We start from the raw sequence: 144179 nt of genomic DNA, 5'->3' as shown, positions 1-144179 counted from the left end.
CAAGGTTAGCAAGGTGCCTGCTGATTTTAAAACTGTGGAAGGGCAGTAGATGAAATCAACGAAAAATATGAGTGGAAAATGAATGAATGAATGGATGAATGAATGAATGAATGAATGAATGAAATACACCAGAGAAAAGCTACATGTATCAGCACCGAATAGTGCCTATTCTCCCTGATATACTAGTCTCCATGGTGAAGATCTTCCAAAGTCTGGCCTCACAAGTTAGAGTCCCTCCAACTTAAAGGCTCCACCTTGATCAGAGGCACCTTGTTGGCAGGCAGGATGATAAAAATCACCTCTTATTTTTCATATCCCAGCCCTCAAACCCCATTCTAAGCATTTACTAACCGGCGTTCCCAGTCACATCCGTCGCTCTCTGAGTAGGTATTGTTATTCCATTTCACAGACAAGGAAGCTGAGCTCAAGTCACTTGTCTGAGGACACACGGATTGGAAAGGGCAAATGCGGGCCCGGAGCCCAGGTTCTTCCAGATCCAAAGCTCGCACTGGGAGTCACTCAACTGAGGCCCGCAAACTGAGGCGAGGCCACAGGTCACCCGTGAACGCACGTGCCTCGTTACTGAGCTGATAACAGTGTGCACACTCATGCTCGTGTACGTACACACATGCACTCCCAGGAACAGGAGCTCCGTGGTTCCAAGGACATGGGTGCTGCTATTGGCACGTGAATCAAGCATGTTCCTGATGAGCGTTTGGCCTTTGCGTGTGGAAGCCCAGACCCTGGATGTGGCCGTACGGTAGACAGGGCCGTCAGAGAGGTAATAAGGGCTCAGGGAGGTTGTCAGAGTGAGTTCTGATCCAAGACCATTAGTGTCCAGAGAACACAGAGAGGAGGTGGCCATCCCCGAGCCAGGAGGAGGGCCCCAACAGAACCCCAGCCCGCCAAGCCTTGAGTGGAAACTCCCAGCCTCCTTCCCAAATAGCGAGGCTATGGTGACTAGCTGTATTGGCCCGGATACAATGAACACCAGGCTGGGGTCAGGGTCTCCCACCCCTGGGAGTGTGGCTGGAGAGGTGGAGAGAAGTGAGTGGTCCTCCCACAGCCCCCAGTGAGCCCAGGTCCTGCTGGTCCTGCAGGCCCGGAGGCCTCCCCTACCTGGCAGCCTCTGGCAGCTTCTGGCCTTCTGTTCACCCCTCGGGGACAGGGTCTCGCTGCTCCCACGTGGCCTCTGGGGACAGGTCCTCTGGGGAGCTGCCCTCTGCATGGCGGCCCTGGTTGGGGCCTCTGGCTTGCTCAGACCCTGGACCCAGAATGGCAGGGTGCGGTGCAGGCTTTGAGCTTTGAGCGTGTAAGCCCCCCACGCCCACTGCCCACCCGCGAGCTGCCTGCTGAGTGAAGAAACCCGAGAGGGTAAGCAGAGAGGCCGCCAGGGCCCAGGGGACAGGCCGTCGCAGCCACCTGGCCCCGGAGAGCAGCTGCTGTGCTCACCTCCCGCCACAAAGCACCGCGGCGCAGCGGCCTGTGGATGCGGCAGCAGGACAGTGGCTGGGGGCGGGGGGGCAGAGAATGCAGCCCACCTGCCCAACAGTCACCAGGACGCCAGATCAGGGGAGGGTGCCTGCCCGCTGCGCCTGGCTCTCCCCTGGGAAAGGAAAGCATGGGCCACAGGGCCTCCATGTCCTGGCCCTGCCCTTATCTGGATGGGATGCAGATGCCACAGCAGAGGGACAGGGGATCTGAGATGAGGGTGGACAGAGGACACGAGGCAATGGGCACCGCTGTGGTGTGGGTCAGTCCCCAGAGGTCACAGGCTGAAAGCTGGGTCCCTAGGTTGAGAGTGGAAACCTTTCACAGGCCAGGCCTAGGGGAGGTGATTAGAATTACGTTCCTGCCCTCATGACTTAATGCTGGGCTCATGGAGTCAGCTGGGTTCTCAAAGGAGTTTTAAATCCAGAGAGAACAGGTTGTTAGAGTGAGCGGCCCCTCTGGGGTCTCCTGCTTCTTGTCTGGCCGTTGGTCCTTCTCAAACACACTCCCGCCATTGTGATGCTGTCTGCCTTGAGAACCCTGCCCATGTCAAGCAGTCCCAGTGCCATGCTCTTGCACCTCCAGAACTGTGGCCTAAATGAACCTCTTTTCTTTATAAAGTACCCAGACTCAGGCATTTTATTATAGCCATAGAAAACGGACTAAAACAAGCACCTATTACATGTTGGGTGTTTATTTATGTCTTTTTTTTTTTTTAGGTACTGGGAATGGAACCCAGGGACATTCCACCTCTGAGCTACACCCCAGCCCTATTTTTTATTCTTTATTTAAAAACAGGATCTCACTAAGTTGCAAAGGACCTCACTAAGTAACTGAGGCTGTCCGCGAATCACGATCCTCCTGTCTCAGCCTCCTGTGTTTTGGGATCACAAGTGTGTGCCACCACGCCTGGCTTTTATTCATGTCTTAATCACTATAGTTTGCCTGGATTGAGCACTTGCCAAAGGTCAGGACCTGTAGCCGGCACCACATACGTTAGCAGTGCCTTAGACTCTTCCACTTAACCCTCACAAGATGTCTATGGTAAGTATTACTACCCTTGTTCACTGAATGAAGAAAGTGAGACTTACTATGAGAGTCCCGAGGTCAAGCAGCTCATGAGACACAAGACCAGGACCCAGGCCAAGGCTCCCAACCCAACCACTATTTCATATTGCTCAGCAGAGAGTCAATATAACAGCTCAAATTTATGGAGTGCTAACTCTATGTCTGGCAATCTTTTCAGAATTTTGCACTTGTTAGCCTATTTTCCCAATAATCCTTTAAAGTAAGCACTTCTACTATGCCCATTTTATAGAAGAAACAGAAGTTCTGAGATTAAGTGATGTGCCCAAGCCAGCACCATAGCCAGCAAGTGGGACCGGTGAGACCCACGGCCCCGCAGTCTGCCTCGAGCGCCTCACTGCCCGTCACCGCCCCTCCGTGACCCCAGCGTCTCCCCAGAGGGGAGCTCTGTTACACCACTTTGTAGAGCTAAGTTACTTTCCCAAGATCACCCAGAAGCTGAGAGCAAAGCTAGGATTTGAATCTGTTTCTTGAGGTATCTTATTGCTGCAGCTTGGATAAGTGTCCCCCAGTGAGCACCTACTGCCTGCTAGGTTCTTAACCAAGAGTGTTATAGCACTCTCCCCAGTCTTCCCATCAGGCAGGGGCCACAGACAGAATCATCTGGCCCATCCTGTAGATGAGGAAACTGAGAACTCAGAACCTGGAAGAGAGCCTGACATGGAAGGCTCATCAGGATCAGAGCAGATAAAGATTAGCCCAAGGATAACTGAGCTCTTAAGGGCAGGATTGGCCCGGGGCTCTGGTCAGTTTGCTCAGACTTTAAATTTAGTGAATGAGAGGGGTACCCTGGGTAAAACCCCAGCCCTGCGCTCTTGAGACATGTAAGGGGGTCAGTGGGCAGGTGATTCAACTTCTTACCTTGAGGTTCCCACCTGTAGAGGTAAGGAAACGCCACAGTGTTGCCATGGGGGTTAGTTAATACCTGTGGAAATCACAGTGGTTGACACAGAGGAATTGTTCCCTGGAGGCCGATTCTTGCTGCTGCTATTATCGAGATATCAGTTTTAAAAAAAAAAAAAAGATTCAAAATTCAAATGAATATCTATAAATTAACAATAAAGATAATCTATGGGCCAGAAACAATTGGAAAGGTAGAAAGGTAATTCAATGGAGAAAAAATCGTTTTTACTTGTTTATTTATTTGGTGGTACTGGGGTTCCTGGAAACCCTTCTACCTCCGGGCTACACTCCCAGACCTATTTGTTATATTTTTTTAAATTTGGAAACAGGGTCTCCTAAGCCATCATGGCTGGCTTCGAACCTGTGTGATCCTCCTGTATCCGCCTCCCAAGCGCGGGGATTATAAGCGTGTGCCACCACGCCCGGCTAGAAAGAATAGTTTTTAAACAGAGGATGTTGGGACAACTGAACATAAAAGAAAAGAACCTCAATCCCTATGTCACGTTCTATATGAAGTGGCACTTACAACTATTCATAGACCTACATGTGTGAAACCTGAAACCATAAAATTTTCAGGAGAAAAGACGAAAATCTTTATGACTATGGGATAGGGCAAAGATCTTAATACAAAAAGCACAAACCATAAGAGGGAAAAGCTGGCAAATTAAACCTTATTGAATTTCAAAATTTGCTCTTCAAAAAACATTATTAAGAGAATGAAAAGACCACAGACTGGAGGAGATATTTTCAAAACACAGATTTCTTGAAATAATTATATCCCAAATATACAAAGTATTCTAGCAATTCAATAATAAGAAAATAAACAAAGATTTTTTTTTTTGTTAATGGGCAAGAGAGTTGAACGCATCAACAAAGAAACCTCATAATGTCCAACATCATTTGTTATTAGGTAAATACACATTAAAACTGCAATGAGATAATACTACATTCCTATTAGAGTGGTTAAATTTTTCTTTTACTGTTGACAGTGTCAGGCATTGGCGAGGACGTGGAGCTCCTGGACCCCTGGCTATGCTGTGGGAGAGCTACCTTGGAAAAGTCTGGTAGGATCTCATAATGTTAAAATACCCTTACCCATGTGGTCCTACTCCTCGGGATGTACCCAGTGGAAGAAAAGACATGTCCACGCAGACCCACATGCAAACACTCAGAGCCGCTTAACTGACAGTCACTCCAAGCTAGAAACAACCCACCTGTCCACAACCTGAGACACGTTCACACAGTGGAATACTACTTTGCTGTCATTGGAACCGTGTATTAGCATATGCAATAATATGGGTGAATTTCAAGTTTCAACAATGTCATGCACATGGAAGAAGCCAGACATAAGAGACTACATTGAGTATGATTCCATTTATTTGATATCCTGGAACGCCAACCCTACAGTGACAGGAATCAAGTCAGCAACCGTCAGGGGCTGGGCTGGGACAGGATGGGTGACAGAGGTGTCTGGAGGAACTTTTCATGGTGATGGAAATACTCTCTATCTTGACTGTGATGACAGTTACGCAGCTGTATGTTTGTCAAAACTCATAAACTGACACAGTCGAAATGTGTAAGTTTGCCAGGCGTGGTGGTGCATTGTCTGTAATCCCAGTTCTTGGGATTACAGGAAGATCGCAGGTTCAAAGCCAGCCTCGGCAACTTAGTGAGAATCTGTTTCCCAATTAAAAAATAATAATAAGGGGTGTAGATCATAGAATGCCCTGAGTTCAAACCCTAGTACCAGTTTTTTTAAGTGTAAATTCCACTTTAAGCAAGTTGTGCTTCTATAAACCTGACTTTAAAAAAAAGACCCAGTAGCAGCAAATGAGGTCTGCCAAATGAATTATCCAATGACGATTTATTGGGACTCTGCTATGATCTATTGGCAACATGGATAAAGGTCTTTGCCCCATAAAACGTATGTCCCTCTGTCACATGTGCATGTGCGTGTGTGCGTGCGTGCGTATGCGTGTGGGTGAATTGAAGTCCTTCTGATTCGCCTACTTTTGTTTGCTTTCTGACCTCTTTAAATCATTGTTTTAAAATTTGGTCTAGAGTTCATCCTTGTTGTCTGTTGCAGGATTATTGCGATGTAAACTGATTCGGCAAGACCAGTACCAGACCACGGTGATGATGCTGAGGAAACTGGAATGACTTTGGGGACACGGCAGGTGGCCCAATGATGAACGCACCATCAGGAGCCAGCCGAAGACCCGCCAGCAAACCGCAGGCAGGGCGGGGGTCCATAGCTTGATAACAGAACTGAAAACTTCCCATCGCTCCAGAGCGGCCGCAGCCACTGTACCATCTCGGCACCGCGCGCTACCCTCATGTCCGTGATGATGCTGGTGCAAACAAACTGATTGACACCTCCAGTTGTTTAAAGACAAAGCATGTAGAATTACATACAGTGCATGATATTTGACAAAGATCATAATCCACTATGGGGATGGTCTATTTATAAAATAAGAGGACACGCGGAGGGGCCGGCCCAGAGCATCCTAGTTTGCCTGGGCGTTCGCTGTGATGAACTCTCCCAAGGACCGACAGCCTGACAGTGAATTTCCCAGAACATGTCTTCATCACTAAGTGACATGAGGTTATGTGTGGTTTCAGAGTAATTTTATTATTCAGATCCCCTTGTATTTCATCACATGCCTGCAATCCTGATCATATCATTCTGTCAGGAAACAGAAAATCATGAAGTATTCCACTTGTTAATACAAAGTATTCATTTACTTATTCCTTTGTTTAGTCTTACACTAAACAAACATGAGTTTGGGCAGGGCCAGTACAAAATGAAAAAACTCTGTGCTCCTTGTCCAAAGAGAAGAAGAAGAAGAAAAAAAAAAAAAAGGCTGTAGGGTTCGCAGGGAGTTTTTCCTTTAGTCTACAGTCTCCCTCTGGATTCCTCACAGTGCTCTTCATTTGCTACTTGGTGTCTTTCCACATAAAGATGCATTCGGGTCTTCATTATTAGCATGAATTTACTGTCCATCTTTACACTGTGTCATTGCGGTTTTAAATGCAAATGCCGGGGCATTTATCACATAAGCAAAATCACAACTCATACACCATGACTCACCCTAGGAGGGAACCTCGAGCGGCCACAAGACAAAACAAGCCGGGCGCAGGAAGCTTCGAGGGGGAAGAGAGAAACACGTGCGCACACAAGGCACGGAGCCAGCGCTGGGCGTTTTTGGGGACAGGGACAGCACAGAAACTCGGTGTTGAGGGGCAACTTGGGACACTCGCTGTGGCCCGAAGGTGCTGACAGTCACAAGATGCACTCTTAGGGTGGATCTGGGGAAGCCCAGCCAGTCAGCTGCCTTCCTACACCTGCTACCCCATCACCAGGCCAACATGCACAAGGAACCTGGCAGGGCGTGTGAAAGCCCCGGCCTTGTGGAGACACAACCTGTGGCCACCCATTGGGGCACCATGGTACTGAGCCCCAGGAGGGGATAATGCCCGGCAGTCAACGAGCTGCATGTCTCACGGTAATCCTTGGTGAGCCTGCCTGGGTGGAGGAGCGAGGAGCTCAGGACCTGTCGGGGAGGCCAGGAAGGCAGGCCAGTGTGAGCCGAGGCTCCAAGTCCCTGGCACATTCTCCCTGTCCCATTGGGCTTCACTTACAAAACACAAGTCAAGGATAAATCATTAAGAATGTTGCGATGGGGATGGTGCTTACAGTAGCCAAGCTCAGGGCTCTTTTTTTTTCTGAGCACCAGGCCTCGTGTGACAACCCTGGTCACATGCTCATGAAGCCAGCCCTGCCCGGGTGAAGCCCACGTAGGGATGAGTCAGATACAGACAAGAATTTATTTGTGCATTCAGGGAACAAGCATATGGTGGGTGCTGTGTTAGGGACAAAGGAGAGACCACTAGGGAAGGCGTCCCTGCTCTAGGGAAACTCATTTCTGACCACAAGCCAGGCTGCCCCTGCTCAGTAGATGGGAATAGAAAGCCCCCTGGGACAGGGCGCAAGCTCAGCTTCAGGGGTCCAGAGGGCTTCAGGAACAGCAGCCCTCAGGCCAAAACATGGATGGACAAGGAGGTGGCCGAGTGAAAACACTGCAGAGAATCAGGCAGGTGTAAGCCGAAGGCTGGAGCCAGCCTGTGTGTGGTGGTTCAGAGAAAAGCGCCATTGCTGAGAGTGATAGGCACTGTGCCATCCCACAGACAAGGCTAAACCGGTTTTCTAATGGACTTCCAATCTCCTATTTATTACTTGGACTTGAAAGCAGTTGCCTGACTCTCCCCAGGACACACTGTGTCCTTGAGTCTGTGGTGGGCGGTTATCTGCAAAGGTACAAGCTGTCCCCATCTTCTCCCCAAGTGGACTCAGGTCTGAAGGTGAGCGCTTCATCTCTGCTGGCCTGCTCAGGCAGGGACACTGTGGGCCACCTGGTGTCCACAGGAGGGCCAGTCACACCCCTCTGTGCCCCTGACCCGTCTGCACATGGCTGTTAGCCTTGACCCTGGCCCTCTTCCAAATCCACATCCCTGGCCCTCAGTCCAGCTAGGAGGCCTCACGAAGGGAACCATGTCATCTCTGGAGACAGGAGAATCTGCTATGGCAATAGTCACAGCTTTAAAATCATCGTGCATCTGGGCAGGATGGCTTGCACCTGTAATCCCAGCACTTGGGAGGCAAGACAGGAGGACCACAAGTTCAAGGTCAATCTCAGCAACTTAGCCAGACCCTCAGCAACTTAGTGAGACTCTGTTTCCAAATAAAAAATAAAAGGGGCTGGGGTGTAGCTTGGAAGTAGAACCCACCCTAGGTTCAGTCCCCAGTACCAAAACCCCAAAATGGTGAAACAGGCGATGAGGCTGGTCCGTGACACCCACACCCTTTCTCGTGATTGTCTTGCTGTCTCTTTGGCCATTTTATCTGATCAGACCTTGCAAAATAGATCAGGCTTCGACTTTTTGTAGGCTGCATGTCACAATTGTACTATATGAATAGAACAAAATAAATATATGTAAACTAAGGAAGGAAGAGAGAAGCAAGACCCCGAATCTCAGCCCCAGCCCTCCCAGTTCAGGACAGGCAAAAAGGAAGCCTGTTCCCAGAAACTCCCTTTCAAACCCTAGAGCTCACTCTGATTGGACAGGCTTGGGTCACGTGTCCACCTCTGAGCCAATCGCTGCAGCTGGGGACTGAGTGGGTAGAAAGCAGAGCAGGTCTTTTACAAAGCAAACAGATGGAGTGTAGGGAAAGTATGGTTTCCTGAAAGGAAATTTGGGGCCAGCCCCCCAAAAGAGGATGGACAGAACAGCCAGATTTTGCCTCTCGCTCCACCCCGCTCTGCCTGTAACTCCCTACTGATGTTCATCTCTAGCTGCATGGCTGATGTCACAGAAAGACACCTGTGGGGACTGACAGGCTTGGATTCGAGTTCCGGCCTCTCTCCTTGGCCATCTGTAGCTCCCTGGGCCACACCTCCATGAGCCTCAAATCCCTCCTCTGTAAAAATGCAGGTAAGAACACAGAAGCCGCTGGGCAGACTGCGTGAAGGCCAGAGGCCTGAAGGCGAGGAGCTCCGTACCTGCCGACCAGCAGCTATGCAAGCAGTGTCCTGCACCCACACGCAGCCTCTGGCATGCAGACTCACTCCTTGGGAACACGCGTTTTCTCTCCGGTCCCATTCTCCTTCACCCTCCTGCCGCGCACCATCAGATAGCAGAGGGTTGCCAAGAACACGTATTTGGAGTCTGAAAGGACTGGGTTCTCTTTTTGTTTGTTTTGTTTGGGTACTGAGGATTGAACCCAGGGGGGCATTCTACCCCTAAACTACACCCTCAGCCCTATTTTATTTTCATTTTGTTTTTTTTGTTTGTTTGTTTTTAGCATTTTATGGAATTTATTCATTCATATAAAATATGCTAGCAACCTTTTTCCTAATCTCTTGGCCTCCCTTGGTTTCTGGATCTTTTTTTTTTTTAACTTTCATTTTTTTTTAATTTATTTTTTTAAATTTTTTTATTTTTTAATTTTTTTATTGGTGCACTGTATTCATACATCATAGTAGGATACATACTTTTGTAGACATACATGCACACTTTTCCCAGTCAGCCCCCACCCAATCCCCACCCCATTCTCTCCCTATCCCTCCCTCCCATGCTTGGCTTAGTAGTTGACATCTAGTATTATGGCAATTTATCTAAAATTAAAAATGATAATCTCACATAACAGTTTCATTTGTCTGATACCAAGCTTTTGATGACTTATTTTCATTTTGAAACAGGGTCTCTCTGGGTTGATGACAGTCTCACTCATTGCTGAGGCTGTCTTTGAACCCGCGATCCTCCTGTCTCAGCCTCCCAAGTACTAGGATTACAAGCAGAAGCCACCATGCCTGGTGACAGGACTGAGTTCTAATCTACTTAATCCCTTTCAGCTCCAGTTTCTTTATTTGTAAAATGGGCCAAACAGCAACCTCCTCATGAGAGTGTCAGGAGCGAGTGAGGCCATTCAGGCAAGGTGCCGCACAGGTGGCATTTGTGAAGATCGATCACCATGCGTACACGCACCCTGTCCGTTTCTAATGAGCTCGAACATGCCGGTCTCTTACACTGGAACCTGAGCTCCAGCCACCAGGGGCTTTGCTGGACTCATTTTATTCTCACCCATGACCCAGCATGCCGAGCTTGGTATCAAAGAGCATCCAGAAGGCTCACAGGATGCTTGGTCACCCTGGACTTAGCTGACCAGAATCGGTGGCTAGTGGACAGACCATGGGCCCAACAGACCGGCCGGCCATGGACTTCTACTTCTCCTATCAGCTGATTTTAGAAAATTTGTTTGACCACTCGGTGCCTCCGTTTCCTCCTCTGTGAGATAAAGATGATGATAACAGCATGTGCTTGAAGCCCAGCTACACAGGGTAGTTGAGGGCGCTGTGTAAAGCGACGTGGTGGTGGGGCCCGAGGCTCAGTGCTGGCTACATTACAGTAGTGATGGTTCAGCCCACTCTGCCTGCACGTGGCGGTGCCAGCGAGCCTGAGTGCTTCTTTCTAGTGGAGCCAGGGTCGACCAAGGACTCGGAACTGGCATTTCTACCCCTCATCACTTTCCTGGGCACTCACCAGCCAGTTCCTGCCTCTTGACATTCGCTCAAGGTCTGTGTCTACCCGGTCCTTCTCATAACAATGGCCACAGCATCTGCTTTACTTGGGTCTCTGTTGATAGCAAAAGGCCTCATCAAATTGAACATTTGTCCTCTTTGAAGCTTCCCAGCACCTAGCCACCACCTCGTGGAATGCCCCTGGGTTCCATCCTCAGTACTAAAAAAAAAGAGATGAGACCAGAGGATCGCGGTTCGCGGACAGCCTCAGCTACTTAGTGAGGCCCTCCACAACTTAGTGAGACCCTGTTTCAAAATAAAGAATAAAAAATAGGGCAGGGGGTGTAGCTCGGAGGTCGAATGCCCCTGGGTTCCATCCCCAGACCCACAATAAATAAATAAATAAATAAATAAATAAATACCTACTGTTTGAAATAACCAGAGTGGCTTATGAATCTCATGATTATTGTGTTTCCAGATTCTGGCTCTATTTCCTGCTCAGTCCTGAGATTTAGCCCCCTGCCAGTTCTGTGAGCTCTGATATCTCCCTCTGAAAGTCTCCTTCCTCAATTTCTGCTGAGCGTGGCAGCACATGCTTGTAATCCAAGTACTTGGGAGGCTGAGACAGGAGGATCACAGGTTCAAGGACAGCCTTGACAAGGTAGAGAGGCTTTCAGCAGCCTAGTGAGACCATGTTTCAAACTGAAAAATAAAATAGGGCCCTGGGCATGGCTCAGAGGTAGAACTCCCCTGGGTTCAATCTCCAGTAACACACACACACACACACACACACACACACACACACACACACACAATTTCTGTGGCTTTCCATTAAGAATTCTGTGTCGAAGACCACTAATTTGATTTTTCCTTTGGGATTTACAAATTAAAGTAGCTAATACATACTTGTTAAGACTTTTCTGTGTGTCTGGCACTGTGCTAGGTAATATCCATTTTATTATACATTCATCACTACGACCCAGTAAGGGAGATAGCATCACAGCACCTTTTTTTTTTCCAGAAGAAATAGAGGACACAGCACAGTTGCCATTTGGTCACCTGACTAGGAACCAGCAGAATCAAGATTTGAAATGAAGACATCCAATAAAAGAGCTCTCATTTCTAACTAATATACTCGATTGCCTGGTAACACATTAAATATGCACTTCAATTATAAAATGCACTCTAATTTCAGAAACATAAACTCCCACACCGTTCTAAAATATGTATATAAATGCTAAAACTTTTCATTCTGGGAATTTGCTGGTAAGGAACCACTGGTGTAAAAGATGGGATCGTTTTCAAGCCTGGAAACCAAGTACCTCCCAAGCCCAAAATAGTTTCATTAAATTCTAGTTTTAGTGCCTATAATTCCTACCGTTCCATCTCTTTGCATGAGGGGATTATATCCTGAAAAGTCCCTTATGAAAGGGTAAACTTGAAGCCAGGCATGGTGGCACACATTTGTAATCCCAGTACTTGGGAGGCTGAGACAGGAGGATCACCGGTTCAAGGACAGCCTCAGCTACTTAGTAAGGTTCTCTGCAACTCAGTGAGACCCTATTTCAAAATAAAGAATAAAAAATAGGGCTGGGGTGTAGCTCGGAGATAGAATGCACCAGGTTCAATCCGCAGTACCAACGGGGGGAAAAAGAGTCAACTTATTACTTGATAAAAGAATATAAAAGGTATTGTCTTTGTCTAAAACATTCCCCCAGGGACTTCTTTCTTAGTATACTTTTATTGATGGGTTGTAGTTACACTTCATATTGTGGTTCGGTGTGATAGCCATCACATGCATACAGCACCCAGCGTCGTGACCTCTGGATCCCACTCTGCTCCCTCCCCTTCCCTTATATAATATTTAAATTGGTATTGATGGCTTCACATATGTACATAGAATTGTTTGAATCGTTTCTTTCATCAAGTCTTCCTTTTCCCCTCCCCACTTTCCTTCCAAATCTCCTTCCACTCTCCTACTTGGACCCCTTCATTTATCTGAAGACCCTTTTGTGTCCCAACCTCTCTCTAGCTGGCTCCCACATAGGAGAGAAAACACAAGACCTTTCACTTTCTGAGACTGGCTATTACCACTTAGCATAATATTCTGTAGCTCTATCCGGAAGACTGGGAATAGAACCACCATATGACCCAGCTCTATACCACTCCTGGGTATCTTTCAAAGGAATTAAAGTGAGAATATTTTAGTGATACATGCATATCATGTTTATAGCAGCACAATTCACTATTGCCAAATGATGGAACCAGCCTAGGTATCCATCAACAGATGAATGGATCATAAAACTGTGGTATATACACACAATGGAATTGTACTCAGCTATAAAGAAGAACAAAATTATGTCGTTTTCAGGAAAAGGGTTTTCTTTTACTAATAGATCTTGCCTCCGTTCCTAGTAGGGATAGGCACATGACTCAGTCATGACCAATCATAGTATCCAATTCCTCTGGTCACTGATTGGTCCATGAGTGGACATGTGACCCAAAGCAAGCCAATGAGAGTTCTTCCCTGGGATTTTCTGATAGGATTTGCTAGAGAACCCTTTCTTGCTTCTTGGGCCATGTAGCTGGAAGGCTGTGAGCCCACAGAGCCAGAAACAAGGGCAAAGAGATGAGGAGAGAGTGGTTCATTATTCAACCATTTTATCCTTGACCTTTCCTCAGACTGGCTGTGAGACGCTAATAACATCTCTTCTGGGCTCAATACCATGTGAGCCTGGCTTCTGTTTCATCCAGTCTTGCATTACATCAATATGTCCCACAGACATCTCAACAAAGATTCACTCGTGGACAAGGAGAAGGCTCCTGGGATGACAGAACAGAGAGATGAGGTTGGACATGGAGGGAGAGGGACCTTTAGGAGTGGACTCAAGATAGATGGAATTAGAGCTTCCTGCCTTGGACTGTTTCCTGTGGCTTTACCAGAACACCACAGCCAGGGTGATTGATAAAGAGAAGGAATCTATTTCTCATGGTGCCAGAGGATGGGAAGTCCAATATCAAGGTGTGGGCATCTAGTGAGGGCCTTCTTGTAAATCCTAGCACATCACATGATGAGCGCCAAGGTGTCTGGAAACTCCAGTCTCTCTTCCTTTTTCTATAAATCCACTAAGGCCATCATGGGGGCCCTACCTCATGACCTCACCAAGCCCTAATAACCTTCTAAAATCCCTGCCTCAAAAACCACCAGCATAAGGCGGGTGTGGTGGCGCACACTTGTAATCCCACACTTCGGAGGCAGAGACAAGAGGATCGCGCTGGTTCGAAGCCCACTGCACTGGCTTAAGAGACCCTGTTTCCAAATAAAAAATATTATAAAATAACTCTGGGAGTGTAGCCCGGAGGTAGAAGGGTTTCTAGGAACCCCAGTACCACAAAATAACAACAACAACAAAAAAAAAAACACCAGCATATGAATTTGGGAACTAAGTTTCCAACTCGAGAGCTGTGGGGGACATCCTCACCCACAGCAGTGGCACACAGTGGGAGGGAGTGGACAAGACCAGGGACCGATGGGTCAGCCTCTCCCACAGGCTTTAGTCTGTGAAAGTCTTAATGCCAATCAGCAAGAAGAGGTTCTGAGAGCAGCTGCTGTACCAGTAAGTCCAACATGTGCACTATGACTTTCTGAGATACCATTCTCTCTTTCCTCTCACACCCAAAAGAGCCTTCAGTTGCAAACTCCTGCTCTGAGCATGAGCCCTGGAGTCAGGATGCCCGGGTTCTGCTTTCAGCTCAGCTACATGTCTTGGGTCCTGCCAAGTCCCTTCTTCAGGACTCATGGCAGGGATGATGTCAAAGAACACAGTCAGATGACACATCACAGTAGACGCTCGGTATGTGACAGCTATTTGGAGGGAAGGGTTTCTCTAGGAAGGAAAAAAAAAGCAAAGAAGAGCACAGGCTGAGCTTGTTGGAGCTGAGATAGACTTAGCCCAGCATCATGGAGTCAGAAGATGGATCCCTGTATCATTTTATTTTCCTTATTCTTGTTGCTTTAGCATCTGGGGCCCCTGCCAGGACTAGAGAATTTTCAGAAGTAGCAGATGATACCCTTTCAGCTTGCCTTTCAAATATGGAGCGAGCCATCCAGAGAACCATATGCCACTACCTCCCTCATCAAACTCTCCTGTAGCAAGCCACCAGCCCCAGCCCCAGCCCCACCCCGAGGCCAGGGGGTAGACTCCCAGAGGCAGTCCACACGCCCTGGAGCCCACTGAAGTTCAATCAGGTCAACCCTAAACCTGCTAGTCCTGCCCCACCCGTTTCCCCCATAGCAACCAGGACAAAGGCTTCTACCCGAGCCACTCCTCTCTCTGGCTGCTTCCTCCTGGCCCTGGCATTTCATGTGGCTTTGCATGGCATGTTGTGCCTCCTGTTTTTCGGGATTTAGAAAAGAATCTGTCTTTCCTGCATTGGCATGTCTTGACGTACCTGGTTCAAACAAATCCCAGGTACATTTTAAAACCGAAGGCCTGGGTTCAAATTCTACCACCTTGCTGCTCTCCTGCAGTGGAACCTGGGCTCATCATTTTCTGTCTCTGAGCCTCAGTTACTGCCTCAAGAAAGACAAAGGTGACAATTGCTTCATGAAGCTGTTGAGAAATGCATAGAAACCCAAAGAGAAGAAAGCTCACCCTCGATAACCTTAAACCATGCCATCCTTAGAGACTATCCTCCCCCACCATCCACGGTTATGGTTTCTCAGTTTTAATTACACTGCAGCCAACTGTGGTGTTACACTTTAAATTTCAATGTCCCCCAAGGCTCATGTGTTGGAGGCTGGGCGCCCAAGGCAGTAGTATCTGGAGGTGGGGATTGGGGAAAATGATTGGATCATGAGGATTCTGATCTCATCAGTGGATTTAATCCATTGATGGGTTCAAAACTGAGTGGACCCTTGGTCAGTGGTGGGAACTTTAGGAGGTGGGGACTAGCTGGAGGAAGTAGGTCACCAGGAGAATTCCTGGGGGTACTTCTTGTGCCCGGCCTCCTCTTTCTCTCTCTCTCTCTCTCTCTCTCTCTCTCTCTCTCTCTCTCTCTCTCTCTCTCTCTCTCTCCCCCAGCTCTGCTCCACCACACCCTTCTGCCATGAGCTTCTGCCTTACCTCAGGCCCAGAGAGCTGGAGCTGTCCAACCAGGAACTAAGACTCCTGAAACTATGCACCAGAATAAGCTTTTCTTCCTCTAAGTTCTTCTTGTCAGGTATTTGGGTCATGGCATAAAAACTTAACACAATCACAAAATAGGAAATTCTAGAAATAAACTTCATCATTTTTAAACTGCGAGCTATTCTGAGTAGTGTAATTACATCTTGTGCCATCTCCCCCAGGAGGTGAATTATCCCTTTGTCCAGAGTATCCAAACTATATATGCTACTCACCCTGTTAGTCCCTTAGTAGCCATCTTGTAGCAGCATTAATTCCATATATATTTTTTAAAATTATTATCCCTTGAAGATTAGAGGCTTGCTAAAAACTTAAGAGCTCACCAGTAACGTCACAGAACACAGAGTACACACAAACATATTTTTTAAGCAATCTGCTTTTGGGCACGTAGGTGACAGCAAGCATATAGTCTATTCATGTACAGCTTAACCCGGCCATCTACACTAACAAGGAATTTGTTTGAGTTATAGAAACCTCAAGAGGTCTGGATAGCTTCACGCAGAGACAGCTGACCCTCGTGATGCCTGTGGCCTGCAATTCAAAAATAACTTCTTGATTTTTACTCACTCTCTTTATTCCCACTTTCTTAAGCCCCCCCTTTAAAACTCCTTTGCTGGCTCAGGGGAGCAAGAGGGACTTTGGACGACAACCCCCCCATCTTTTTCATCAGCCAGCTTTTCAAGCAAAATCATCCTTCTTGCCTCGACGCCTGGTCTCTTGACTCAAGTAGCCCACCACAGGGGGAGGAGGTGAACGTGGATCCAGTAATGATCTTGGTTATCAAAGCCACTGCTGTGGTTTGACCGTGCCTGTGATTCAAGGACCCCCTGTATAGCCACCCAGCACTGCCACAAGGCCCGTGACATTCTGCTTGCTGCATCTCAGCATGTGGGCATCTATCAGCTCCCATCACCATGAGAAGGGTGAGTCAGGACACCCGAGGGAGAGAGTGCTCGTTCACACAGCTTTTACTGCTGTATATGATTATAATTGTTCTGTTTTATTATAGGTTATTACTATCACTCTCTACAAGGAAAAACATAGTCCAGGTCTAGGGTTCAGTGTTCTCTGCAGTTTCGGCAAAAGGAGACTCAAGAGAGCTCCCAATCTGATGGGAAGATCCACAGGATGTGGAGGCAGCTGTCCCACCAACTTCTCTGATCTACCTTAGCCTGGCTGAGAAGTACCCAACGAAAGAGGGGCTCAAGAGAGAGGAGAGAGAAAGCCAGGCTCCAGAATACTCCATCAAACCCCATGAGTCAACTGTCAAAGAAAGACTTATATGCTCAGCTTTGAGCATTCCTGATTATTTTCTGCTAGTGTTGAAGAAAAACATTGCTTTTGTAGGCAATCAATAATATCTAGTGTAGGGGACAGAGCAGAGAAAGGGCACCCCTGTGCCTGGTGGAGGTTCTCTAAACAAGTAAGCTGTTCAAATGGCAGCTCAGGACTGAGTATCAAAGCCCTAAGGGGCAATCTGTTCTTTGGCTAGAAATCTCACTCTTAATTTTTTTTTTTTTTTTTTTTTTTTGGTGGTACTGGGGTTCCTGGAAGCCCTTCTACCTACAGGCTACACTCCCACGGGCTACACTCCCAGACCTATTTTATACATTTTTATGTGGAAACAGGGTCTCTTAAGCCAGCGTGACTGGCTACGAACCTGCATGATCCTCCTGTCTCCACCTCCCAAGCTTGGGGATTACAAGCGTGTGCCACCATGCCTGGCCTCGCTCTTAAAATTTATCTTTAAGATTAACTAGAAAATTGTTTGTTGGGCTAGAAAATTCTCTGCTCTGGTGGACAGTCCTGTGCCTTGCTGGGTGTTCAGACACTTCCCTGATTTTGACCCAAAATGTCCCCACTGTGACAATCAAATACGTCTCCAAACATCCCTTAGAATCACCACCATCCCTGCTAAGCTAGATAGTAGGGCTACTCCCAGGAGAAGTCTCAGGATGTGAGATCAGGTGGTATCACCCTCCCAGCTGGTGATGAGCGGAGGGCCCCAGGAGGTCCAGGGAATGGGTGGCTGGAGGAGGGCACGGTAGACTTCCAAACTATTATCTCTCCAGTCTTCTCTTGAGTTCGAAAATCTCTTGACATCAACTATCTGGTTCTCATCAGAATTCCAAAAATGTGCCGTGGGAAATTGTCATGAGGCCCAACCAAGATGGCGCTTGCAGCCGTGCATGGTGGCACACACCTGTGATCCCTGTACTTGGGAGGCTAAAACAGGAGGATTACAGATTTGAGGGCGGTCTCAGCAAGTTAACAAGACCCTGATTCACAATAAAAATTAAAAAGAGTGGGGATGTAGCCCAGAGGTAGAATGCCCTTTGGTTCAATCTCCAGTATTACACACACACACACACACACACACACACGCACGCACACACACACACACTGTGTGTTGGGCTTAGATGAGGAACTTGCATTGTGAGGGTCAACAGGAGGTTGGTGGGAGCTGGCCACAAGGCGTGGGGACTTCCATGGGCTGTGAACCTGAGGGTTTAGCTGGGCAGGTTTGGGTCCAACACAGAGTCTGACCAGCCCACTCAGTATCAGGCACACTTGGTGTCTCCGTCCAAACGCCACACTGTCTGGAGTTTGTCAGGGCTTTTTGCCCACAACGAGCCTGTAAAAAAAAAAAAAAAAAAAAAAATTACTGACACCAAGGTTGTAATTGCATGCCAGGCTCTGCTTTTAGACCTTTTAAGAGTGTTACTCACTTAATCCTTGTGACAGCCCTGTGAGGTAAGTTGTGACCATCCGTGTTGCAGATGGGGAAACTGAGGCAGCCATGTGGGTCCCGGCTGAAAGTGAACAGGAAGGAACACTTGTCACAGTCGCCTCCTCTGATACATTCTGGGCCTTAAGCCTTCACACAAGGCACGCAGACCGTAGCTGTTTGCTCTGGATCCACAGGAGAGGGGCCCGGACTCCTGCACCACTTGCCCCAGGGAACGGCTGGCAGTCAGGAGCGGATTGCTACCGTGGCGCACACGGCACAGATGATCACGGTGCAGTGTCTCTCACAGTGACAGTGGCTCTTCATAAAAGTGGCTTTGAGACTCCCTGAGATCCACACTGTCGGTTGTAGGAGCTGAAACGAGGTTTATTTTTATTTATTTATTTTTGCAGTACTGGGGAGGAAACCCAGAAGCATTTCTACCTCGAGCTACACCCCCAGCCCTATTTTTTATTCTTTATTTTAAAACAGGGTCTCACTGAGTTGCAGAGGTCCTCGCTAAGTAGCTGAAGCTGTCCGCGAACCACGATCCTCCTGTCTCAGCCTCCCAAATGCTGGGATTACAAGCGTGCGCCACCACGCCCGGCTGTGAAAATAGGTTTAGAATCACCTCAGCATGCATTGCTTTCATTCTTTTAGCATTAGTAGCACCGACTCTAGGAAGGCCTGTGCTCTGAGGTCACCTGTCTCCTGGAGAAAAACTGAACAAGAACTGTAGAGCGCAGTGCGACCAGTGCCTGGCAGTGCTGGGAGCCGTAGGGGATGATGATCATAATAAACGTAACAATTCTTATTTACCAGGTAATTACCATGTATGTGTCAGGCCTGAGTGCTCTGAAACGCGCACACACACACACACACACACACACACACACACACACACACAATGATCCTCCAAAGAAGGATAGGATGCCGGTCATTTACCAGCTGTGAGACACCGGCAAGTTGTTTTGCATCTTTGAACAACGACATTAATGACTGCACCCACCTCCCAGGGCTGGAAAGGCAGTTGCTGTATACCAGTCCTGCTGTCAGATTCAGATGTCAAGGCGCAGAGCTGAAGGCATTATCCACCCCACGGTGGATAAGCACATGGTACTGGGCATCACTGTGTGCGGCCCTGGGAGGGGGCCAGGGACACACCTGTCTTCAGAGCAGATGGGGCCCCTTTCTCAGCCCCACATTCGGCTAAGGCTGTGACTTCACCCAGTGTGTGTTGTGAGCCTGGAGAGCCCAGGGGTTGGCGGAGCCCCTGCAAAGCGCAGGGAGGGTTTTCCCAGGTGGAGAGCCTGAGCAGAGAGCCGTGTGCCGCAGACGCCAGCACGGGCCTCTTTCACTCTTCAGAGGCACACCTCCTCGCCCTGCCTTCTCCATCCAAGTGCTGAAGCAGCACCTTGCTGCAAGGAAGTAGGTCACACTTTCAGTCCCCAAAGGGAACTGCTGCTTCCTTGGTGACTGGTGACGGTATGAGGCAATGGCCTCTGCCGCCTCCCACGTGGTCCTAGATCCCCCGAGCATCCAGAGTCTGGAATCTCCAGAGTAGCTCTCTTCTTGGTGCCAACTGAGCAAGCCACGAAGGGGAAGTTGCTAGCAGCACCGGGGCTGCCCTAACAGTGGCGTGGTGGTGCTGTGGGGGAGGAGGCTGGCCGGCACCCCAGGTGGGAAAGCTCAGGCAGAGACCCGCTGGGTGTGTGTGGGCCCCACCTGAGCATAGGGAGAGGCTTGCAGCAGAGCATGACGGGAGAGGGTGGTAGGGCATGTGTGGTGGCTGTGGAGGCAATGGGTGGGGAGGTTTGAGATACAGCCGGCCCTCCAATCCACCGGCCCCATTTCTGTGGCTTCAACCAACTACAGATAGAAAGTTCAAAAAAGTAAACAGCCAGGCGTAGTGGCGCACGCTTGTAATCCCAGTACTTGGGAGGCTGAGATAGGAGGATCACAGGTCCGTGACCAGCCTCAGCTACTTAGTGAGGCTCTCTGCAACTTAGTGAGACCCTGTTTAAAATAAAGAATAAAAAATAGGGCACGGGGTGGAGCTTAGAGGTAGGATGCCCCTGGGTTCAATCCCCAGTATCCCCCAAAAAAACCTAAACAACAGTGCAACAAGAAGATATCACAAAACTCTTTTAAAAAGCAATACAAGGACCATTTACATGACATTTACATTGCATTGGATATAATAAGTCATTCAGAGATGATTTAAAAGTATTCTGGAGGATATGCGTAGGTTCTATGCAAATATTATGCCAATTTATTTAAAGGCTTGAGCATCTATCTGCAAATGTGGGTATCTTGGAGGGGAGTCTGGGAACCAGTTCCCTCAAATGCCAAAAAAAAACTATCTGTTTTGAAGGTGGAGCCATCAGGACCTCCTGAAGGGTGGACTCGAGGCTGATCTCAAATGCAGCTTTAAAGGGAATATCAAGAATCCATGATCAGCTGGGCGTGGTGGCGCACACTTGTAATCCCAGCATTTGGGAGGCTGAGACAGGAGGATCGCAGTTTGCAGAAAGCCTCAGCTACTTAGTGAGGCTCTCTGCAACTTAGTAAGACCCTGTTTCAAAATAAAGAATAAAAATTAGGGCAGGGGGTATAGCTCGGAGGTGGAATGCCTCTGGGTTCCATCCCCAGTACAGAAAAAAAAAAAAGAAAGAAAGAAAGAAAGAAAGAAAGAAAAAAAAAAAAAAAAAAAGAATCCATGATCAACAAACAATATCAAGAGACCCATGACCTCAGCACCTGGCAGAGCTGACGCTGTGGCAACGGTGCTGAAGGCCGTGGACTTGAACAAATTCATCCAGGAGGTCGATGTGGGAAGAGAAGACCCCTCAGAAGCTTGATATTTAAGACTTTCTTGAGCGAAGAAAGAGAGTTTCGTTTACAATGACCATTTATTGAGTGTGTCCTGGGTACCAGGCACTATGCAAAGCCTTTTAGACATTCTGTCTTTTGTTCTGACATCTTCATTCATTTTAAAGCATGATATATCTAAGGCTCAGAGAGGTGCAGCCACTTGCCCATGGTCACACAGCTAGCAAGCTGCAGAGCTAGGTTTTTAGCCCACCTCATTACTGGCCAAAGAACCTGCCCCAAGTCCCTGATTTATTGTCTTTCCTGCTTCTCCCAGGACTGAGGTTGCACCTCATTTGCAGGGAAGCCACGCAGCTGCTTTATCCTGACAGATGTCGGGCTGCTTTCCAAGGGAGGGAGTATTCTGTTGCCAGTCCATCCCCTTCCAGGAAAGAGCCCCCATCTTACAGGATTCCACCCACCCTCACTCCTCTGACATGGAAAATGAGACCTGGCCACTCCCAGAAAAGGCCCTGGGCTCCCAACTCCTCCATTTCTATGCTTTGGGAACTGCTCCCAAGGGTGGGGCTCAGCCTCCTAGGGGCCCTATCCAGTTCCAGGACAGGCGCCCACTTGGGCTCATCACTGTTGACAGAGACCAACAGTGATAACTGTGAGTCACAGGAGCCCATTGGGTGCCAGGCTTTCTCCAAATCTGATTTCCCCGGGCCCAGAGTTGATACTCCCTTCCCCATGTTTAATACAGGGAGCAGGGGAGCTGGGTGGGAACCTGCCTGAGGTCAGGAGCTGTGACTAGGCTAAGTCCAGGTCTGGCTCAGCCCAGGGTATAGTAATGACTGAGAGGATTTGAACCCACCAGGTTCTAAGTGAAAGGTCCAGGGAGGAAGGAGACAGGAGATAGACCAGGAGGTGGAAGACGGGAGACAGCAGTACAGGCTTTATTGGGGTAAAACCTGCAGAGGGAATCTCCAAGAAAGGATGGAGCTCATGTCCACTTAGAGACTAGAAGCTTAGACAGGTTGTTTAAGGGGAGATTCTACAGGGTAGGGGAGAGCGATAGATAGCCATTGCTAGAGGAATTTGTTGGGTTGTTAGAGCTGGGTTAAGCAAGACAGTGGGAATTTTCCATAAGTAGAGGGATGCTGTAAGCAAGGGCTTGTCAGGCACATCTTAGGCAGGACAATGAGGACATTTTGGTAAGCAGAGGAAAGGGTGTTTTTGAGCAAGACTTGGAAATTTCTGGTCAGCAAAGAGACCTGCAAAATGACACATCTTCACAAGATGGAATCACTTTTGTTCGAGACTTTAACACCAAGCACAGAGTTTCGCCTGCCTCTGAGCTCCAGGGTCCTGAGCACCCACCAGACTGAAAGGCACAGAAGGTTGTGTCCTCAGCTCCAGCTCCTGCCCAAGGCACTGGGTTTCCAGCATCCATCCCTACGTCTGCCGTCTGCCGGTCAGGCTCCAGCACAGCCTCGCCCCGTCACGCCCAGCCCAGCACAGGCCAGGCCAAGGACCTGGCCTGAAAATCTCCCTATTTCTGATCCCACCTCAGGTCCAATGCTCCTCTGGGGCTGGAAGGAGAGAGAGTGGGTGATCAGGCCCATAGATGGGTGGGTGGGTAGGAGCAGCTGCCGCAGCTGGGTAATAAAAACAAAAAGAACTGGCCCTCCGAAGGCTGGAGGGCTTGGCTTGCTTGCTGCTCTCAGGCGGGACATATTCCTCTGCACACTGAGCAGCCTAGAAAAACAGGCCAGTTCTGTTCAGGCTAGGTAGCAATGTCTGCGCGTTAGCCAGGGCTGGCTTGCTGCTGTAACAAACAGCCCCTCATCCTGTTGCTTAGTACAGTAAAGTGTCTTTAGATTTTTGTTTTGTCTTTGATGTGTGATGTCTGGGAAATACTATCAAAAACTCTAGCAAACAATTGAAAAAGTGGGGTTGGAGTGGTTAAAAAAAAAAGGAGAGACAGAAAATGCTGATAATTGTTTGAAGTTGGATGACGAATGGCCAAGGGGAGTTTTTATACTATGCTCTCTACTTCTGTACATTTGAAACATTGATGTGTGCGTATTTCTCCTTCATACGAAATCCAGGGCACATGTTTTCACCCGTGGCTCTCCTGGTTGGCTTTTCCTCAGCGGTGAGATATAGTCACATGGGCTCCTTTATTTTTAAGCCCCTCCTCTGTGATATCAAGGTCATCTTGGTATCATCCAAACAGCAGACAGGAGAAGACAGCATACCTGCTACTTAACACTTCATTTACTTTTCTTTCTTTCTTTCTTTCTTTCTTTCTTTCTTTCTTTCTTTCCTTCCTTCCTTCCGGTACTGGGGATGGAATACAGGGGCATTCTACCTCTGAGCTATACACCCCAGCCCTATTTTTATTATTTATTTTGAAACAGGGTCTCACTGAGTTGCAAAGGGTCTCACTAAGTAGCTGAGGCTGTCCATGAACCACGATCCTCCTGCCTCAGACTCCTGAATGCTGAGATTACAAGAATACACTACCATGCCCAGTTTACTTAACACTTCATTCTGATGGTACATACCTTTGCTTATATTCTATTGGTGAGATATAGTCACATGATCAGCAAGGGATGCTGGGCAATGTAGTTCCTGGCTGAGCAAGTACTTCCCAACACCACTATATGAAGGAAGGGGCTCTTGCACCTTTGCTGGACAGCTGATTGTCTCTGCTGCATCACTGTGTGTTGGGTTTGGTCAAGGATGATGCCCAAGGAGGTGGTCTTGCCTTCTAGAAAAGGAGAAGGTAAGAATGGACCTGCAAGTTGCTGCTCCAAGGCTTCAAAACATTTTCCTCGAGGCGCCTGTGAAATGATCCTGGCTCGCTGAGGGCCAGAGGGTGATGGGTTTCCAGAGTCATCAAAACTCCTGGGACATCTTCCCTCCCACACACATAGGGTCCTGTCACAAAAGCTATTCTCTCTATAAAAGTGGCATAGAAATTATTTTTCAAAGTGCTACCATTGGGGAGAAACGGGCACAATGTATAGAAATATCTCTGAATTATTATTATTATTTTTTTGGGTGGTACTGGGGTTCCTGGAAGCCCTTCTACCTCCGGGCTACACTCCCAGACCTATTTTTTATTTGGAAACAGGGTCTCCTTAGCCAGCGAGGCTGGCTTCGAATCTGCGTGATACTCCTGTCCCCGCCTCCCGAGCACGGGGATTACAAGCGTGCGCCACCACGCCCGGCTTCTGAATCATTTCTTAAAATTGCTTATGAATGCCAGACGTAGTGGTGTACACCTGTAATAATCCCAGTACTTGGGAGGCTGAAGTAGGAGGATAGTAGGTTCAAAGTCAGACTCAGAAATTTAGCGAGAGCCTCAGCAAACTGAGTGGGACCCTGTTTCAATATAAAAAATAAAATAGGGCTGGGTTGTAAACTCAGAGGTAGAATACATCTGAGTTCCATTCCCAGTAATGCATTCACACACACACACACACACACACACACACACACACACACACACACACAGTTACATATGAATTAAAACTTGTCTCAATGAAAATTTCACCTAAAAAGTAGGAATAGCACCATGAAGAACATTTTAGACACACCTACTTATCTTGCCCTTCCAGCGATCGCAGAAGGGGCCTGTAACCAACCCTGGACAAGCATGCCAGCCGTGAGTGCTCGCAGGCTCTGTGCCTACAGAGCCAACCAACTGCAGGTGGAAAAAAAAAAAAAAAATATATATATATATATATATATATATATATATATATATATATATATTGTGTTTGTGGGAGGGGTACTGGGGTTTCTGGAAACCCTTCTACTTCTGGGCTACACTCCCAGACCTATTTTTTTTATACTTTTATTTGGAAGCAGGGTCTCCTAAGCCAGCACGACTGGCTCCGAACCTGCGTGATCCTCCTGTCCCCACCTCCCAAGCACGGGGATTACAAGCGTGCGCCACCACGCCCGGCAATTTTTAAAAAATTGTTGCATCTGTATTGACCACATATAGACTGAAAATTTGTCACTATTCCCTAAGCAACTCAGAATGACGACGATGTTCAGAGCATTTATGTTGCATTCGGAGTTGTACGTCATCCAGACAGGATTTAAAGAAGATGAAGGAATGTGCACAGCTCCACTTTATATAAGGAACATGAGTTTCTGTGGATTAGTAACCGTGGGGTCCTGGGACGGTCCCCTGCAGACACCCAGGGGCCACCGCAGTCACAGAGTCATGGGGAGCTGTGAGTGGTGGGCTGAGATGAATCCAGACAGTTGGCTGCAGCCTGGGAGGGCAGCAGGGAGCCACAACAAGCTCCAGGAAGCTGCTGGGGTAGCTGGGCTATGGTGGGTAAAGCTCATTGAATTTGAGATAACAAGAGAGCCCCAAGTACAGACAAGAGCAATTAGAGGTGGAAACGCTGAAGGCAGAAATTTAGACTCACCAAGGAGGGCAGAAGTCAGCCATGTTCTCCACGACATCATCGAGCCAACCAGGGTAGCCCCTCCTGGTGCCCTGTAAAGGGGCTGCGAACCTCTCCATTCCCAGCAAGTGAGGAGACTGAGGCCATCCGCTAAGCCACCCCTAGCTACAAGGGAGACTGGGAACCCAGAGGCCCCTGGGCTGGCTGCATCATCACCTGGCCGGATTCCAGATTTTGTTAGAAAGGACGACTTGGAAAATGGATATCAGATTGGAAATTGCTAGTATCTGCTGCATGGGGACTCAGAGAGGTCAAGATACCAGCCCAAAGCAACACAGCTGATAAATGAACCCAGGATTCAAGCTCATAGTGCATACCCTTTCTAACTCAGCTGCCTTCCAGGACTCTTTCTCCCCCGCCTGGCACTCCACCAAAACCGTCCTGCCCATTCTTCTTTCACCACAGCCTCGCAGCAGCACTGGTCCCACTGCCTACTCTGTGCCCAGACTCTTTGAGTCTGATGCTCACACATTTCCTGCTGTATCTCAGTCCTTGGCCACAGTCCACGCACACCCCAAACACTGATTCCTGCTCTTATCTGCCACTCTTTATTTCCAGTTTCTCTGCCCTCTGGCCCTTCTTCCCCACTCCTTCCCTTCAGAGGCTCCCTAAGCCCCAGAGACAGTGACATCATCATATCTGGACGCTCCCAATTATGGGGCTATAAGTGGAAACGCCTCACATTTTCCCACAAGAAAGTTCCCTCCCTCCCACACTCGACCCAGGGCTTCTGGGGATCCTGGCAGAGTCCACAGGCTCCTGCCTGAGGACAAGCAAGCTGCCCTCACCCCCGGCATGCCATTCGCCATTCAGGTCTTTCCTGTCCACTTAGCTTCCAGACCCGTGGCTTCCTCCAACCCAGGCCAGGGAGGAAGCAGCCGGCATCTTTAGAAACAGCAACACTCCTGGGTATCTTTCCAAAGGGGTTGGAATCAGAGAACTACAGTAACATATGCACACCCATGTTCATAACAGCACCAATTCGTAATAGCCAAAATATGGAACCAACCTAGGTCTCCATCAACAGATGAATGGATCGCAAAATCATGGGAAATACACACAATGGAATTCTACTCAGCAACCAAGAAGAACAAAATCATGTCATTCTCAAGAAGATGGAAAGTCCTGGAGAACATTATGTTAAGTGAGATCAGCCAAGCACAGAAAGAGAAGGGACTTATGTTTTCTCTAATATGCCCAAACTAGGGAGTATTAAGGATACAAAAGGGGACTTCCGGGAAGATGGCGACCGAGAAAAGCGGGGCTTAAGAGCCCCGCTAACAACTAATCTCCATTACCACAAAATCAGCGCCTTTCATAGCCAGAAAACACCATCACCAGAGAAACAAAAAAATCACCAGGCTCCAGAGAGAAAGCGGACTGAGAACAGAGCTCAGAGCCACAGAGGAGATACACCGGCCTCACGCCCGAGGACGCAGCAGCAGCGCCATACTGCCGGCGGCAGCGGCGACTTCACCGGACGGCTACAGCAAGCCAAGGTGAGCCGCTGCAGAACAGCCAGGCGGGATTTCTCGCCGCAGGTAAAATCTAAAGCTCCCAGTGGCTGAGCTCAGCACACACTGCAGAGATTCAGAGTGGAAATCAAAACCAAGAAGAAATACGCCAGCCTCACGGCCGAGGGCATAGCATCGGCGCCATATTGCCACCGGCGGCAGCAGCAGAGAATTCACCGAATCCAGTACAGCTACATCTGCATACTCAAGAACAGTGAGTCAAATTACGGGCCACAGAGGAGAAATCCCAGTACTGTACTCCCTGGGACTTGACCCAGTGGGGGAGGGGCGGTGGCAGAGATATCACACCATAGGAGAACGTGCAACCTGGCACCCCCCACAGTCTAAAGCAGCCTCTATAGACTCTCTGGGTCGGAGACTCTGTGATACAACCCAGTAAAGGAGTAGTGGGGTCTGAGATACTACAGACTCGAGATCCAGAACACCTTAAGTGAAGTCATAGTGACCCAAGGGAAGAACCCAGAGAAGGCACAAACTTCCGAAATCATGGGAAAGAGGAATAATACTGGAACAATGAATGCCCACAACCCCACAACATCAGAACCCGATAAAACAGAAAATCAGAGATTTCTAGAAGATCAAATCAGGAAAATAACTGTAGAAATAATAGAGGTGCTTCGAAAAGAACTCAGAGAGAGCCAAAAAGAGATAAAGGATGCAATTAATGAAGTAAAGGCCTCAATTCAAAGCACAAACAACCGATTAGACCACATGGAGAACAGAATCTCGCTCTTAGAAGATGGTCATTCCAAAAATGAATGCATATTTTCTAATCTAGGAAAAAATATCTGACAGCAGGAATCTGACATTGAAGAAATATGGGCCCATTTTAAGAGAGCTAACCTAAGAATAATTGGAATAGAGGAGGGAAAAGAAAGTGAAACCAAAGGGATCAACAATCTCTTCAAGGAAGTAATAGCAGAAAATTTTCCAAACATAGAGCAAGAGGTTGATACACAGATCCAGGAAACTTATAGAACTCCCTTTAGACAGGATCGGAGAAGAGGATCCCTACGCCACATAATTGTCAAAATGACCAATGTGGAAGCCAAGCAGAGAATCTTAAAGGCAACAAAAACAAAGGGCCAAGTGACATTCAGAGGCAAACCGATTAGAATCACTCCAGACTTCCCAAACCAAGTCATGAGAGCCAGAAGGGCTTGGAGTAACATATTCCAAACTCTGAAAGAAAACAACTTCCAGCCAAAAATTTCCTACCCAGCAAAACTTTCTATCAAATTAGATGGAGAAATAAGAAGCTTCCATGACAAACAGAAACTGAAGGAATTTATGTCTTCAAAACCAGCGCTAAAGAAAATACTCAAAGAGATTAACTACAAAGAAGAAATAGGTAACACACACCAGAACCAGAGAAACAAGAGTTTCCATCCAACAGACAACTAAGACTGTTTATCTGTGGAGATTCATTATTTATGTTAGTCTTTTACCTATCTCTAAATGGTATTGTTTGCCTTTATTGTTGTTAATTTTTAGGATTTCTAGTTGGAATATTAATATACCTTCAGATATAGCATTTGGAAATATTTTATCCCATTCTATTAGTAACTGTTAACTCTGTTTACATTGTCTTTGGATATACAATACTTTTTTTTATTTTTTAGGGAGTTTGTATACTCTTCTGTTGCCTCTGCCATTGAAATCATATCCAAGAAATCACTGCCAATTTCAATGTTGTGAGGTTTTATGACCCAGATTTTCTCCTAAAAGTTTATAGTCTTAAGATTTATATTTAGGTCTTTTATCTATTTTGAGTTAATATTTGTATATGGGATTAGGTAAGGGTCCAACTTTATTCTTTTCCATGTAATTATTATGTTTCAACAATATTTAGTTAAAAGATTATTATTTCCACCACCAAATGTTCGTGGAAACCTTGTCAAAAATAACTTGACGATATAGGGAAGAATTTAGCTCTAGGCTTTTATTTAACTCCAATGGTTTATATATCTGCCTTTAGAATAGTACTACACTGTTTCAATTATTGTAGCTTTATATGGTTTGAAATCAGAAAATATATATCTTCTAGCTTTGTTCTTTTTCAAGATCGTTTTGGGTATCTAGAGTCCATTTTCCATATTAGGATAGATTTTTTTCTGAAAAATAAATATATAAATATATAATAGTTTCACCTAAAAAAAAATATTCTCTGGTAAGAGAGAAAGTAAAAAGAAATATTGAAATGTTATCTTTAAGTCATCAAAAGCTTGGTATCAGACAAATGAAACTGTTATGTGAGATTATCATTTTTAATTTTGGATAAATTGCTATAATACTAGATGTCAACCACTAAGCCAAGCATGGGAGGGAAGGATGGGGAGAGAATGGGGTGGGGTTCGGGTGGGGGCTGACTGGGCGATGTGTGCATGTATGTCTACAAAAGTTTGTATCCCACTATGATGTATGAATACAGTGCACCAATAAAAAAAAATAAAAAAAAAAAGATACCAAAGGGACTCCAGACAATGGAGGGGAAACCTCAGCAAAGCTAGAAAGGAAGGAAAGGAGAGGAAGAAGGCTGAGGTTGATTAGTGGAGGAGCTACATTCAAATGTATGTAAAAGTATGAATGTAGCACGGTCAACCTGGACACTCATTGTTGGGAGGGGGAAGGGGAAGTGGGGGTAGAGAGGGCACCAAGCACTGTCTGAATGTGTGCCATTTTCAATATGAGCCACATAAAAATAAAAAATTTTAAAAATTTTAAAAAGACACAGCAGTTTGGGCACCTGATCGGCTCCCTGACATCACGTCCCGCTCCTCTTTCCTCCCACGTGACCTTGGGCATGTGGCGCCCAGGCTCTGAGATCTTATTGTCTCACTTTTAAGTTGGGAATAGTAACAGATACCATCTCACTCAATCTAATTCGAGCAGATGCAAAACCAGTTCCATTAAGATGTATGACTACAATGCACCAACAAAAATTTTTAATAAATAACAAATAAAAAGATGTACAACCGGGTACAGAGAAGCTGGACCTTTGCCTGAGACCACCTAGAAGGAGTGGTGCCAGGGACTGATTCTGAAACCCTGGCATCCAGAGAGTGCCCAGCTACCGGGACAAACTGCCATGACCGTCTGGGAAACTGGAGAGGGGTGGAGGAAGGGTTCATGGGGACACCCAGTGGCTGGTCTGGCTTGGAGGTAGAGGACAAGTTAATTTCTTAGGGACCCAGCTTTGCCAGCTATAAAATGGGACTGGCAAACCCCACTCTGGAGCGGCCCTGGGAATCACAGAACCTCTGCCTTCCTAGGTTGCGGGCTGCCATTTTTAGCAGCACCACATTTAGCAGCCCCTGCATTCATTACCAATAATTTTTCTTCTTCACATAGACTGTGATTTATGATGCAAATACTTATTGAAAATTGAGCTAAACAAATTTTCAGTCGTGATTAAAAAGAAAACGGGGCACATTCGACATAAATAAATAGTAACTGCAGAAATAAATGTAATGAAAGGAAAAACCAGGCCTCGCAGATGCTAATGAGTGCTAAGGAGGCGCTAAGGCCTGCGCCCCTGCTCAGGGGTGCCTCCTACTCCTGGTGCTCAGAATGGAAACTCCAGCTTTTCTCCAGTCCACACCCAGGAGCAGATGTCTCCGAAATAAAACTGGCCTTCCTTGTTAGAGGGCAAAGTGGCCGCAGGACACAGAGACCAGTTACACTCTGATGAGCACACTCTGCTACCCACACTGTCTTGAAAGAGGGCTGAGATTGCTGCTGCCCATAGCTAGGTGTGGCTCGAGGCAGGGTAGACTGTCACACGTTGTCCCCGGCAACTGTCCTGAGCCTTCCCACACCAGAGCTAAACTGCCGCTGTGAGCACCAGAAAAGTGTGCTTTAAGACAGCTGCGAGTTGGGCGCAGCATCACGCACCTGTAGTCCCAGCACTTGGGAGGCTGAGACAGGAGGATCGCAGGTTCAAAGACAGCCTCAGCAAGGAGTGAGACTGTCATCACCCTAGCAAGACCCTGTTTCAAAATAAAAAGAAAATTGGGCTAAGAGTTGTAGCTCAGAAGTAGAATGTCCCTGGGTTTAATTCCCAATACAAAGAAAAAAAAGATGGCTGTGGCTCCTGAGGGCCCAGAGGGCTTGTCCACCTCGGCCCTCCAACCACGTTCTCATAGTTCACAAGGTGTACCTTGGCCATCTTCCTGTAAATCTAACCCTCCCTGGACTCTCTATAGGCCTCATGCCCTTGGGCAAGGCACACAGCCTCCCTGAGTCCTCAAGCCCCAGGAGGGCAAGAGCTCCTGTTTTCTTGGTTTGTCCTGGGTCCCTCTTGCTTGCAGGAGTCCAGGGAAGGCAGCGCGCCCTCTGGAACCCTTGCTGTGCCTTTCCAGCCTGGACTAGTGGCCCTGGCCCCTCCCTCTTCTTCTGCCTCTGGGCCTTCGCAGCACTATGCCCAGGGCTGTGCTCCTCCACCTGCCTGTCCAGTGTCTGCCCTCTGAGCCACCTCCTCCAGGAAGAGCCCCCTCCCCACTTCAGGCCCTCACAGGTCCCTGTTACCTCCCTGGAAATAAGTGCCCCTTTGGAAGGGGCTCCCAACCACTGAGTGGAGCTGCAGGTCGTGCCGCTAGGCCCCGGGTGGCCTGGAGTGCATCCCTTCCACTGGTCCTCAGCCCAGCGCAGGAACCAGAGCTCAAGAGATGTAGACGGCTATCAGAGAGTGCTGGTGCCACAAGCCTGGGAAGCGGGCACTGCCCCAGCCCCTGGCACCCTCTGGGGTCCCTGTAGAGCTGTCTTCCTCTCCCTCCCTCCTAACACACCCTGCATGATGTCCCCTTTGTAAAGCCTTGCTTTTCTTTGGGTTCTCAGGGACACCCTGCCATGTTTTCTTAACACAGAAGCAGGCAAGTGGATGGTCCTAGCACCTTAGTTCCTGCCTAAAGGTGGTCTCCATTTCCTCCAGGAAGCTGCCTCAGAATGGCCGCCAGATCCACTTTCTAGGCATGGTTGGGACATCTCATAACCACCCTGGGAGGAGCACACAGACAGCCTCCAGGTGGCCATGACACAAGGCCCAGCTCGGTCCTCCCCCGAGGACCCTGGAGCGCCTGTGCCCCACATCAGAACCTGCCACCTCTTCCTAGGGTGCTCTGAAGAGCCCGACCATCCTCTGCCTGGGCCTGCGGGGGTTCTGCCTCCCTAGCTGCCCCGCCCACTCAGTGGCTCTGCTGGTCATCCTCTCACTGGACACCCAGAGCCCCTTCTGCGGCACTGTGGAGAACGGGGAAATGCCCAGGCACCTCATTTGGCCAACCTGAGTCTGGCCACGAGGTTGCTGCAGATGGAAGCCAGGCATGGAGAGCAGCCCGCATGCATCGGGCACTGGGGGGACTGTGAGGAATAGCCACCTCTGGGCACGTCTGGTCCAGCAACATCAAGCTGGAGTTACTAGTACAGCCTCTCCCCGTGGTGCAGCACCCCCGACTCACAAAAGCAATGCAGTGTAGCTTTATGAAAGCAAACCTAGGTCATAGCCCATCCTCCAGATCCACTGGTATCGCCCTCATGAATTCAACCAACCACAGATCATAAATACTCAGGCAAACTAAATGCATCCATATGGAACATGTATAGACATTTTTGTCATTATTCTGTAAATAATACAGTATAATTACTATTTGCACACTATTGTCGTTACAGCTTGAATATTGAATATCCCCTAGAAAAGCTCAGATACTGGCAATGTAAAAACGTTCAGAGGTGAAATATCGGTTCAGGATTCTCATCTCATTAGTAGATAAATCCACTGAAGGAGCCGGGCGTGGTGGCGCACGCTTGTAATCCCAGCATTTGGGAGGCTGAGACAGGAGGATTACGGTTCTCGGACAGCCTCAGCAACTTAGGCCCCTTGCAACACAGTGAGACTGTGTTTCCAAATAAAGAATAAAATATAGGGCTGGGGTGTAGCTCGGAGGTGGAATGCCCCGGGTTCCATCCCCAGTACCACAAAAACAAAAACAAATCCACTGAAGGATTTATCATTTGAATGGATTTGCTGTGAGGCAATCGGAGCAGGCGGTGCATAGCCAGCGGTGGGATACCACTAGGGATGTGACCTTGATAACTTCCAGAAAGCTCACTCTCTCTCTGCTTTCCGGCTGCCATGGGATGAGCTGCTGTCCTCTGCCACGTACTGTGCACCAGGACGTCTGCCCTGGAGTCAGCCGATATGGACTGGCCCTCTGAAGCCGTGAACCCACAACGCCTTTCTTTTCCTAGGTTGTTCTTGTCGGGTATTTTCATCACAGCAACAGAGAAGTGGACTGAAAGAGAAGTAGTTTGGCTTTTGAGCGTCCCTTAAAGACCAACCGTTAAAGGCTTGGTCCCTGGCTCGTTGCTACTGGGAGATGGTGGAAATTTTCAGAGGTGGGGCCTAAGGAGGGTCATTAGTGCACTGGGCACATGCCAGTGAAGGGGATAACGCCCCTTCCTCTGCCTCTCTCTTTGTCCACATCCTGGCCATGAGGTGATCACCTCCGCTCCACTGTGCACTCCTGCCACGATGGGCTGCCTCACCACAACCCAGCGGGGCTGACCACCATACCCTGAAACCCTGAATGCTGAGAACCAGAATGAACTTTCTTCCTTTACCCACTGATGACCTCAGGTATCTGTCAAAGTGATAGAAAGCTAACATGGCATTTAGTTGGTGCTAGGTAGTAAAGTCACCTAGGGATGACTTACTCAGGGGTGTGTGTCAGCTTGAGCAGATGCTGCAGCCTGTTATATGAGGGACTCGTACGGCACAGACTTGGGGGTATGTGCTCAGCTCTGAACCGATGTCCCTCGGATGCACGGGGAAGTCTGGATGGTTCCACACCAGACCTGTCACAGCGGTTCCTCTGGCGATGGGGTGGGAAATCAAGGCGACTTTGGCCTCATCTGTAGTGTTTCTTCTTCTTCCTCGCCCCCTACCACTAAGGAGTGTGTATTTTTATTCCACTGGTGATCCTAAAAATTAGTGTTGAAAAAAATAGCAAATATGTGAACTTAGTTTTAAAATGGTGCTTGTGTGCCTCAGCTTTTCCCCCCGGCAATGTGAAAACATTTGCACAGCCCGTGGCTTTAAGCATTTGCTCTCCCATGCAGAGGCCCCGGTTGGGGTCCCCCTGCCACGTCCGGCCTCCTCTCGAACCCTGGCTATCCTGGATGCCTGTGACTCAGCCTCAGCCCTCCTCTTGCCCTCAAACAGCCTTGTCATGCCCTGGATGCCCGACTTCTCAGACTGTGACCAGAGACGGCGCCAGCACCTTAGAGTTCCGCGCTGCCTTGAAATAGCAGCTGTCTCACTCCCGTGCGCCTCGGAGGCAGCCACGCTGGGTTTTGTCTAGAACTGTCTAGAAATGAAAACAACAAGCACCACACACCGCACACCACCACCAACTCTCAGAACCCAGAAACCTCACACAGAGGACAAGTTCTCTGTGCCAGGTGTCCTCTCCAATCAGGGCTGGGGATGGGATGTGTGGGCAGAACAGGAAGCTCCAGTAGCCTCCCCGCACTACCCACCTCCAGCGGGGGTGGTCAGCCCTGCCCTTGTCCTTACTGCCCCACAGGAGGGCAGAGGGTCTGCCTCTGCACAGCTCTGCTCCTACAAAATAGTAATACTAGGCAGTTTCGTACTTCACATCCATGAGCCCAGTTAGTGACACAAAAGCCCCATGTCTTGGTCTGTTTCCGGTGGTGCTAACAAAATACCTGAGGCCAGGTATTTGATAACAAAAAAAAGTTGATTTGACTCACAGCTCCGGAGACTGGGAAGTCCAAGGATATAGCCCAGGCGCCTGCTCCGCATCTGATGATGAGGTCTTCTTGCTGCATTGTGACGAGGCAGAGGGGACCACAGGTAAAGACAAAGCAGTTGTGCCAGCTCAGATCCCTCTTCCTCTTCTCATAAAGCCACTAATGCCACTATGAAGGCCCAGCCCCATGAGCTCACCAAAGCCTAATCCCCTCACAAAGGCCAGCTGCCAAATACTATTATTCTCCAAATACCATTGATTTGGGGACTAAGTTTCCAACACATGAGCTTTTGAGGAACGCATTCACACCCCAGCTCCCCATGAGTTAGGTCCTGCTGTTACTCCACCTGGCAGATGAGCAGGCTGAGGCAGGGACCCCAGGCAGCACAGCTCTGTGTTGGCAGAGCCAAGTGCAGGCCCAGGTGGCTTGCAGCCCAATCCACTCTCCCCCAGCTTCCCACAGCCCACCCCTCTAGAGGGTGGATCCTCACTCACTCTCATTCATTCATCCATTTATTCACTCACAAAATGTTTTATGCACCTATGATGTGCTAGATATTACGTTATTTATAAGACACACGCCGTCCCCGTCCTTGTGAGGCTTATCAACCAGAGCTGGGCAGAAAGCACTCAACCGAGAGACTAGCACACAGTAGGTCTTCAGCAAATAAAAGGCAGATTTGGAGGCGTTCTGGCTGAGAACACAGAGGTAGAGGCCTTTGTCCCTGGGAGGCCATGAGCAGACACAAGCCTCCTGTGCTCTGGGTGCCAACGGTGCCCCCGACCCAAGACATCAGAACAGGGTGTGCCTCCGCCTTGCAAGCCATCTCACAGAAAAGTCTCTGCTCCTCAGCGGCTCCAAGCTCTGGAGGCCGCGGTTCCCATGGCAGCCAAGTGGGTTCTTGCCTGCCCTGCATCCTGTGCACTCCCTCCGTTCCCTCTGAATTCTCAGAGGTCACCCTGTGCCCAGCACTGTGCCAGGCCCAGAGATGCAGAGGAAGAAGGAGTCCTCCCCACTTAGGGAGGTCCCACAGAAAGGATTTCTGAAGCTCAGTGGACTTGATCACACACACACACACACACACACACACACACACACACACACACATACACACACACACACACACACACACACACACACACACACACACTGTAGATTCCTGTGCATGAGCAGGTGGGAAATCAAAGCACTTGGGGTTTGTGGGGGACAGACACACAGGTTATGAATCAATGCCTGCCTGATGGAAATTTAGGGGGCCCCGGGTACATTGTGGTAATCACCAGTGTTTGCCAGCTGTGCTTGTTGTCTACTGCCACATAACACACAATCCCCAAATTTAGCAGCCTGGGCCGGACGCTCATTGTCTTGATGTTTGTAGGGTCCCGGGACCCCCGCGTGCTGTGGCTCAGGCCTCTCCAGTTCGCCCAGAGGCTACCAGGGCACAGCTGCTAGAAGGAAGAATCTCGCTTCAGCCCCTGCTCACCAGTGCTGTTCGTGACATGGCTTCCCATGAGCCAGAGCTCCAGAAAAGGAGACAAAGAGTGAACAGGAGAGCAGGTGAGCCAGGAACCGCAGCTCAGAAGCAACGCCATTGCTTCTGCCCCAGGCCATGGACCAACTCGGTACACAGAGGGAACAACTCGCAGCTGAGAATCCCAGCAGGTATTCTGAGCTACACCCCGGGGGCTGACAGCCACACCAGCTAATCACCTGCCATGTTCCCCTGCTAAAAGAACCCCAGTTTTAGGCTAGAGGTGTAGCTCAGTGGTCCAGAGCTTGCCTAACATTTCAAGGCCCTGAGTTCCATCCCCAGCACCATAAAACAAAACAATTGCATCAGATGATCCCTCCCCAGCTCCAAGGGGAAATCTGATTGATTGATTTAATTTTAGATAATCTCATATTTGTTGTCTGATTAGCTTAGAATGTACATTTGAACTAACCCTAGCAATAAACACCTGCATTTTTCTCCCTACTCCAGGAAAGAAAGCACCACTTCTCCAAATGCTGTAGGTAGCTTGTCTGCCTGGAACTGCAGCAGCCATGTCGTAACCAACAGTGAGATGGGCCAAGAGGAAAGACCTAGTTATACCGGAATCAAACCCTCCTGGAACTGTCCAACCTCCACTGTGTGTCACGTGAACTGATACATCTCTTGTCGCTTATGACTCTTTCAGTTGAATGTCCTATTATGTGCCACAAAAAAAAGTACCCTGATGCCCGGGCTCCTCACCAGGTGTTGGCAGGGCACTGATCGCCGTAAGGCAGGCCTGCACTCACCAGGATGGCCTGCAGCGCAGGGCAGGACAGTGTCAGCTGAAAAAGCAGGTCCCCTGTTCCTGGAGCACGATACACCTGGGAGTGAGGAGCAGGGGTGGGAGCCGGAGGGTGAGCACTGCCGGGTCCTGGGGCCAGCTGAGCAGGCTCAGGTGGCTGCACTTTGTCCAGAGGCAGTGGGGGTACAGGGGGCACCAAGAGGACAGAGCTCAGCTTTGGGATGGAAGCCAGGGAGCCGGCTCTGCCTCGTGTGTGGGTCTGTCCCAAGCTCGCAGCAGGGGAATGAGCAGACCCAAGGGGGTGGCAGGTGCATCAGTCCCCACAGCCCCCCAGGTCATTTGATAAAGGGATGTCATTTGATAAAGGAGGCACCGCTGGAGGGAATTCCAGATGCCTCCCTGGGGCTCAGGCCCCACCTGGTCCAGCCCTGACTCCTTCTCCAGCTCCCAGTGGTTGCACAGGCCCTCTCTCTGTCCTCTGCACCAGCCGGTCCTGCTGCAGGCCTCTGCATGCACAGCGCCTCTGCCAGGGTGAGCCTGTCGTGGCGTCTCATTGGCTGCCTGCTGCTCAGCCTTCCGGGAAGAGCCCAGCTGTGTCTTCCTAGGGATGCTTCCTCTGACCACCCCAGGCAAGCTGGGTTCCGTGTCCCGTTTTTATTACTCCACCCTGTGGATTCCCTCTAACACGCATCCCTGTGTGTTTCTCCTCTGCCGTGTGTTGTTCGTCTTGGCACCCACCATCTTGCTTCCTATCAGTCCCCAGATCCCAGCCCCGCTCAGGGCACACCAGCCAGCACAAAGAAGTGTGTGCTAAGCCCACGCCCACGCCCTCCTGTTCATGTGGAACGTGAGGCCACCCAGACAGAAGAGGGATCACCCTTGGCAACAGTGATCGTCCATCCGGCCCCATCCCGGGGACATTATGTCTACACTGACCCCCTGGCGGATTGCATAAGTAACTCTGCAGGCAGAGGCTGTGTCTGATCCAGTCCTATATAGAGATGTTTGACAACAGCTGTTTGTGCAAAACGGTGGTGATGATGGTGGTGGTGACAATAATGAGCCCTGTACTTGCACGCCAGTCTCCAGAGGTGAGCCTGGAGAATCATTTAGCCTGGCAATCCGCAAGACAGCTTGGCACTGTGGAAACACAGATATCACGGTAAGATCCTGTCCCTGAACAGTTTGTCATCTATACAGCGAAGCAAACTAGAATTCCCAAGATAATACCACGGGACACAAGAAAAAACACTGGGCTCTGAGTCAAACGGATTTTAATGCCAAACCCCAACTCTTCCGCTTGCTGCTGTGTGACCCGGGAAAATACTTAACCTCTCTGCGACTCTTCTTTCCTTCCTTCCTTACAGATGAATATAGTCATTCAAAGGTTGTGAAAACATAGCAGGTCCTCCACAAGTGATCATCAAGATTATCGTTGTAACCAGCGGATGACTCAGTGGTCTCACAGTCCCGTCCTGCATGAGGCTGCATTCCAGTTACCCAGCAACAATCAATAAGCAAAAGTATCCTGAACGTTCATTGCGATTATTCTTGAACACTCTACTGGCAGGATGTGGGTGCACTAATCACACCCACATTTTTTTTTTTTTTTGGTGGTACTGGGGATAGAGCCCAGGGGTATTCTATCTCTGAGCTATACCCCCAACCCTATTTTTTATTCTTTATTTTGAAACAGGGTCTCACTGAATTGCAAAGGGCCTCACTAAGTAGCTGAGGCTGTCGGAGAACCCAGATCCTCCTGTCTCAGCCTCTCAAATGTTGGGATTACAAGCGTGAGCCACCACTCCCGGCTCACACCTGTAAATTGTATTTTATAAAATTACACCTGTAAATTTTATTAGAAATCCCGGCCATAGAGAACAGACTCAATTGAACCTCTCCAAAGTTATATAAAAGAGAGAAGAGATGACTTATCTTTTGGAGATATGTATTATAATATTTACAAATAAAATTGCATCAGGACAGAGAAGAGGGCCATGAAAAAGAGCTGGTGAAGTAAGAGCAGTCAGAAGTTGGGGACCCGCAGAGATGCAAGACGAGTGCTTGGGACTTCAAGTTTTACAATTCTCTGTGTTTATATTTGTTTGAAATTTTTCATAGTGAAAAATATATCTTAAAAGCTCTCTGAATAACCTTCTGAGAAACTTACTCTAATTTCCCCATTTCACAGACGAGGAAGATGAAGTTCAGAGGGGTCAGTTACACCTGTCCGGGGTCACGCAGTATGAGCTCTTTCATCCCTATGACCGAAATACCTGACAGGAACAACTCAGAGGGGGAAAGGTTTATCTGAGCTCACAGTTACCGAGGTTCAGTTCCTGGCTGGCTGGCTCCAAGGCAGAAACATCATGGTGGCAGGGCTTGGTAGAGAAAAACTGCTCCCGGCAGCTAGGAAGCAGAGAGAGAAAGGGACCAGCGACCTGTATCGTCCCCAAAACCATGTCCCAGTAATCCATCTCCTCCAGTCACTCCCTACCTGTCTATTAAAGTAAAGCCATTCAAATTATTAATCTATCATACTTAGAATCCCAGCATTTGGGAGGCTGAGACAGGAGGATCGCAGGTACATGGACAGCCTCCGCTATTCAGCTACTTAATGAGGCCCTTTGCAACTCAGTGAGACCCTGTTTCAAAATAAACAATAAAAAATAGGGTTGGGGGTGAATCTCAGGGGTAGAATGCCCCTGGGTTCCATCCCCAGTACCACAAAAAATTATTAATCTATCAATGAGTTAATTCACTGATGAGGCTAGAACCCTCATAATTTAACCCTTCCACCTCTGTACATTTTTGCACTGCCAACACGTGAACTTTTCCAGGGGACATTCTATATTCAAACCATAACACACAGCTTGTTTGATAACAGAGTCAGAATCCAAACCCAGATCAACATGAAGCCAGAACCCATATTCTGCTCAGAACACTCGTCATTTAAAAGGAAAAGGAAGAAAAGAAAAATATAAGACAATGAAAAAATCCGTCCAAAGGTTCAAAGATAGATATTTTTAGTCAACTAACTGAACAAGAACAGTTTAAAGAGGTCCAAACTGAAATACAAATGGTAGGAATCTAATTTCTTGCAGTCATCATTCTGGAGCTCAGGGAACCCCTGCTTGTCTTTCCCTGTCATCCTTCTTCATGCTTCTACTTCTCTTGGGATCAGGGTTTTGGGGGCCATGTGTCCCCAAGGCCCCCAGGCCCTAGCATGACACGGATTCTCCACATCAAGTCACACTCCCACTATGACCTTTGTGGCCCTGAGCCTGCGCTGGGCACGGAGGGAGTGTTTCCCCACTCTGACACCCTGCCTCCTCCCTCTGGCCCTGGGAACCTGGCAGAGGAGTATCAAGCTCCAACCCTGCATGGGAAAACATGTGAATAAGTGAAACTGGCCCTAGGGTCTGGGGGAGCTCTCTCCCTGTGCCTCCCAGCCTAGGGGCTCACAGCACAGAAGGCCCGGAGTGACCAGTGCACACTGGGCTGGAGCCCTGGAGCATGGCACTGTGCCCCACGGCTTCCCTTTCCCACGCGTATACAGCGGGCTCACCTGCGCACCCAGAGGATGCTCTCGGGAAGACGGTACCCAGGCGATGCCCCAGGGAGATCAGATGGCTGGCCCTCATTTCACACACAGAGGCAACCAATTAAGAAGTGAATAAAAATCTGACCGGCCTGCCTACATCCAGGATGCCTTCTCCCTGCCTGCCCAAGGATGCTTCAAGAAAGGTGACAAGCCCTCTGGTGGTAAGCGCACCCCAGCTTTTCAAAGACCATCCCCATGGAACTCAAGAGAAATAAGAAGGCAGCCACTGCCCCCCTCTGGCAGGAGTCAGGAATACAGAACTCTTGATGTCTTGGAGTCCAGAGTGGCTTCAGCCCCAAGTTCGCACAATAGTTTAACAACCACCTACTAAGTGCCAGGCTATTGTCCTATGCCATCTGATTTAACCCCTCACACTTGCCCCTTAGGATACCATTCTACAGAAGAAAAACCCAAGGCTGCCAGAGGCCAGGTGCTCTGGCAAAACCAGAGCCCAGAACCCAGAGCCCAGGCCTTCTAAGCCAAATGCAGAGGGAGAGAGAGAAAGAATGAAGATAACAACACCTCTTGAGCAGGAGCTGCATCCCACTTCCATGGGTGACTGGTGGGCCCCGGAATGTCCAAGCCCTCGGTGCGGGGTTACGGCTGTGCCTGGTATTTGCCGGTGGAGCCTTGGGGATGATCAGTGAGCCGAGGTCATGAGATGCAGCCCTGGTGATGGGCTCAGCGCCCTTCTAGGAAGAGACACCACACGTGAGCACACCCAGTGGAAGAGAGCCCTGGCCCGCCATCACCTTGACCTTGAACTTCAAGCCTCCAGGACGGTGAGGGGTCAGTGTGAGCTATTTGAGCCACCCAGCCTGGGGCGCACAGCGGGGTTCCCTTGGGAGAGCGGCCACCAGTCAAGGGCTGGGTGCCCCATACCAAAGGCACTCCTTGAACCACTTCTGATTAACCCCACGAAGTAAGCGCTATTTGTATTCTCCGTTGGTAAGTGAGGCCCAGGAGTCAGAGCCTGCAAGCAAGCTCTCCACCACGCGGCCCCTGGGGTGGGTGCTCACAGCTCCTCCCGCACCGCCAGAGTCAGGCTCCTGGGTGCGGTTCTTGACCTCCCTCGCCCAGCCCTGCTCGCTCCCCCTCAGTTCTGTCCATTTCAATGGTGGCAGTTGTGTGTCCAGGACTGAGGCCAGATGGAAAGCAAGTCCAGTTTCCTCCGTTCCCTCTGTTCCCCTAGGCTGTGTTCCATGGGGCGTCAGCATCCCGGTCTGAAGCATCCCGGCTCACTGTCCCCGCTCACCCCAAATCCAACCGCCAGAGAAACTCAAACCAAAGGGTCAGCCCTGCAGGGAGGGGCCGGCCCCTAGGAAGGCCTGGCTCCCTGCTGCCCCCTCCCCTCCAGCCTCAGACTCAGCGGGCCTGACCTTCACAGTCACGCCAAATGGCACGCCATTAGTAGCCAGCCTGTCCTTCAAACCAGGGGCATACTTGGGTTTAGAAGGCAGGCTCTGAGTCAGAGACCTGGGTTCAATTCTCAGCTCTGCCACTCACCAGCTGTGTGGCCTGGGCCTGGTCACTGAACCTTTCTGGGCTCCCTTTCTCTCATCTTTAGGTCAGGGATAACAACAGCACATGTGTAACATATTGTTACAAAGCACTTATTGCCCTGCCTGACTTACAGGAGGTGGTCGGTAGGTGTCTGGTACTATTTTTAATTAAATACCAGCTCGATCATTACTGTGACAGTAAGGACGATATTGCTCGCAAATGTTCCATATGTTCCCCTGTATTCTCAGCCCCCCACCCCAGGACAGGTGGGGCCCATGGCCACTTTAGCTGGTGACATGAGAGTGTGTGTCAGCCTCTGAGCTGAGATGGTGGGTGTGTGCATTCTGGAGACGTCCTCCTGGGCTTCGAGAGTATTCGTGGCAGGCAGAAAGTGGCGGGTAATCCCTCTCACAGCAGAAGTGGTGGAGAGAGCTGTGGAGGTGTACACACAACAGCCCTGCGGATCTTCAAAACCGAGCGAGGACGATGGCCGACACCCTTCACGCAAAAGAGCACTACACACGCCCAAGGAGAGCTGTGGGTCTCTACTTATCCCGGGAAATAGGCTTCCCATTGTGGAAATAAGCAAAGACTGACCAAATGAGAAAAGCAGACTGTTTAACCAGAGCCCCCTGCAACAAGGGCTCCCGCCATCTCTTGCACTTGGCAGAGACTCGCAGGCAGAGACCCACAAAAGCCGTACGATGGGTATAAAAGGGCTGATCGGAGCACGCTGGCTGGGGCCATTGGCTTTGGCGGATGTTGGGGGCTTGTAGCAGAGGGGCAGCCTGGGTGGTTGGTTGGGACTTCTATGATTTCTATGATTGGCCCCGTGTTGGATGCAGGGACAAAAGTAAAGGGAGCTGTCAGTTCTAATCACACCCGGGCCACCTGCGACCAAGGATTCCAGCGGCCTCCTGGACTGCCACTGGACACAGCAGGCTAATTCCTACAGTCAGGTCGCCTTGCTGGGTTGTTTATTCTTAGGGCCTATTTTCTGGGCAGCCTGTAGAGGTGGTGAGAACTGGTCTCTTCCTCTTTCTTTGCTTTCCAGCAGTCATGAGGCCAACAGCTTGCTCCAGCAGGCCCCTTTCCACCAGGATGCACCACCTCGCCAAGAGCAACCAATGGTGCACCGAAACCGCCAAAACTGTGAGCCAAGACTAATCTCTTCCTCTTTTAAGTTGGTTTATTGTTGTTACAGTAACAGAAAGCAGGACAACACAGCATTCCTGCTCTGGACCTTCCCTACTCATGTGCATCTCTGAGCGAACCTGGAGTAGCTTTCTTTACATAGAAGATGCCATCTTATAAAACCGTTCTGCAGACACAATTTCCTCAATGTGAGGATTCGGCCCTGTTGCTGGGTTGCATCTCCCCATCCTATCTAGAGAAATCCTTCTCATCCTTTCAGGCCTGACTCCAACGTCACCCCCTCTTAAAGCCAGTCACAGTGTTGCAAGACTGAAGTCATCCTTTCTACCTCTGGCACCCAATGCTATAACAGAATACCCAAGACTGGGTAATTTATAAAGGAAATAAGTTTTTTTAGTTCATGGTTCTAGAGACTGGGAAGTCCAAGATCAGGTGGCCACATCTGGTAAGGGCCTCGAGCTGTGTTGAAAACTATGGCAAAGTAGAAGGTCAAGCAGGTATGTGCAGGGAGATGAGCAGGAGGACCTGGGCGTGTTTTATACCTGCCACTCTTGTGATGAGCATCCACTCCCACCAACTCCTTCCTCGAGAAAGGCATGGATCTCTCTCAATGACCTAATCACACTTGAAAGCCCCACCTTCCCATACAACCACATGGCAATCAATTTTCAAATGAGTTTTGGAGGGGACCAACCACATTCAAGCCACAGCAATATATTAAAATATCCATTGTTACCGGGAATTAAATAAGCTATGTATACAATTTCTGTGAGACACAATAAAGGCCCTTTGTACAGCTCGAAAGCAGGAGTCTGTAGGATGTGGATGAACATTTTTGTGGCCAGGGCCCATGTCTTCATTCAACATTATTTCAACAAACATTGACTGCAGACCTTGCACCTGCTGGGCACCGGGCTGGGCGCTGGATGTAGCTTAGAGGGAACGGGAGCTGCAGCTGGCTGGTCCACTTCTAATGCATTGTGCAATAGCGGTTAATGGTCCGGTTTCTGCAGCCGGGCTGCCTCGGTTTGGATCTTGGCTCTGCCAGTTATAAGCTGTGACCTTGTTGATGCTGTCTTCAAAATGCTGGTAATTTTCTCATCATAGATTTTTTTGCATTAATTTGATTTTTTTAAAAAAATACTGCATTAACATATATTTATCTTGATTACGGAAGCACTTTTGGCACCCTTTTGAATTTTGCATTTGAGACAAGTGCCTCCCTCACTCAACCCACTCCCACCCTGCCTTGTTAAATTATTTAACTCCTTCAGTGTCGTCATGAGGATTCAATGAGCTAATATACGTGCAGAGCTTGGTGTTAGGGGGAACATCGTGACGACCACTGTGCCAGGCACACAAAGGACACGTGGTTCGTGGCAGCTAAGAAATTAATAACTACTGCACGCTCGATGCTTAGTTCAGCACCTCTTATGAAAATCTTCACACAGGACCGAGTTTCTACATAATCCTCTGGGGCATGCACTGTACTCTGTGGATCCGTGTATGCCACACCGTGACTTGTTCCAAATGCAGTCGGCAAGTTCTTTAATGGAAGATTTTAAAGCTCTTTTCTCCAGCCCCTTCAGCGTTCTCGCGGAACTCCATCCATCCTTGTCCACGATCATATCTTCCCGTCTTCCCTCCTGCAAGCTCCCTGCTGCTCCATGATGCCTGGCAGAAACAGTTACACATGCCCCTCACCTGTCCGCGTGGCCACCACTAACTGCTTCCCCTTGCATTCAGTCTACTAATTCACAGGGGGCATTTGCGAAAGTGTTCGGGGACATCTTCTGCCAGTGCAGAAATCTCAGGCTCACCCTGGCCCAGCTCATCCCTCCTCCCTCGGCTGCACTCAGGATCTTCTAACTCATGGCAACACATCTGTCGACGCTTGTTCAATTGGCTCCAGCCCCTTCCGATGTTGACTGGCTTTTCAATACGGCCCAGTTATGAACCTTTCTCTAACTGAATTGTTCCTTCTCTTTCCTTGCTCCATAGCATATTCTCCCCCCCCACCCCCATGTCTTATATGATTTGTACCTGCTTTCCATCCTGTCTCTTGATGCTCTGAGCCTCCTGGCCTCTTTAATTCCGAGCAACAGAGATTGATTTCCATGTCCATTTAGGAATTCCCGATTATCCCTGGTTCTCTTTAATGCACCATTTATAAAGCTCCATCTTCCCGAATCAATTTCTCTCATGATTAACTTTCCACTCAGGGCCTTTGTCATGTCAGAGTCAACATCAGTCCCCGCTCCAGACCCAAGCAGCTTCCTCTCACGCCTCGGTCCTCAGGGCTTCCTGCATATGCCTCCGTGTCCAGAGGCCCACCTCCAAGTTTTTACTTAATCCTGCTAAGAAAAGAAGGTGGTCCCGGTGGTGGCTGGACCCTGGTAAACCAGGGAATCCCTGGACATGAGACAGAAATCCAACCGCTTCTTAATCACAATAGAAGAACAGTCATTGATTTCCTCCTGGGTATGAGATCTAGTAGGAAAATAGCTTTTGGGCTTTGTTTTGGCTTTTCATTTTAAACAGACTTGAGTGTATTTTTTTTCTTTTTAACCTAATCTTATGTTACTCATGGATTGATCTTATTACAATGCGGCCAGTGGAGACAGACAATAGGCTTTCTGTATTTTGTGCTTAATCGAATTGTTGTAGTAGTTTCAGATAGAGGCCATTCTGTCGTTGGTCCCTGAGCACTGTAAAGATGTCTAATTCTTTGGTTGCAAAGGGCAAAACTGGGTGTGTGGCCGTTAACTCTGCCCTACGGTTCTGATGGTGACAGCGGCCCCCGTCCATCCAGGGCTCGCTGGGTGCCTGGCTCTGTGCTGAGCTTTTTATGACCCATGCAATCCCCAGGGCCCTGCAAGAGGCACGGAGCTGGGTTTACATTTACCTCTGACTCCTGAGGTCAGGCTGGTCTGTGATGAGCGTTCTCCATATCAGGGCTTTTCACTCGGGATTCTTGGAGCTCCTGGAAGATGTAACTAATATTCAGTTATGTGCAAAATACTAGTGTATCTGCAGATGGTTCCTGGAGCTGCTTGGGTTCTGTAAAATGGTCAAGAGCAGTTTCTCTGAGTCCATATTTATGTTCTATGAAGTCCATATTTATTTGCTCTAGGAAGGAATGAGGTGGGTGTTTAGCTTACTCTTCCCATTTAGGGCTCGTTTCTATTTCTTTCTTCTCTTTTATCAATTTTGTAGCATCTTGAGTTACTAAATTATGATAGTGAAACAAAAGTTCTAACAGTGTCTAAAATGATTCTCAATGTATGTAGAGAAAATATGTAAGAATATTATAGCCAGGCATGGTGGTGCATGCTTGTAATTCCAGTACTTGGGAGGCTAAGACAGGAGTTTAAAACCAGCCTCGGCAACTTAGTAAAGCTCTCAGAAATCTAGTGAGACCATGTTTCCAAGTAAAAAATAAAATCGGGCTTGGGGTATAGCTCAGAGATAGAATGCCTCTAGGTTCAATCCCCAGTACCGAGAGAGAGAGAGAGAGAGAGAGAGAGAGAGAGAGAGAGAGAGAGAGAGAAAGAGAGAAAGAAAGAAAGAAAAGAAAAAGACTAATACAAATGGGGGGTAGGAGACATAAAGGCAAAAAAGATTTTTATACTTTACTTGAACTTGTAAAATGTTGGCACCAATAGATTGACGTAATATAAGACCTATAACAACCATTTAAAAATTTGTGCAAAGCCGGGTGTGGTGGCGCACGCTTGTAATCCCCGCGCTTGGGAGGCGGAGACAGGAGGATCGCGCAGGTTCGAAGCCAGCCGCGCGCGCTGGCTTAGGAGACCCTGTTTCTAAATAAAAATATAAAAATAGGTCTGGGAGTGTAGCCCAGAGGTAGAAGGGCTTCCAGGAACCCCAGTACCACCAAAAAAAAAAAATTTGTGCAAAGAGCCGGGCGTGGCGGCGCACACTTGTAATATCAGTACTTGGGAGGCTGAGACAGGAGGATCGCGCAGATTCAAAGCCAGCCTCAGCTGCTTAGTGAGGCTCTCAGCAACTTAGTGAGACCTTATTTCCAAATAAAATAGAAAATAGGTCTGGGAGTGTAGCCTGAAGGTAGAAAGCCTCTGGATTCTATCCCCAGCAACACACACACACACACACACACACACACACACACACACACAGAGTGTGCAAAGAGATGCACTCAAAAACACTACAGATAATTTCTTCAACAAATGGCGCTGGAGCAACTGAAGAGCCATAGGCCAAAGAACTCTTACGTGAAATACAAAAACTAGTTCCAAATGCAACAACAAGCTAAATATAAGAGTTAAAGGGGTAAAACTGTAAAACTTTTAGAAGAAAATGTGGGGCTAGCTAAATCTTCATGACCCTGGATTTGACAAGACACCAAATGCAGCAACAACAAAACAGTTAAACTGGATTTCATCAAAATTTAAACTCTTGTGCTTCAAAGGACACGGAGGAGGTGAGTGTGTGGGTCTGAGTGGACCCGTGAGGGAGACCTGCCCTCGATGTGGGCAGTCACTATCCCTCGGCCAGGGGCCAAGAGAAAGCAAAAACAGAAAAAGGGGGATATGTCTAGCTCCACAAAGACTTTCTCAAAGTAAATGCTCAGAAAAAAAAATAAAGCTATGAGAAGACAAACTGGATTAGAGGCATCAAAAAGAATGAATCATAGAAATAGACCTAGAGAATTCCAAGTGTTGTAATTCTTAGAAAGAATGACATCGTACATGTTTTCAACCCCAAACTGCCACTAATTGTGAAAGACAGCATTATTTTATGTTCCACTAAGAGAAGAAAACAAGCCGCCACTCGGTCACACTAACCACTGATTGCTTTGAATTTTATCCTGTCCATGTCAAGCGACTTGGTGGTTTCTCTCATCTTCGGCTATATTGGTTGGTGAGTGGTGGGGAAACCTTTGCGTAGTTTTAGCACCAAAATGCAATGCAGAGTTTTCCAACCAGGATGTAGCAAGAGAGGCCAGGTTTACCCCCCTTCTGAAATAACCAAAATATGGGATAAATTACATGAATCGGTGGCTGTCAAGATATTAGACTTCAAATAGCAGAAGAGAAAAACTCTGAGGGGCAAAAAAAATAAGGGGAACCCCATGATTACCCCAACCACAGCACAGATCCTAGGAACCCTGGCAGCGCCCCTGAGCTGGGAAGAAGAGGCATGAGTGTCAGGAAGCCCAGGTCACTTACAGTGTCAGGGAGGAGAAAGATTCTCAGAAAGCAGCTCAGAGATGGCAGAGGTACCCTGGAGTATCTGGTGAGGATGTTTCCTAAAGCCAAGGAAAGAGCTGCCCTCCGAAATTCACACAGGGCCAGGAATGGTGCTTGCTTTCAATAAGAAGAGTGGAAAACCTCCTACATCCCGGGGTATCTGTTGGATTTCTAAGAAGGATCTAGCCTCAGTGGTGGGAGAAAGTTAACCCTAAATTAAATGCAGCTCTGATAGTGCCTAGTAAATCTAAAGGCAAGACCTGAAAAGACCAAACTATTTCTGAAAAACTAACTGCATCCCAGAATAAACTTATATGATTTAACTTATATGACTGTGTAAATATCCAGCATCCACCAAGGTGGAGCTCATCCTATCCAGAGGCCAGCCACACCTTAGCATCTTCATGGCTAATACCTGATCTGGGCCACCATCATCTCTTTTCTGGACTATGAAGTAGCCTCTTATCTTCTAGCAGTCAGGATAGCCTAGCTCATGCTGCAGTAACAAATAGCACCAAAAAGTCTAGCCATTCAACCAACAAAGATTTTGCTCACAGTAACTTTCAACCCTGGTCTGCAGAGGGGTTAGCTCCTCATAATCCTTCCAAGACGCCAGCTGACAAAGCAGCCACCATGCAGAGCATTACCAGACACAGAGCAGAAGCAAAGTTTCCCGTGAGCCCTCTGCTTGGAACCAAAACCCTTTACTTCCATTCCGACATGCCACATTTCAGTGACCAAGCAAGCTACATGACCAACTCTGAGTTCCCTGCCAGGCAATACCAGCATGAGCCCAGGAGAGTTGGAATCTGTCCTCATTCAGCAAAGTAAGCTTATTAAAACAGAAGCCAGAGCCGGGTGTGGTGGTGCACACTTGTAATCTCAGCATTCGGGAGGCTGAGACAGGAGGATCATGGTTCACGGACAGCCTCAGCTACTTAGTGAGGCCCTTTGCAACTCAGTGAGACCCTGTTTCAAAATAAAAAGTAAAAAATAAAAAATAGGACTGGGGGTATAGCTCGGAGGTAGAATGCCCCTGGGTTCCATCCTCAGTACCACAAAACAAACAAAAAACAAAAACAGAAGCCAGATCAGGCCGTTCCCTGGGATCAGGCTGCTCCCGGTCTCCGTTCTCTCAGTCAAAGCCAGAGCTCCCACGGTCCCCACAGTCCCCATGAGGCTCAGTTCCACCTGGTGTCCCTGCACCTCTTGGACCCCTTGTGTCCTGCTTCTCTTCCCTTTTCTCACTCTGCTCCTGCCACACTGACTTATACCCTCAGTCTCAGCCATGCTCACACCTGCCCACCTCTGCACACCTGTCCCTCCTTCTAGAAGGTTCTTCCTTTCCTCAGCACTTGCCCAGCTCATGCCCATACCTCCTTCTGGTCTCCACTCAAACTTCACCTCTCAGGGAGGCCTACCTGCCCCACCCTGCTTAAAATCACCTCCTTCCCATCCCAGGCTCCCCGCCCCCACTGTTCTGTGCTAATCCTATTTTGTTCTTAACGTTGACCTTCTATGGGCTAGAATAATTTATTTATTTATTGTATTTATTGCTTATCGTCCCCCTGCCCTGCTTGAAGGTGAGTACAACCTCCTAACAAGTTCACCCATGTCTCCAATGCACCTGGTTCCATACCTGGCACATTAGAGGCACCCAGTGAGTATTTGTCTAACTAGTGAACACAGCACTGGGCTCCCTAGTTAAAGGCACTTTGGGATCACGCTTGGATACATTTTATCTGAATAGACAAGGCCAAGCCATCATCTTCCTGCTCTCTGGAACAACCTCACCCGGTAGCCAAGCAGTCCGATTCAGGGGCTGTGGGGAATGAGATGCACTGGGGAACTGTTTGTGTTAAACAGTAATTGTTGCTCCTTGGGAACCAGGAAGATGTGTTGACAGCTGCAGCAGCTGCCACCTTGTGGCTGGTCCAGGAAATGCAGTCAGTCTGACTCTGGAAAGCTGCTTGGCGATGGCCTCCTCCACCTCTTGAACACACTTTGCTGCTCTACAAGTGTCTGCAAGGTTCCTGAGAACAAGATGGGCTTCGCCACGCATACTTCTCTCTCAGAGATCTCTGCAGTACAAAGGGCTCCTGGACCTGAAATGCAACCTGAAACTTTTTTTTGTGATCAATGTGATCTTTTGCACCTGCACATACCATTCACCAGTCCATCATCCATCCATTCATTCAGCAAATATTTGCTGAGCAGCTGCCAGGGGCCACACACTGTGGGGAAGAAGAGTCCCTTCTTCTCTTGCAGAAAAGACAGGCACTGCCCATTCAACTGCTGTTTCCGACGAAGCCCTGATGCTGTGCTGACCTTGGGTATAGTGAGGCCCCTGGGCTGTCTCCCTGAGAGACAGGCAAGAAGAGGATGGCGGCATCAAGGAAGCTGGAGGGAGCTACTGTAGGGAAGACCTCAGAGGGATGACTTACATACCAAAACCAAAAGACAGGAAAGGACTAGTGGGATGGGGGTGGGGGCAATCCAGAAAATGGGAATGCATGGCCAGTGTCACAGGAATGGTGTTCAGACAGGGGCTGGAGGAAGGTCATGGAGGGGGGGACAGGATGGAGTCAGTGGGTCAACAGAGGCCAGACCCTGCTGAGCCATCAGGGCTGTGGCAGGAAGCTTGCCTTTAAGTGCAGTGGGAAGTCTAAGCAAAAGTGAAGTGGGCGTGGTGGTGCACACTTGTAATCCCTGACTCGGGAGTCTGAGACAGGAGGATCGCAGATTCACGGCTATCCTCAGCTACTTAGTGAGGCCCTCTGCCACTTACTGAGACCTTGCCTGGGATTCTGAAATTTCACTTGAAGTCCGGCTTCCTCATGGTCCCCAAGGGCCAGGCTGCTAAGCATCTGAGGGCTTGGCTGTGTTCATGATGAGTGCATGTTCTGTAGTAGCAGCCATCTCAGAGGGACAGAGTCTCTTTCCCAGGCCCCGGCCACTGTCCTGGAAAGTAGGCCAGCTCCATTCAGAGGCCAGTGAGGGGAGAGGCTGTGAAGGAGCCAGCCAGGCAGACACCCAAATCACAAAATGACCAGAACCTAACTCAAGCCGGTGGATTCAGTGCCCGTGCGGTGCAGCCCTCCTCCCAGACAGCCCCGCCACGTGGAGTTCTGCATCCCACTGGTCGCAGCATGGATGCTATGCGTTCCTCAGCCCTCACCTGCAGAAGGCACCTCTAGAATGGGAAATATATATATATATATATATATATATATATATATGGTATACATATATACAAGAAAAAAATATATATGTATGTATATATATATATATATATATGCATTGTAGTCAAACATCACAGTGGAATACACAATTTGTGAGGATATACAAGCACATATCATCCAATTAGCCTTTATCCTATCCTCATCCCATTCCCTCCCCATCCCTCAATCCCATGCTTGATTTGGTGATTAATTTTGATATATTTGTTTACGTACATCACGTGTTTTAAAGAGATTCCATCTTCCCCCATCCCATCCCCTCTGATTAGTTACCTTAATTGCTCTTCCATAGGGCCCTTTCTTCAACTAGATCTCCTCCTATTACCCATTTCTTTCTAGTTTTTGCATATTAGGGAAAGCATCTGATTTTTTTATTTTCTGTGATATTTCTCTGTGTATGCTGCATTGCAAGTTCCGATCCCACTCCTGAAGGCCCCAGCGCCAGTCTGGCCACCCAGCAGACTCTGATCCCAGCCTCGCTGGCTCCAGCACCAGCCTTGACTCATGGCAGGCTCCGATCCTGGCCTCACTGGCCCTGGCACTGGCCTCACCCCTCAGCAGGCTCCGATCCTGGCCTCAAAGGCCCCAGCACTGCCCTTGCCTCACTGCAGGCTCCGATCCCAGCCTCGCTGGCCCCAGCACCGGCCTAACCCCTCAGCAGGCTATGATCCTGGCCTCAGAGGCCCCAGAACCGGCCTTGCCTCATGGCAGGCTCCAATCCCGGCCTTGCTGGCCCCAGCACCAGCCTCACCCCTTGGCAGGCTCCAATCCTGTCCTCGGAGGCCCCAGCACTGGCCTTGCCTCATGGCAGGCCCCGATCCCAGCCTTGCTGACCTTGGCACCGGCCTCATCCCTTGGCAGGCTCCGAGATCCCGGGCTCAGAGGCCCCAGCATCAGCCTTGCCTCACGGCAGGCCCCGATCCCGGCCCTGCTGGCACTGGCACTGGCCTCACCCCTTAGCAGGCTCTAATCACGGCCTCGGAGGCCCCAGCACCAGCCTCACCCCTCGGCAGGCTCCGATCCTGGCCTCAAAGGCCCCTTCACTGGCCTTGCCTCACAGCAGGTTCCAATCCAGGCTTCATTGGCCCCAGCACCGGCCTCACCCCTCGGCAGGCTCTGATTCCAGCCTCGGAGGCCCCAGCACCAGCCTTGCCTCACGGCAGTCTCCAATGCCAGCCTCACTGGCCCCGGCACTGGCCTAACCCCTCGGCAGGCTCTGATCCTGGCCTCGGAGGTCCAAGCACCGGCTTTGCCTGACAGCAGGCTCCGCTCCCTGCCTCACTGGCCCTGGCATCGGCCTCACCCCTCAGCGGGCTCCAATTCCAGCCTCCCTGGCCCCAGCGCCAGCCTAGTCCCCCAGCAGGCTCCTATCCTGGCCTCAGAGTCCCTGGCACTGGCCTTGCTGTGTATCGGGCTCTGGTCTCTGTCACTATGAGCAGGCCATCTACAGATGTTCCGTTTTCTTTCTTTATTTGTGTGTGTATGGTACTGGGATTCCTGGAAACCGCCCTATCTCTGGGCTATACTCCAGAGACCTATCTCTCTTTTTTTTTAATTTTTATTTGGAAACAGGGTCTCTTAAGCCAGAAAGGCTGGCCTCGAACCAGCGTGATCCTCCTGTCTCCACCTCCCAAGCGCAGGGATTACAAGCATGTGCCACCATGCTTGGTGTTCTTCCTTTCTTTTTTTTTTTTTTTTTTTTATGTGAGAAAGCAGTACATGTCTTTTGCAAAAGCTTGGACCCCAAATACCTAGTGGCAGTAAATTTTGTCTTCCCTCCAAAGGCAGAGGTCCATAGCTTCTCTTCGGAAAGCAGGCTCTGTTGTTCCATGTGCACCCTGGCCTCCCACTCTGCACAGAGAAGCACGGTGGCCATGAGGGCTGATGACTCCCAGAACATGCAATGTGTAGGCCCATCCCAGTTATGTGGGGCTCCCTCTGATACCCCCAAACCCTTTTGCCACTTAGCATGTTGTCCAGACTTCTTCAGCATGTGTGGCAGGTACAGTCAGTCTGCTCTTGGGGAGATTTCCTCAAAAGCTCAAGGTGGACTGGACTGGCTCTGTCTGCCCCTCCAATTTCTACCTTTGGGGCAATTTCTTCAGAAAATCAAGGTAGGTTGAATCAGGTTTCTGCCTCTCCAAAAAATAGCCTCCACCTCTGTCGCTGGCACTAGAGCCTGTGCCTCTGTGCTGCCCCACCGCCGCTCTGCTGGTGCCACCTTCCTCCTGGTTCTCTGCTGAGCTCCTTCCTTACATGATATGATGTCTAGAATTCTTAAGCATGTGCTTAAGAAACCCCTTCAGGGTTTTTTTTCCCCAAAAGTTCCAAGTGAATTGGATAGAGTTTATCTGCATCTCCTGAGTCCTGGCTGCTGCCGCTGCCATCTTGGCCCCTCTCCAGTATGTATGTATGTATGTATGTGTGTGTATATATATATATATATATATATATATATATATATATATATATATATTTTTTTTTTTTTTTTTTGGTGGTACTGGGGTTCCTGGAAGCCCTTCTACCTCCGGGCTATGCTCCCAGACCTATTTTTGAAACAGGGTCTCTTACGCCAGCGCGGCTGGCTTCGAACCTGCGCGATCCTCCTGTCTCCGCCTCCCAAGCGCGGGGATTACAAGCGTGCGCCACCACGCCCGGCCAGTATGTTTTTTTATAATAAAAGAAGACAGTATGTGTGTTTTGAAGAGGATGTGAGATCAAGCACTCAGCAGCAATGAATTGTATTTCCCTTCCAAGAGCAGAGGCCACAGCCTCATCACGTAGAGCAGGGTTTGCTGTTCCGGGCACACCGCGGCCCCCGGAGCAGCACAAAGGAGCACGGTGGCTGGGTACACTGAGTTCCCGGGATGCACGGCTTGGCTCTCCGCTGGCACTGCTCGGCTCCCTCCACCACGCCCAGCTCATTTTTCTTACAAGGTGTGTTGTTAAGAGTGCCCAGCATGTGCGGCTGAAGTGGTCTTTTCTCTAATCCCTTCTGGGGCATTCTTCCCAAAATCACTTTTCTTGCGTGGCTGGCACCTCCTTGTCCTCCTCCTCCTCCTCCTCCTCCTCCTCCTCCTCCTCCTCCTCCTTCTTCTTCTTCTTCTTCTTCTTTTTGGGGGGGTGGTACTGGGGTTCCTGGAAGCCCTTCTACCTCCGGGATACACTCCCACGGGCTACACTCCCAGACCTATTTTTTTTTACCTTTTTATGTGGAAACAGGGTCTCTTAAGCCAGCAAGGCTGGCTCCAAACCAGCGCGATCCTCCTGTCTCCGCCTCCCAAGTGCGGGGATTACAAGTGTGCGCCACCACGCCCGGCGTCCTCTTGCTTCTAATTCCGCCATTATCCACTCTCTCTCCTGTATTCTAGATAGGAAGTCGAAGCTGGAAGTGTCTCTTTAAGTTGTCCCAATCCGATATTAAACCAGGATCTGGTGTCCAAGGCTTCCCCGAGAAATGCCTTCCTCTGTACTTCTAGAATGGGAATTTAAAAGAGTAAAATCAGCAAATGAGGAAGACTGGCTTTCTGCGGTCCTTGGTCCTCCGCACGCCTCAGCCAAGAGAAATACCAGATCTCCCAGAAACAGTACAGGGATGGTGGGATTCCCCCCCGAGAGTCTCTGGGGGAGTGGGCAGGGTGCAGACCCCACAGCCCTGGGGCTCGGGCAGTGCCCCCAAGGGCTCAGTGTAGAGTTAAGGAGCTGGACATTGTTCATCTCACAGACATTGCTTTGGGGACTCTCTGTGCTGGATGCTGGGAGATTTGAGACAAATTAGGCAATTCAGGCCTCTGGAGAGCTTGGTGTGTAGGGAGCAAGCCAGATATTAGGAAACAATTACATCCCAGAATGATGGTGGGGATGAGGCACCATGGCAACCAGGGACCCGGGAGGCAGGGCTTCCTGGAGGAAGGGACAAACAAGCTGGGCTTTGAAGGCTAAATAAAAGGTTCCCCACAGATGAGGCAGGTGTTACAGTTTGAACTGTTATGGGTTTGGGGGGGAACTGTTCCCGGAGACCTCTGTTAGGCTTCCGGAAACTGTTCCTATAAATGCGGGTTCTTGTCCAGACTGAGGATAGACATATACTAGCCTGGACTTTTGCTGAAGACTTAAGTGAATTTATTATTACAAATATAGAAATACCAGTGCTGGTACATTAATAAATTTTGAAGCCTCTTCCCAATACTGGTACAGTGGGGGAATGGACAGTGTGTGCCAAGTCATTTTCTACACTCAGGTAGGGGTGGGGGGGGGAGCATAGCTTTTCTTCTGGAGGTGACAGGTCAGTTCTGTTGTTGGGACATGAGGGAGAGGGAGGTGACTGGTGGACAATGAGTCTGGACATATAAGCAGGGGCAAAAAGAGGATGAGGAGCCAGGCGTGGTGACATACATCTGTAATCCCAGTACTTGGGAGGCTGAGATAAGAGGATCCCAGGTTTTGAAGCAGCTTCAGCAACTTAGTGAGACCCTGTTTCCAAATTAAAAAAAATACAATAGGGCTGGGGTGTAGCTCGGAGATAGAATGACTCTTGGTTCAATCCCCAATACCACAAAAATAAAATAAAATAAAATAGGGCCAGGATGAGGAAAAGGTGGATGTAATTCAGGACAGTATTAAGATTAAAATCAGGTTTTGGGATTTGTTTTTTGTTGTTGTTGTTTTTTGGGGTTTTTTTTTTTGTGTGTGTGTGTGTATTTGTGGTACTGGGGTTCCTGGAAGCCCTATTCCTGGAAGACATATTTTATATTTTTTTATTTGGAAACAGGGTCTCTTAAGCCAACGAGGCTGGCTTCGAACCTGCGTGACCCTCCTGTCTCCGCCTCCCAAGCGCAGGGATTACAAGCGTGCGCCACCACGCCCGGCTCGGTTTGGGATTTGGATGCAGGTTACAGGGAGATGTTTAGCTGTTATCACTTTGGCAAGTAGCAAAATCATCCAACACAGGTGCTATGCATGCATCTTCTCACTAAGACCTCAGAACAAGCCCACGATGAGCTCGGTGGCTGTCCTCATGCCCAAAGTCACACGCTTGATAAGGGGCCAAGCAAGTGTTGGGCAGAGATTTATGGTCAAGCGTGGCTTTAAATGCCTGCTGGATCCCAGCTTAGTGCTCTTAGCGAAGCCCTTTCTTGTCACATAACTTTAATTTTCCCATCAGCAAATAGAAAGATGGCATGTAACTCCCAGGGCTCTTGCAGTAGTTAAGTAAGATAATGTCTATAAAGCACCATATCCCAGTATCAGGCAAATGTCAGTAAGTGTTATTAGGGGGAAGACTGTGTGGGGGCCAGACTGACTGCAGGATTCAAGTTCCAGACGGGATTTCCTTTCTGTTAGAATTCTCCCTTTGTGCTTAGGCTCCCTGATGGACCTGGATTTACAGAAGTGTTTTGTACTTGCGACAAGGCAGGACCACGCTCTAGTTTCAGTGAATTGTGGCGCTCATCTAGGCTGGGATTTATACCAGCAGTTAATCCTTTGTTCTCCCAAGCAGAGCCTAAATGGATCTCTCCAGTCTGAATAGCCAATCTAAACCATCTCACCAGGCCACAACTCCATTCCCCCCACCCCCAAATAAGCCAGCTACTCAAAAAGCCCAAGTATCTAGGAGGTGAATGACAGATATAGAAAAGCAAGGGGAGAAACAAACGACTCAGTTTTAAAAGGGACAAAGGATTTGACAAGACATTTCTCCAAAGAAGATATGCAAATTGCCAACCAGGGCATGACGAAATGAACGCCATCATTAATTATCAGGGAAATGCAAATCAAGCTCACTGTGGGATATCACTGCGCATCCATCAAAACAGCTTTGTTGAATCAAATTAATAAATAGAAGATAACAATCATTGGTCTTGGTCTTGGTGTTGGTCTTGGTCAGGATGTAAAGAAAGTGGGACCCTTGTGCATTGCTGGAGGGGGCGCAAAATGGCACAGAAGCCAGGGAAAACAGTTCGGGGGCTACTCAGGAAAACCAAACATAGATTCACGATGTGACCAGGCAATGCCACGACTGGGTATGCACTCCAAAGACCTGAAAGCAAGGATGTGAGCAGATATTTGAATACTGACGTTCATGGCAGCATTATTCACCAGAACTAAAGGGTGGAAATGGTCCCAGTGACCATGGACAATGAATGAATGAATGAAAGAATGAAAAGAATGTATAAAGGAGATACAGCAAAATGTTCAACCATACAAAGGAAGGAAATCCTGACACTTGCTACAACAGGAATGAACCCTGGGGACATTATGCTAAGTCCAGTGAGCTGGACACAAATATTGTGTGGTTCCACTTATCCGAGGCACCTTGAGGACACAGACTCAGAGAGGAAATGTTGTGAGAGAGCATGATAACTTCTGTGGGTTCTTGGCTTCCATGGCCAAAAGAATTTCAACACGTGCCAATAAGAGATAAAGGCAGAGATTTTAATTCTTGTAAAGATACACTTTCAGGGGAAACATGGAACACCTCAAGGAACATGTGAGCAGCCCCAGGGAGCCAGCAGCAATACCTGCAAAAGCTGTCCCAAATGTCCCAGAGCTCTTCAGATATATACTTTTTTATAGGGCCCACTAGAGAGGGGATGGCCAGGGCACAGGAGATGGCAGCCTCTTCTCTTTGAAACTTTCTGGTTCACAAAAGGTGGGAATTCCTTTTGGGACTGGAAGTTGGGGCTGCTGTGGTACAGGGCTCTTTAACAAAAGGTGTGACTTTTCTGGGGATCTTCTTGGAGGCAGACAAAAGGTGAAGCTCTCTCAGGTTTTCCTGAGCCAACCCATTATGATTTTAAAGTATGGGCCTGGCTTTCTTTTCTTTTCTTTTCTTTTCTTTTCTTTTCTTTCTTTCTTTCCTTAAGAATAACCAAGCTGGGCCTGGTGGGGCACACTTGTAATTCCAACATTTGGGAGGCTGAGACAGGAGGATCATGGTTTGCAGACAGCCTCAGCTTCTTATTGAGGCCCTTTGCAACTCAGTGAGACCCTGTTTCAAAATAAAGAATAGAAAAATAGGGCCAGGTATAGTGGCGCACACTTGTGATCTCTGCATTTGGGAGGCTGAGACAGGAAGAACGCTGTTCAATGACACCCTCGGCTACTTAGTAAGACTCTTTGCAACTCAGTGAAACCCTGTTTTGAAATAAATAATATAAAATAGGGCTGGAAGTGTAGCTGGGAGGTAGAATGCCCCTGGATTCCATCCCTAGTACTGCAAAATAATTTAAAAAAAAAAGAATAACCAAACTCTGTTATTAATCTGAATCTGAAACTTTCAGATTTTAAAATCATATTTTCCTTTCCTTCCCAATGTGTCTCCTTTCTACCTAAAACTTTATTTCTCCTATTATACCTCACTAGACGTAGCAGGGCTGTCATCAGGGGCTGGGGCAGGGGCTTTACTCTTTGTTGGATAGAGTGTTAGTTTAGGAAGATGAAAAAGTCCTAGAGACAGATGTTGGACAGGACTGCTCAGCAGTGTGAATGTGCTCAGGCCACTTAACCACACAGTTAACATGGCTGGGATTTAAAATTCATGTGATATACATTTTACTACAAGAAAAATAAAATAAAAAGACTTGGGAAGATGCAAATGTAACACCTGCTATTGGCAGCTGGGGAGATACTTGGTGTCCCCCAGGCCTGGAAATAAGCATACCCAAGAAGGCTGAGGACCCAGCTCCCCAATTCCCATGGAGTATGCCTGGGGCCAGTCTCCCGTTATCCTTTGTGTTACGGTGTGGGATGATATGGTTTTGGGGAAACTGTTCCCGGGTACCCCTGTTAGGGTCCCGAACACAATTTCCCTCAAACCACAACAAACCCCCCCCCCAAAAAAAAACAGAAAAAACGCAGGTTCTTGTCCTGAACTAAGTATAAATACACATTAGCCCGGACTCTTGCTGGAGATTTAAAGAAGTTTATTAAAAAGATAGAAATTCAGAAGACCGTTAAAGCCCCATGCCATAATGCCAAGGAGGGGGGTGGTTCAAATGAATGCCCACCAAAGATACGACGTGTGGGCCGGACTTTTTATATCCATGACCTCCATCTTGTTTATGTAATTCTGACATAGTAACCGTCCCTGTAAGGTTCCTCCCCCAGCAAGGTGTGGCAAGGTGTCTCCTTTCATGAAGGTCGAAGGTCAACCCCCTTCTCCTTTCTAGCTAGATTATTATGTCTTTAAACAGAGGAAGCCCTAGCTCCCCTCTCCTATTGACTTGTTAATTACTTTTAGCTAAGTCAATCTAAGTTTCAATAGCTGCTTCCTGACCAAAGCCAAGCCTTTCTCTCTCCAGGTCTGCCATTTTGACACAATTACTTCTGAAATATATCTATTAATAATCAGAGCTTTCTCAAATCTCCCTAAGCCATTCCCCATGCTGGCACGCTTTGGCAATCCCGTTATCACTTTGGCAGGTGACAAGACCATCACACACAGGTGCTACGCATGCATTCTCTCACTCAGACCTCAGAACAAGCCCACAGGCGAGCGGCTGTTCTCTCAGGACACTGCAGAAGCCAGGGCCGGCTGGCCCTCGTTTCCTCTAGCCCTGCATTCTGTGCCTCTGGAAGGCTTGGATCACTCGGAGAATGAGGTGAAGGAACAGGAAAAAACAAACAGACAGACCTTCACCATCCCCGACATTCCCAGTGAGGACTGAGGATGCTTTGATTGGCAACTGTGAGAAGAAGGCGCCTCGCAGGAATCACCTCAGCGAGGAGCCAGGTCAGATGCCGCCTTCAAACCGAGCTAGTGAGGGCAGTCCAGTAGAGTCCACTTACAAAGATGTAGGCAGGGCTAAGGGGACCATCCTGCAGGAAGGGAGCGTGCAGGGCAGGGATGTTCAGACCGCCCCTTCGCCAGCCAGGGCTTCCCACTAGCCAAACCCAAAGGGAGGCGGAGGACAGAGAGCCACTGGGCAGGCCGGCCTCCAGGGCCAGAGCAGGACAGCAGGGGCGGCAGAGCAGTCCAGGAGGGCTGGATCCAAGGTGAATTAGCACCACACCGCCCAAGTGGCCTGGCCAGGGCTGACCTGAGCGCTGTGTTCTTTCAGTGGCTGATCTTGGACCCAGGGAGAAAAGGCGCCCCAGGTCCTTTCAGGCCGGAGGGCTAGTGATGTGCTTGGCTGCAAAGCGCCCCTGCTTACTGGCTGTAACCCCGGGTGCTGAGAGACTCTAGATGAAGACAAGGAGAGCCCTGCACCCCACCAGCAGCTTCAGCCTGCCAGGTGTAGCTGGGGCCCGGCAGCCCGAGATCTGGCACCAGTCACGCTCCCACCCCCAGGCTGCACCTGGGGCAGGGTGGACTCGGCGCCCACCTGCCCTCACTCACATCCCCCACCCCCGCCGCGCTCTGCCCTCGATGCTCCGTTCCCAGTGGTGGTTTTCCTCTTCCACTTCCCAGACTGTGCACATGGAAGCCCTGGTCCTTCTCCAGGACCCTCTCCCGCTCCCGGGCTTGAGGTCGGCTTTCAACATTGATATGGGCCTGGGCACTGCCAATGGCTTCGCGTGCCCTTAATCTCCAGGAAGCCCCAGTTGGGTGAGCAGTAACCCTGGGCCCATTTTATAGATAAAGAAACCAAGCCCCGAGAGGGTCTGCAAGTCGTCCAAGGTCACAGAGCGCAGAAAGGCAAAGCCGGGCTGGGTACCGGCTCTCCACGCTGCCTGGCTCCGCGCCCCCCAGCGCAGCCCGCGCCCCTCGCTGACCGGCGGCGGCGGCGGCGGCGGGCCCACCCTCCGGGCGCCGGACGTGGCCGGCGGGGGCGCGCGCCGGGGCGGGCTCGGGCCCTTTAAGGGGGCGGGGCGGGGCGGGCCCGGGCGCAGAGGGTGGCGGCCGCTGGTGCTCGGCGCGGGCTCCGATCGCGCTCGTCCCCGCTCCCGGCTCCCGCACCGTGCGCCCGGCCCCGCGGACACCGCCATGCCGCCGCGGCGCAGCATCGTGGAGGTAAAGGTGCTGGACGTGCAGAAGCGACGAGTGCCCAACAAGCATTATGTGAGTCGCCGCGTCCACGCCCCTCGGCCCCCGCCCGCCGCGGCCTCGCGAGCGCCCGGCCCGGAGGACCCCGCGGCCCCCTCCGCCATCTCCTCCGCCTCGCCCCTGCGCGCCGCTCCCCTTCCCCTGCCGTCGCCCCCCCCCGGCACTCCCCCCTCCCAGCCCCCTGTCCCTCGCGGGAGTCTGGCTCCAGCCGGTGTAGGGGCCGGAGGCAGAAAAGGGGAGGGGAGGGGCAGACGCCCCTGCTCAGCGTCGCCCCCCCTGCCCAGGGGCGCCCAGGCCCGCAGGGTCCCGCCACAGGCAGCCCCCCTGGGATCGCCAAGTTTGGCCCCGGCCTTCTGGGAGCCCAACCTGAGATCTCCAGGAATGGACCGTGGGAGTGCCCCCTCCCTCCACTAACTTCCCTTCAAAACTGCGGGGAAGTTTTCTCCGGGAATCTCCCTCGGTGAAGTGAGGATCCTGTTTGCAGCTGGCCAGGACTGAGAAGTGGGCAGTAGCGGGCTTTGCAGACGGGCAGGCTGAGGCTCCCGGAGGTGCGGGTTCTGGAGCCCAGAGCTGTATTCAGTGTCTCCCTCCTGGAAACCGAGCCCGGGCCGCAAGGACCTGCAGGTGGGAGGGTCCCTGGGGGACTAGGCCTGGTGCTGGGCCCAGGGGTGCGGGGCCACATGGGAGCGGAGGTGCTGAGCCGAGGGGGATGGTTCCAGAGCAGGCCTTGGGGAGAGCCTCCATCAGGGAGGAAGGGGCTATGGTGTCTCTGGCGGTGAGAAGTGGGCAGCGGCAGAGAAGTTAACCAGGAAGGAAAAAAAGAGCAAGAGGGAGGGGAAAAAAAAAACCTTAACAAAGAAGTGCAGAACCCCGGCTGGAAAAGGGCGTTGGCTGTATAAATTCTGCGTCTCGGCCGCCAGAAGCCTTCTTCGGATCTATTTTTTAAGAGATTCAATCTTACAAAGCCTATCTGCATGCCTTCTGTGAATAGCCTATAAAATTCTAGAGAGAGACAGCCGGGAATCCATGGTGCACGGCGCTCCACAAGAAAGGGTGTGCTGTGTGGGGCTGTATTGTTATTGGCTGGGCAGCCAGTTACTCACCCCTTAGCCAGGCGGTTTCCTGAACCTGTGGCATCTTTAAATAGAGTGAAGTTTCCCTTAGTTCCAGAGTTCAGCTAAATTGGCTTTTCCCCCCTCCCCCACCCTCTTTTTTCACTAACTGTTTCTAATGCTGTTAGATCTCTGGCTTCTTATCCAAGCCTGTTGACTGTTGAACCGGTTGCCTCTGCGGCATGGCCACAGTACCAGCATCTCAGCAGGAGGAGGTCTGGAACGCTCCGTCTGTGTCTCCCACCCCATCCCTGAGCTGGCAGAATCAGTGTAGGAGCAGCTCCTGGGGACTGGGTCTGTGTCCCCTTCCCCCTCCTGTCCTCTCCCTTCATGTGCATGCAGGGGCTGTGCTTAAACCCCCTGACGCAGGACAAAACCAGGGCTCAGGAAGGGGAAGTTCAGGGGCCAGAGGTCACAGTCAGGAGCAGAGCAAGGATGTGAATCCAGGTCTGTTGGACCCCAAAAAATGTTCCCCCAGGCCACAGTGCCTCCCAGAAACCCATACCCCACTCCCTGGGCAAAGTTCTCCCAAAGACTGGGAGATCTGCCAGGTCATTTGTGATAAGCCAGATGTTTTTCATTCTCTGTCGTCTCCCTGCCACAGGGTTTGATGGTTCTGCAGCTCTGAGGGGCATCTTTCTAAGCTTCCAAGCTACCTTTCAGAAGTGCCCTGAAACAGGTCTATGTTAAAACGGACTGGGATTCAGCTCTTGGCCCCCAGCTGGGCAGCTGTGTGCCTTGCTGAACCTCACTTTCCTCTTCTGTAAGATGGGATGACGGTGCCCTCTCTCCAGGGGGAGCCACCAGGTAACAAGGGGGTTCCCTAGCTGCTAGCTCCCTGCATGCCTGCCGGCTGCACAACATCATGTCACTCCGATTGAGAAGAGGCCGGAGTCACACGGAAGGGGGGATCTCACCAAGAACTTGGTTTTTATGTGGCTTAGTCACTCATGTGACTCAAGGGCCCTCTCCCTTCCAGCCAGCCTGTAGGGGTAATGGGGATAAACCAAAGCATGTAAGTCACCCACAGTGCTGTGAGAGCGGGGCCAAAGCCGACAGCATCAGCGTACATCACCACTCCTGCCCCCACCCCTCCACCACGTGCACTGTGCAAGGAAGGGCGTGGGAGCAGCTGCTGGCAGCCTGGACCTGGACTTCCACTTGGTCTCCCCTTTTCTTCAGCCATTCTGGGGAGCTCATGAGCAGAGAGCTGGACAGTCCTGGGCTTTGCCACTTCCTGCCCTGTCTCTTGGGCTGGTTGAGTTGCCTCCCAAAGCTCTGGCTTCCATGATCTTCAAGTATAAATGCTGCCAGATCCTTCTGAGATCAAGTTTCTCAACCTCAACAGTGCTGACATGTTGGTCCAAATCGTTCTTCATCGTGGGGCTGTCGTGTGCACCGTAGGGCACTTAGCAGCATCCTTGGCTTCTTCTCACTCGATACCAGGAGCATCCCTCTCCCCAGTTGTGTGTTTGGACGTTGATGGGTACGCTACGCGTCCCCCTCCCGGATGTATCAGTCCATTTTCTGTTGCTGTAACAAGATACCCAAGGCTGAGTGTTTTTTATTCAGTAAAGAGGTGTATTTAATTCACATTTTTGGAAGCTGAAAATCCATCCCTTTGGCTGCTGCCGGGGGCCCCTTGACTGCATCACCACATGGGGGGTGGCATCTCAGGGGGAGAAGTCGCATGGCAAGACAGGAAGCCCGAGAGACGTGGGAGAGGATTTTGATAGCACCTTACTCTCTCTGGAACTAAATGGGGTTCTTAGCCCCTTCTGAGGGCAATGAAACCACTTCCCACAGCCCCTCCCCTGTCACCATACCAGGGGCCGAGTGTTCAACACATGGACCCTTGTCCAGCACATCCAAACCATAATGGGGCAACACCTCACTCCCATGCAGTCACTGCACCACAGAACGTACAAGTCAGCTCTGGACGGCTCAGCCACAGGCCCTGAACTCCCCACCACCTTGGCCACCATCTGCTGGGCCGCCTGCTCCACCTGAAGGCACCTTTCCATGTCAGGGTGGATTCTCTCTAGCCCTTACCAAGCCTCTTGCAGGCAGAGACATCCTGAGCGGGCCCAGGGGCAGGGCCATGGGGCCAGGTGTGGAAAAGCCGCTGATAACACTGTGTGGGAGGGGAGCTGCCGAGCCTGCCTTGCCAGAGCCTGAGGGCCTGGAATCGGTGGAAAGGGGTCTCTGGGTTGCTTCTGGCTTGAGTGGAGGAGGATTTGGGGTTGGTGTGGGTTGCCCACCTCCCATGGTAGAGGGGGACACAGGGGTGGCTGTTGGTTTAGCAGCGTCTGGTCCAGCCTACCCCGCAGGAGAGCCTTCAGTGTTGGGGGAGCAGGGCGGTGGTCCATCATGGCTGTAATAATGAGAACCAAAGCTGCACGCCAGGCTGGACTAGGCACCCCGTGTGTCTAGTCACCACAGCCCGTAAACACTGGTTGTTGTTTTTTGGGTTTGTTTTTTTTTTTTTGTTTTTGGTGGTACTGGGGTTCTTGGAAGCCCTTCTACCTCTGGGCTACACTCCCAGACCTATTTTTATACTTTTGTATTTGGAAACAGGGTCTAGGGTCTCTCTGCCTCCCAAGCGCGGGGATTACAAGCGTGCGCCACCACGCCTGGCTAACACTGGGGTTTTTAAAATGTATATGAATCCAGTGTTTCAGATATACAGATCCAGAGAGAATTAGTGTCTATTAATATAGCTTTGAACTCTGACAGATTTCTACATTTTTCCATACACATTTCAGATTCTTTTTTAATTTTTAAGAAATAAACAATTAAGCTGAACTTGGTGGCTCACATCTGTCATCCCAGCTACTCTGGAGGCTGAAGCAGGAGGATCTTGACTTTGAGGCCAGCCTGGGTAACTTAGAGACACCCTGTCTCAAAATAACAAAATAAAGGGAGCTGAGGTGTAGCTCAATGGTAGAGATCCCCTGGATTCACTCCCTAGTATCACATACAAATACACACACACACACACACACACACACACACAGAGAGAGAGAGAGAGAGATACATATACAAAATTGAATGTTTTTAACTTTATTTAAAAAGCTTTATTGAGGTATAATTTATATACCACAAAATCTACCCATTCTAAGTATACAACTGATTTTTTTATTTTATTTTATTTTTTTCTTGAACTGGCGATGGAAATGGAACCCAGGAGCATTCTACCTTTGAGCTATACCCTCAGCCCTATCTTTTATTCTTTATGTTAAAAAAGAGTCTCACTGAGTTGCAAAGGGCTTCACTAAGTTGCTGGAGCTGCCCACGAACTGCGATCCTCCTGTCTCAGCCTCCCAAATGCTGGGATCACTAGTGTGCACAACCACCCCCGGCCACAACTCACTGATGTTTTAAAAATAAATTTATAGAGCTGAGCGTCCACCACCACAATCCAGTTTTATGACATCACTCCCAAAGATACCTCACACCTATATGTAGTCAGTACTCTTCCAATCCCAGCCCAGACACCTTCGGCACTTTTACTTTTGAATATAATATTCCCCCGATTTCATATTGTCCTGTATGTTTTTTGAGCTCTATGCTGATACACGAAGCTCCCATTTCTCTTCCCTGCCGTGCAGTATTCCATTGGTGAATCGCCCCCTCTTGATTCAGACTCCTATCGAGGACTTGTATGATGTCCCCGGCACTAAATCCAAGAGCAACTTCCTTGTGTGCACACCTGGTGTGAACTGCCTTGTGTGCACACCTGGTGTGAACTTCCAGGCTTGGGGTCCGCTTTCTCTTTGCATCCCTGGGAGCAGTGTCCCGGCCTCCCTTCGTCCTGTGTGTCTTGTTGACTCTGAACTGGCAGGTGTTTTAGTCTGTGCCAGTCTGCTCAAGCAAAACAGCACCCCACTGTGGGGCTGGACCTCACCTCCCTGCCCCTAGAGGCGGAGGACTTCACGTCTATTGGCCATTTCAGATTCCTCCTCTGGGAACCGCCTGTTTCTTATTCTTTGTTTCTTTTCCAGTCAATTTTGTTACTTATCATCTCTAGATTTAAAAGATTCATTTATACATTTGGGATATTATCTTTCAGGAAGTTACATTAGTGTCCTCCATTTCCCCTGGAGAAGACTGGAGGCTCAGAAAGGTAGAGGCCCATGCCTAAAATCACACAGCCCTGAGTGCCTGGGAATGGAGCTAGAGTCCTGTGTCTGGGAGAGACAGAGCAGCCCTGTGATCCACTGCCCCACCGGGTCACCTTGGGTGGCTCACTGTGCTGCGGGGCCCCAGTTCCCCTTAAGTCAGAGTCATCCTGGGCCCTTCCCTGACCTACCACCAGCCCTTAGTCATTCTCCCCCAGGGAAGCTCAGGGAGGATTGTATCCATGGCGTTTGGGGCTGGCCCTGCCTGAGGGGCCAGTCCTGACTCTGCCCTCGCTGATCTGTGGGCTCCGAACCTGCAGTCAGGCCAGATCAAGCATCTGTAAAACGCGACAATCATACCTGCAGGCACAGGCAATAGTCAAATGTAACCCATGATACTCAGCGCTGACCTTATGCCTCCTGTGTGCAGGGCACTCCATAGATGGTAGTCGCAGAACATCCTGTCGGTGATAGTAACAGCATGATCTAAGCCTTCACCCCTTCCCTGCGTGCTGCCCCAGAGGCACGCCACACCAGCGCCACCCTCTCCCCTGGCCCCCTGGCCGGGCACCAAGCTCTAGCTGGGACAGGACGGACGTGAGCAAAGTTGTTCGTGTTGCTGCTGTCCCTGCTGATTCTCTGGGGGCCTTGTTGGCTGGGCTCCATCCTCCAGACCCCTGGCCTCACGACAAGCCCTCTCACTGGAGATTGCCCACATTCTGGCCTCTTGCAGGTGTCTTCAGACCAGAGACTATGGAGTTAGCATGTCTTCCAATTATTTAAATGTCACTTTAGTTCAGCCTTGGAATCTGGGCCCTTGTGCTTCTGTGGAGCAGAGACTAGATCAGAAGGCTCTGGTTCAAATCCTCATCCTGTTACCTGCCAACCGAGTGGCCACCGGCAAATTACTTACCAGCTATGTGCCTCAGTGTTCTCACCTCTAAGATGGGGTTAATAATAAGTTCCAAGTTCTTAGGGCCAGTGTGAGGATTGAAGGGTCTCCGGCAGAGCTCCATAAGAGAGCTATCTTAGGACCATGCAAGTACCCTCATTCAGGATAGTGAAAGGTTGGTAACCACTTAAACTACTTAAACACTCCTCAGCAGAGAAGAAGGTACATAAAATGTATCGTATCCACCACAGTAATACATCCGGATGATAACAGTGTGTCCTGTCCTCCATTATGGGAATATTAGATGGTCATGTGTTCTGCTGTGGAAACATTAGCTGTAAAGTTGGTTGCAAAGCAACCTGCTCAGACTGATTGCCACCTGACTGCCCAGGCAAGATGGAGATCTGCGTCTACGGAGGCCCAGAAATAGAGCTGGTAAAATATATGCTGCTTAATTTTTTTTTTTTTTTGCTTTTCTGTGCTTTTTTTTTCCTGTTTTCTAATGTTCAGCAGTATACACATAGTCCTGTTTTTAGGAAAAATAAAAACCAGCGAATGCTCATTTTAAAGAAGTCGCGCCAAGCCGAGGTGGCTCCAGCAGGTTCCCACATCCTGCCCTGTCCCCACAAGGGGCCCTCCCACGGCTCAGGCTGCCGGGGCCTCCAGCACCTTTTTCCCGCTCCTGCCTCAGAGGGAGGCCTTGGGATGTGGCTTTCAGGAACGTGAGGAGTTTCAGAGCGCAGGAGGGAAGGTGGGCAGTGCTTCTCTAGTGAGAAGCTCCTTGCCCCATGAGCCCAGGCCATCTCATAGTATGTGGGCTTGGGAAGAGTTGCAGCCTGAGTCCCACAGAGCCACGTGGTCTGTAAACTGAGGTCAGGGGCGCCCAGATGGTGGTGCAGGTTAGCTGAATGCCCTACACCCCTCTCGCTGGGCCTTCCACAGCACCCATCACCCACCCATGGGTGCATGCACGTCAACGCGCTGAGTACCCACTGTGCTGCTGGGGAAGGAGCAGGCCCGTCAGCTGGACTCCTCTCTGACACCCACATCCTGCCTGCGAGTCACACATCCCCTTTCCTTTGGAGGCTGAAGTGCGGTGGGGAGAGAAGGCTTGCTGGGCATGATGTAGCTCTCCCTCCCCTGGAGATAGGCCGGCCGTGGGCCATGCCACCTCTGTACCGCTGGGCCCTGGCAGGGAGGTGAGGAGGAGCTGGGCTGCTGCAGCAGGCCCTTGCTTTCACTCACTGCTGGCCCAGCCTTCTAGGCAGTGGGTGGCATTGCTGGGAGAGGCAGTAAGGTTTTGTGCAGAATGCCTGTGGGTGGGCACTGCTGGGATAGTGTCCCTGGAGTTCCTGGCTGGAGTAATGCCCAAAGCTGAGGCTCCATGATCTCTTTCTTGGAGCTTCTGTCAGTCGAGCCAGCTGGACCCCAGGTGGGGCTGGCACTTGTCCCCAGGTGTGACATGGAAACCAGCTGATGGGACAGAGCAGGAAGCCCAGTGTCTGCCATGGGACTTAGAGCAGGGGTGAGGGATCCTGCAGACCCCAGCTTTGCCATGCCATGGTTCGTCTGCCCTGCTCTCTGGGCTACAAGCTCTCTAGCCCTCTTGCTCGCTGGCTGAGATGCAGATCAGCAGGTCACCGTGGGCCCCAGAGCCAAGGGACAAGCGAGAAAGGGCTGGAGGTGGGCAGAGCTCTGCACCTGCCTCTGTGGCTGGTTTCAGGCCACCCCAGGGCTCAGGGTTGCCAGGTTTAGCAAGTGGAAATACAGGACACTCCGTACAATTTGAATTTCAGATAAAACATGCACTGTCTTGGATACATTTATACTGAACAGTGATTCATCATTTACCGGAAATTTAAATCCCACTGAGCTTCTTGTACTTTGCACAACACTGCCAGAGCCACCACTTTGAAAAAACGACCACCACCAAGAAACTTCCCTACAATGTAATCTCCGTGGCGTTTCTGGAGAATTCATGGCCCGAACTTAAGCTGCTTGGGGGGCCAGGTGCTTTAAGCACAAAGATGAAGGTGTGATCAGGAGTCAGAACACTGTGGCCTCAGGGGGTCAGTGTCCCCTGGCCAGGCTGGGACCTGGGGATCAGCCAAGACCTGGTGTCTTGGACCTGGGGAGGCGGCCCCGTGGAGGTGACCTGAGGCCAATCAAAAAGCAGGAGAGGGTCACGGCCAAGTGAACCAGGGTAAAGGAGTCGCAGGCAGAGAGAATAGGAGGGCGAAGATGTTGGCCCATGAAAACCAGTGGGAATTCTGAAATTCAAGGGAGAGGGATTAAATAACTCCAGGCTTGTTTTGTTCTCCATGTTTAATAACAATGCAATGTGGTTATTAACTGCGGTCTACTGCACGCTCCTTCCATGCTCGAGGTTCGCCTTGCTGCTGAGCAGCAGCTTGGTGAGATAAGGAGTTAATACTCAGGATTCTTGGGTTGCAAGCAACAGAGACAAACCAGACCAATGTAAGCTGAAGAGAATGTAGGGGAAAGATAAGGCTGGCAGAATCAAGGGAAAGGTCAGCACTCCGCCGGGAAAGAATGTGGGCAGCTGGAGCCGACCCCGAGTGGGCACCAGGACATCTGTCTGCTCCCTCCACTTCCCAGAAGAATGAATATGATTGGAGCAGCCAGGTCACCTGACCATCTGCCAGGTGGGGAAGGGTTGTCTTGATTGACAGCCCTGCTGACCCTGAAGATAATGGAGGTATGGTCATGAAAGGAGGCTGGGGCAGTGCTGCTGGAAACAGGAGGCATGGAGCCTGGGGACACAGAAGCAGTAGATAGGTGCTGTGTGGGTGCCATTACTACCCTATTTTATAGATGTGGACAGGGGAGCTGAGAAAAATGAAGCTGTTTACCCAGAATCACGCTTGACCCTGTTCCCTCTCATTGACCAGAAACAAGGGCACAGTGAACTCACGTCCCCACTCCCCATTCCACGAGGAAGGTGCCTTATGATGGCGTATTCCCCGCTTAATCAGGCAGAATCACAGGGACCTCCACGGCGAGCTGGAACCCAGGAGGCAGCCTCCCCACTTCCTCCTCGCCAGCCAAGGTGTGAATCAGCAGCCTGTGGCCACCCCTGGCTTCCCGTCAGGCCTGCAGATGTGGGTTTATTGTCTGCTCTGGGCTGCTCTGGCCAAGAGCCGAGAGAGAGGCCAAGATGACCAGGCCCGGATTTGTCCTGTGTGTTTTATTCATTTTAAATTATTCTGAGAAGGAAGCCGGGCGTGGTGGCGCACGCTTGTAATCCCAGCATTTGGGAGGCTGAGGCCGGAGGATCGTGGTTCATCGATAGCTTCAGCTACTTGGTGAGGCCCTCCGCAGCTTAGTGAGACTGTTTCAAAATAAAAAGAATAATAATTAAGAAAAAAAAACAGGGCAGGGGGTGTAGCTCTGAGAAGGAAAGCATAAGTTTCATCAGATTGGTAAAGGGATCTGTGGCTCCAAGAAAGAAGAACAGCCCCTGGGCAGAGGTTTCAGAGGTGGGACTTGGAAGAAGGACCTGTTTCCTCTTCTGTAAAATGGGGTAGGAATGATATTTGCTGTGGATTAGTCATGTAAAAGGTTGGATGCCGTCCCGCCACTTGAAAGCATTGGATAAATGATTGCCTGTTATTAGTAGTTTAGTTACCGTCATCATCATCATCATCTGCCTGGCCATCGCCCCACAGCTAGGCAGGTCAGGCTGACCTAGGATGGCAGGGGCTAGGATTTGAACCATGTGGTGGGCCAGAGTCTGGTGGTCTGGTGTCTTTCCTCCTTTTTTTTTTTTTTTTTTTTTTACGTGTGTGTGTGTGTGTGTGTGTGTGTGTGTGTGTGCATTCATAGTAGAGATTGAACCCAGAGGCATTCTACCTCCAAGCAACACCCCTATCCCTTTTTATTTTTTGTTTTGAAACCGGGTCTTCTAAGCTGCTGGTGGCCTCACTAAGTTGCTGAGGCTAGCCCTGAACCTGGGATCCTCCTGTCTCAGCCTCTCGATTACAGATGTGCACCACCATGCCCAACCAGAGTCTGGTTTTCAAACAAGCATTGGTGTGTGCATGCAGCCAGGTCTGGAGCCACTGTTGGGGTGTGGGTGTGGTCAGCACCAAGCCTGGCTGCTAGGCTGATTTCATCTGTGCTGTAGCACCCCAGCTGCCCGCCAGCGTGGGGTCGGCTCTACAGACATGCGGCCGCATTCCTTTCTCACAACACAGGTATTACTTAAGGCCACCTGGCTAGTAAGTGAGATTTTTAGGGGTAGAGACAAGATTTTTTTATTTTTAATATTTTTTAACTGACACAAGTGAGCATATTTATGGGGTATAGTGTAACGTTTCAATACAGGTGTAATGATCAGATCAAGGCAACTAGCATATCTATTTCTTTAGATACTTATCATTTTGTTGTGTTGGGAACATTCAAAATATTTTCTCCTGAGCCGGGCGTGGTGGCGCACGCTTGTAATCCCAGCCTTCGGGAGTCTGAGACTAGAGGATCGCGATTCGCAGACAGCCTCAGCTACTTAGTGAGGCCCTCCGCAACTTAGTGAGGTCCTGTCTCAAAATAAAGAATTAAAAAATAGGGCAGAGGGGGTGTAGCTCGGAGGTCGAATGTCCCTGGGTTCCATCCCCAGACCCACACACAAAAAATACTTTCTCCTGAATATTTTGAAACATATAGTTAATTGTGATCAACCGTATATACCCTGCTGTGCTATAAAGCACTAGAAATTATTCCTCCAACTGCACACTGTACCTGTTAACCATCCTCTCCCATCCTCGTCCTCCCTCACCCTTCCCAGATTTTGGTACCACTGTCTCCTCTCAACTCTGGGGCCAGCTCATTCATTGACCTTAGCGTATATATATTTATGAATGACCATGCGGTATATCTTCCTATGCTTCTATGCTTGGCTGGTTCCACTAAACATACTCTCCTCCATTCTATCCACGTTACCACCAGCCACAGGGCGGCATTCTTTTTAGGGCCATAGCACCCACGGTGTGTCTGCAGGTTTTCTTTGCACACTCACGGCTTGGGCCTCCACGTGGACGCCACGTGTGGCAGTGGGCGTGGTGCTGGAGTGACCTGCGGTGCAGATGCGCCTTCCAGGTGCCAACTCCACTTCCTGGACTTGTGCCCGGGAGTGGGGCTGCTGAGTCAAATGGATTTCCAGGTCCCGGGTTTCTGAGGAGCCTCTATACATTTTCCTTAGTGGCTGAATTTAGTTTCATCCTCACTGAGAGTGTGTGGGAGTTCCCTTTTCTCTATGTCTTGCTAATATTGGTTCTTTTTTGTCTTTGTGTGAATACTGGAGCGAGGTGCAGCCTCGCTATGGCTTTGTACTCTCTCGTTCTGGAAGGAAATTGATGCGGTTGCTTACGGTCTACGCTGCCTGTCTCGCCTGCTTCTCTCAGTTCAGAATGGGTATTCTGTCATTAGTAAGCTAGAACTCCAATTCCGGCACCCTTCTTAAGCAGCTCTGTAACTTTGGGTGAGTGACCTAACATCTCAGAGCCTCACTTTTGTCTGCTGATAACACAGGACAGGTAACAGGCTCCGCTTCGTAGGGTTTCCTGGGAGTAGAGTGCTGGGACTTAGCAGGTGCTCATTAGCTGTCGCTCCCCAGCTAGAGAACTGCTCATCCCTGGAGATCCAGAGTTCCTCCATCTAGAAAGCACCCCCACTCCGGGCTCTAACAGCAGGATTAGCCCTCAGCCCCTCCGCATCATGCTTAAGTGGCCTGCGGACTGTGAGAGAACCCTGCTACTGCGCATGTGCCTGGCAAGGTGCTGGCTGAGACCCATCTGATCACAGATCTTGGGCTGTTCCTCTCACGTCACACAGCCTGAGTTCAGTTCCTGGCCCTGGCCCATGTGGCTGTGTGGCTTTGGGTAAGTCACTCACCCTGTCTGTAGATCCAGTGCCATACCATAAAGGGAATACACGATGTTGTGCACAGTCATCCCAACAGGTGCAGCTCATTTTAGTTCTGTGCAGTCCTCCTTGTTGCTTTGTCGCCTGTGGGTCAACTGCACACAGGGGATGCTGTCCTTGACTGCTTCCTTTGTTCTGGGTGGCTCCGTTGAGACAGATCACCATGCCATCACACCCGGCTAGATGTAGTATTTTATGATGCATAGGATTTCATAAGGATCCAAGCCTGGCTTGACCTCTCTTGCCCAGCCCCATTGCCCGGGCTCCCCGGAGGCCTGGGAACCTGTGAGCTCGCAGCAGGCCTGAGAGCCTGCCTTGGAGATGTTCCTAGAAAGCTAGCCTGGACTCCAGCCCCAGCACCTCTGCTTGCCATTGGAAAGTTCCCGGGCCGCCTCTGGCCAGATGTGGGAAGAGATGTGAGCTGGCAGCGGAGGCCCAGGCTGGAGCCACATGCCAGTCCAGCGGCCCGACCGGGGCGCGGAGATGCCTGGCACACCTGTGCTCCGAGGGGCTGCTGATCAGCTTCACTCCTGGCTTCTGCTCTTGCCTTACCTCACGTCATGAGACTCGCGTGGGCCTGAGGGCGACGGCCCCTCAGTCATCCTGAGCGTCCGGCGTCTCATCTCGGAGCGGGTTATTAGTGATGGCTCTGGAAGCTGCCTGCCACTGCGTGCCAAAGTGCCAGTCAGGCCTCAGCTCCTGGCATCCCCTGCCAGACCCGGAAGGAAAGAACCGCCGCTGTCTCCATTTCACAGTGAGGACATCAAGGCTGGAGCCTCAACTTGGCGATGTTCAAATCCAGGTCCTCAACCCAGTGTCTGGGTCTTATTTTTTTTTAATTTTTTAATTTTTTTGGTGGTACTGGGGTTCCTGGAAACCCTTCTACCTTCAGGTTACACTCCCAGACCTATTTTATATTTTTTTTATTTGGAAACAGGGTCTCTTAAGCCAGCGCAGCTGACTTCGAATCTGTGTGATCCTCCTGTCTCCGCCTCCCAAGCGCGGGGATTACAAGTGTGCGCCACCACGCCCGGCCTGGGTCTTATTTTTTTATGACATTAAGAAGTGACTGTTATTTTTGTTTTACTTCATGTGCATGCCGTAAGATTCTGTCTTGATGTACCATTTTATGATGCACAGGTTTTCATAAGGATCCAAGACAATCCCAACGCTCCCAAAAAGCACCCCAGGCCATCCTATCATTCACATGCACTGTGGTCAGGCTCCAGGCGCCCAGGTGTCAACACAGGCTCAGAGAGGCCCTGGAGTGCAGCAGGATGGGCTTGCATTCTCTGTGTGACAGAGCTGGGTCCATTTCTCTGGCCATTTTTTTTTTTTTTTTTTTACCAAAGATGGAACCCAACAGCATTCTACCTCTGAACTACACCCCAGTCCTATTTTTTATTCTTTATCTTGAAACAGGGTCTTGCTAAGTTGCGGGGAACCTCACTAAGTAGTTGAGGCTGGCCACAAACCTACAATCCTCCTGTCTCAGTCTCCCAAGTACTGGGATTATAAGCGTGTGCCACCACACCCGACTTCTGTAACCATTTCAAGGATATTGTGACTCTGTGGGCACAGAGAGCCCTTAAACAGGGTCACTGTGTTTTTGACGGTTTGGCTCCCTTTGGCTTCAGACTGTCAGTCTTTCCCCCAGACACTTCCCGAGAGTTCACTGTCACCAGGCCTGGCCCCTTCCGTGGAGGGCCTGCAGTGGAGTAGGGTGGCAGCCGTGTGAGGGGCCAGCGTCCCCAGAAACCTGTGCTGAGAGATGCAGCCCTGTGGCTGCGGAAACCCAGAGAGTGGCTTCCAGACCAGGCTGGGGGTGACAGTAGCGCCTCCAAGAGACAGTGGATCTGACACCAGGGAAAAGAAGAAGCAGCAAGAGGAGGGCAAGAAAAGATCTCCACCAGAGGCAGAGCACGAGCTGGGGTCAAGGAAAGGTGCGCTGGCCAGGCTGCAGGGGAAGGCGGGTGAGCGGCAGACCCCAAGCCCTACTCTGTGCCCTTCATTGTCTTCCTCAGTCATGGCCTCATCCCCAGCCCTCGGAAAGGAGCCAGGCACACAGTAGGTCTCCACGTGCACACGTTGAATGAACGGGTGAACTAAGTGTGTGGCATTGGGCTTTCCACTATGGAGAGACTGCCCGTCCGCCCCTCCCACCTCCTGCCCTGCGTCCCAGCCTGGCACATCTGCCCACACTCGTAATCCAAATCCTCAGCCCAGCCAGCCATGAAGCCTTCCTGCAGGGACAGAGAAGGAACAGGGCACAGCCCTGAATCCAGAGCATCTGTTACTGTTGCTAAACACAAGGCCTCGTGTTTGGGCCCCATTCCAAGCATTTGCTTAATTGAAAAAAATTGGGAAAAGAGCAGAACTGGCAGGGGGCCATCCTCCTGCATCACTTGCCGTGGCGTCTGAGCTTGGTGATCCCTGCTGCCGACTGGGGGCCAGGAGCACAGGCCTGGCCGTGGGAAACCAAGAGAGGGGGCTTTGGAGTCTTGAGGGGCTGGCATGGCACCTCACATCATCCCTCCTCGGCTGCTTGAACCTAGGCATCGGCATACGTTCCTTCTCTCCTCTTGTGGCGGGTGAGCTGTGATGCCTAGACTCCGAGTATCCAAAGCGCCTAGCCCAGGTTGACACCTAGCAGGAAAGCTTAGCACACTCCCTCGGCCCCTCCTGCCCAGCTCTGCCATCCTGGGATTCCCTCCGAGCGATGCCTGGCAGCATTTCTCTCCACGAGTCAATTTCATGTGCTTTCATTTAAAAGAGAAATCCACATTTCTCAGCACTTCTGGTGAGGCTGCTGTGGGTTGTTGGGAAATCAAATAAACTGCAGGGTGTTGCAATTTTTAAAAAGAGGTTGGAGGGGCTGACCTACATGGGCCAGACACGGAGCGGCAAGCTGCATAGAGTCTGCAGAGGGAGGAGCCATGGATCCTGGTTCCTCTTAGTTAAGCCCCTGGAGCGCAATGACTGGCTGTCTCTGTGCCCTTGGCCTCTCCCTCCTCAGCATCCTCTGCGCCCTTGGCCTCTCCATCCTCAGCATCCTCTGCGCGCCTTGCTTGCTCGCTTCCTCACCACCTTCCTGAGGACTGTGCCCACCACCTGGGCCTGTGGCCTGGGTGGATGCTGCCAGAGGGCTGTATTAATCACCAGGCTCTTTCCAGGATCTTTCAACTCAGCAGTGCAGCCAGGGTGGAGCTGGGGTGGAGGAGTGTCTACATCCATCTCTTAGATGGTTTCTGATGTTGAAATCTGAGGACCCTTAGATACCCTCAGATATTCCCAAAAGGCTCCTCTGCAGGAAATGGGTTCCTCTGGATTTTTTTAAATTAATTTTTTGATTGACAAAAAATAATTTGTTTGCATGGAGTACAGTGCGATGTTTCAATACCTGTAGCATGACATTATGATAAAATCAAGGTAATTAGCGTATCTATCGCCTTAAACATCCACTGTTTCCTTGTCAGAATATTCAAAAACCTTTCTTCTAGCTATTTGTGTGTGGGGGGGGGGTACTGGGGTGGAACCCAGGGGCTTTTCTACCTCTGGGCTATACTCCCAGACCTATTTTATACTTTATTTGGAAACAGGGTCCCACTAAGTTGCTGAGAGCCTCACTAAGTAGCTGAGGCTGGCTTCGAACCTGTCCGATCCTCCTGTCTCAGCCTCCCAGGCCACGGGGATTACAAGCGTGCACCACCACGCCCGGCTCTTCTAGCTATTCTGAAATACATACTACCTTGTTGTTCACTGTGGTCACCCCACTGTGCGGCAGACCTCCAGAACTCATTCCTACTATCTAACAACCACGTTCTCTCAGCCTGCTCCTTTCCCACCCAGCCACTGACAGCCGCCATCCTGCTCTCTGCCTGTCTTACTTAGTTTAGCATAGTAACTTGGGGGCTTTTTGGATCTGAGCTTGCTTTGGCTGCAAAGCAAGATGCCGCGAGTTATCCTGGGCTAATGATTTGCTGCAGAAACTGTGTAGCCTTCGAAGAGAAGCCCAGGCCCTCGGTGCACTGCACAGAGATGGGTTTTTCCTCCCTCCACCTCAAAAGGCTTGTATATATCAGCCTCCCAGAGAGAGCACCCATACCCCTGGCACCCCTAAGGGGAGTCCTGGCTTCTGGTTCCAAACTTTCTCCCTACTCGCTGTGAGGCCTTAAACAAGTGTCTTTCTTTTCTGGCCTCTTCTCCTTAACTATAAAACCAAGGACAGTCTAGAGTGGGATTTTCACCTATTAGAGTCTTGAAAGCCTCTGCTCTCTGCCCAAAGCCAGCAAGGCTGGCCATGTCAGAGCAGCGCCAGGCCCTGCTAACAGCTCCGCCGACTGGCTGGTGGCACCACAGACCTATGTTGTCTGGTGACTGGCTGCAGGCTGCTGGCTCCCACCCTGTACCGTGTGTAGAGGAGCTAAAAGCAGCACTGTGCTGTGGAAACTGGGGCGAGCAGCCCAGAGGCCTCCTCACTTAGCCTCTGCAGAATCCTGGGGCTTCTCAGAGGCCAGTTGGATAGCTGGCCTACGTCAATTCCAAGAGCTGCGCAAACTTAGAGTTCTTGGGATGAGTCGTTGTGCAGGAGACCCAGAGGGGCACAAGGAATTTGCAAGAAAATCCAGACTCGGTCATGAAGGCAGAAGAGTCTACAGGTGAGAGTGTAACCCTGAGCAAGTCACGGTGCCTCTCTGCCTCTCCATATCTCCATTTGTGTGGAGGGCTAGATCAGGAATGCCGGGTACAGGTACGTAGCACACACCCTACCAGTCAGTCCCCGCTCTGTGGCAGACATTGCTAATGGATCCCAGAGCTGCATCATGCTGATGTTCCTCTCTTGCAGCCCCTGCCCCTCTTAGGCCCACTCTCTGCATGTGTCCTCTGTCACCCCGGTCATTGTAGACCACCTGACAGCACTGGGAAGCCAGGAGAGGGCTCCTGATCTGAGAAGTGGCGTAGTACATTGCACAATAAACAAGACTGCAGATTCAGGAGGAATAGCAGAAATCCCACAAATGCAGACCTATCTTCATTCTCAGTTCTAAATAGCCACAGACTCCCTGTACTTCATATTCTTTGTACAGTATGATTTTTCACATCAATTCATGCTTTTACTTAAATAACTTTTTTTTTCCTTTTGACACTGGGGATTGAACCCAGGGGCATTCTGTCTCTGAGCCTCACCCCCTGCCCGGTTTTATTTAGGTCTCACTGGGTTGCTGAGGGCCTTGCTGAGTGGCTGAGACTGGCCTTGAGCCTACAGTACTCCTGTCTCAGCCTCCCAGGTCCTGGGATTACAGGTATGTGCCACCATACCTGGTTTACTTAAATTACTATTTCATTTATTTGTGTGTGTGGTACTAGGGGTCAAGCCCAGATGCATTCTACCTCTGAGCTATACTCCCAGCTTTATTTCATTTTTTTTATTTATTTTATTTTATTTTATTTATTTATTTATTTTTTTTTTTGGTGGTACTGGGGTTCCTGGAAGCCCTTCTACCTCCGGGCTACACTCCCAGACCTATTTTTACATTTTCATTTTTGGAAACAGGGTCTCCTAAGCCAGCGCACGTGGCTGGCTTCGAACCTGCGTGATCCTCCTGTCTCCGCCTCCCAAGCGCGGGGATTACAAGCGTGCGCCACCACGCCCGGCTTCATTTTTTATTTTAAAACAGGGTCTCACTAAGTTGTGGAGGCCGGCTGGTGCAAACCTATGATCCTCCTGTCTTAGCCTCCCAAGTACTGGGATTACAAGTATGCGCCAACATGCCTGGCTCTTAAATTACTCTTAAAGGGGAACTTTAGCTGTTTTACCATAGATGGAAAACCTTTAGTGTGTGCTAGAAATAGAAGGAAATAAAATTCCGAGAAAAAGAAAATCCGTGTGTTAAATTCTTCCTGGCTAGCGTGGCCTGCCTTGAGGCTCTCTGTCCCTTCTTTACATGAGAACACCAAGTCCCTCCCTCCAAAATCAAACACTGCCCGGTGCATTCTCCAATGAACTAACCTTGTCATGGGACTGGTGCAGCAGCAGCCCCACCTCTTCTAATTAATATCAGCTGGGTCCTTGGCCAACCTTAGACACCCCACCAAAGAGATCTGCAAAGCAGAGTGAGATTGGAGGACATTCCCCCGTGCCTCCGAGATTTTATTAGCAGGGCAAAACCCTGGCTCATGTTTTTCAGTCCACACGATGAAAACCTATGAGGTCACCTCACTCCCACTCCCAAGGCCAGGCAGCAGCTGGTTCACATCATGCTGCCTCTGGGGGCATCTACGGCCTTAGCAAGAGCTGCAGCCTGCACAGTGCACAGGGTGGGCTGGCCAGCTAGCAGAGCCGAGGCATGACAGTCACCTAGGGCCTGGGCTCTTGCAGAGAGGTTCTGGCTGTTTCTGGTTCTCGAAGGTCTCTGCTTGCTTCTGGCTTCATTCAGTCTTTATTCATGGCAAAACTGACCCCCTTGGAAGTGGGGTCTAAATTCCTGTGTGCTTAATATGGGCCCTGCAGATGCTGGGAGCCCCCAGTCCATTGGCTTGGCCAGGGGAGATGAGCCTAAAGGAGGGGCAGTGTCTAGAGAGCACCCCCTCAAAGCCTGGTGTGCAGAGATTTGGACCAGTGAATATTCCATTCTGGAGTTCTTTAAAACATGTTTTGTTCAGTCTTTCTATTAGCCTGAGGGTCAGAAGGACCAGCACCCTTACAGAATTGTTCAGAGCATGCAAGGGCTTAAAGGACCTTACCCTGACCCACACAGTTCAGGGCTGAGGCCCTGCCTTCCTGCCGTGTCCCCAGTCTGACAGCCAGCTTTCTCTCACCCCGCCTCCCTGAGCCATCTGCTGGACCAGTCCTCAGCAGACACTATGGAGCCGAGCCAGGGTGATAGAAAAGGTACAGGTCTGGGGTTCAAGAAAAGAAAAGTGCCCACAGGTGGGTTTCTTCCAGTCCCAGGAGGGGACATCTTTTTTTTTTTTTTTTTCTTTTTGTCTGGTTAGAAACTAGAGATTGCTGGGCATAGTGGCACATGCCTGTAATCCTAAGTACTTCAGAGGCTAAGATAGGAGGATTGCAGATTCAGGGCCAGCCTCAGCAATTTAGTGAGACCCTGTTTCAGTATAAAAATAAAATAGGGCTAGGGGTGTAGCTCAAAAGTAGAATGCCCCTGGGTTCAATCCCTAATACCTCCCCTCTCCCTTAAAAAAGAAGAAGAAGAAGAAGAAGAAGAAGAAGAAGAAGAAGAAGAAGAAGAAGAAGAAGAAGAAGAAGAAGGGGAGGAGGAGAAGGAGGGGGAGGAGGAGGAACAATGCGTCCTAACTTAGGATAGTTTGACTTTTAATGGTGAACTTTAAACCATATTTTGAATTTTGAAGTTGAATCATTTCCCAGGCTGGTGATAGGCAGTCCAGTACTTCTTTTGGCAAGTATCTCTGCAGTCATTTGCCTATTTATTTATTTATTTATTTATTTTCGGTACTGGGGATGGAACCCAGGGCCATTCTATCTCTGAGTGACATTCCCAGCCCTATTTTTTTATTCTTTATCTTGAAACAGGGTCTCACTGAGTTGCAAAGGGCCTCACTAAGTAGCTGAGGTTGGCCAAGAACCTCGATCCTCCTGTCTCAGCCTCCCGAATGCTGAGATTAAGCGTGCGCCACCACACCTGGCACCGTTTGCCCATTTATTGATTGGGATGTTTGTATTTTCAATGTTAATTTTTTTAAGTTCTTTATGTGTTCTGGATATTAATTCTCTGCTGAAAGAGCAACTGGCAGATATTTTCGCCCATTCTGTGGGCTGCCTCTTCACATTCTCAATTGCTTCCTTTGCTGTGGAGAAGCCTTTAATGTGAGGCAATACCATTTGTGAAGTCTCGCTATTATTCCCTGAGTGTTTGAGTCCTAGTCAGGAGGTCTGTGTCTTAAAGTGTCTCCCCACGTTTTCTTTTGGTGGCTTCAGAGTTTCAGGTCTTACGTTTGTGTCTTTGATCCATTTTTTTTTCAGGGTGAGAGATAAGGATCTGGCTTCAATCTTCTGCATATAGATGCTCAGTTCCACCAACACCATTTGCTTTCTCTTCTTCAGGATATATTTTTGGCACCTTTGTCAAGAATCACATGGCTGTAGCTGTGCGGGTTTGTCTCTGTGTCTTCTAGTCTATCCTATTGGTCTCTGTGCCTCTTTTTTTATGCCAGTAACGTGCTGTTTTTGTGTAGTTTTGAAATATAATTTCAAATCAGGTTGATGATTCCTCCAGGTTAGCTCTTTTTGCTCAAGGGTCAACTGGTTCTGAGTCTGTCTTTGCATCCCAGCGCCTCACAGAGGGCCTGGCACACAAAAGGCGCATAATAATTGTAGAGGAAGTGAATGAATAGGAGCCCTCACACTTGCGAGAAAGGTTGAAGGCTCCAGAGCAAATTGGAAGACTGATAACACCTCCCACAACTGCTCAGGTGATACTAGAAACACTCTTGTCATCGGGGAACCATGGGTGTGAGGAAATGGTCGATCCTGCCTTCTACGGGATGCCTAGTCCTGTCCTCTGGCTCCGTGAGTTGCCCAGAGACCGAGAGCAAAGCAAGGGGTGAGCCGGGATGCGGAAACTCTGGGGGTCGGGTGGCCTGTTTTTATGAGCGGTCATGGGAGGCATTGGGAATCAGAGCACAGGGTGCTTGGACTGCTTGACTGATTTCCGTCTGCCTGGCAATGAATTCAGACCTTCGTCTCTTCTCAGCTTTGCACATTGTCAAGCTGAGGCTGAGGGAGCCTGGAGCTTCTCGACTCCATGGCTGAAGCTCCCTCCTCTCTGCCCTGCTTCTGTGAGGTAAAGTCATGTTGGGGATGTAGAGGTCAGTGGGCTCCTTAGCTTGGCATTCTAGGCCACCTCCCATCTTGTCCTGATTTGTCTTCCCATGGCTGTCGCTGGATGATGTCTATGAAGTTCACACTGGGCTGGGGCTCCAGCACCCTGAAGCTGTTCTCCTGTCTCCCTTTTCTAGTACGACATCCTTGTAACAACTCATTCAGAGACTGCCTAAAATCACTTTGCTAACTGTTGAGGGCCATCTTAGAATGTACATTGAGATGATCTTGGACCAGTTAAGTTTGAATACATGGTATTTGGCTGGGTGGTATTTGTCCACAAGCAAACAAATTCCAAGGGACCTGGTGTCATCTCTGAGGTGCAGTCTTTGATGTCACCTCTACCCAGTAATGTCCTTCCTCTACGCTGTCCCATGTCTGCCTCACTGATTTTCTTTACTGTGACCCATGACAATTGTTAGCTTCTGTGTTTCATTAACTTCTATGATGCCTTTTCTAAAGTTTCTATATAAGTCAGGTGCTGGCTACAGATGGGGGGAGAATTGTCATCTATCTCCTCCCCAACCCCCACCAATTGTTAAATTCTCTTAAGATATCAGGGTTCGGGTCATCATGTGAGAAAGGCTAGCGTTAGGGAGCTGCCCGAGAGCAGCAGCCTTCCATGGTAGGAACATTGGAACAATTATTAGGGAGCTATCAGAACAGCAACCCTCCGTGGGGCGACTACGGAACAAGCAGCGTCCGCTCAAGCCGCCAATAACAAGCCACTGCCAGGGGCGCTGCCCGTCCTCCTGGGAGGCTCCATTTCTCCCTCTTCTCTTCTAAGTCCGATAGTTCTCACAAGACACCATGGTTAACTCCGAGCTTCAGCAATCTCTTTCCTGCCCTCCACACCCATCAGGACTAGGTTACGTCAGAAAACCAACTTACGCTGGCCTCAAGGATAATTTAGGGCAGTGGGTACCACCCAAGACATAATTATTGGCCCAGAAGATGGAATAGTCCAGGAGTAGATTTAGCTTCAAGCAGAACTGGACATAGAGATTATACTGCTAATGGTGGCTTTAAGCTCAGGGAAGGTCCTTCCCAAATGAGGATAGGCTAGCCCCAGCGGCTCTGCATCCTAGTAGCCTCAGAGAGAGAAAGAGCCCTTCTTTCTTAAGAGTTGGGGGCAGACGGCCCAGGGCTGGCTCCTACGGACTCTGATTGGCCCAACTCAGGTCACATGCTTGCCTTTCAACCAATCACCATGAGTGGTGAATGTGCCCACTTGTTTCTAAGACACTGGGACTGAGGAAGGGAAGGAGGTTCCCAGGAGAAAAGCCAAGTTACTCTGTTTGGAAGAAGGGTAGATGTATTTGTTTTTTCTCTCTTGGTCAACTTTCCATCATTATTTTTAAAAATATGTAAGATAAATCAAGTTATAAAGGGGAAAGATTTATTTGGCTCTCAGTTTTGAAGATTCCAGTCCACAGTTGGTCCCATTGCTTTGGGGCCTGTGAGATAGGCCATCTCCAGGGCAGCCAAGCCCCAGCCAGGTGCCTCTGACCTGACAGCTACCTCACTTGCCCAAATTTGTTGTCAGTATATCATTTTCTGTGTGCTGTGACTTGTGACAAATGTTGGAAACAGCCATGTGGCTGGAAATGTAATGCCCATCCCTGATCTTGTCACATCCTTGTGGCTATGTGGGAGCAGAAGAGGCAGGAACTTTGGGCCCAATTCCCAGATGAAGATGCTGGGGCTTAGGGGAAAGAGCAACTTGGCCCAGGTCCTCATGGGTGGACATGGCAGGATGGCTTTGCTTGCAGAAAAGAGGGGATGCCCGAGCACTCAGGGCCTCTTGTCTCCTCCTGCCAAGGGCTGAAGAGTGACTCTGGTAGCTAGGAATGGTGGTGCATGCCTATAATCCCAGTACTCAGGAGGCTGCAACAAGGGAATCACAGGTTTGAGGCCAGCCTCAGCAATTTAGCGAGACTCTATTTAAAAATTAAAAATAGAAAGGGCCAGGGGGTGTAACTCAGAGATAGAATGTCCCCAGGTTCCATCCCTAGCACCAAAAAGAACAGCTCAGTGGTAGGAAATCCTCCCTCGCCATACTGAAAGCAGCAGCTGCTGAGCCAGCCGTGCCCTGGCTCCCCACACTCAACTTCCTTCTGCCCTTTGTGCAACTCTGGTGTGGGGCTGCTGCCCCTGTTGTGTCGAGGAGGAAGCAAAGGCCCAGAGAGATACCAAGTACCTTGTCCAGCTGTTCACTGGCAGAGTTGAGCTGGAAACCCAGGTTGCTAACTCTGAGTTTTGTGCTCCCTCTGGGTCTCAGATGAAAGACCCCATTCTGCTCCATTCCATGCTGTTAATCAAAATTATACATGGATAATTGATAAAAGACAGGTTCTAGGGGCTGGGAAGCCCAAGATCAAAGCCACCTGATGAGGGCCTTTTTGCTGCATGATCCATGGCGGAAGGCAGAGTGGCAGAGAACACGAGAAAAAGAGGGGCCGAGCCTAGCCCTGCTGTCCTGATACCAACCCCACTCCGTAGATTAATCCATTTGTATTAAATTTGTATTAATTTTGCATTAATCCATTTGTAGGTGCAGAGCCCTCAAGATCTCATTACCTCTCACAGCCCCCCTCTTGACACGGTGTGTTGACGGCACATGAACCTGGGGACACATTCAAGCTATAGGACCCACTCGGTGTTAACACCTGTCTCCTTCATCCCGCAGGTCTACATCATCCGTGTCACGTGGTCCAGCGGCTCCACTGAGGCCATTTACCGGCGCTATAGCAAGTTCTTTGACCTGCAGGTAAGGTCTTGGCTCTCTGGCGAGACGCTGGTGGGAAAGGGGTTAATTGGAAGTTACTTTCCATTGTGACTGTAGAGTCTAGACTTTTTATTTCCTAGACTTAAAAATGGCATCCATTACTTAGCACATAAGTAATGTGCTCTATGGCTTTATGCCTTGATATTTAATATTTGCCAAGTGGAAGAAAAGGCACTTATTGCCTGCTCTGGGAGGGAGGGTCTGCTGAGAGTCATTTCCATGTGACTTTGGAGCACCACACTCTCTGACTAGCTCGGGTTGGGTACACCTGGCCCCCTTGGGTCTGACCAGCTCTGTGGACAGGCCTGCCTCTCTGGCCCACCTTGGCCCCTGCCCCCGGCACGCTGTGCTGAGCTCTGAAACACCCCTGTGCTCTGAGGGCTCTGCTGTGCCCTTCCCCACTGCCCAGCCTTTGCCCTGGCTGGTCCTTGCCTGGAACCTCCCCTGCACCATCCTGACCCACTTGTTGACTTGGGCATCTCCTTCAGCCTCTCATCCTCTGGGAAGCCTTGATTGACAGTGTCTCCGCCAGCAAGAGCCACCTACTCTGAGCCCCACCGTTTGGAGGTGTCTGCTTATCTGTCTCCCCTTCTGGACCATGATAGCCACAGGCAAAGATGAATCTTCCTCATCCTCTTTCTCTTTAATCTTTTATTCAAAACCTAGCACACAGTACATGTCTAGTTGGTGTTTAGTTAGTAGATGGATGGATGGATGGATGGATGGATGGATGGATGGATGGATGGATGGATGGATACTGTGTGTACTACCATTCTCAGTGAGCCAGGCAGTGTGTGGACAGCTCAGTATAAGTCCATCCACTGGCTAGAACTCTAACATCTGGGCCATTAGCTTCATGCCAACATCACCAAAAGCAGACAGCACAAAGCAGGTAAGAGACATTGTGTTCCCTCAGGAGAGAGTGCGGCAGAGTTCTTTAGGAAATGTCTGCCTAACATTCAGGAGATTTCTGAATCTCCGTGCCTTCTTCCTACCTGGTGTGGCCAGGGGCCATGTCATCTCTCAGACCATTGCCAGTCTCCATCCGGGAGTGACTAATTGATTCTCCTTCCTCTGTCTCAGTCAGGACACTGCCGTTGCAAGTTACAGAGCCCACTCAAGCTTGCTGGAGTAAGCAGGGAGGAGCTTCTAGCTGATGTGATTGAAGCCTACTGGGCTTCAGGCACAGCTGGACCTAGGGTTTCTTGGTGTCACCTGACCTGGTGTCTTCCTCTTGTTCTACGCTCCTACTTCCATGGTATTGGCTTCTTGGTGACAGCAGCTCCAGGCTCTGTCCCAGCAGGGACAGTACAGCTGACCCTCAGGAAGCTCACTGCTGCGTGCCCTGGGCTCCTCTCTATACCAGTCTATATGAGTGAGCACTTTGACAGCCAATGGACTTTCCTGGAGTCCATGGGGTAGGACTCAGACCTGGAAGAGGTGGCTTCACAAGCAGCTGTGATCAGGGATGAGGTGGTCATTGCTGGGCCATCAGAAAACAGCCTCAAGCCAGGCGTGGTAATGCACGCCTGTAATCCCAGTACTTGGGAGGCTGAGACAGGAGGGTTGCAGGTTCAAAGATCAGCAACTTAGTGAGGTTCTCAGCAACTTAGTGTGACCCTGCTTCCAAATAAAAAATAAAATAAAATAGGCCTGGGGGTGTAGCTTAGAGGTAGAATGCCCCTGGGTTCAATCCCCAGTACCAAAAAGTAAAATATAAAAAGAAGTCAGCCCTCAACCCCTGTCCCCATGTACCACGTGGTCTCCGCCTCACAGATTCTCCAGATGGCTGGGTAATACTAACTGCAGAATCCCTGTTATACAGACCTGATCTCCTGGAATGTCGAGGAGAAAGTTTGCAGAGCCTTCCTCCCGTTGTAATGAAGGGAGAAGGAAGAGAACAACGTGGGCTTGGCCTGTTTCTCCAGTATGACTGAAGCCCCTCAAGCCCTCCCAGCACACCACCAGGAGTCATCACACCCCGTAAACCAGTTGTGACACCAGTCCCTTAGTTATCTAAAGAGGAATGAGCTCATTTGCGATGTTTTGTGTTCAACAGTCTGCAGCCATACCAGACAGTATCATATACCAATTACAATTGTCTCCCGCTCCGCTGCAAACATGAGCTGAATATAAACGAAAAGAGAGGCTGCATGTTAAAGATGCTAAGACGCCATCTAAGGGGGAGGGGCAGGAGCAGATGCTGGGGCAGGGACAAGCCAGCCCTGCACGGATGCCCCGTGCCTTGTGACATGCTCTGGGAATGCTTGAGCCAGGGCCGGCTCACAGGACTTCCAGATCCGAAGCCCATGCTCCCTCGGCTCTCCGCTTCTGGCTCAACTTTATTTCTTCCAGACTTAGAAGTAAGATTTTCTTCCTGGTTCAGCATAATTGGTAACAATTGGGAGTTTGCCGTCATATAAACAGCTGCCTGGGGCAGCTCTGTCCCTGCCCTGACGAAGTCACTGATGACCTAAAGAGCCCCAGATGGATGTCTGGAGTGGAGAAAGTCATAGGCTTCCAGAGGGTCCTTCATCCTGGAAAACGCCTTTCCCTGTCCCCACGTCCACCCCAAAGGGGAGTAAGGAGAGGTTAGGGCCAGCCTGCAGCTGTCCCCAGGACCAGGCGAGGGCCACAACACCCTGTGTTGGGTGACTTCACGACTCCACCTCCCTCCCTCCCTCCCTTTTGGCATGGAGCCTCGTTTCTTTCAGAAGTAACTTGGCTAAAAGAGTGTGGGGAGGGCCCAGGCCTCGTGGAGGAGCCTGGCCAATGTGGCGTAATGGAAAAAACAGAGGGCTCAGTCAGGAGGCCTGGGCCCAGCCACCCACTAGCTGTGTGGCCTCAGGCATACCCCTTAACCCCTCTGTGTCTGGCTGTCCTCATCCCTGATGAGACCGGGACAGTATAAATGGCTGACATTTCTGGGACACTGAAGCCCCATCCTGCCAGTGATCTAGGTGGAATGCCTCATGTGAGCCTCGTAACACGTGTCAAATAACACAGACGAAGAGACCCAGGCTCAGAAAGGTCCCATCAGTTGCTAAAGGTCCCACAGCTTGTGAGCATCAGAACTCTGAAGAGTCCTATCTACCTTTGCCGTTCGTTGCTTCTTTCTTTAGTGGCTGCTTCACAGGATTCTCAGGAGTTAAATTTGGGGATCATGTCCAAAAGAAGCAAATCCAGGGCCAGACAACAGATTCGTAGTTGCCAGAGGCTGGGGGGAGGGGAAGGCGGGCAGACACTGCTTATGGGAACTGGGTATCTTTGGGGGATGATGAAAATATTCTAGAATTAGTGGTCATGATTGCATAACCCTGTGGATTTACTTAACATCACTGTATGCTTTCAAAGGGATAAGTTCATGGTATGTAAAGTATATTTTGAATGGTGGTGACACACACAAGAGCCCTTCCGGGCTGTGAGGCACCGAGCGAACGTCCGCCTTAGGATGTTAGTGGGCGAGGGTGCTGCTGGGAATTGGCATGGAGATGAAAGGAGAAGGCCATGCCAGGTTGTTGCGATCCCAGGCTTGGGGAGCTGGGCTTTGATCCAGATTCTGCCGCTTCCTGGGTGTGAGATCTTGTTTTGGATAGAAACGTCTGAGGTGCAGATGATAGAAACCCAGTCAAGACAGATCATTCAGAAGTTCATCAGCTGAATGTAACAGACATCATGGGTACCTGGCTTGGGTGTGGCTAGACCCAGGGGCCACCAGGCCAAGGAGGACCTGTTTCTCTCCTCTTCTTGTATTTCTTTGCATCAAATGTGATGGTAGCCGCAGCTCCAGTTCAGCCTGGTGACTTCAGGAAAGAAGGGAACCCCCCAGCAGCTTAAGCCAAGGCTCCTGGCTCATTTGGGGGTCATATAACCAGGCCATTCGTGGTCAGCCAAGTACAGAATAGACATCCAGCCCAGGTGCTTAGACACAGGGTGGTCAGGTCCCCAGAGAACATGAGGGAGATGGCCCCTCGGTGACAAAAACCCTGAACACCCTCGGGTGACAGGACATCTGGACAGAGGAAATGGCCTGCACACCACCCATTGGGAATAGCTGGAGCATGACCCAGGCTTCACTGTGGGAAGAAGGTCCCTTAAAGAGGAATCACCTTCTGACTTGGCATCCTGCCGTGTCTGTCCTCAAACACACACCCTGACAGTCACGCCTGCTACCGCTAGTTGACATCTGGTCACTCCAGGGGACGGGAGATGAGACGGAGCCCTGTGCTGGAACAGCGGCCCTTGCCACCCAGTCCCAACCCTGTGTTGCACAGCTGCGATGTCTCGGGCAGGTCACTGGCCTCCCTGGGCCTCCCTCTCGTCCTCAGCCTGAGCTAGCTCTAGAGAGCCATCAGAGTGTGGAGTGGGAGTTGACACCCAGCCGGGTGCTGGGGGAGACCCCCAGTGCCCCCAGAGCAGAGGGCAGCCCCTGGTGGGAATACGGTTTCTTGAGCCAGGGAGTAATAATACCCACAACTGTGTCCTGGGATGTGCCCGGGGCCGGCCTTAAATGCCATCTCACCGGAGCCTCACTTAAAAGTACAAGGTCAGTATTGTGTCCACGTAACAGAGGAAGAAACTGAAGCTCAGGGGGTCAGGGCACATGCCAGAAAGCAGCAAGGCTGTAAGTACGCACCTCCCTGCTTCCTCAGGGTACAACTGTTGCCTCCGGATCTGTCCACTCGGACACAGATTCACCCGCATAGAGACCTGGCCAGTGCTTGACCTTTCTAAGGCCCGTGTGCCTCCTCCTTTGTAAGATGGGACAGGGTCTGAGGTTAACACAAGCCCTTTGCAAACAGGACGCAGGTGCACAAGGGGTCCACTCTGCCCTGGGCACTGGGCCTTTGCCCTCAGTCTCCCCACCAGTTTCTTGCATCCTCCAGGCCACGAGTCAAGGCCATCATCGGAGCCAGGGATGCCTTTAAGTGGCACAGTCAAAGGTTTGCTGAACTGGACCCTGGGCTGGCACCGGGACCCAGCTGAATCTCTGCTCTCTGCAAGCCCTCAGTGTGGTGGGAACAGGCATGTGTCACTCCAGGTGGAGATACGTCAGTGTTCAGAGAGGGACATTTCTCCTGGTCAAACAGGGCTCTCTTCTGGAGGAGGCGCAGTCACAGGAGGGTCGTAACGGTGGGTGGATGGGTAAGGAGTTGACCCTCCTACAAGCTTTAGAAAGGGCCGCCATCCCCATGGAAATGCCGTTGTAGACTTCTTGCGGAATTTATTCCCACACTGCAGATCAGGTGGGTCATGGAGCCCCCAGGGAGCTCTCTCTGGGGAGAAGCAGCACCCACTCTGTAAGCAGGAACACTGCCTGGCTGGGAAGTCTTTGGGCTACAATTATTCAGAGATGTATACTGTCCCACTTTGACCTGTCCCTTTCTGAGAGCCTAGTCCTCCCCACTTTGTTCTTTGGGGCTTTCAGTATCCTCGAGGGCACTGTTTAGAGAACTATCTTTCCAGAAGCCCCCATGCAGTCTGAACAGTCTTGTCTTTTCGGTCTTTACTGGTGACAAGTATGGGTGTGCCAGACCAACATTCGCCTTCCCCAGGCAGCCTGTCCAGGCTGAGAAGCCTCCCAGCGAGGTCCTAGCAGATGGCTGCGTAAGGCTCTCCACACCACATCCCTCCTCCCAGCACAGACACACTCCCACCCTAGACTGTGTCTTCTAAAATCAGAACATGCTCCAAATGCTGTGAACACTTAAAATGGACTCTTTTCCCTCCCCCTTGTAAAGCTATGACTTAATGATGGTGTAGCTAAGAAAATACTGTAATTGCCCTTTTTCCCAGTTAATCATTCTTCATTTCTAAAGTAGAAAGGGGCATGGTTATCTTAGGCAGTCACATCTAAACTCAAACCCAGGCCTTGCTGAACTCAGTGGCACATACCTGTAATCTCAGTACTTGGGAGGCCTGGACAGGAGAATCATAGGTTTGAGGCCAGCCTCAGCAACTTAGTGAGCCCCTGTTTCAAAATTAAAAACAAAAAGGGTCGGAGATGTAGCTGGATGGTAGAATGCCCTGGGTTCAATCCCCAGCCCTACTCTTGGCTCCCTGGAGCGTGGTTTTTGCTCTGTGGCTGACCACAGCAAGTAAACACACTCGTTCATTCATTCACGTGTATATTCTTGCACAGGTGTGGACCGGGTACCTCCCACATGTGCTAAGGAGGTGGTGGGTCAGACTAACAGGGAGGTCTGGCTGAGCAGACGTAGACCCAGGCTTGGGGGAGCAGAAAGGGTAGAGTGGACAGATGGAGACAGTGACAGACTCTGCATGCTGTGTCCAGGAGGATACCAGGTATGCTGTCATTTAGACCAGCTCATTAATGGGGCAGAATCTCCCCAAACCACAAGCCAGTGATCATAGGCAGGCCCAGGTGCTGTGCTGGTATGTTCAGGGCCCTGAAGGCCCTGCCAGCCTGCAGCTGCACTGGACGGCTCCCCAGACTCTCCCTGCTTCCTGCCTGGCTCCTTTGGGACTCAGGGCTTCTGTGATATTGAGAAGTCCCAAGTCCAGTCTCCATGGCTGCCACTAACAGGAACCATGTGTGGCCCTCCTCTCCGGCCTCCCTGGTGTTTGCCTTGGACGGCCCATTCACACTAATGTCTTCATGGAAAGTGCTGATGAAGGACTCTCCTGTCGCCTGAGGCCTGTGATGTGGCAGCTAGCAGTGCCTCCCTTCCCGCCTCCAAAAATGACTCATCTTCCTCCTGGTTCCCAGCCCTCCTCCCCTGAGCACCACTTCTGCTTTTGGGGGTGGAAGCATGGGTTGTGGATTTTCTTGTCACCAGGGATAACATCTGTGGTTGGGCTTTTCCGGAGATGCCTCTGGCCCTGCAGCTGCACATAGCCTGGGTCTGAGGTCCACCTAGAGTCCCTTGAGGTGCCTGCTTTGAGACCTCTGGGTGCTGAGTGTGACAATTCTCTGCAAAGCAGCAGCTTGTGCCTGCAAACCTAGATACAATCAACCCCAAACAGAATAGCTCTCAGATCTAATCTGCCCGCTTCTGACACTCAGCCCTAGTCCTGCAATCATATAGGTTGCAGTTGACATTCACAGGGTGAAAAAACAGAACTGGATATGGCTTTTGGGGGAGGATGAATGCTGTCTAATATGGCTGCCCCTAACCACAGGAGGCTATTTAAATATAAATTCTAATTAACTAAAGTTAAATTAAATTTTAGAATTCAGTTTTTCAGGTGCAAGAGCTGCTTTTCAAGTGCTCAGAGACCTCCTGGGGCTAGCGCTACCATATCAGATAGGACATCACAGGGGAAACATGGCAGAAAGGGCTGCTCACATCTTGGCAGTTGGGAAACAGAGAGGCAGGAAGGGGCCAAGTTCCCACCATCTCCTTCTAGGGTACACCCCCAATTACCTAACTTCCTCCCCTGAGGCCCCACCTCCTCAAGGTCCCACCATTTCCCAGTAGAGCCACAGGCTAGGCACCAAGCCTTCAACACATGGGCCTTTGGAGACACATTTAAACCATAGCACCACCATTAGAGAAAGCTCTGTTGGCCCAGTTCTAGCCAAAGAGGGAATTGGACAGTCTGAGGGGATTTGTTTTGTTTGCCAACCTTAAAACACAGCCTCACAATAAAGCATCATTCAGCCCTAAAAAGGAAGAAAATTCTGACACATGATATAGGATGAAGACATCAAGTTAAGTGAATGAAGCCGAGCACAAAAGGATGAGTATTATATGACTGCACTTTTGGGAGGCACCTGGAGTAAGCACATCGATAAAGACTGGAAATAAAACGGTAGTTACCAGGGGGGTGAGGCATTGTCGTTCAGTGGGAGCAGAGGTTCTGTTCTGGGTGAGAATGAGACCTGGGAACTGGATGAGGTGATAGTTGCAGAGTGAATGAATGTGCTTAATGCTACCAGACCGTGCACTTAAATACTGCTAAAATGGTAAATTTGAGGTCGCATATGTTTAAAAAAATCATTGGGAAAAAAAAAAAACAACAACAGCTTCCAGACTACTAAAAGTCATTCCCAAATAACTTTCAAAATAACATATTCATAATGGGCAGAATGCAAGGGGGGTCCTTTGAGCATTCCTTTGTCTCCCCTCCCCCAAAGAGTTTCTGTACAGGGCTCATTGATGAAGGCCCCTGCAGAGCCGGCTGTGTCCCTCGTCCCGCAGACAGTCCTGCAGGCTCACCAGTAAAAGTGTCAGCCGGGACACACACACAAATGGCATGAAGAAGTGTCATCGGTGACCAAGGGCCACCCGGTCCCCAGGGGCCATGTCTGCGGTTAGACTGCAGCACTTACACGCAGCCTCCAGGCAGATGCTTGAGCTCGCTGGGCCACACCCAACTGGGCAAAAGTGAGTCAGGACAAAGGACAACTTTCTAAGACAAGCAGGGCAGACCACACGGAGGATGGAGGTGCAGCCCTGGGTGGCAGCTCACTAGGCCAAGTGGACACTCGGATGGGGGCTCATTAGGAACCCCAGAGTATGGAGCCGTCATGTTAGGGTGGGTGGCTTGCTGGTGCATTCTTTCAAAAAGGATGTTTCCCTTTAATGGTGTTTCAACATTGTCTCCACAAATGGAACTGAGAAAGGAAACGAAGATGGTGTTAGGCAAGACCTATAAATCTCTGAAACGTCCTGCAGCTGAGACTGATTAATTGTGAAAGCGTGCTGGTCGCATGTGCGCAGGACATTAAAACTTACCTCATCTCGGGCTGATGTTCCATGTCCACATGATGCTCTGAGGCTGCCTGAAAGAGTGTCTCAGGGAAAGGAAATGAGATTTGGACAGAGCCCTTGGATCTGCGTCACCGTGTGCCTTTAGACAAGTTCGCCGTCCTGTGCCCCCCCCCTTCCTCCTGCCTGACTTGGGGATTGTAGCATTTGTTTCACTGAGCTGCTGCACAGACCAGATGAATTCATGCCTGAGCAGGCTTGCCAACTGCTATCCCAGTTAGCAGTAATTACTAACTATCATTTTGCAGTAATAATATAAATAGTATTCACCAGAATTACTTAGCAGCCGCCACCTGAAGCTGCCTCTCCCCCAAACTTCTCTCCAGTGCAGTCATTGAATTGGCTAATTTATTTTTATCAATAAACTTTAGAGTAGTTTTAGGTCCACAGCAAAATTGACCAAGAAATACAAAGTATTCCCATATACCTCCTGTTCCCACATGCGAGGCCTCCCTCACCATCAATATCCAGTTCTACCCATATTTATTGAGAGCCTACTGGGTGTGGTGCCTATGCCATGATTAGTAGGTCAAGGATACAGTGAGATCAGGGGCATGGACCTAATCAGATCAAAGACATCCTTTGTGTGTGTGGTGCTAGGGGTGGAACCCAGGGGCTTTCTACCTCTGGGCTACACTCTCAGACCTATTTTATATTTTATTTGGAAACAAGATCTCACTAAATTGCTGAGAGCCTCACTAAGTATCTGAGGCTGGCTTCAAACCTGTGCAATCCTCCTGTCTCAGCCTCCCAAGCGCGAGGACTACAAGCGTGCACCACCAAGCCCAGCAGATCAAAGACATCTTGGTGGTTCATTCTTTGAATTAAAAAAGAAACTCTAAAGTGTGTTGTAGGTAGAGTGGTGAGCATAGCTGCCTTCCAGAAAAGGAACCTGCCTTTTCCCGCACAGCCCCAAAGTGGCCTCTCCAGTCTCTGCAGGCCAAACTTCTCCCCTGGCCAGTGGTTGAAAACTACAAATGAAACTGTGGCTAACTGGGTTGGGGTGTGACTCCATGGCTAGCATTTGCCATGCATGAGTCCTGGGTTCCATACCCAGAAAAGCTTTTTTTTTTTTTTTTTTTTTTTTTTTTTGTGGTGGTGCTGGGATTGCATCCCAGGGCATTCTACCTCTTAGTTACACCCCCAACCCTATTTTCTTTTTTATTTTGAAACAGCGTCTTACTAAGTTGCTGAGGCTGACCTTGAACCTGTGATCCTCCCCAAGTACTGGGATTATAGGCTCCTGCCACCATGCCTTGGTGCCAGCGCAGCAATCTTAAAAATTAAAAGAAAAAATAAGACATAGATGAGAACTTGATCCAAGGCTGCTGAGTGAGCCTGTGCACCCCACCCCAGCAGCTCTGCAGGATGCCCCTCCACGCTGAGGCTGCTCCACCTCCCCAAGCGCTAGTGCATAAAACACATGGGAAGAGCTGGGCGTGGCAGCGCACGTTTGTAACCCCTGCGCTTGGGAGGCTGAGACAGGAGGATCGTACAGGTACAAAGCCAGCCTCAGCTACTTAGCGAGGCTCTCAGCAACTTAGTGAGACCCTGTTTCCAAATAAAATATAAAAAGGTTTGGGAGTATAGCCCGGAGGTAGAAAGCCCCTGGGTCCCACCCCCAGTACCACCAACACACACACACACACACACACACACACACACACACACACGGAAAGGCAGGGGCTCCAGCCTGAAAACACTGGTCCTCTCCTTTTTAACTGTCTTCACAGCAGGGCGGGGATGAGAAAGCGGCCCGTGTGTCAGGGTCCGGCCCCGCTCCTCTGTGGCTGCAGGCCACTGGGCAGATTTCTTCACTTCTCTCGTTTTGCTTTCCTGGATCCCGATGTCCATAAAAGAGGGCTTTCCTGGCAATTCATGAGGGAATGTTTCTGCAGACCTAGTAGTGCATACCTGGCATGGAGTAGATGCTCAATAGATGTAGCTCTCTTCCACCCAGGGAAATGGCACCCTTCCCAAATGTCTATACAATAGCTGTGCTCATTTCTCCCAGGCTTTTCTAAGCTTTTCTTTCTGTTGGGAGGACAGAACTGGAGAGCCAGGGTGACTTTCTCCTTGAACTATAATGGCACAGGCAGATTTTTCGTATGTCAACAATTACGTTGCTCTGGGAGGCTCAGGACTTCCTGCCTGCTTTGACTTCTTGACCCTTCTACTAATGGGGACAGGTCAGGATACGTTGCTACAACAAATAACCTCACCCGTCAACAGTGCACACAGGACCCCAGCTGGCAGAGAAGCCACGTCTGGCGTGTGGCCAGTCCCTACGGCAGAGGGAAATTGAAAATGGTAAACCATGTACCCAGCGTAAGTCTCCACCCTGAAAAGATACATGTGTTCTGATCACATAGAATCCACCCACTTCAAGGCAGAGGGGAAAGTATAAGTCTATCCTCTGCTCAGAAGAATCACCAGAAATACTTACTGTGAGCCCCGCTTGAATCCATCAAGCTACACTGTAAGTTGATATTGTTGTGGCAAACTTGAAGACGCGACCTCAGGAGGTTGTGTCTCCCCCCACAAAGCTCACAAGGAATAAGTCGCACATCTTTGTGATTTTTGAGTACCACTGGGATATTTTACATTCATTCTTTAAAATGCCCTGGATGTAGTCATGCTGCTATTGAGGGTTTCCATTTGTTGTGGTCCACCCCCAGCAACGTACCCCCACCTGTCTCGTGTGCCTCCTACAGCACCTTGTAATGATCAGCTTGTTTTCCAGTATTTTCTCAAGACTGGCCCTTCTCCTCATAGTGCCCCAGGCACCCAGCAGAGCCAGGCACAGCGCTGTCTGCTAAGCCTGCCCGGGAGATTCTCGGTGGCATCAGTTTAACCAGATCAAGGGAATCTTGGTGATTCATTCCTGTACACAACCTGCAGTACTGGGGAAAGCAGGATGGATGACCTGCTGCCCACGAAATTCTGGTGGCCCAAGGGTGTTGTTCATATTTTAAGCCCCGTGGCTGAAACCCCTCCCTCCCCCCAGAAAACCAAGTACCTCTTGGAAGCCCTCACAGCACCACAGCTGTGGATATGAAGAATTGTTTTCACGGAGTCCTAGATCCAGCTAAAATTGCCTTCCACATTTCTTTGGGTTTCTGAAAAGTGGGACAAAGCGAACTTTGTGTGTATCAAATCACATATTTCACATAACTTTTTTCGAAGGTCAGAGCTGCAGTTTTATTTTGAAAGGTTTTTTTTTTAATTATTTGTTTGGTATTCTCTCGCCATTTAGATGCAGATGTTGGACAAATTCCCCATGGAAGGAGGGCAGAAGGACCCCAAACAGCGGATCATTCCCTTCCTGCCAGGTAGGTGAGAAGCACTCTCCCAGGTGGGGTTGCTGAGTTCCACAGCACAGCAGGAAGCTACACCCCCTGTCCTATTTTTTTACTCTTTATTTTGAGACAGAGTCTCACTAAGTTGCAGAGGGCCTCACTAAGTAGCTGAGGCTGTCCGTGAACCGCGATCCTCTGGTCTCAGCCTCCCGAATGCTGGGATTACAGGCGTGCGCCACCACGCTCAGCATCAGATTTTCTTTGTGCTTCCTATCCCTCTGATTCCCCCGTCTGCCCCCATCCAGAGGAAACTGTCTGCTTAAAGGGGCTCAGATAGCTACTTGACTAATCAAGGATGATCTCCATCTCTTAAGAAGAGTATTAGGCATTTAAAATTTCATCATATATACAGGCTCCAGGGAATAGAGTGGGACTTTGATGGGGGACCTTGTGGGGATGCAGCTTGCCTACCACAGGTGCCAGCACTTTCCAAAGGCCAGGTGTCACACCAGCTGCTGGGGAGATCAAACGCGGTTTTGCGGTTTTGTCTCATCTCTATTCTCAAGGCATTCAGCGCTCCTCCCCAGGAAACCTCTCACCAAAGAACAGTGTCAAGGCTGCAGCAGAAAGAAACTTTGAGTCTTGACAGTTACCGTCTACTGGCTATCTACTCTGGGCCGGTTGCTGGGCTAAGTACTTTACTTCTGTTACCTCCTTTAGTCCCCAGCAAACCTGCAGGGTGGGCAATCTGTGCCAGTTTCACAGATTAGGAAACTGAGGCTCAGAAAGACTTTTAGCACCTGTACAGATAGCAGAGTTGGGATTCAAACACAGGTATGGCTGGCCCTGCACGTCAGGCCTAGAGTCAGACAGCCTAAGTTCAAATCACAGTGCCCACCACCAACTCTTTTGTTTCAGCAAACATATAGTCACCCTAAGTCACAGGCATTCACAGCTGGAAGGTCTCTTTAGGTTTTTTTTCTTTCTTTCTTTCTTTCTTTCTTTCTTTCTTTCTTTCTTTCAAGCAAGGAAATAGTTCCTGGGTCTCAAGAGTACCCATTCTCCCTTCCCTTGGCCCAGGACATCAATGAGTTCTTTGAGGTGTTGACATCCTGGAACAGGTGTAGGAACATGGGACACGTGTTTCCAAGGCCCCTTCTACTGGGAGAATGCTTTGCCTAAAAAGCTGACATTTTTAGTCACATCACTAAAGAAACAAGCAACCGCACTGAAATTTTTTTCTGCTGGAGAAAACCCTCAAGGACCAGCTGTTATAGCAGCAGCAGCTGTCAGGTCCCAGAGCACGTGTTCTGGAGTGAAGTAGACGACCTGCCCTGCGACTGGAAGCAGAGACACCTTCCCCTGTGCCTCAGCTTCTACATCTTCAAAATGGAACAGTGACCCCTGCTTCCCAAGGTCCAATCCTGGCATGTAGTTGATTCTCAGTAGAAGAGTGCCTGGACATTCCTTTGGGGTTTCTGGGTTATATATGTTGGAGTCATCCTTAAATGATCAAGAACTTAAGTAATATTCAAGTTAAGCTGCGCTCTAAAGGAGAGCCGTAAGTTATAGCTTTGTTTCTGGATGAAAGGCAAAACCAGCTCTGAGAAAACCTTCCAAGACAGAGAACTGGAGCCCGACCCTCTCCCAGGCTCCTAAAAGCTTTCCTGGTTACGTAATCCCTTTCCACCCAAGAATTAATGAAAATGCTTTTCTCTGGGACTTGCCCCTTTGTCCCTGCTCAAAGCACCACTTGTAGCTTGGAGAAGCCCTCTCAGGCCCCGGGACCCCTGGTATGACCTTCTGAACCCACATCTCAGCTGTGCCCGGAGGCCAAGGGCCAGGAAACTGGTCCCCTCTCCCCGGGGTCAGTTTTCTGCCTGGCTTGCCATGTCAGCAGAACAAAAAGCCAGCCTCGCGCTAGCGCAGAGGCGGGGGAGGGGAGCGGCCTGTGCAGTTTTCCATCCCACCCCGGCTCCAAAAGCCAACTTGGCAGAGGACATGGCTTGAAAAATAAGAATTACAGTTTGGCCTTCCTCCACCGTGGAAAACAAAAGCCGGCCGTTCCCACCACACTGCTCTCCTCGGAGCACCGCTTCTGTGCCAGGAAGGCAAAGGCTCACCCTCCATCCCCCAGACTCACAGGGCAGCCCTGTGTGTCCAGCACTGGGAGGCCCTGGCCTAGCCGCTGCCCCGGGGCTCAGCTGCCCGCCCGAGCGTCGCTCCGCTCTGCCGTGTGTTAGGACCATTACTCCCTAGGCCAGACCAAGAAAGCTGGGAGCTGAGGAAGGAGGATGGGCCTCAGCTGCAGAGTGCCAGCCACACGGCGTCATCCAAACTGCTTTTTTTGGGAGGGGAAAGCAGTTACTTCTTCATGAACACCTCCTGAGGGCCCACCCTGTGCTGATGTATCCTGGAGATCTAAGACAAAGGGGCTGCTCTCCTGTTTTGCAGATGAGGAGACTGAGGCTCTGAAGGTAGCCATTCCTCTAGACCACACAGCCAGCAGGAGGCAGCTTGGGATCAGCCTGTGGCCTCCCTAGCATTCCGCCCCCGCCATGCCTCCTGGCCAGGCACGGCCCATACACAAAGATCCCTATCCCACTGAGGCCACACAGAAACGAGGGAAGCTTCTGTTCTTGTGTTGCGGCCCCAGGAACACGGAAGGTGCTGGGTTTTCTGGCCTCTCCCGGCCCTGGGTGAATCCTCAGCATTGGGTTCTTCAGTTGTGTGGTAGCTTTGGGACAAGCCTGCAGCCAGCGCTAGCCCATGTTGGTTATGAACATTCGGAGGAGCCTGCTCATAACCTCGACAGTGAGAAGCCTGGACACCCCTCCCCTCGCCCCCAAGCCATCCAGGGGAGAATGTACCAAAATAGGACCAAACTTTTTTTGGTCAGGGAGTCCTCTCCTATCTGGAGAAGTCAGTGAGGGGGTGGGAAGCATCTGCCTTGCTGGATTTCTCTTCCCAGGCAGCATCTCAGATTTCCCCTGTGGGCTCCGTGCTCCTAGGGGCTCTTGATTACCGCATCTCACATGCAGGGGCCACTGGAGACCGGCAGTGGGTTATTTGCCAGGCACAGTGCCTGGGGGTGGGAGGCTGCCCGCTCTGTCTGGACATGGACCAAGGACTAAGCATTCTACAGAGTAGGGACAGTCCTGCCCAGGATGGAACAGCCTGCCCAAGATACCAGCAGGTACCCTGTGTTGGGGAACACCACCAATCAGCGGTCTCCCTCCCTACTGGTCATAGTGCTGGCTCAGAAAGTGCCCCCATCTTGCCGGGCGTGGTGGCGCACGCTTGTAATCCCCGCGCTTGGGAGGCGGAGACAGGAGGATCGCGCAGGTTCGAAGGCAGCCGCGCGCGCTGGCTTAGGAGACCCTGTTTCCAAAAATGAAAATGTAAAAATAGGTCTGGGAGTGTAGCCCGGAGGTAGAAGGGCTTCCAGGAACCCCAGTACCACCAAAAAAAAAAAAAAAAAAAAGAAAGTGCCCCCATCGAGACCGTTCCCCGAGTGAACAAAGGAACATGAGCGTCACTTGGGGGTATTTATGGTAGAAATCTGGGGGAAAGTATAAAGACGAAAACAAAAATTTCCTGTCATCCCTCAGAAGAGAAGCACTTGGAGCCTTCAGGTGCATTTTCTTCCTAAGTTTTTCTTTTCTTTTTTCCTTTTATTTTCTTTTTTTTTTGGGGGGGGGGTACTGGAGGTAAAACCCAGGGGCTTTCTAGCTCTGGGCTATACCCAGACCTATTTTTTATATTTTGTTTGGAAACAGGGTCTCACTAAGTTGCTGAGAGCCTCACTCAGTAGCTGAGGCTGGCTTTGAACCTGTGCAATCCTCCTGTCTCAGCCTCCCAAGCGGGGATTACAAGCGTGTGCCACCACACCCGGCTAAAAGTATGTTTTTAAACATGCTCATATTTTAAAATATGTATTCTAACAACTTATTAACTCATTCTCCCACATCGCTGTACTGGAGCTGTGAACAGGACTTCAGGGGACCACCTGTGTGTGGGGCCATCCATGCCATGTCCACGCCCAGGAGGGGGACGTGGCTGGCAGGCAGGGATTTGGGCACCACTCGGCTCTCCCAGCTTGCGGAGGGCTTGTCACCTGCTTTACCACCCCACGTGTGCTCTCGTCTTCCGCAGGCAAGATTCTCTTCCGAAGAAGCCACATCCGGGATGTGGCGGTCAAACGCCTGATACCCATCGACGAATACTGTAAGGTAAGCTGAGAGACACTCGCAGTCCCCCACCCATGTTTGTTTCCGTTCCTTTTCTGGATACAAAATGCTTTTTTTTTTTTTTTTTTTTTTTTTTTTTGGTGGTACTGGGGTTCCTGGAAGCCCTTCTTCCTCTGGGCTACACTCCCAGACCTATTTTTATTTTTGGAAACAGGGTCTCTTATGCCAGCACGGCTGGCTTCGAACCTGCGCGATCCTCCTGTCTCCGCCTCCCAAGCGCAGGGATTACAAGCGTGCGCCACCACGCCCAGCCTCAAAGTGCTTTTTGTGAAAATTTTTGTACTATTGAAAGAAACATAAAGAAGTTAGGGGGGGGAAGATCGCCCGTGATCCTTCAACCCAGAGGCAACAAGTATTATAGGTTTTACCTGTTTCTTTTCCAAATTTTTTCTATGTGAATATTTTTATATGGTGTTGAGACCATCCTATATGTATTGTTCTTCTTGCTTTTTCTTTTTTACTTTACTCTTGTGACATGAAAATTTCCCCATGCTATTAAGAAATCCTCTTGAGCCTACTTTTAATGGATGTATAGTATCCCATTGTATGTGAATGTTCCAAAAGTGATTCAACCAACCCTTTATTCTGGATGATGTGGCTGACTTCCTGTCTCCTAAATGTTCAAAACAACAGGGACCTATCTAGAGTATAAACCTTTGGGCTATACTTTATCTAATTGGAGGCTGTGGTAAGGAAAAGAGCATATTTTTGTTTTATTTAGCTTCTCAGTACTTATTTCTTCAACATAAATACCAAGTTTAACTGAGTGGGGATAAGCATGAGATCCCTTAAAAAGGGAGCAGCGAATGATTTCCACCTGAGATCAGGAACAAAGCAAGTCGGTTCACACTTCTCCACCGCTGCTCCGTGTTTTACTGAGGGCAGGCAGTATAAGCAAGCATGTGAGAAAAAGAGAGAGAAGGTGCCGAGCTGGACAGGATGGAGTAAAATTGCATTGGCTCAAGATGGCACAAGTCTCTTTGTGAAAAATAAAAAAAAAATCCATAGCCGGGCGTAGTGGCGCACACTTGTAATCCCCACGCTTGGGAGGCAGAGACAGGAGGATCGCGCAGGTTCGAAGCCAGCTGCGCGCGCTGGCTTAGGAGACCCTGTTTCCAAATATAAAATGTAAAAATAGGTCTGGGAGTGTAGCCCGGAGGTAGAAGGGCTTCCAGGAACCCCAGTACCACCTAAAAAAAAAATCCACACTCCAGAAACAACACTCTAACTGGTAAATGAGCTTGGTAAGACCACAGGATACAAGACCAGTATAAAGAGGTCAACTGCATAGCCAGGCGTAGTGGCACACGCTTGTAATCCCATCATTCTTGGAGGCTGAGACCGGAGGGTTGCAGTTCACGGACAGCCTCAACTACTTAATGAGGCCCTCTGCAACTATGTGAGACCCAGTTTCAAATTAAAGAATAAAAAAACTAGGGCAGGGGTATAGCTCGGAGGTCAAATGCTCTCGGGTTCCATCCCCAGACCCGCAAAAAAAAAAAAAAAAAAAAAGTCAATTGCATTTCTATATCCTAAGAATGAATAATCCAGAAACTTCACTCACAATAGCATCTAAAAGTATAAAACACTTAGAAATAAATTTAACAAAAGAAATGCGGGATTTCCACATTAAAACTATAAAACATTGCCAAGAAAAATCAAAGAAGACCTAAATTAATAGAAGGCATTCCATACTCATGGATTGGAAGATTTGAAATCATTAAAATGGCAATTCTCCCCAAATAGATCTCTATATTGAATATTGAGTATAATCTCTGTTGAAAATCCCAGTAGGTTGTTTGTTTTGGTGGTGGGGATTGAACCCAGGGGTACTGTACCACCAAGTTACATACCCAAACTTTTTTATTTAAATTTGAAACAGCTTTCACTGAGTTGTTGAGGATCTCACCAGGTTGCAGAAGCCAGCCCCAAATCTGCAATTCTCCTGTCTTGGCTTCCCAAGTACTGAGATTACAGGCATGTATCATGTCTGGCTCCGTAAGGCTTTGTTGTAAAATTATCAATCTGACCCTATAGAGTATGTGGAAATACAGAGGACCTCAAATAATCAAAATACTTGAAAAAGAGCAACAAAGTTAGAGGAGTCACACTAGCCATTTCCAAAACTTCCTACAAAGCCACAGCCAACAAGAGAGCATGGTGCCAGCATAATGCTCGGCATACAGAGCCATGGAACAGCGCTGGGAGTCCAGAAATCGACGCTCACAAAACATACGATCAACTGGTGTTCAGCAAAGTTTCCAAGGCAATTCAATGGAAAAAAGATAAACAGTCTCTTTTTATAAAGGTTGGGACATTCAACTATTGCATTAGTTTCCTAGGTTGCATAACAAATTATCATAAACTTGCATGGCTTAGACAACAGAAATTGATTTTCTCACAGTTCTAAGCTGGAATCTCAGGCAGCAGAGCTTTCTGAGGCCTCTTCCTGGCTGTGGAGAGCTGTCCTTTCCTCATGACCTCACATGACCTTTTCTCTAGAGTATATGTATCCTAACTACTACCACTACTACCACTACTACTACTACTACTACTACTACTACTTCTTCTTCTTCTTCTTCTTCTTCTTCTTCTTCTTCTTCTTCTTCTCCTCCTCCTCCTCCTCCTCCTCCTCCTCCTCCTCCTCCTCCTTCTCCTCCTCCTTCTCCTTCTTACCAATTATATTGGATTAAGGGTCATCCCTAATTACTTCATTAAAGCTTAAGTTGCTTCTTTAAAACCCCTATCTCCAAATTCAGTCACATTCTGAGACCTTGGGAGTTAGGTCTTTAATATATGAATTTAGGGGTAAGGGGAGAAGATAGTTGAACCTGTATCAGCTAGTACATGCCAAGAAACAATGAAATTGGACCCTTATCTCACACCATGTACAAAAATAAACTCAGATCTACGTATAAGACAAAACTTCTAGAAGAAAACATAAGAAAGAATCTTCATGACCATAGGCCAGGCAAAGAATTTTTGGGTATGACACCAAAATTATCAGCCCTAAAAGAAAAGATTGATAAAGATTGGACTCCGGGAAATATATTACAGAATTCTCTGCTTTAAAAAGATATCGTTAAGAAAAGGAAAAGACAGCTGGGTATGGTAGTGTACATCTGTAATCCCAGTACTTGGGAGGCTGAGAAAGGAGGATCGTAGGTTCAAGGACAGCTTCAGCAGTGCACCAAGATTCTCATCAACCTAGCGAAACCTGTTTCAAAACAAAAAATAGGGGCTGGGATACAGCTCAGTGGCAAAGCGCCTGCTTTGCAGGTGTGGCACTCTGGGTTCAATCCCAGGTTCCAAAAAAGACAAAAAAAAAAGAACCCCTTTAAAAAATAAGCTAAGAACAAACAAAAATAAATAAAATAAAATAGGGTTAGAGGTGTAGACCAGTAGTAGAATGAACCTAGGTTCAAATCCCAAGTACCACAAATTAATTCGTTCATTAAATAGACATGCTACAGGCTAAGCGAAAGTATTCATAAATCACTTCTGTTATGGGACTTGTATTAAAAATACATAAGAACTCTTACACACACGTGTAATCCCAGCATTTGGGAGTCTGAGACAGGAGGATCACGGTTCGTGGACAGCCTCAGCTACTTAGTGAGGCCTTTTGCAACTTAGTGAGACCCTGTTTCAATTAGGGTTGGGGGTGTAGCTCGGAGGTAGAATGCCCCTGGGTTTCATCCCCAGTACATTTAAAAAAAAAAAAAGTTGTCAAATGACCTCTCCTATATATATTCAAGAGCATTGAAAACTTATATCCACCAAAGGCTGGGATGCAAATCCTTATAGCAATGTTAACACATAATAGCCCCAGGTAGGAAGCAGTCTGCATGCCCATCAACTGATGAATGGTTAAAGAAATCGTGGGAGATCCATACAATTGAATACGCTTGGCGCTAAGAAATGGTGAAAATACTGATCAGCACTGGGTGTGGTGGTGTCTGCCTGCAGTCCCAGTACTTAGGAGGCTGAGACAGAAAGTTGGAAGGTTCAGAGACAACGTTAGCAATGTCGTGAGAATCTCAGCAACTTAGCAAGGTCCTGTTTCAAAACAAAAACCTAGCCAGGCGTGGTGGCGCACGCTTGTAATCCCCGCGCTTGGGAGGCGGAGACAGGAGGATCGCGCTGGTTTGGAGCCAGCCTCGCTGGCTTAAGAGACCTGTTTCCACATAAAAAAGTTAAAAAATAGGTCTGGGAGTATAGCCTGTGGGAGTGTATCCCAGAGGTAGAAGGGCTTCCAGGAACCCCGGTACCACCAAAATAAACAAATAAATAAAAAGGGCTGCAGGTATAGTTTGGAAGAGGAATGTCCCCAGGTTCAATCCCTAGTACCAAAAAAGAAAATACTTCAAATTGGCTGGAGAGCAAATCATGATGCTAAGTGAGAGCAGCCAGGTGCGTGACTCCATTTATATAAAATGTGCAGAAAGGGCGGATTCCTAGCGACAAACAGACCAGTGATTTCCTGGGCTTGGGAGCAGCGGAAATGGAGATGGGTTGCAAATGAGGTTGGGGATGTTTGAGGCCATGGAAAAGCTCTGAAACTAAGTTGTGGTGATGATTCCTAACTCTATAATTTACCAAATATCATGGAACTCTGCACTTATAATGGATGTTTTACAGCATATAAATTACACTGCAACAAATTTGTTAAAAAAAAAAAATAAAAGGACAGATGACCCCCCTCTTGGCAGGAGACATCAAGGAAGGACAGAAGACCACTCCCCACTGAGCATCTGCTCTTTGCCAGTGTGACCTCGTTTCATCCCTCCAGCAACTCTGAGAAGTAGATTTTATTATTCCTATTGTGAGGAAGAGGGAACGGAGGCCCCTCAGGTTACTCTCGGTGACGGTGTTGGAGAGTTGAGAGTGGAGCCCAGACCCTCACACTTGGGCGCCCACATTCCACTCCCAGCCTCTCTAAGAGGGACAGTCTGAATGCTCAAGCATGTATTTCAGAAGCAGGGCTCTGGTTTGAGTGTGTTTCTGGAGGTTCATGTGCTGGAAGCTTGGTCCTCAGGGTGGCAACATTGAGGTGGTGGAGCCTGTAAGGGGTGGTGCCTAGTGCGAGGTAATTAGGTCATGGGGCATCATCCTTGGAAGAGACACACCCTCATCTCAAAGTGAACCAGTTATCCTGAGAGTGGGTTGTTTTATTTGTTTGTTTTGTTTTTGGTGGTACTGGGGTTCCTGGAAGCCCTCCTACCTCCGGGCTACACTCCCAGACCTTTTTTTTTTTTTTTTTTTTTTTGGGAAACAGGGTCTCTTAAAAGCCAACACGGCTGGCTTCGAACCTGGAGAGTGGGTTGTTTTAAAGTAAGGCCACCACACGCTCCTGGCCCTTTTTGCATACCACAGACTCCCTTTTCATTTCTCCACTGTATCATGGCATAGCCAGGAGGCTCTTGCCAGGATGCCAGCAACATGCTGTTTGGACCCTGCAGTCACCAAGATCATGAGCTAAATAAACCTTCTCACTTTATATGGTGCTCAGCCCCAAATATTTTGTTATAGCAATAGAAAACAAACTAATACAGGCAAATAAACTTACACTCTTCTCTCTCCTAAGTATACCCCTAAGAAGGGATGCAGTAACGGGCAGAGACAGTCACTCAGGTACAAGAACATCACTCCTGTCTTCCAACTCCCAAGAAAATCTCAAGTCTTCTCTTTGTCCTTTTCCAAACCTCTAACATCTGAAATTCCCATTCTGAGGACATTTCTGTTGGCAAGAACTTTGGAGCTTGAGTCACCTTGCCCAGCTGGGAAGCTCCTGCTGAATCAGAAGCTATCGCCCCTCAGCCCAAATTATGCCACCCTGCTTCTTCCCTAGCCTACGTGACTTCTCTGCAGTCAAACCGCCCTTGTACCCAGGGATTCCCCCAACCTTTGAACATTTGATTTTGAAAAGGGAATTTTAAATCCTGAAGCTCTGAGGTATAGCAGCAGCTGTCTGCAGTGCTTGGAATGGTGCGGACATGGTGAGTTCATCTGGATTAACCACAGGGAAGAAACTGCTTATGTTATATGAGCCACGTGGAAGTTACCACCCCCTGCCACTAATGAATCATAAGAAACAGAGCAGATATTCGGGGATTTTGATTGGCCAGATTCCCTGGCTCCACTGCAGGGGAACCACCCTCCTACGGGAGATGAGGCTATCCCTTCTCTCCCCAGATCCACAGCCTTTGCCAGACATTGTAGGCTACTCCCTAGCGTTTGGGTATTTATTCATGATATCGCTATGAATTAGCTTAAGACATAATCTGTTAAGACATGATCTGTTAAAATTAGCCTTATTTATAATTAGCCCTATTTGAGTAGAAATTGGCAATCTCAGACATGTAGAGAGAGGCAAGGGTATAGATATCCCCAAACCTAGCTACCAGTTTTATATGACAGTGGAAGAAACTTTTTCCTTTAGCAGACCTATTTCAAAGTTAGAGTAATTAACAAAGTGCGATGTTGGCACAAGGACAGAAAAGACATTGGGACAAAATGAACATCTAAAAACAGATCCATGTATATTGGGACACTTTGGTGCTAACAAAGGTAACCTTGCAGATCTTTGAGAGAAGGCTGGATTCCTTAATAAATGGATATCCGTATGGGGGAAAAGAAAAGAAAAAAAAGATAGCCAAACACTCACACCACAGATGAAATCATTTCCAACAAAATTAAAGGCATAACTATAACAGGCGATGCTATAAAAGATTTCAGAAGACAAAAATGGAACACATTTTCATAATCTCCAAGTATAGAAGGATTTCTAAAAACACAAAAAGTGCCAACTATAAAAAAAAAAAATGCTGGTTTATTTGGCCTGCACAGTGGCACACACCTGTGATCCCAGCTATCCAGGAGGTGGCGGCAGGAGGATCACAGTTCGTGGACAGCCTCGGCTCCTTAGTGAGACCCTCTGCAACTTGGTGAGACCCTGTTTCAAAATAAAGAATAAAAAGAGCTGGGGACGTAGGTCAGTGGTAGAACACTCCTGGGTGCAATTCTTAATACCACAAAAGACAAAAGATTTTGGTTTATTTGACCACATTACATTTAAGAACTTTAATCAAAAGACAAAATGAAAACCTGACTTCAGTGGACACACACACACACACACACACACACACTTCTTATCAGCCACCTCATAAACAGCCACTCGAGCTGTCTCATTGAAGCCAGCTGTTTGTCTGACACCACTTGGCACGGTGGTTACTTGAGAAACAGAAGCACATTCTGGAAGCAGCAGCAGCCAGTCCCAAACTGTGATCTGCCCTGAAAGTCCTCCAGAGACCATTTCAGAATCCTAGAATCCAAGGCACCTTCAGAAGGATGCTCATGTGACAGGAGGCTCATCAGCTTTTGGCTAGCCTTATACAAGGGCCAGAGACGTAGTTCAATGGTAGAGCACTTGCCTAGTATGTGCAAGGACCTGGATTCAATCTCCAACACATATATATATATGTATGTGTGTGTATAAAAATATATATAATATGTATAAATAATATATATTAATATTTATACATATTTTCTTTCTCTAGAATTACATATTGAATATAAAAATAAAATCTATATTTTAGAAGAATCATATATTTTTTTGCAGGAAGCTTTATCTCACAACTACAGTATAAAATAATTGTCATGTCCTGTAAAAAGGGAAATAAAAACAATGGAAGAAAAACAACCAAAACAAGATCTTTTAATCTAGTGACCCAACGCTCTGTAGAGCATAGCGCTGCTCCCAGGAAGCAAGTTAAAGATGTGTTATCTTTCTGGGACGTTCCTTTTGAAGTTAAAGAGAATTAAAAGAAGCCAGGCATGTGCCTCTGTAATCCCAGCTGCTTGGGAGACTAATGCAGGAGGACTGCAAATTCAAGGCCAGCCTGGGCAATTTAGCAAGACTTTAAAATTTAAAAAGGGCTGGGGGCATTTTTCAGTGGTAGAAGCCCCTGGGTTCCATCCCCAGCTGAGAGAGAGAGAGAGAGAGAGAGAGAGAGAGAGAGAGAGAGAGAAGCAGAAGGAGTAGGAGGAAAGGAGAAGAAGGAGAAAGGAAGGAGATTGAAAAATAATTGAGAAGGATGCATTTTCTCCCTAGCCCAGGCATTGTTATTGAATGGAACCATCTTGCCACCTCAAAATTCCCCCTTGAGAATTACCATGTTATTGTACTTGGTGCAGTATGAAGAGTCAGAAGGGGTGACCAGCGCTGATCAGGCAGCTAGTATGTGATGAAAATTTCTGGCCCCCTCCTTGCTTATTCCCCAGCACAACCCTCTGAGATGGGTGTGATTCATTTCCATTTTACAGATAATCATACTGAGGCCTAGAGAAGTAATGGGACCTAGGTAGAACCCACAGCAAGGAGGAAACAGGACCAGGACCAGGACCTGGTTCTTCCTGGCCTCGTGTCATCTCCCTCAGCAAGCAGACCTCTTGTTCATGCAGGGCCCCGCCATGCCTGCGTGAGGGGCCAGGATTCCCTGGGCGCAGAGCTGGCTTTTGCTGGAACAGCAGCTCTTTGTCACTCTCCACCAACCCAGGGCGATCCCGGAGTGTTTCAGAAGCAGAAGTCTTTCTTGACCGGGGCGTTGTGTTCCCATCAGCCAGTGCATCTGAAATGGAAAGGCAAGATTAAAGCCCAGGGCGCCGCCCTTTATTAGTAACTTGGCTCATTTTATGGCTTGGGGGTTTGGTTTGGCTTCTGCTTTCTAAGATTATCTCAGAACCAGAAGAGAACTTGGCTTTGTTGGGAGGTTTCCATGGGCCTCACCATTCCTTCTCCTGTAGGTCCATTTGGGCCTCTACCCTTTCCAGCAAGGAGCATCCCAGCAGGGCCCGTCCAGCCCAAGACAATGGCCACCTCAGGGGCTGGCCCTGCATACCCACAGAGCCGGTCCCAGATCTCCCCTCATGCTATTATTATGCAGCAGACCCTTTCCAGTCGATTTCACAGGTTTGCCCAGCCCTGTCTAGGCGCAGAGGGAACAAGAGGAGGAGCAGCCACAACCCCTGGCCTTCTCTGGACTCGGGGTAGAGAATTAGAATTAGCCAGGCCTGAGCTTTCAAATCTAAGCATCTCATTAGAGCCCCCATTTTCCCATCTCTAAAATGGGCCCTCCATCCCAGGATCACATAAAGCAACACAGACCATGCATGTGGGGAGCCATCAAGTGCTGAGCCAGCAGCGAGGGCACGGGGGATTACAGACCGGGAGTTATTTGCACACCAGGCAGCCAGGACACACCACAGTCCAGCATGTAATCAGTTCCTTCATTATGTGGTTCCAGCTGCAAGAGCTGCAGAATTCCAGGGGCGAGAGAGACCCACAGGGGCCCGACAGCAGCGACAGCCGCTCATCCTGGGCAGGAGATGACTACTTAGTGCCCGGATCCAGAAAAAGGAGGAGAATTAGAAACGGGAGGGGAAGGGGAAGTGCCTGCTCTGGGGCCCCGTCTGCCTGGAGCCTGAAAAAGCACAGTCCCTGAGGACTGACTGCTGAGCAAGAGCTACTCACTAGCTAATAGAAACATCAATGAGTCCAGCCCATTAGGTCATATCCTCTACCCCAGAGGATGGAAGAGAGGTAGTGGCCAGGAAATGTGCCCTACTGACCATCCACTTACCTTGCATTATATCTTTCCGTTCCAAGTCCCGGCCAGGTTGAACTGTGAGGAATCTGGCTGAAAAATAAAGCCTGAATCAAACATCACGTAGGGTCAGCAACCCCAGAGTCCGCTGATGGAGATGCAGAGAAGCAGGAAGTGCAGGAAGTGGTGTGTACACACAAGGGAATGTTACTTAGCTGGAGAAAGAAATTCTAGCTTGTACCATGTGCTACATCATGGATGACCCTTGATAGATATGGTTCCACTCACATGAGAGACCTAGAGTAGGAAGCTCACAGGAACAGAAAGTGGAAGGGGGAGGGCTAGAAGGGGTCTTGTTTAATGGCTAGGGATTGTGTTTTGCAAGCTGAAGACTTCTGGGGATGGAGGGGTTGATGGTGGGACAATGGGAGGTGCTGGTACCACAGAACTGCATGCTCGAAAATCATAAAGATGGCCTGCTGTATACTGTGGGGCTTCAGGGGGTTGATTTTGTTTATTTATGGTCCTGGAAATTGAACCCAGGAGCATTCTATCTCCAAGCTACACCCTCAGTCCGTTTTTTATTTTTTATTTTTATTTTTTTGTACTGAGGGTAAAACCAAGGGGTTTTTCTACCTCCGGGCTATACTCCCAGACCTATTTTTTTATACTTTATTTGGAAACAAGTTCTCACTAAGTTGCTGAGAGCCTCACTAAGTAGCTGAGGCTGGCTTCGAACCTTTGCTATCCTCCTGTCTCAGCCTCCCAAGCACTGGGATTATAAGCGTGCGCCACCACGCCCGGCTCTTATTTTTTGTTTTTGAAACAAGTTCTTGCTCGGCTGCTGAGAATCTCATTAAATTGCTGAGGTTGTCCATAAACCTGCGATCCTCCTGTCTCAGATCCCAGGTACTGGGATTACAGGCATGCGCCACCACACCTGGTTTATACTGTGTATTTTACCACCTTTTCTTAATTGGGGGAGAATAATCACGTAAGATCAAAGTAATTCTGAAACCCTACACAAGGTGCCATATTGGCGATCTCCATTGGGCCAATTGGGCCAGGTACTCTCACAGGATTGGCACATGAATTGGGGAGTGGCCAGGGTGGTAAGCTTGAAGGGATGTTAGATAGAACACATCTCTTCCACCCCCAGACCCCAGATGATGCAGGTGCAGCACAGCAAGAAAGACGGTGAAAGGAACCAGGGAGCAGGGGCTTCCTGGAGAGAGTGAAGTCCCACCTCACGCTAGTGGGGCAGAGGGCTGGCTCAGTCCCCTGTGCTATTCAAATCATGCGTATGCACGTGCGCTCCCCTGCACAGGTGTTTGCAATAAAATATGTTTATGGCCAGCTCTACCACCCTCAGATCCGTGTCTCCATCTTCCAGGTCCAGGACCTGGGCCAGAGGGGGCTTCAGTAAATATTTGTTAAACTGAGCTGTTTATTCAGTATGTCTTAGTTTCAAATCCTTTAATGAACAGGATGTACCCTATACTTCTCTTGCGTTTGGCACAGAAACCTGTGCAGCTCCGGGCACAGAGAAAATGCCGGTCGAATTATGGAGTGAATACCAATTGTCAGGTAAAGCAGAACAGCAGATCCCTAGTCCTCCTCTGTGCCTCCCCCACCTCTTCCTGCGGCTCTATTAACAGGTGTAGTTGAGGTTGCTTCACCATTCAGCTGATGAACCTCTATGATACATTAACAGGGAATCAGCTAGCGGGAGACCCCGGGCATTTCTACCCCTTGTTACTGTTGACACTCCATCTCACCTGTGTCTGAATCATAAAACAGCCTCTTCACCTTGGTGCTTCAGGCTGGAGGGCTAAGACATATATGCAGGCATGTTGGAAGCAGTCTGAATGTTCACCATTGGGCAACTAGTTGACTAAAGTATGTGCTCCTCTACAGTGGAAATATCCAGTATCTGTGGTTTTATAGAAGAATAATAAGGTCATATGAAGCTCACAATTTATTGTTAGTGAAAACATCACTTTGCAAAATAGCATGCACACAGTCTGGTTTTTATGCATATGTACATATAAACTGTCCAAATGTGCCTATAATATATATATATATATATATGCATGCATATACAAACATCATTTGTGTGTGTGTGTGTGTGTGTGTTCCCCAAGCCAAAAATAGCGGCCTCACCAGGAAACTTGTTAAAATGCACATTCTCGGCCCCGCTGGGTGCCCGTGAGCTGTGTTGCACAAGGCCTCGGGTGATTCCGACGCTGGCCGAGGTTGAGAACCGCTGGCGCGCAGCCTCAGTGACTCCTCTCCTTTCTGCGGGCTCACCTGTGTCTCTCCTCCAGGCCCTGATCCAGCTGCCCCCCTACATCTCTCAGTGCGATGAGGTGCTGCAGTTCTTTGAGACAAGACCTGAGGACCTGAATCCCCCCAAAGAGTAAGTTGCTTTGAGGACCTCCCAGGCCCTGCATTCCACCCTCCCTCAGCCAGTCCCGCAGCTCCAGCAGGAGCTGGAGTCAGGCAGAGTATACAACCCAAGCCAGGTTTCTCCAGTTCACCCTTGCCAGGCTTCACTGCAAGTGGTCTTTACAAGAGAGTAGGCGGCGCTGGTCCCTTTTGACAGGTGAGGAGAGCTTTCTGAGCACTCCAGCACAGAATACTCTGCATTTGCCTTCAGCACTGATCACAGCGTGCACCAGGTTTCTTGCTGCCTCTCCCAGAGCCGCAGGCTGAGTCTCTTGTCTAAAATGCTTTGGGGCCAGAGTATTTCAGATTTCGGGCTTGGGAATATTTACACACATCTAAAGCAGTGATACCTGCTTTACAGGGGCGTGGGTGTAACATGTGTGCAGTGCTGAGCACAGTGCCTGGCTCAAAGGACACAGTTTTCATAACTCATTCTCCTGATGCTGGGGCCAAGATACTTGGGTTTTTGTTATCATTTATGAAAGAGTAAAGAGAAAATAATGGGTCTACTTGGTTTGTTGTAAATCTCTGGGTGGTACCCCAGTTGAGAGGCCTAGCTCATATAGGAGTCTTTCCTCCACAGCCCAGCAGGGGACTGCCATTCTCAGGGCCTTCCCCATGGGTCTCCCTTCCCCCCAAGTCTCTGGGTAGAAACCAGCATGGAGGGGCTCAGCTCCTCCAAATAAGTTCATTCTCCACACTTTTCCACAAGCCCGGTGTCTGGCTTCAGGTCACTATGAGGTCCAGAGGGCGCTGCTCAAACTTTTCCTGGTTTTAGCCTACCGGACATCTTGACTTTGGGAGTCTCAGTTGGAAGGGAAAAACTATCTCTACCTTTTTTCTTGTTGGTCTTCAGGGGGGAGGGGGTACTGGTTTCACTATTTATTTAGTAAAAATAATTATATGCCCTTTAAATATTGAGTACATATAACATCTCTGTTTATCCAATAATTATATGCAATTATTATTTGTCAAAAAAAAATTACACCAGGGCTGGGGATATAGCTCAGTGGTAGAGTAGGTGCTTAACATGTGCAAGACCCCGGAGTTAATCCACAGCACCAAAATAAATAAGCAGATGAACATTAAGGTTAGCCTTTGCCATGTGTATGGCAAATATTTTTCCCATTCCTTGTCCTTGGCTCTTATCATTTATGTCTAGATTTTATTATATGTAGACATATGTCTACATACAGACACAGATCTTTGTTCTTGTGAAGTTGAACCTGGTAACTGTTCTTCACACGTGACTGGCCATTTCTCTCAAGCTTAGAAGGGCAGTAATCATCAGACTCAAGATAATATTGAATTTTTTTCTAGTTAATTTGTGGTTCAGGTTTTCTTTTAATATTTTCTCTCTAAGTCAGTTAGAAATATTTTTTGTGTAAGATATAGGATGAGAATCTCAAAGGTTTTGTAAAGTTATAGCCTTTTGAACAGCTAGAAGAAATTTTGCTCTCCCATGTATTTACAAAAAAAGAGAGAGACAGAGATTATCCCTAATCCTGTTAAATAATTGATTTCTAGAAGGATACAGGGGAAAGTAGCTCCTACCCTCAGGAGACTTGTGTTAGGAGAGGCCATGTGGCACGTGTATACCTGGACACACACACACACAGAACATCCACTAAAGACACAAAACACAGCCAAGACTGTATCTGGCTCCAAGGGGCTCCCGGAGGGGAGAAGTCCACATTCCTTTGTCCCTTCCAACCTGTTGACCTTGGATGAGTGACTTGACTTCCCTGAGCTCCTGTTTCCTCGTTGGTGCAGCAGATACAGCTAAGCTGGCTCACATCTTGGCTTTGAAAACGCTGCACCCTCCTGCTTGTAAAGGATGACACCTGTGCATGCCACCGAAGCTCACCTGGGTGCCTTCCTGTCTTTCCACAGGGCTTTGAAGAGGGAAAGAGGGAGGGAGGAAGGAAGGGGTTGAGGCCTGAGGGTGGCTCAGGGCTCAAGGTCTCAGCCGGGCCCCAATTGCTGGTTTAGGGCGCAGTGATTGGCAGGAGGGGTGGCTGCTAGTAGAGTTGGCCTCTTGTTCAGGATCTGGAAGCTCATGTTGAGTTAGGGCTTGAAATGACAGTGGGGGTCTTCATTAGCCAGTTTCTAAGTGGGGAAATGATGGATTCCTGGTGGTATTCTATCAGGATGGTTTTGGCCACCATGAGAAGGAATACTGGGAGCCCCTCCAGAGTGTCATGATAAGAGGGAAAAGCGCTTAAGGTCCCGCAAGCTGCTGCCACCTAAACCCTAGAGTCCTGCTGCCCCTCACTTTTCTGCTCTGGCTGGGACCATGGAAGCTGTTAGCAGGGCTATGTGCAGGGTAGGAGCCGGGACATGCTGCAGCCCTGATTGGCCGCTCTGGGAGGCAGTGCCTTACGCACACAGAAGCAGCCTGGAAGGACCTCTGCTATAGTATCTGGGAGCCGCAGCTGAAAGGTGACTCCATCTGCAGGATGGTCCAGGGGCTGCTCAGGAGGCCACGTCTGGCCTGGGCTCCAGTCCAGGCCAAGGTACTCCACCTCTCTGGACCTCAGTATCTCCATCTGCAAAATGGAGTGACCCTCACAGGGTGTCATGAGGATTCAGAGAGCCAGCTCACTGTGAATTTCTGTGACCCAGTAGCAGTGAGCATCAGAGAAACTAAGCAAGACATCCCACCGCCCTTCCCCACCCCACATGGAGGGAGGACCTCATACCCAGCCCCACTAGCCCACTGCAGGGCCAGGCTCAGCTGCTCCTCCAGGCACTCAGAATGAGCCCAGGTTCCTGGAGCTGTTTCAGCTCCCTGCCCTTTCCTGAAAATACCTTGAAGCATTATTACACCGTGGTTAAACACCCAGACTTGAGCAGCAATTGAGTAGACAGTTCTCCAAAGAAGGAATGCAGAGGTCACAGGATGCTCAACATCATTAGGGGTCAGGAGACGCAAGCCCAGGTTACAGCCAGATGCCCCTTCACACCCACTGGAGTAGCCATAATCAAAGATGGGAAAGGAGTGTTGTCAGGGATGTGGAGAAATTGGTACCCTCATTCGTTGCTAGGGGGGGATGCTAAGTGGTGCCTATGTTGTGGGAAAAGGTCAGAAGCGCCACAAAAAGTTAAAAATAAAGTTACCTTGTGACCTGGAAATTTCAATCCTAGGTGCATACCTAAGAGAAACAAAAAATGTATGTCCACACAGAAACTTCACATGGATGTTCATAGACGCATTATTCAAAGTAGCCAAAAAGTGCATCAATCCAAATGCCCATCAGCTAGCAAGTAAACAAAATGTGATATTCACATGCAGTGGAATATTACAGTCATGGGGAGGAAGAGAGTAGCAATTCATTCCACAACATGGATGGCTCTTGAAAATATGCCCAGTAGAAGAATCCAGACAGAGAAAGCCACCTATTACATGATTCCATTTATATGAAATGCCCAGAGTAGACAGATCCTTAGCGACAGCAAGCAGATATGGTTGCCAAGGGCTGGGAGGAGCGGGATGGGTAGTGACTGCTAATTCACTATGGGGTTTCTTTTTGAGTGATGAAAATGTTTTGAAATTAGATAGTAGGGATGGTTGCAAAGCTTTGTGAATATGCCAAAAACTATTAATTGTATACTTTAGAATTGTGAGGCGTTTTATGTTATATTAATTATCCCTCGATTTTTTTTGTGTGTGTTTGTTTTTGGTGTTGAGGATTGAGCTATTCCCCCAAATTCCTTTTTAAATTTTATTTTATGACTCAGTTTTACTAAGTTACCCAGGCTGTCCTTGGATTTGTAATCCTCTGGCTCAGTCTCCCGAGTAGCTAGGATTACCGGCATGGGCCATCATGCCCAACTATCCCTCAATTAAAAAAAAATGAGATAGAAGTGGATTCAGATCCTGGCTTATGCTACTTGCCAGCTGTGTGCCATTGGGTAAGGTACTTAACCTTTCTATGCCTCGTTTTCCTCATCTGTAAAGTGGGGATAAAATAGTACTTATTTCATAGGGTTACAATGAGTATTAAATTAGCAAACTAAAAATACCCAGCAGGGAACTGCCACAAAGCAGTAGCATTTAATAATTACCAAGTGGCACTACTGTTGCCACAATATCCATCCCAACCCAACGACTAGAAATCTTAATCACTAATAAGATAATTTACTTTCAGGTTATGTTGAACTTTTAATGTTGTATTTGCAATAAAGATGGATTTACAAACTCCAACATGGTTGAAAAATGTAAAGGAATCTCTAGTCATTATTCCCTATGAATTCTGGCCCATGGTAGCATCTCCCATATTGCCTTTAAAGAGATGTGCTAAGTGCGCTGCTATCCAGACTTCTAGGTTTTAGTGACGTCCCTTTACCATTTCCTGCCAAGCCCTATCTGTTCCCAATCTGTGCTTTAGAGGAGCCCAGAATTGGGGCCAGAACTTTTGCTGTGCCTGGTAAAATAGGCTCCAGGCTTGGTGCAACGCAAGGGTGTCCCTTCTGTTTCCAGACTGTGTGGCTCCCTCAGCCCTTACCAAGGTCCTCCACCCTACAAGTACAGAGAGACACTGGTCCCCAGAGCCAGAGCACTCACCAGGTAAAGGGAGAAAATTAAGAGAAATTCTTTCTTTCTTTTTTTTTTTTGTTAAGAAATATAAATTCCTGCTGTGGGCTTGGATTCCTTCTGTGCACTGAGAGAGTCTCGGTTTCCTAAACAGAGTACTTGTGTCAATAATGCAAGCACTGACTCATTATTCTTTCTGACCCCATTTTTTCCTATATAGGGAGCACATTGGGAAAAAGAAATCTGGTAAGAAATTTTTTTCATTTATCTTTCCTCTCTCTCTCTCTCTCTCTCTCTCTCTCTCTCTCTCTCTCTCTCTTTCTTTGTGGTACTGGGGATTGGATTGAACCCAGGGTGCTCTATCACTGAGCTATACCCCCCCATCCCTTTTTATTTTTTAATTTTTTGTGTGTGGTACTGGGGTTCCTGGAAGCCCTTCTACTTCTGGGCTATACTCCCAGACCTATTTTATATTTTTGAAACAGGGTCTCTTACGCCAGTGCGGCTGGCTTCGAACCTGCATGATCCTCCTGTCTCTGCCTCCCAAGCGCGGGGATTACAAGCGTGCGCCACAAGCGTGCGCCACCACACCCGGCTTATTTTTTAATTTGAAACAGCATCTCGCTAAGTTGCCCAGGCTGGCCTCCAACTTGCAACCCTTCTGCCTCAGCCTGCCCATCATGAGTAGCTGAGATTACAGGCATGTGTCACCACGCCCGACTCATTGTCTTCTCTCCAGTCAGTATTTCAGAAGAGCATATTTCTGCTCCATATTCCTGCTCCATTCAGCACCTTCCATGTGCCAAGTGCTGGGTTATAGACTGGGGATACTGTCGTGTGAATGGTTGGACAGAGGGATGGGTGGGAGGGACAGATGAGGGATGAGTAAGTGGATAGATGCATGGATGGATGATTGGATGAATAGTTAGATGTGTCGATAGATGGATGAAGGGGGTGATGGTTGGATTGTTGCTTGCTTGATTGGTTGATACTCCAGCATGTTTCCCAGAAGAAAGATTTTAGGTCATTTCAGGCTATGCCAAAAAATTATAAAGGAGATGATGTCTTTCCATGAGAATTCCTTCCTTTGGTGGGAGACAGACAGCTTCACAATCATACTTTAGGGGCATAAACCTTTTTCTGCCTTCTATAAAATAATGTTGTAGTACAGAATCTTCTTCCCAAGTCCTAGCAAGGATCAGAAAGGAGGACCCTTGAGCCAGGAAGAGCGAGCAGAAGCTTTCACGTGGCAAAAGGCATTCTGAGCTGGGAGGGAGGGATAGCAAATCTGGACCTAGCCCATTCACCATCCACCGTGCCATCCATGCCCAGCCGCTACAGTCCCATCAGCCAGTCACCAAATGCAGCAATTAATGTGGTATCAAGTGATTCCATGCCCACATCCACTACCCCCTACAGTACCCTCATTCTTTCCTAACAACCTTTCCATTGCCCGATGACATGACTCTGGTAGAAGAAGAAGCAGTCATGGAAAAAAGAGAAAGTAGGTATTTGGGTCTGCACAGAGCAATGATGGCTGCCCTTTCTAAAAACTTTGATCAACAGCAGCCCAGCTTTTTCTTCCTACCATCCAAGATTAACCCCTACATCTGCAACAGAGCCAGCCCATACCAATGAAATTTTCCCGATTTCCAGAATTCTAACCTCTTCGATTTCCTAGGACTACAGGAAGTTTGAGGGGGTTGGTGAAGCTGAGGTGGGGGCAGGCACAAGCAGAGATTGCAAACGTGAAAATGGATGCCTTCACTCATGGGCTTTAGTGTCCATTTATAAAACTTTATAGGCTTCCTGTAGGGTGTATAATAATATACACAAAGCACCTAGAATAGTACCCAGCAAATTGTGATCTTTGTTTGGTGCTTTTTATTATTACCAATATAACTTAAAGCACATGTATTTCCCTGATAAGAAGCAGTAGCAATTCTGGATTCAACGATCCTGGTCCTTTCATTGTCCTCCCTTGCCCCTCAGCTCCAGGGCCCGTGGTCAGCTCTCCAGGCACCAGGGCCATTCGTGGAGGAAAGTGTGGAGAGGAGCTGGAGCTCCCTGCTTGAGGTGTGGCATCTGGAACAAACTTGGCACGTGCTCAATCAGTCTGCATTCAGCTCTCTTTTCTGGTTTAATGGGTACTGGCCAGAGCTGTGGTATCCTGCTAAAGCTGCAAATAGTTCTTGAGCCCAGGGATAATTACATGTTTCTTAGAAAAGAGCAGAGAGAAGCTGCCCCTCTTGGGCTGGTCACAGAGTTCCTGGCTTTGAGTGTGCAGAGACCTTCCTTGGAAGGAGTGTGCAGGAGGGTGGGAAGAGAGGAATGAGACAGCTCCGGATTGTGAAAACCAAAGCTTCCAGTTGGAGCAGGCTTGATGCGGGGACTTGTCTGGAAAAGAGGGAAGCAGCTCTAATTTGTGGTAACCATTGTTGACATCACTCACCTGCAATGAAGGAGGACGGGTTTATTTATAGTTCAGCTGGACGGAAAATGGCATCTTTCTTCATTCAGACTAAGAACCCACGCTGGGCTTGGCCTTATTTTTTCTCTGACCTTTGAACACTGCCTTTATTTTAGACGTGGCCTTCTTGATTGAATTTTAAAGGGATTTAAGGCTAACAAGACTTAACTCCTGAGATTTCTGTTCCAAAACCCTGAGTTGGAGAAGGCTTATCTGTCCCAGCATTTCCCAATCATGATTGGCTGGCTGGCTCTTGCAGATTTTGGCTAATGTGGTTTCAAATTCTGCTCATCCTGTAGGAAAAACATCTTCTCTCCACAATTTAACAGGTCATCTGATTACTTAAGGAGTATATTTTTGCTTGATTTGTTTTTTACCCTTTACTTATGAAAATATTCTTGTTTACAGATTCTTTTAGCAAGCTTAGCAGTATAGTGAATTTTGGGAAGGAAAATCCCCCTTTGCCATTACTCAGCACTTTAAAAACTCAAGGCATCGTGAAGAAAAAAACAAGAATATAGATATTGCCATTTTCTGTGGTAAATCAGGTACTATACTTGAGAATAGTTTTTAGCATTCTATGATAAAAATCACCCTCTTGTCAAATCTCATTTCTTTCTCTTGACCTCTTCCCTCTCTTCTCTTTCCTGAGGAGCCACAGGACATTTCTTGCCTAGGAATTCTTTAAGTCCACACTTGGCAACTTGTAGAACTTAGCTGCCTACCTCAGCTTTGAAGTATTGCAATTACTAATGCTTTATAGAGCTTGGCTGCAATATCACACCCCACCAGGAGGTGTCATCACATGGCAACTAAGTGCCCTGAAGCCAAATTTGAGACTTCTGTTAGAGCAAATGACTTGGATTCCTTCTTTTTTCGTTTTGATACATTGAGTGCTCCCAGTAAGATCAAGGCAATTTGCTCTGAAAGAGGTGGTGATGGAATGCGACTCCACGGATTTGTCTCTGAACCACTTCCTGGCAAGGAACTGCAGTCTAAAAGCCCAAACGGTCCAGAGCAAGTGCCAGCCCTGCTCGGCACCAGCCCCTGATGTGCTCGTCCAGCCCAGAGACCCAGGACCTGCTGTCTTCTCTCCTCAGTTCCTAGCTTTGTGCTGTGCTCACAGCCAGTCTTCTCGTTTCCCTGATTCTGTCACTGCCCACAGTTTGCTAAGCCCATTGGCAGAGTTATGAGGAGGATGTGTGCTGCAGCTGTGCCACTACTGGGGTGTTAAGCTGTGTGGCGGCAGCTGAACTCTGTACAGAGCAACCTGGCTGAGCTAAAGCCTCACTCAGTGAAGCTGCTCTTCCTGCTGGTAGTAGGCAAGGAGAGTCTACCCTGAGCCACCTGTGAGATGGGAGAGCGCTTCTTGATAGCTGTCAGCGCTGGGTACTTGCAAGAGGAGGCCTGGAGCCCTGTGTAGGCAGGAAGGTTTCTAGAAGGCTCCATTCATCCTTTGTTCATTCACTCCCCAAATGCCCACTGAGCACAAGTGAGCAAGACTGACACAATCATTCATTCAGTGTTTAATGAGTACCTACTCTGGACGTGGCAGTATCCTGGGTACCCAGGGAAGCAAAGGCAAACGGGATGGAAGAAGCATTCTTGCAGTCTGGTAGAAAAGAGAGATGCTCAAACAAATTATGTGGGGGAAGGCAGGAAGTCATTTATAGCTGATTGGGGGGGGGCAATACAAGGGCATTCTACCTCTGAGCTACACCCCCAGCCCTATTTATTCTTTATTTTGAAACAGGGTTACACTAAATTGCAAAGGACCTTACTAGGCAGCTGAGGCTGGCCACGAACCTCTGATCCTCCTGTCTCAGCCTCCCAAGTACTGGGATTGCAAGCGTGCTCCCCCACGCCCAGCTTATAGCTGAATTTTAAAATATTCACCCTTTCTTTCCAATGTTTATCAGGTGCTATGCATATCTAGGCCTGGGACTGACAAGCTTTTACTCCAAAGAGCTAGGTAGCATATATTTAATACTTTAATTTTAAATTATTATTATTATTACTCATCTTCTTCCTATCCCCTTTATTCTTCACAACTGTTTAAAAATATTTTTAAAATAAGCCAGGCGTGGTGGCGCACGCTTGTAATCCCCGCGCTTGGAGGCTGAGACAGGAGGATCGCACAGGTTTGAAGCCAGCCTCAGCTACTTAGTGAGGCTCTCAGCAACTTAGTGAGACCCTTTTTCCAAATAAAATATAAAAAAAGGTCTGGGAGTATAGCCCGGAGGTAGAAAGCCTCTGGGTTCCACCCCCAGTACCACAAAAAATATATTTTTTAAAAATAAATTCTTAACTACCCTTGAACAAAATACAGGTCATAGTCTGTGAGCCTTTAGGCAGAGTGAATGTGACAGCAACAAGAAGACAAAGTCCCTGACCTCACGGGGCTCCTGTGCCAGAACAGAGAAGTAGCCAACCAGGACAAGCAGATATGCAAAATTTCTGCTTTTTTTTTTTTAAGCATTATGGCAAGAAATAAGCCCAGGCAAGGCATTCGGGGACATCTTGCTGGTAAGATGCCCTGGATCAAGACCTGAAGAGAGGGAGGGAGGGTGCTGTACAGACAATCGGAGAGGACTGGCCCCAGTACAGGAGCGGCAAGGGCAAGCCTCCTGAGACCCGGAGGCGCTCTGCATGGTAAGTTAAGGAAGGAGGCTTGGCTGGCGTGGAGTGACCTAAGGTACGTAGGTGAACTGAGTGTGACCGTGAGTGACGGGACACCCAAGATAATTGTAGTGTAACAATTTAATTTTGTTTCGTCTTAGTTCAAATCCCAAAGAGATTTCTGGAGTGATGCAGTGTTTGATGGTAGCAGGCTCCTCTCTTAATCTTCTATCAGATATCAGACATGACCAGCATCCCCGGCTCACTCTGTGGCCTGAGATGGCTGTTGTGGCACCAGCCATTACATTCCCACTTAGACCAGCAGAAATGAGTAAGGGAGAGAGGGCAAGCGTCTTCCCATAGGGTCTATTACCAAGCCTTTGCACAGAGCACTCCACTTACATCTTGTTGACTAAGGGTTGCATGACCACTCCCAACTGTACAGGAGTCTAACCCAGGAGTCCTGTTACTGTAGAAGGAAGAGAGGATGGGGATACTTAGCCTTTGTGCTACTTGCGGGGAGAGTAGAGGTGAGCTCTACCAAATCCCCAGCGGCAGGTTGGGCAGAATCCTGTAGGCCTCTGGGTTTTCCCAGTGCAACAGGAACAAGGCTGCCAGCAGGAGCCAGTTAGTGGCTAAGAACAGGTGGCTTTTGTTAGAGTGTGGAGGGGAAGAGACAACCTGGGCAGGGGTAGCTCCTCCAGTCACTCTGTTTTCCACACGGCTGTTTCCCCAGCAGTTTCCAGCAATTCACAGATCATTCAGTATACTGGCTGATTACATATATTTGTGCATATACCTGATTCCCCAACCAGAATGAGTTATATGAGGCTGAGAATCATAGCTGCTTCATCTACTTTAGTATCAGCAGTTTCTCAATCTGGAAGATGATTGTAATTCAGGGTGATTAGAAGTTAGGGGGATTAGGAATGGGTGTTTCACTTGGCAGATGACGGTGGCTAGATGGTTGAATGGTGGATCCATGAATGGCTATGAATGAATGAATATATTAGTTAGTATTATGGTGCTATAACAGAATGCCATAGGCTAGGTAATTTATAAAGGAAAGAAGTTTATTTCTCATAGTTCTGAAGGCTAGGAAGTCTAATGCGAGGTTCTGGCGTCCGGTGGGGGGCTTTCTGATGCAGTATAACATGGTGTGAAGCATCTCATGGCTGGAGAGAAGGCTTATTTTAATAACCGAGCTCACTTTTGTAACTAACCTGGTCTTTAATGATCACCTTAATCCATCATAACTCCCTGTTAAAGGTCCCCCTTCCCAAATCTGTCCTAATGGCGATTACGTTTCCACATGGTCTTTGGAGAGGACATTCCAGACATAAGCCATGAGCTTCCACAGGCCAGGCCCTCTGTCGTGTTCATCTCAGAGCCTGGGCTTGCACAAAAGGCACTTGGTAACCTGGTGGCTGAATGAGCACATGGGTCAAAGATGCACAAGTGGAGTCACCTTGAGACAACTCCTATAACAACTTTCTCCACTGAGGATGTCCCTGAGCCATCCTCGTCCCTTGGCTCCTGCTCCTTCACGCCTGGGTGGTGGCCAGAGGTGACGTCTGGTTGCCTTTCTGTCCACAGGGGGCGACCTGACCTCGGTGGACCCCATGGTCCTGGAGCAGTACGTGGTAGTGGCAAACTACCAGAAGCAGGAGAGCTCGGAGATCAGCCTCAGCGTGGGGCAGGTGGTGGACATCATCGAGAAGAACGAGTCAGGTAGGGCCTGTACCAGCTCCCTCCACCCGACATTGTCACCAAGCACATGGAAACTCAGAAACAAGTGACAGGCTGGCCAGATCCAGCTGAGGGCGCCCTAGACAACGGCCCCCGGCTTGATTACAGTGATCAAATATCCACTTGGTGGCCACTCACCAGCATCCTTGCTGGATCAGCAGGGGTTACCAGTTTGTCCTGAGTTTCTTATTCCATGATCCTTCCTTGGTGATGCAGAGTTGAGAATTCTACTGGCGTTTTGCTCATTGATTTGCCTCCAGTTTTCCATGGGAGTCTTCAAGAAGGCTCTGGTAGTTGTAGGCTCACGTGAGACTGACATGCTACTTGTCTCCTCAGCCTAGCTGCCCATCACAGGGCCCCCTGGCCACATGCACAGGTAGGAGGGAATGCAGTGTCTGGATTCCACCGAACTCCACAACTCACAGTGGCCCAGGTTGCTTCATATCTCTGACCATCAATTTTTTCATCTACAAAATATAGAAAAGTACTCCAAAGAGCCATTGTAAGGATTAAATGAGACAATATGTAGAAAGAGCACCTAAACCTGTGCTTGGCACACAGTAGGCACTCCAAAAATGTATGCTTTCTTCCCTTGGCCTTCCTTAGCCACAGAGCAGCCACCACACCACTAAAGGTAAGAGCAGCTCCTCTCCAGGAAAAGTGATATACACTCCCTGGAGCATGTGGCTAAAACGTGGCATTGGCTAATTTTAGCTCACCCTGAGCCTTACCTAATAGAGTGGCTGAACGTACAGTCCTCTGTATATACCTTTGTTTCTGTGGGTTCTACATTCTTGGATTCAACCAACAGTAAGTTTAAAATATTCAAGAAAAAAACATTGCATTTCCTGAACAGGTATAGACTACTTTTTTCTTGTCATTATTCCCTAAACAATACAGTATGACAACTATTTATATAGCATTTATAGTGTATTAGATACTATAAGTCCCGTAGAGATGATTTAGAGACTTAAACCCAGGATGCGCATGGGTGATAGGCAAATACTACTCCATCTTTTGTAAGGGACTTCAGCATCCCCAGATGTTATGATGTTCCCAGCCTCAGGACTCACTCCCAGCCCACTAACATCACCACACTCTTGTTTCGCTAGGTTGGTGGTTTGTCAGCACAGCTGAAGAGCAAGGCTGGGTCCCCGCCACCTGCCTGGAGGGGCAGGACGGTGTGCAGGATGAGTTCTCCCTGCAGCCTGAAGAAGGTAGGCAGAGCACCCACCCGCCTGGGCTCCCTGGGGAGCACCCGGGCATCTGTGGCCCATTCTGGTTACCTGCTGACCAGGTGCTTTCCCTTCAGTCTCTGTTCCCCAGTCTTAGTAGCTCACAGCTCGGGCTCCATAGCCTGGTAACTAAAGCTGGGCATGGTATTAGCAGAGGGCAAGGGCTTCCTTTCTGGGGGCCTTTGAGAGCCACCCTGGGTGAGCCTGGTCAGAGCGAGGGCCTGACACTTTCCTGGGAGCCCAGCAAAACGGCCTGATCAACACCACTCTGGTCCTCCCTGGAGTTTTTCTGCTGGCTGAGACACCAGAGCTATTCCTAGCTCACTGGGAAACACTTGACCCATCTGTTAAAGATGCCCGCCCTCTCTGTGGGTATAGGTGGCCCTGACTGGGTGTCATGAAGGGTGATGCCTGACACACCAGCAATACTAAGGCCCACCCACTCCCTTTCCCCCTAGAAGCTTCCTAAAACCAGCTCATGTTTATCAGTAAACCAGAGCTTTGAAGTCAGGTAGATGTGAACTCTCGTTTCAACCATGCCACATACTGATTTAGTAATCTGGGGCCAGAGATTTAACCTTTTAAGCCTCAGCCTCCTTATCTGAACATGGAAATGATGATTTCTGTGTCATCAGATTTTTTTTTAATTAAATGAGATCCTATATGCAAAGAACCTGGAGTGGTAACCAAGAACATTATCAGATCAGCTACACGTCTTGGTAGGTGTGGGTATCCTGGCACATAGTGAACCCTGAGAAGAAAGCACAAAGCCACGTTAGGTGTACACGTGTCAGGAGGGTGAGGAGCCGGGCACAGTGCTGCTCACCTGTAACCCCAGCAACTCAGGAGGCTGTAGCAGGAGGATCACAAGTTGAGGGCACTGAACGAGCAACTTAGCAAGACCCTGTCTCAGAATAAGAAATAAAAAGGGCTGGGGATAAGGTTCAGGGGTAGAGCACCCTGGGTTCACTACCCAGTACTGCAAAATAAATAAAAATAAGTACAGAGGGTGAGGAGAAGGGATGTTCCTAAACTCAAAAGTTAGCCAAAAAAAAAAAAAAAGTATGTGGTTTTGTCTTCAGAGCTCTTTTTCTTTTTCTTTCTTTTCTGTTTTTTTCTTTTTCTTTTTTTTCTTTTTTTTTCTTTTTTTTTCTTTTTTTTTTCTTTTTTTTTTTGTGTGTGGGGGGGGTCTAGGGATGGAACCCGGAACCCAGGGACAATCGACCTCTGAGCTACACCCCCTGCCCTAATTTTCATTCTTTATTTTGAAACAGGATCTCACTAAGTTGGTAGGGCCTCACTAAGTAGCTGAGGCCGTCCGCAAACCGCGATCCTCCAGTCTCAGCCTCCGAATGCTGGGATTACAAGAGTGCGCCATCACGCCCTGCCAGAGCTGTTTTTCTATGTCTGCTTTACCTACCAGGCACCAGGGCCAGGCTATCACAGGGATACTCAGATCAGGGAGGAGGGGCACTAGAGCTCTCTCAAACAGTCCATGAGGACCGTTGCGAGCATGCTTCTATAAGGGACTGACAGTTATCCCCACTTCCACATGGGGAAAAAGCTGGCCCAGGGTCACACAGCTGAAAGATGGGAGAGAGACCATGTCTTCCCGAGGGTCTGGACATTTTTCTTCCTTCTCCCACAAAGGATTGTCTTACCACCTCTTTACAATCATGCTAGGGATAGAATAATGTCTACTGGACGCCTCTCCACTCAAGTTCAAGGTTAATACCCAGGCACTTGGTCTTCCAAGCTAGCTGGGGCTCAGAAGGGACTGAGAGGGGACCTCCTCCTAAGGGGATTGCAGGCTGTGCCCCCTGGGCCTCGAGACACCAGAAGTGCTTTCTGCTCACCTCTGCTCTCTGCCCTCCCCACACGCTGCCGCCCAGTCTCGTGGAGGTACTGGTCTTTGCCCCGGCCCGCAGGCCACTGCCGGACCCTGGAGGACTTGTATGCCTTCAGCTGGCGCCAAGGTGCCTAGCCCAGAGTTTCCTTCCCGTGTTCTGTTTGGAGCTGGGTCCCTGCAACTGCATGAGCCTTCCCGTTCCAGGACTGCGTGCCTGCTGCATGTGAAAAGCGGTGGCCACGTCTGTCTTAGTGGTGTGTGTGTGTGTCAGCATGTGGGTCGGGGAGGAGGAAGGGATTGTCGGCCGAGGTTTTTGCAGCTTTCCAGCTTAAAAAAAAAATAATGCCTGGGAGGGTTCTTATAATACTAAACAGGCAGACTGTCTCTTTCATCAGGCTCATTTGAATTAAAAGGGAGAAAAAAGCTACATCAACCAGGTTAAACAAAAAGGGAGGTGTATTGCTGGCAAGGAGCCCTGGAGGCTTCAGCCCCCTATGTGTGAGAACAGTGGCTCCCACCAGCCACTGGAACTTGTTCAGTTACTAAATATTCCAGGCACGTGCCCACTGACAGACAAGTGAGACAGACAAGTCCCCACACAGACGGGAAATAGAATAAGTCAATTATATGTTATATTAGAAGGTGACTCCTGGGAGGGGGTTACCCTGAGGAAGAGGGATCAGGATGTCACGGGTCAGAATGTTGCAAAAGCTGGTCAAGGGCAGCGACCTTGAAGCACAGATTGAGGGCTGTGAGGAAGCCTGGGACATGGGGTTCAGAGAGACAAGGGCCCGCCCTTGACCTGTGCCCTGTGGCCATGTCACCAAGTGATCCAGGCTCCATGGAGTCTCAGGAGTAAGTCCTCCCTTCACATCTGCACAGGGACCGCAGTCAGCATCCCAGGACTCTGTCCGTTTCTTATCCCAGTGTCCTTTGTCCCTGTAGAGGAGAAGTACACAGTCATCTACCCATACACAGCTCGTGACCAGGATGAAATGAACCTGGAGAGAGGGGCCGTGGTGGAAGTCATCCAGAAGAACCTGGAAGGCTGGTGGAAGATCAGGTACGCTGTCACTGGGCAGGTTGCGGTCCCCTGGGCTCCCGCTTCACAGAGGCCTGTAAGTGATCACAGATGGGAGAGGGTTCTGCTGGAGTTTCTCTGTGCTGTTTGGCCTCCTTCCCTATCCATATCCTCCCCTAAAAGTTTATAATAAGCAAAACCTTCTCCAAACACACCAACCACACATAGCAGGAGCTCTGTAAACAAGACCGGCCTCCATCTCTAGATATTTCTCATGACGAGTAACTAGAGTTTGGAGCTGCCCGTGAACACAGTCCCCGCCTCCACGGCCCCCCGCTCTGAGACCAGCATGGTACCTCAGCAGCGCCGCCACCGTGCCCAGCCCAGGCGGCTCCTCCTTCCTCTCTGAGTCCAGTAGTGAAGGCAGGGGACCTGCACGATGAAACTGTCATCAAGGCCCAGTGGTTCACACCAGCAGGAGCCAAAGAGGCTTGTGAGCCGCTAGAGAGCAGGGCAGGGAGGAGGCAGCGGGTGGGAGGGGTCCCTGGGGGCTTTGGGGTATGCAGAAGAGGGACTCCCCAGTCAGGAGGTCAGGAAGGCTTCCTGATGGAAGACACCTGGAAATGGAGATTCAGAGGCACAGTGATTGTGACACTGAGCAGGCACCGAGAATTTACCGTCTCATATTGCATCACACTGTCTCAGCCAACAACAGACAGTGTACCTGATGGCGGTCCCATACCATTATGATGGGGCTGACAAACTGCTATTTTTTTTTTTTTTTTTTTTTGGTGGTACTGGGGTTCCTGGAAGCCCTTGTACCTCCGGGCTACACTCCCAGACCTATTTTTACATTTTTTTATTTGGAAACAGGGTCTCCTAAGCCAGCGCGCGGGGCTGGCTTCGAACCTGCGCGATCCTCCTGTTTCTGCCTCCCAAGCGCGGGGATTACAAACGTGCGCCACCACGCCCGGCGACAAACTGCTATTTTCCAGTGACACCTGGGCGCCCTCGCATGGTAGCGCAGAGCATTCCTCGTGTGTTTGTGGTGACACTGGCATAAACAACCCTACTGCGCTGCCAATCATGTGAAAGTGTAGCACATGCAGTGACGTACAGCACAAAATGCTTGAAAATGCTCTTAAACAACTGTTTTACTAATTACTCTGCTTTTTTCATTAGTTAGAGTGTACCTCTACTTATAAAGACAATTTGCAGTAAGACAGTGTCCGCTGCTCCCCTCCCCAGCAGTGGCCTATGCATCTCCTGTTTACCATGTCTTCTTTTTGGGAGGGGAGGGTGATACCAGGTACGGAACCCAGAGGCATTCTATTTGGCCCCGACATCGTACCATCTCCAGTCAGTTGGGTCTATTCAGCTTTCCCCAATAGATATCCAGCCCTATTTTATTTTTATGGCAAAACAGTCTCACTAAGTTGCTGAGGGTTTTGCTCGGTTGCTGAGGCCAGACCCAAACCTACAATCCTCCTGTGTCAGCCTTCCAAATAATCCCAAGGATTCCAGGTGTGTTCCACCATGCCTGGCTCACCGTGTCTCTCGATTCCATCATTTTCTGTTAGTTGTGGTTTAACCCCTTGTGGTTTCGTTGGTTGTGGTCCTAGATGCAGTAAGTGGGACTAGGACTGTAGCAGGATGGACCATTGGGTTTCTGTCAGCACCCTCTACGATGTCTGCACCACCGTGAAATCACCTGACAACACATTTTTTTCAAGTGGCATCCCTTCACTGAGCCACCTACAGCTGTCATATCATCCTTTTTTTTTTTCTTCTTCTTTTTTTTTTCAGTACTGCAGATAGAAACGCAGGGGCATTCTACCTCCCAGCTACACCCCCAGCCCTATTTTTTATTCTTTATTTTGAAACAGGGTCTCACTGAGTTGCAAAGGGCCTCACTAAGTAGCCGAGGCTGTCCGCAAACTGCGATCCCCCGTCTCAGCCTCCCAAATGCTGGAATTACAAGTGTGCGCCACCACGCCCATCTTTTCTGTCATATTATCTTGCTGCCTAACAAGTGATCCCCAAACTGAGTGACTGGAGCTCAGGATCTTGACAGGATGCAAGATCTCTCACAAGGCTGCAGCTGGGATGTCCGTGAGGGCCAAGCTCATCTAAAGCTGTGACTGAAGCTAGAAGGTGTCAGTCAGGGTTTGAACCCGCACCTTTCTCTCCCCAAAGCCGACTCACTTCCTACTGCATATGTTTCCTCTGCTTATGGCTTTGTGACCCCAAATGATGACTTGTCTCATACAGGGGACATGGATTATATACAGCCTGACATTTTCCAATTAGGACAAGATTTATTTCCTCAGAGAGTATTTTAAGATTGATAGACTCGGCCGGGCGTGGTGGCGCATGCTTGTAATCCCCGCGCTTGGGAGGCAGAGACAGGAGGATCACGCAGGTTCAAAGCCAGCTACACGCGCTGGCTTAGGAGACCCTGTTTCCAAATAAAAAAGTATAAAATATAGGTCTGGGAGTATAGCCCGGAGGTAGAAGGGCTTCCAGAAACCCCAGTACCACAAAAAAAAAAAAAGATTGATAGACTCTGAACTGTACAGATTTATACTTCCTTATGAATTTGCTTCCAGTTTAAAAAAAAAAAAAACCTGTTTTGCACTGGAACCCAAGGCCAGTTAGAATTTAAAGTGTTTCTCAACAAGAGATTTGGCCCTGACATCATGCCATCTCCAGTCAGTTGGGTCTATTTAGCTTTCCCCAAAGATGTAACTTCTTTTGTAGGGTACAGATAAATGTCTAACAACCAGATTTCCATGGGGAAGATGCCCTCAGTTCCAGTATTTGCCAATTTTTACAGTATAAATATTCCTACCCTGGCCAATCTGAAGCTATCAGTGTGATGTTATAAATATGGAGTTCATAAGATATATGGTCAACCACTTAGCGGCCCACACCTGCAACCTGCAATCTCAGTGCTTGGGAGACTGAGACAAGATGATCACAGGTTGGAGGCCAGCCTCAGCAACTTAGTGAGACCTTCAGCAACTGAGTGAAGCCCTGTTTCAAAGTGAAAAGGTGGCTGGGGGTCTAGCTCAGAGGTAGAATGACCCTGGATTTAATCCTCAGCACAGGGAAGGAAAGAAGGAAGAAGGGAAAGGATGGATGGATGGATCTGCCTGGACTGTTTCATAAGAAAAAATCAAGAAGGGACTTGGGTGTAGCTCAGTGGTAGAATGCCTCTAGGTTCACTCTCCAACACAAGGAAGGAAGAGGTCTGCCTGGGCAGTTAGAACCCGTGGTTCATCCCAGCCAGGATGATTGACTCTTAGTAGGCACTGGCATCCCCTGGGATGGCAGACCCATGTGACCGGCATCCTTCCTTCTCCCTCCAGATCCCAAGGCAAAGAAGGCTGGGCCCCCGCCTCCTACCTGAAGAAGATCAGCGGGGAGCCCTTGCCCCCGAAGCTGGGCCCTGGCTCCTCCACACACTCAGGTGCCTTTGACCTGGACGGTGTTTCCCGGCAACAGAATGCAGCAGGAAGAGAGAAGGAGATGCTTAACAACCAGAGGGATGGCAGCTTCGAGGGCCGCCCAGTCCCAGACGGCGATGTCAGGCAGAGTGAGTGGCACCCACCCGTCCCTCCTTCCGCCCTCCAAGGCTGGGGCTGCTGTGCATCCCCAGTGCTCACAGCTCCTCAGGGTCCCTCTTCTTCAAGCAACCCAGAGATAAAAACAGCCCTGGGACTCATTCCAGACAATTCCACCAGCCCAAGAGATTTTCCTTTCCTTCCCTAGCCAGCGTTTATTCCACTGTCTCAGGATGACCAAGCACCTACTGTGTGCCAGGGCTCTTCTGATTAACATTACTGACTCCAGGCTTATCACTTTTGATTTACAGATGAGAGATCAGACAGGGTAGTGAGTCCACAGCCACGCAGCTAGTGAGCGGTGGGGCTGAGACTGGATGCAGGCGATGCCTGTCCTTCCCCCTCCTGCCCAGCTCAGTTCTGAGCCAGGGGAAGGCAAGGTTGACCCTGTGTTGGGTTTTCTGCAACAGTAGCACTTCACCAGTCTTGCTTTTCGAAGCCTCCCTTTATTCATTTTGCCATTTGATGTTTCCCCCACAAAAGAGCATGGGACCCAGGAATCTGGCCTCAGGCCGGCACCCAAGGTCCTGTCCTAGTTCTTCAGGGCCTGAGGAAGCTGTCTGTTGAGATAGAGTTTCCAACTCCCTGCAGAGATGAGTTCACTTCCCTGGCTCGGCTTCCCGAGCGGTTTCGCCAGGTGGCAGTGAACTTCAGTCTCTCCGTCAAGCTGCATACTCTCCGCCTAGCTGTCCTGAGAAAACACCACCGCCGTTTCCCACGTTCCGCAGCAGGGGTCTGGCCAGCTCTGGGTTTCTTTCTAACCTATTGTGGTCATGAGCAGAGACGGATCCCCATCAAAGAAAAGCAAATGAAAAGATAATCTAAAGTCCCGGGTTTTTATGAGGACATCGGCACAGATGCTAAGACCCTCCCCCCAATGCATGTACACATATACCCAATAATGGTGACTCAAATAATCTACATGTTTATTTTATTTTCACAAAATAGCCTATGTGTGTTTTTAGGACTAAAATGGCAACTCCATGTAGTCAAGGATCTTGTTACATTCCAACAGTCCATCCATCTTTCTTTATCCTCCCTCCCTCTCTTCCTTCCTTCCTTCCTTCCTTCCTTCCTCCCTCTTTTTTCTCCTAGTATGGGGAATGAAACCCAGTCAGACAGGTCTGACTTGCACGGATGCTTGGCAAGAGCCCTGCCACGGAGCCACACCGCCAGCCCTACATCTGTCTATCTTGCCCTCATCCACCTGTTCAGAGCAGCTCACCAATGGTCCAGCCAGTATAAAGCAGGCACAGAGAAGCCGCACACTCCAATTGCTCCTACTTTTTATTGGACTAAGTCATGGGGCAGTACTTAGCTGCAAGGAAATCTGGGAAATGTAGCTCATATGGGCAGCTGAGTGTCTTGGCTAAAACTCCCCTTTTTTTTTTTTACTCTAATCAAGGATGAGAAATAGCTATTTGAGGAGTTACCAGTGTCCTCCACACCCCAGATGCCACCTTACTGCTCTATGTAGGCCCATACTACACCAGTCCAGCAACACATAGTGTGACCTCAACATTCTGCCTTGAGCCGAGAGCCTGGAGCCACTGTGAAGTTGTCTTTCTGCTGACCCTGCCACCCAGAGTGAGGGCAGCCCAGTTCCAGAGTAAAAACCCCAGAAGTCAGAAGTCATCAGCCTAAGTGTGCCTGGTTCTGTTTGCTTATGTGTTGTTGTTTAGTTCGGGCTTGTTCTAGAGTGACTTTTATCACACGCCTGACACTTGCCAGAGTGCCACCTATATTTCCTTTGATCTCCACCACGGCCCCCAGAAGGCATGCACCATGCCTGCCTCATGGAAGAGGAACTTGTAGCTCAAAGTCAAATAATTAACCTGTCTTGGGCCAAGAGTCTGCAAGCCTTGGGGCTGGTAGAGCCCATTTCCCCATCTCTTGGACTCCCAAGCCTCTGTTTTTGCCCTTCCTGGAAAGCACTCTGTTGCTGGAGGACACACCTCCATCTCCTTTCACTCTTGCATGGAAAGGACCCACATTGCTCAAGGGAGGTGCCTGAGTCTTGAACAGTAGAGTGTGACCAGCCTCTGCCCCTGCCCCAACAGGGAAAGGTCATAGCAGCCAGTGCTCACCTTCCACAGGAAAGCGTGGCATCCACATCAGGAATTGTAAGTGTGAAACTGTGCACATGAGTGAAATAAGTCTGGTTTCTCCATAGGATCACCAAAGATGAGACAGAGACCCCCTCCTCGCCGGGATATGACCATTGTAAGTGGACCCTTGACCTGTGGGCGTTAGGGATGCCTGCTGGCCCCCACACCCCGGCCCTTTCCAAAGATGCTCTTCCTGTCCACACAGCAGCCTGGAGACGCAGGTTGTGTGAGTGCCGGCCCAACCCTAGTGGAGAGACCCAGGTCCATGCAGGTGAAACAGTTTGCTCATGGTCCAGAGGGCTCTTGTGACATTTCAGCCTCTAGACCTGCTGCTCTCTGCTTCCCAAGCCCACTTCTAGATCAGACTTCTCAAATACCAAACCTTGAGTCCAAGTGGGGATGGGGCACAGAATATTATTTGTAGAGCCACTGGGGTATTCTGCTCCATTTTTCAAATTCTTTAGGATCTTTTTTAACCACCACAAGTTGAATATCTCTGATCTGAAAATCCAAAATGCTCCAAAATCCAAATCTTTTGGGGTACCAGCATGATATATATAAAATTACCTTCAGACTGTGTAGATATGAAGCTTCGTGTTTAGGCTTGGGTTCCCATCCTGCAGGACATCTCATTTTGTATGCCCAGCTATTCTAAACCCCAGCACACTTCTGGCCCCGAGCATTTTGGATAAGGGTCACTCCACTTATACTTTGGAAAGTAATCCCCCCCCCATTTAAAATGTCTTCTTCCATTTATTGAAAGCCTATTCAGCGTCATGCAATGTGCTAGGTGCTTCTCCACCATGACTTATTTAATACTTGCAGCCAGCCTCCCGGGGGAAGGTGACTTGCCCAAAGTCACACCCACCATCGGTGTTTCCAGCCCAGGCGGGTCTGACCTGCACACCTGCTCTCTTCCTAAGACCCTCACGGCCTCTTCAATCCAGAGACTTTTATTCTGCCCCTAATTTTCTCCCTGTAGCTAGATGTCCCGTGTTTCTTCTCCTCATCTCCTAAGTTGAAGGGTCAGTGAGATATCCTCTAGGATACGACAGTCAAGTCCTCTCTTTTGTCCCTTGGAGTCTAACGAGGTCCCCCAGCACCCCTCCATGGTGGCTGTGTGTCCCGGTCCCTTAGTTTCCCCCCAGTGGTGTCAAGTGATGCAGTCACCCTGGAACTAGCCCTGTGTCTCATCCTGCCAGCCTCGGGGTCTCAACCTACCAAAGCCTCCCGTCCCGCCCCAAGTGGAAGAGGAGTACTACACCATCGCCGAGTTCCAGACCACCATCCCCGACGGAATCAGCTTCCAGGCCGGGCTGAAGGTGGAGGTGAGCGGCCACCACGCCTCTGTTCTTGTCATTTCCAAGGGCTGGGGGTGAGGCTAACAGCTTTATTGAGATATAATTCACATATCAACAATTTACTGATAGAAAGTAAAAAGTTCAGTGGTTTGTTATATTCAAAGTTGGTACAACCATCCTCACCATCTCATTTCAGAACAAAATCAATCCATTCCCTATCAGCAGCCACTCTCCAATTCCCTCTTCCCTGTTGCCCCAGCCCCTTTTTTTCTCGAGTTACCTGCTCTGGGCATTCCATATCAGTGGACTCATCCTCTGTGTGGTCTTATGGGACCGCTAGCATTCCTTTTCATCAGCCCCTACCTCTCTTCTCACCTCTCTTTCCACTGTTTATCTGCTCTGATCCCTGAATAAAGGTCAACACAAATCCTTTCTCTTCTTGCATTTCTCTCTTCTGTCTTCGTGGAGCTAGAACAGGACAGCATTCCCCAGGCTCTCAGGAAAGCCTGTGGGCAGAGGGAAGCAGCAGGGACCGGGGATTAGAACCCTGAGGCTGAGATGCTTCTCAAGAACATGTGCAGAAACAGGTACATGTGGCCTTCAAGCTGCAGGCATCCCCACATCACAGGGTGAGGAAGTGTGCCCCAGCCCTGCCACCCTCGATGAGGCAGGGCCTTGACTTGTTCATCTCCACAGCAAATACAAGGCAATCTGCCCTCCAGGTTTGGGTTCTGTTCCTGTGGATTCCGCCAGCCGCCGACAGAGAACACTTTTTAAGTCATTACATCTCTACAGAGCATAGGTAGAATGTTTTTTCTTATCCTGAGTCCCTAAACAATACCGTATGGTGACTATTTACATAGTGTTTTTATTGTATTGAATATTATAAGTCATCTAGAGATTATTTAAAGAAAATAGGAGGATGTGCATAGGGGTCATGCAAATATATCAGCATAGAAAGGACTTGAGAGCCAGGCATGGTGGCACACGCTTGTAATCCCCGCGCTTAGGGAGGTGGAGACAGGAGGATCGCGCAGGTTCGAAGCCAGCCGCGCTGGCTTAAGAGACCCTGTTTCCAAAAATTAAAAAAAGATAAAATAGGTCTGGGAGTATAGCCCGGAGGTAGAAGGGTTTCCAGGAATCCCAGTACCACCAAAAAAAAAAAAAAAAAAAAAAATACTTGAGATTCCACAAATCGTGGTACCTATAGGAATTCTAGAGCCAGAAAGAGATGATGGTATTCATGGAGCACCTGTTGTGGAAATACGTGCCAGGTGTTGTTCTAGGCCTGAAGGGTTGTCTTCATCCTGCTCTTTCTTCTAAAGACCACAGATGCCTGGCACACACCTCTGTAACATGCAGGCCCAAGAGCACCACTGACCAGCCTCCTCCAATAGACCTCCTGAGGGCTCCTTCCCTCCCTCCTCTACTCCCTACTCTAACTTGCTGGTGGCTCCTGCAGGCATTCTCCTGGCCAGGCCTTTCTGTTTGCTAAAGGTTAGCGCTGCATCTCGGCCACTGTGTCCTCAAGACCAGACACTCTTCCCTGGCTCTACCCAGGAGTATTAAAATTATTGATGTTTCAGGAGAAGAAAATCTTGTGTTTCCACTTCGCTATTGTTTGAGTCAAGGGAATTTGGGAAAGTTCTGAGTGGTGTTTTAACCTATGATAGTAAAATCTGCCCCTCCATCTTTTTTCATTATTCACATATATATTTAGTTCCTCACATATAAAATCATAAGGGATATTTAAGATGTTGTCTCAACAGGAATGGGTAGAGATGGGTTTGAGGGAGAAGGTCAAGAGTCTGGCCTTGGTAGGAGGAAGCAGAGCTGCCTGGGGACCACTCAGATGGAGCTGATTACAAGCACTTGGATGTCATATCTGAAGTTGAAAGGGTGGTAGTAGCATAACAATGGTAAATAGAAATTGTGGATGAGTTAACCAGGAAGAGATTGAGAGAATGAGAGGGCTGAGGACGAAGCCCTGGAGACGATCGATGGATGGATGGATGGATGGATGGATGGATGGATGGATGGATGGGCGGGCAGATGAAAGATAGTCCAGAAATGAATCCGAAAAATAGTGAGAAAACCAGGAATCAGTGAAACATTTGAAGGCGGTCAATAGTGTGACTAACTGTGAAGAACGTGTTCAAACACAGGTCGTTGGTGATTTTGCCAGTGCAGTCCATTGGAGAGGTGAGGCCAGGAACCCCTTACAGGGGTGGGAAGAGAGAACAGGAGGTAAAGAAATGGGGGCATTTGCTGTAGGAAACTCAAGGAGCTTGGCTATTGAAGGAAGGCAAATGGTGCAGGAGGGAAACTTGGGGGCAAAGGCAGAACCTGAGCAAGTTAGCACTTAGCTTCTCAAAGCATGTTTTTAAATGTGTTGCTAGGAACCTTCTGCTTCTAAGTGCTAGTGCAGTTAGCACAAATCATCATCATCATCATCGGGTGTCATAGGGCTGGCTTCAGACCTGGCTGTGTCTTTTAATTTTTCTTTCCTGCTTTCTATCTTCATCCCTTTGTGCTGCATTCTTAGAACATTTTGCATGATCTTTGAGCTCATTAATTTGCTTTTCAATTGTTAAGTCTGTTGCTTATTTTATTTGAATCATTATAATTTTCATGTCCAAGAATTTCCATTTCCTTATTCTTTTTTTTTTGTCACCTGTTCTTGTTTCACTCCTTCTTTTATGAATTTGACACCCTTCTGTACCCCTTGAAGGATAGTAAATGTGTTTAACTTAGAGTTCTAGTGTTTTGTTTTGTTTTGTTTTGTTTTGTTTTGTTTTGCAGTACTGGGAATGGAACCCAGGGACATTCTACCTCTGAGTGATACCCCTAGGCCTATTTTTTATTCTTTATTTTGAAATAGGGTCTCACTGAGTTGCAAAGGGCCTCACTAAGTATCTGAGGCTGTCTGAGAATCATGATCCTCCTGACTCAGCCTCTCAAATGCTGGGATTACAAGCGTGTGCTACCACTCCCAGCTTCTATAGTTTTTATTTATTATCTCTTTCCTTGGTTATGAATTCTTTATAGCGTAGTCGGTATTTATTTAAGTTCTTTCCATGATGTTTACTTGTCTTGTACTGTGCAAGATGAGACAACAGGGTCTGGGGATGTGGCTCAATAGTGCAGTGCTTACCTAGCATGCACTGGGCCCTGGGTACCATCTGCAGCAGAGAGAGAGGGGAGGGGGAAGACACACAGAGGGAGGGAGGGAGGGAAAGAGAAAGAGAAAGAGAAAAAGAGAAAAAAAGCAGACAGTGAACCTTGTGGAATTATACTCAATAAGTTGGTCAGTTTCACTAGTTCAGGGACTTCTGGGCCAGCCACTGAGCAGTGTTATATCTCTGACCCAAGCTTTTATATCCACTATTTTCACTCCTGAGCAATCTCCTTTACTCTGCTTACTTATGAGAATGGGATAAAGGATGGAGAGGGGTCACCCAGCCTGGCTGCTTCAGCTGTATTATCCTAGTTATGTATCAGTGGCTCCTGGGCCTCCCCTTCCATGGCTGTTCCATCTTAAAGTCTCCTTTCTTTGCAGGAGAATGCCCCATGGTGGTCCTGAGCTGCAGCCTCCCTTCTAGAAATACTGAGGAATCACTTTGAGAATTCCTCATAATTTATAATCCATTAACTTCTCCCCTTCTTCCTCAGAGCTTGGCTTCGGTTTCATCTCTATCTTTCCCAGGTTTAGGCAACAGCCTAAAGAGGAAATTGCTGTTCACTCCATCTTCCATCCAAATTGCAACTTCTTTGAGCCAGGTGCAATGTTGCATGCTTGTCATCCCAAGGGAGGTTGAGATAGGAGGATCTCAGGTTCAATACCAGACTCAGAAACTTACTGAGACCCTACTTAAAAAAAGAATAACATAAAAAGATCCGGGAGTAGGCAAGCCTGGTGGTGCATACCTATAATCTCACTACTTGGGGCTGACCCAGGAAGAACACAGGTTCAAAACCAGTCTCAGAGCCAGGCGTGGTGGCGCACGCTTGTAATCTCCACGCTCGGGAGACGGAGTCAGGAGAATCACGCGTGTTCGAAGCCAACCACGCTGGCTTAAGAGACCCTGTGTCCAAAATAAAAAAGTATAAAAATAGGTCTGGGAGTGTAGCCCAGAGGTAGAAGGGTTTCCAGGAACCCCAGTACCACCAAAAAAAAAAAAAAAAAAAAAAACAGCAGCAACTTACCAAGGCTCTCAGCAATTTAGTGAGACCCTGTTTCCAAATAAAAAATAAAAGAGTGCTGGGGGTGTAGCTCAGCGATAGAATGCCCTTGAATTCAATCCTCAGTACAACAAAGTGTGGGAGTGGGGGGCTTTTTTCCCAGAGATCTGAAAAACATTATAAAACCTTCTTAAGACATAATCATCGGGGCTGGGGCATACCAGTGCTAGAGTGCTGCCTAGCATGTGCCAGACCTTGAGTTTCATCCCTAATATCAAGTAAAAAAAAAAAAAAAGATACAGTCTTTGATGATGAGTTCCCAGCAGCTTCTACCAACATGCATCATTGAGCAACAAACAGAACGCTCAGAGCGTGTGCAGCAGCTCAGATGTCATAAACAGGCGCTAAAATTGAAGGCTGACACACACACAAGAAGGACTTAGTGGATCCCTGGCTTTTCTAGGAGTGTTGAGGAGTCTCCCAGAGGCCACACCCTCCCTTCCAGCAGAACCACTCCCCCTTTTTTCTTCCTGGTTTTTCTTGTTTTTGCTGTTACTGATCCAAGAAAAGCTTACACACCCCATGATCTTCTCTGAGAGCACAGCTAAAACCCCTCCTTGAGACGTGTCTGCTCTGCTGTCCCATGATGTCAGCAGAGGCCCTGCCAGTAGTAGCTCAAGGGAACTAAATGGAAAATATTGCCACTGAAGTTTTTGGCTTAATCAGGGGTTCTTTTCTTCTGATAAATTCCATATGCTCTGTCTTTCCCTGTTGCACTTTCACTTCCTGGTTTATTTCAACATCATCTTAGAGCTGGGCGTGGTGGTGCACGCTTGTAATCCCAGCATTTGGGAGGCTGAGACAGGAGGATCATGGTTTGAGGACAGCCTCAGCTACTTAGTGAGGCCCTTTACAACTCAATGAGACCCTGTTTAAAAATAAAGAATAAAAAATAGGGCTGGTGGTAGAATGCCCCTGGGTTCTATCCCCAGTACCACATACACACAAAAAAAATCATATTCCAGAATTCATTAATGGAACCACAGTCTTCTAGTAGTGAGACTGCAAGGAACACTTGGGTTCCTTGTCTGCGCAATTTATCTGTAAGACATGGCATGGCGATGGTGGTGATGGTGCTGTGACAGTGATGGTTATGGTAATGATGGTAGTGGTAAGGGTGATGATGATGATGGTACTGGTGACATAGGCACCTCTTCTGTGCCAAGTACATTGCCTATTTACTAAAGCCAGACCCCCTAAGTGCTTTTAATCCATCGCCCTTGCAGGTGATCGAGAAGAATTTGAGCGGCTGGTGGTATATTCAGATTGATGATAAGGAAGGATGGGCCCCAGCGACCTTCATTGACAAGTACAAGAAGACTAGCAATGCCTCAAGACCCAACTTCCTGGCCCCCTTGCCCCACGAGGTGACCCAGCTCCAGCTCGGGGATGCCGCAGCAGTGGAAAACAATATAGGCAGCGAGGCCGTGGGCCCCTCCTGGCCCCTGCCCAACACCCCACACAGCACCATGGACTCTGGGATGCCGTGGTCCAAGGACTGGAAGGGAGGGAAGGAGGCCCTGAGAAAGGTGTCTTCCGATATGTCTGCCTCGGCAGGCTATGAGGAGATCTCAGACCTCGACCAGGAGGAGAAGCCCAGCCTCCCTCCACGAAAGGAGTCCATCATCAAGTCAGAAGGGGAGCTGCTGGAGAGGGAGCGGCAGAGAATGGAGCAGCTCCGGGGCTCTCCCCCCAAGCCGCCCAGCATGATCTTGCCCATGATTCCGGCCAAGCTTGCCCCGACCCGGGACACCAGAAAGCCAGAGCCCAAACCTGACAAAAGCAAATTGTTCCAGCTGAGAAATGACATGGGGCTGGAGTGCGGCCACAAGGTGTCAGCCAAAGAAGTGAAGAAACCCAACCTCCGGCCCATCTCCAAACCCAAAGCTGAGCTGCCAGAGGAGAGGCCGGAGGCCAGTCCCCAGAATCCGTTCTTAAAGTCCAGACCTCAGGTTAGGCCCAAGCCAGCTCCTGCCCCTAAGACAGAGCCACCCCAGGGCGGAGATCAGGTAGACATCTGCAACCTCAGGAGTAAGCTTAGGCCTGCCAAGGCCCAAGAGAAAACCTCACTGGATGGGGAGGTCCTCCAGGCTGCTGGGAGCCAAGACATGGCCTTCAGCCGCGGCTTCCTCTCTGGGGAGGGACCTGGCCGTGCCCAGGACAGGCCTGGTGGACAGGATGGGCTCAGCCCAAAGGAGATGTCTTGCAGAGCTCCTCCAAGGCCAGCCAAGAACACAGATCTTGGACCTAAGAATGTGCCCGTCCCTCTCCAAGAGGTCACCCAGCAGAGACCTGTGGTCCCACCCCGAAGACCACCACCTCCCAAGAAAACCTCCTCCTCGGCTTCCCCCAGGCCCCTGCCCGAAGTCAGAGGGCCGCAGCAAGAAGCCAATGAAAGCCGGGCAGCTCTCAGCCCAGGCCGTGCCCTCCTTGTTCCTCCAAAAGCCCGGCCTTTTCTCTCCAGTTCTTCTGGGGGCCAAGATGACATCCGAGGCAAAGGCTTGCCAGGACCACGGGCAGCCAGCAGGATAGAGAAAAACAGGGAGAAAGTGGCCGCAGCCTCCGTCCCCAGCGCCGACGGCCTGAAGGACTCCTTGTATGTGGCTGTGGCCAACTTCGAAGGAGACGAGGATACCAGCAGCTTCCAGGAAGGGACGGTGTTCGAGGTCCGGGAGAAGAACAGCAGCGGCTGGTGGTTCTGCCAGGTCCTCAGCGGGGCCCCTTCCTGGGAAGGCTGGATCCCTTCTAACTACCTCAGGAAGAAGCCGTAGCTCCTGCCTCCCCTCCTGGAGGCCCCCTGGTCCCTGCTGGCTCTCCCCACATATTTAATGTGCATCTTAATTTATCAGTCTCCACAGTTTCAAGGGAAGGAAGAGCCTGGAGCACTGTGGATTCTTCCCTTCTGCGGATGGAGAGAATGTCAAGAGCCCAGGCCTGTTCCTCCCATCGACGCCTCCTGCAGGATGCTAGATAGACTCCTTGTCAGCATCCCTGCCTTCACAGAGCTCCTCTCGGCTGATGGCTTTGCCACTCGGCAGCAGGACGATGACATTCCCAGGCTTCCAGGACTAGATCCTATCACAGGGAGAAACTCTAAATAAGATGCCTCGTTGGGGGCAGCCCACCCGGTCCGTGATGACGTGCTCTAACTTCACATCTCTAAGAGCGGCTTTATCCCCTCTGTCTCCAAGAGGCCTGGTACCAGGAAGAACTGTACCCAGCAGAAGTCACCTCTGTTGCCAATCCCATGGTCCTCTGGCCTCTGAGGCTCTACCGGATGCATCGACC

The 144179-nt window shown here is 49.2% G+C and overlaps 1 protein-coding gene across 1 annotated transcript; it reads left to right on the top strand.

The window, feature by feature from the left end:
- Positions 1–62024: 62024 nt before the first annotated feature.
- Positions 62025–143662, top strand: SH3PXD2B (SH3 and PX domains 2B; the record flags this gene model as incomplete). The annotated part of the gene is made up of 13 exons (XM_080699404.1): positions 62025–62099; positions 85699–85779; positions 97789–97864; positions 101987–102063; positions 114014–114105; positions 118892–118917; positions 125357–125491; positions 126622–126726; positions 129539–129656; positions 132986–133212; positions 135414–135463; positions 136551–136676; positions 142118–143662. 13 exons carry the CDS (start codon positions 62025–62027, stop codon positions 143660–143662), a joined length of 2733 nt encoding a protein of 910 aa, XP_080555530.1.
- Positions 143663–144179: the final 517 nt, after the last annotated feature.

The sequence above is a fragment of the Muscardinus avellanarius genome, assembly GCF_963383645.1.
Source record: "Muscardinus avellanarius genome assembly, chromosome: 7".
NCBI lineage: Eukaryota > Metazoa > Chordata > Mammalia > Rodentia > Gliridae > Muscardinus > Muscardinus avellanarius.
Note: the sequence above shows the minus strand (reverse complement) of the source record. Positions and strands in the feature narration are given on the sequence as shown.